At 42.8% G+C, this 144,179-nt stretch overlaps 2 protein-coding genes across 3 annotated transcripts in view; both read right to left on the bottom strand.

The window, feature by feature from the left end:
- Nucleotides 1–418, bottom strand: part of LOC307025441 (uncharacterized protein) — a 2,794-nt gene extending 2,376 nt beyond the window's left edge. Inside the window, exon 1 of the mRNA XM_079660112.1 lies at nt 1–418. This exon is cut by the window's left edge and continues 527 nt beyond it. The gene's annotated coding sequence lies outside the window, so the exon portion shown is untranslated.
- A 27,070-nt stretch (nt 419–27,488) lies between these two features.
- Nucleotides 27,489–127,570, bottom strand: ntng2b (netrin g2b). Of its 2 annotated transcripts, XM_079659500.1 has the most exons (10): nt 44,573–47,144; nt 40,843–40,968; nt 40,534–40,638; nt 40,269–40,343; nt 38,877–40,043; nt 38,595–38,711; nt 37,187–37,291; nt 33,805–33,972; nt 30,773–30,907; nt 27,489–28,645 (listed from the first exon to the last, which is right to left on the bottom strand). In XM_079659500.1, exons 1-10 carry the CDS (start codon nt 44,661–44,663, stop codon nt 28,422–28,424), a joined length of 2,313 nt encoding a protein of 770 aa, XP_079515626.1. In that variant the 5' UTR covers nt 44,664–47,144; the 3' UTR covers nt 27,489–28,421. The 2 variants fall into 2 exon arrangements, with proteins under 2 accessions (XP_079515626.1, XP_079515627.1); XM_079659501.1 differs by lacking the exons at nt 37,187–37,291; nt 38,595–38,711; nt 38,877–40,043; ... (2 more) ...; nt 40,843–40,968; nt 44,573–47,144 and adding exons at nt 52,965–52,994; nt 54,808–54,980; nt 92,480–93,123; nt 125,210–125,942; nt 127,151–127,570.
- Nucleotides 127,571–144,179: the final 16,609 nt, after the last annotated feature.

The following is a 144,179-nucleotide window of genomic DNA, read 5'->3' as shown; positions in this document are numbered from 1 at the left end:
ATGCAGTACTTTTGAAATAAATCAACATTTTAATTGTTGCCCAGCACTAGTTTATATAATTGCATCATCTTTTAAAATGCAGCGTGTTTCTCCTCATGTGAGTGTTTTGAGCTGTTGTAATGTGTTTGCACCTGTCGGCCACCATAGAACCATGTCTTTTATTCAGCCGGGGAACCAACAGGGTTATACTTCAACACTTTTGCGACAATATGCAGCTTTCTTGACTTGCAAGATAATCTTTAAAATTGACAAGCACAATATGAGTAATACACTGCAAAATTCCAACAATATCCATTTGTCTCTTTCGCCATGAAGTTCCTGCACCAGAGCACAGGGACTTCACCTCTCTGTATAGATGGCAAGTGTCATGACATGCATGGTTCCCAGAGAATGAATCCTAAGGATTTGAAGATTTCCTGGTAATCCTGTTTCCATACCAATCACATTTCCTTGTATGTATCCACATTATACACATATTTCAATGTAGCTTTTTTTTTGAAGTACTTGAGGACTTTAAATGTCAAATTTGAATGGCAAGCTGCAGGATTCACTGTCAGGTTTTTGAAAACTGACAACCTTGGTGGAAAGTACCCATCTATTGTTTCCTTGCTTCCAAAAATAGTTTATTTTTTCCATCAGTATACAGTAAATAGATAACTGAAGGCTGAACGTTGAGACATGTGACAGCAGCTGACACAGTGCTCTGCCATCCGTGAAGGAAAGGCAGTTTTGTGAGAGAGACCGACAAGAACAGAGGCCGCAAAAGAGGTGAAAATATACTTCATAGCAGAGTGAACAAAAAGAGAGTGACCCGGGTAGGCTTTAGCACAACTTAAACGAATAAAGAAAATCCCCACAAGTCCAAGATATCTTAAAGGGTGGGAAGTTTATGATTTTCTTGGAGAAATTGTGCTGCAGAGCGAAGCCATGGGCGATTGAGTGTCAGAGAGCCTCTGGGCAGACATGCAAAACCAGCTCTTCAACACATGGGGCAAGACACACACACACAGAGGTGCTTTTACATTTGTTGTTGTTGTTTTGGGTCTCTTTGTAGTGGCTACGTGTATTTTTGTGGTCATTTTGTGTGTTTTTGTAGTTGTTATGTGTCACTCTGTGGTGGTTTTGTGTGGGCTTTTTGTGTCTTTTTGAGGTCAATAAATGCTTCATTGTCGTCGTTTTTTTTCTCTTTATGGTCTTTACATGTGTTTTTATGGTTGTTCTGTGTCATTTAGTAGTTGTAATGTGTCTCTCTGTAGTTGTTTGGTGTCTCTTTATGGTCTGTATGTATCTTTTTGTGGTCTTTTTGTTTATCTTTATGGCAATTTGTGTCTCTTTGTTGTCATCATGTGCCTCTTTGTAGTTGTTTAATGTCTCTTTATGTTCTTCATTTGTATGTTTTTGCTTGGTGTCCCTTTGTTGAGGTTTGTGTGGACATTTTGTCTTTTGAGGTCAGTATGTAAATAATTTTAGTAGTTTTGTGTCACTTTGTGTTCTATATATTCCACTTTGTCACTCTTTGTGATCTTTTTGTTTCTCTTTATATAAATGTGTTATCTCTTTGTGTTGGTTGTTTCAATGTAGCAGGTTTTTGTGTCTTTGTAGTTATTTCCCTCCTATTTGTAGTTATTTCGTGTATCTTTGTAGTTGATATGCACCTTTTTGAAGTCATTTTAAATATCTTTGTTGTTGTCATTTTAGTCTTCATACTAAGTTCGCGTCTCTCGAGCCCCTGATACTTTGGGCCCCTTGGCCTTTTGTGTTTAGTCATGGTTTTATTTTGAAATTCTGTTCTCCCTGTGTCTGGTCTTCCTTCCTGTGTTTGCCCTCCTGTGTCTGATTGTCTCATTGTGTTCACCTGTTGCCCAACCACCCCTGTGTTTCTGCCTCCCCTCCCCAGCTGTGTCTTGTGATTACCCGTCTGTGTGATTAATCTCATCTTCCCTTTTGCTTGAAAGTCGGTCGTTGTCTTTCTCATCCATGTTACCTGCCTGTTCCTGTCTGTAAGTTTGTTCCTGTTTCTTGTGCTCCCCGATTTGCTGATTTCAAGTTGTTTCTTATTTTTCTTTGTCATCGGCTTTTTTTTATTAAAGGTGGGGTAGGTAAGTTTGAGAAACCGGCTCGAGATACACTTTTTGTTATACTCCATGGAATGCTCTTAACATCCCGATAGCAATGAATATCTGAAGTGCTTTGACAAAAAATCCATACAAAAATGTCATCTGTGGAAGCCGTAGTACTGTAAAAAGCATGACCTATCATTTTAGCCGACCCGGCTAAAATAACTGGATGGCCTACCTGCCTGTCAGCTTTCCATCTGTGCACAAACTTATCTCATGCCCTCATTGGTCATGTGCGCGTTCGTGTGTGTTGGACGAGGGGCTCTGTAAGGAAGTGGCAGATTTTTTCCGGCTGTGTATTTTCAAATTTTAGCGCACTCGAGCTGGTTTTTCCAAAATTACCTACCCCACCTTTAAAGCTCACTTTTTGTTACTAGACCTTTTGTCTTTTTTTTACTGCATTTGGGTCCTATTTTCCCCAATCCTGACAGTACGACCGAACCACTATAGACCCAGCAGTTTTTTCAAAGCCCTGTATGAGCTTAAGTACACTCTTGAGTGCATTTTTAATGAGTGGATGAGAGCCTCCTCTAGAGGGGCGAATGAGGCTGCCCTTAAAGCCCGCGTCACACTGTCCCGAAATTGACACCCGATGGACACACGAATATGGAATTGTGAATTTCGCACGAAGATGGCCCCGAACCACACATGAAGGCATCATTTACATCATTTAAGACATACAACTGCAACGAAAGTAACAAAAACAATTATGTTAAAGTACTATGATACTGTACTGATATTTTCAGACTTTGTTCTTTACTTTATCCGTTATTATATGTAGAAGATATTAAGTTTTCTCCGTAATGTTGTTTCCATAGCAACAACTTCCTGTCAACTCGCCTTCAAACTAATATATTATATTCTTTTCAGTTTCACAGAACACAAATTGGGTTATTTACATAATATGTTTACATGATTTTGTTGTGCAATAAAACAACCAGATCGACACACGATAAAGGAAATGTTCAAATTCGGCTCTGATCGTAGCAACATTGGGCCATTCGTGAGGGCATCTTAAGCCATTGCATGACCGCCAGTGGAGTTTCTCAGGCTCTGGCAGCAACTTCGTGAGCGCTGGCAAAATCTTTGGGATGCCAAAAAATTGCTGAAGGACCTTGCGAAGGTTCATTTTCCTGTTGAATTTGTGTGTCAATTTTGCCTTTCCTAAGGCCATCGTGAGGGCATCTTGTTATCATCGGTGCCATCGCACATTCGCCCCGATCAGAGTGAGGGCGAATGCACCGATGGTAACACGAAGATGACACGATTTGACAAGATGCCCTCACGAGTGCCTTACGAAGTTGCCGCTCACGAAGTTGCTGCCGGAGCCTGAGAAACTCCACCGGTGGTCATACGATGGCTTAAGATGCCCTCACGAATGGCCCGATGTTGTTACGATCAGAGCCGAATTTGAACATTTCCTTTATCGTGTGTCCATCGGGTGTCAATTTCGGGACAGTGTGACACGGGCTTAAGGAGGCACGCATGGAGGTGGCTTAGGAGCTTGTTGCCCGAGTGGCTTAGACTTTTTCCAAGCAGCCCTGAGTGCCAGCCTCAAGCCTCGAAACCCCTTCCTGGGATCCTGCCTGACCTTGGGAGGTCCACGGAGCCTCCAAAAGGCTTATAGGAGACGCAAGGCCAGGATACCAGCCCGTGCCCCGGCAACCATGGTTCAGGCTCAAGTTCCAGCTCCAGTTCCGGCTCCCCGGCCAACTCTGCCCCCTGTATCCACCGACTCAAGCCCCTTCTCCGCCGGGGGTCCTGCCGACACCATGTCCTGTTCCGTTCGGGGTCCCGCCGGCTACGAATCCTGTTTCGCTCGCCGCTGCCCTCGCCCCTACTCTGCCGTCCCCCCGGGCCGTCCGCCCGAGACCCCCTCCTCGACCTCTGCCGGGCCCTTGCCCAAGTTTGTTCCTGTTTCTCGTGCTCACCGGTTTGCTGATGTTAACTTATTTCCCGTTTTTCTTTGTTATCGGCTTTTTTTGGATTAAAGCTCGCTTTTTGTTACTAGACCTTTTGTCTTTTTGACTGCATTTGGGTCGTATTTTCCCCAATCCTGATACCTTTGCCTGATATATTAATGACTGTGTTGAGCTGCTAAATATAATGCTTTCCAAGTTGAAAATAAGTATAAGAGTGACAGAAACAAAACACACAGAAGACAAACATGATATTTAGCTGCTTCACATCCATTGTCTTAAAACATTGTAATTATTGCTGTTAAAATATATTTTACAACAATGAAAACATAAACTGTATATTTCTGCATACAGTAAGCATGCAACTCACTTTTACCTCATTCTTTCCCTTACCCAAAAAACAAGACGGTGTATTGTGTCGCTTTCTTTGAGACCTAGCTGTTGTTCTTCTAAGCACATCTGCCTCTTCACGTAACTTAAACACAGGTATGTGACTGCTGGTGCTGCTGTTTAGTCATACACTTCTTTAAATGTCACTTCCTCTTTTATTGATGAACCCAGCTTCCTTCCCTCGTGTCACTTAGTTGCCAAGGGTTTCTTTTGAGTCTGATTTTTCTTTTTTGCAGATTATTTCTCTTGCTCCACTTTCCTTTGACCTCTATGTTGCTGAGTGCTGTGTTTCTCTCAGATCTCGTTTTTTAATCAGCTCAGTTGGACAGGCTGAAATCAGAGAAGTGGGTTTGTGAATTCCCTCCTGCTGCTTGAATCGAATAGCTGTCACTGTGTTTACCCAAATTCCTGTCATTATGGTGCCACGTATTTCGGAGAATTTTATACAAAGGACATAATATTCACTGCTAAGGTGGCTCTTTTAAAAAAAAGAAACTTCACTTGCTTCTCCTCTTCTTCAAGTGCTTCTTTCAGTCTGTCTTGGTGACAGGTACTACTTTACAACCAAATTTGTATTTTAGACGAAGCCATCTGGAGGTGCATGGACTCTGCTGCTTCTTGTGACTGTGAGGGATTGCGGTCATGTCCCTAGTGTCCTTAATGGCTAAAGTTTTTAAATATGAATAAAAGTGTCCAACCTGCAGATGAATGCACCGGTGTCACCTGTGGTTTTGGTTTATCATTGCCAAAAAACACACACCAGATGTATCAACGATGAGCATGCAAAAATATGCAACTTCCCCACAAAGAGCAATATTTATGTATTTAATTTCAAGGATGTATAATGTCAGGACTGTAGAGTTCCAAAAACATCCTGCTTTCTATCTATTTTATTTTGGCAGAAATTAATCTTTCTATAATAAATCTGTCAAATTATAGTGGTGGTTCAGCATAATCAAAGACTTGCCAGTGCTAATGCTTTGTTATCACAGATATGTCTGGCTTTTCCTTATGTTTTGGGCACAACTTGCATGATTGATATCCATAGGATCAATTTAATTGCGCTGACAGGTCCACACACTGCTTCCCCGCAGCGAGGCTCCCCCCGCCCTCCTGTTGACAGTTCACCAGCGTCAAACTCCTAACCCCCCCATTGATAATTCACGATCGTCGGCACACTGAGAATTTTTTCTTTTAATGGCACTTCATATCGAAAAAGGTTGCGACCCCTGCACTATGAAATGAGCATGTTTAGTCGATAAATATGGCCACCATTAATCAAAATGTATTTTCAAAAAGGCGGGGCTTAGAAATAAATACTCATAACTCATCAACAATGTATCCAAATATCGCAGATATGCACATTCCTCATGGAATTTTAGACATATTTAAAAAAAAAAAAGAAAGTGAGCCATTTTGAAAAATGTCATTTCATGCATTTCAAGCACATTTTTGCGAACTCCTAGGGAATTGATCGGAAAAATTCAAATCCAAGACAAGTTCAGCCCATATCCAATGTGATGCTAAATTGCGAAGAAAATGGTTGCTAGCTCAATCGGGGAGGTCGTAAGCTAACAGAGAATATACAATTTTTGACAATTTACATGTCGCAAATTACTCCAAACTACTCGCATAGAGTTTTTCCGATATTCACGAAACGCTGTATACAGATTGCGGAAATATTTCAAATTGCCTTCCATTAGCCCCGCCCCCCAGGAAGTTGGCCATTTTGAAAAATGTGTGTTTTTCATGCATTTTAAGCACATTTTTGCTAACTCCTCATAGGAAAATTATCGAAAAATTACAATCCTGGACAACTTAAGCGCATATCCAATGTGATGCTACGTTGTGAAGGAATAGTCGTTCGCTGGAACGGGGAGCCCGTAGTCATGACGTAGCGCTTCATATACGCATTTTGCGCTGTCCGGTCAGCTCGCTAATCAGAGGGCGGAGCTTCAGGTGATCATGCAGAGCTGCGTGTCTCCGTCAGACTCAGCAGCTGATCTGATCTCTCTCTCGCGTCCGGTGATACTTCACTCGCGTTTATGTCCATATCGATCAGATCCAGCTCTCCTGATCGGCCTTTATAGAGAGCACCGATCAAACTATTAAGAGTGAATATCGGCCAATAATGACCGGCGGGGCTCCCCCTCGTTGACAGTTCACTGTCTAGCATGCACTGGCTTCGTAGTGCACTGATCGATTAGGCTAAGCTAACCTGTAGCTGCTCCCTCCACACTCACAACAACTTCATAAAGACATAAATAAAGCAGCTGTATTCGCCATACAGGAAACACACATTTAAAACGGTTTTGCCTGCCGTTTTTGTGTACACAAGCAATCATCAACGGTTCGGAAAGTGGCGCTGTACCTTAATAATATAAAGCCTTGTATTTGCGTGCATTTCCTGTTCGGAAAGTGTCAATGTACTGAGAGTGGAGGTGTCCTGAGATTAGCGCCTGCAGGCAGGCTCCATGGACCTGTCAGCTCCGGACTGCGCAATATGCGTAGGCCTACATGAAGCGCTACGTCATGAACACAAGAAATCTACCCTCGTGGGGGCGCGCTCATGTGATTGGCTTAGAATTGAGGAGACATCTGATTGGCTATAGATAGAAAAAATTACAAGTACGAATCGGTTGAGCGTCAGGGGAGTCTCAAAAAACACACACACGAATGCACAGCGATCCGTGCAGAGAAAGCGGTTTGTGTTTGCAGGTTCAGAGGTTTTAAACGGAAAACAAATATGTGAGGATCAAAAATACATATGTAAAACTTTTTTCTGTACTTGGATTTTATTTACATGTATATGAAACGGAACACATTTGTGTGTGCATTGAAAAACACAAGTGTGGATCCCGGAAATACAAGTGTGAATCCTTTTGCGGATCATGAAATACAAGTTTGAATCCTTCTGTGTGCATGTGTGTATTATGAGACTGTTCTGAGCCCATAGCCTGTCTGCCTGGCGCATCAACTCACACACGCACGCGCACGCGCACACACACACACACACACACACACACACACACACACACACACACACACACACACACACACACACACACACACACACACACACACACACACACACACACACACACCTACTGTTGGCACATCTGTTGACTGTTAGACCAGCAAGGCCCTCTGCTGGCGGCACATTCAATTACAACAGACACCTATACACTCCACAACACATACAGGACTGTCTCAGAAAATTAGAATATTGTGATAAAGTTCTTTATTTTCTGTAATGCAATTTAAAAAAACAAAAATGTCATACATTCTGGATTCATTACAAATCAACTGAAATATTGCAAGCCTTTTATTATTTTAATATTGCTGATTATGGCATACAGCTTAAGAAAACTAAAAAATCCTATCTCAAAAAATTAGAATAGTTCCTCAGACCAAGTAAAAAAAAAAAGATTTATAACAGCAAAACACAATCAAACATTTGAAAATGTCCATTAATGCACTCAGTACTTGGTTGGGAATCCTTTTGCACGGATTACTGCATCAATGCGGCGTGGCATGGAGGCAATCAGCCTCTGGCATTGCTGAGGTGTTATGGATGCCCAGGATGCTTCAATAGCGGCCTTTAGCTCATTAGCATTGTTGGGTCTGGTGTCTTTCAGCTTCTTCTTCACAATACCCCACATATTCTCTATGGGGTTCAGGTCAGGGGAATTTGCAGGCCAATCGAGGACAGTAATGCCATGGTCAGTACACCAGTTACTGGTGGTTTTGGCACTGTGGGCAGGTGCCAGATCATGCTGGAAAATGAATTCCTCATCTCCATAGAGCTTTTCAGCAGACGGAAGCATGTAGTGCTCTAAAATCTCTTGGTACACAGCTGCATTTACTCTGGGCTTGATGAAACACAGTGGACCAACACCAGCAGCTGACATGGCTCCCCAAACCATCGCTGACTGTGGGAACTTCACACTGGATTTCAAGCAACTTGGATTTTGCTCCTCTCCAGCCTTTCTCCAGACTCTGGCGCCTTGACTTCCAAATGAAATACAAAACTTGCTTTCGTCTGAAAAGAGGACTTTGGACCACTGTGCAACTGTCCAGTGCTTCTTTTCCTTAGCCCAAGTCAGACGCCTCTTCCGTTGTCTTGAGTTCAGAAGTGGCTTGACCATGGGAATACGGCTATTGTAGCCCATTTCCCGGACACGTCTGTGAACAGTGACTTTTGATACCTGGACTCCAGCTTCAGTCCACTGTCTTTGAAGCTCCCCCAAATTCTGGAAGCGACTCTTCTTCACAATGCTGTTAAGGCTGCGGTCATCTCTCTTGGTTGTGCAGCGTTTCCTGCCACATTTCCCCCTTCCAACAGACTTTTTGTGGATGTGCTTTGAAACTGCACTCTGTGAACAGCTTGCTCTTTGAGAAATTTCTTTTTGTGTCTTACCCTCCTGATGGAGGGTGTCAATGACGGTCCTCTGGACAGCAGTCAGATCAGCAGTCTTCCCCATACTTGTGATTTAGTTTACTGAACCAAGCTGAGTGTTTTTCAAGGCTCAGGAAACCCTTGCAGGTGTTTCGAGTTAATTAGACGATTCAAGTGATTCGTTGAACACCCTACTAGTATACTTGTTCATGATATTCTAATATTTAGAGATAGGATATTTGAGTTTTCTTAAGCTGTATGCCATAATCAGCAATATTAAAATAATAAAAGGCTTGCAATATTTCAGTTGATTTGTAATGAATCCAGAATGTATGACATTTTTGTTTTTTTAATTGCATTACAGAAAATAAAGAACTTTATCACAATATTCTAATTTTCTGAGACAGTCCTGTACATACAGCTCCTCAAGCATATAATATATATCAGGCTACAGCCCTTGTATATTTTATTCTGTGAAGCTAAATATATGGTTTCATGAAAAATATCTACTGTTTACTTGTAAATATGTACTAAAGCATACAAATAATCTATGTAATGTAGGCCTGTTACATATATTATTGAGCGGTATATATTATACACACTGTTCTGCTTTTGAACAGACCCCAGCAGCTGTTCTCACTGTAAACATCGCGTCACAATGAAAGCAGTTGTATTAAAAAAAAAAATAGCCTAACATCCAGGGGAGATGTGATTAGTGAGTAAACAAACGGTAAAGGGCAGGAAGTCTGATACACATTTGATCATCTTAAATAACTTATAATCACAACGGGAATAGTTTGCAGAGCTGTGCTTCGTTGACATAAGTCCAGCCATGCGTCACGCCTCTTTTAAACATCACTGTTGGCTGAAATCGTCTCAGGAGAATACTTCAGTGTACCCTCGGTTATAGCTCCTCCAGAGAGAATCCGCTCTCCTCTACATCAGTTCACCCTCGGTTATAGCTCCTCCAGACAGCCTCCTCGATAATCGATCCTTGATGAGCCTTTAGAGAAATTTGTTTTCCTTCGAGGCGGCACGCCGACATCCGTTTCCGAGTCACTGCCGGCGGACCGAGGAGTCGAGGATGCGAAAATTAGGGAAATGATAAACGGCTCATTTGGGAAGGACTTGTGTGGGTCGACTTGACGCCGGGACGACCGGCGCAAAGTCGCGAGGGCCCGTCCACAACTGCACATGACTGTGACCGCAGTTTTATTTTATGTTGTTATTGCATTTCATTGTGTTGTTTTAACATTTTTGCCATTCAATGACCCCAGAACCAAAGCATTTTACACTCCTGTTCTTTTATGAGAGAGATACTAAATAAGAACCTCTTGAATCTTAAAAATAAACACTTTATTAATGAACTGCATAAAAACAGTTCATTATGCAGTCACAAAATAACCGCATATTAGTGTTTAATTCCATTAGTGCTTAATTCCAGGATTTTCTGTGGAAATAACATAATGAGGGGAAAGGGATCTATAGGAAAGTATTATGAACATTGCTGTTTCTAACCACGTTCGATTGAGAGGTGAACTGTTTGATGTTGGGAGTCCTCGAGGCTAATGAAGAGGAGCTTTGACAACAACCTTAACTGGGAGTCTGAGCCTGCAGTCGCTGAAGCCCCCCGGCATGGTGCAGGGAAGAGGCACACAGAGGATCTGGAAGTGTAACTACTGCAAAATAAAACTGGCAGTGAGTGAGCTGGATGTGTGACTCTCACTCAATCTGTTTCATGCTCTGGTGGTCCTGGCCTGTGATCCCTTTTGCAACAAGACCCCCTTCTGTCACCCCCGAAAGCTAATCTGTTTTCGAGGCATGCCTGGAATCCCTCAGTCGACAAAATATCCATAACTGTCAATAATTTTAATGAAAACTTCTGATGATTATCTTTTTCTTTCTTATTCTGTGATACACCCTTGTCAAACACCCTCACCCCAGAAAATAAAAGAAAGAACGAGAGCATGATAGAATAAAAACTGTTTTTTTTTTAGAACCATTAGCATTTTATTTTAAGTATTGTTCTGAAATGTGCAGGATTTCCTTCATTGGTCTCTTAATATTTGTGTGGTTAAACTCTTTGGTGGACCTTTTGGATTGCTATATTAGTTATGCTAAATTGTAAAGGAAAAATTGGCCAACATATGTGTTGATATATCGTTTTAATTTATTGGTGAATGCATTATGTTTGTAATTTCTTTTTTTGTATAACTGCTTCTGTTATTGTTGTACAGATGATAATACAGAATTTGCCTCCATAATCTCTACAGTCTCTCAAAGCAGAAAGTTTTAATAAAAATAATAAAAACATAGAGAATTAGCTTGTTAATATCGTAAGACTAATTAGTATCACAGCAAGCTGTGCAGAGGGACGTTATCTAGTATGGACTCCACTCTCATCTCCATGAAAGAAAGGACTTCTACAACAAATAGGTCAGTCAGATAAACACTTCCTTTCACACCTGAAAAACCTATTTATTTTGCAAATCTGGTTGATTTGCAAACCCCTTTGATGTCATTGTATTTTCATAAATCATCATAAACGTGGCTTTATCACAGATCCTCGCCACAGTTTGTACAGTTTTGTGCATGCGTGTAATTAGCCAGGGTGGATTGATTGTGACTTTATAGGAAAGCCTGCCACCATAAGGTTGAATAGGATGGGATGAATCCTACTAATAGGCATGAAGCAGTATTTCCACACCATAAGTGGCAAACGTAACGGTTTGAAGAGTGGAAAAGAGAGATTACTGGAGAAGTTTGCACATTTCAAATCGCTGCGTGATGTGGATGCTGGATTGACAAGTTTTGGAAAGAGTCAGAAAGGCACAGGTGGGGATTTCAGATTCTTTTTTCATATGCAACAAGCTCCCTGATACCTGTAGAGTGAGACACTTGTCCACAACTCCACTCTGTATTTGTGTCTGCAACTCATTTGATAAAAGCTTGATGAGGCCAGCTGTTCCAGACTTTGTTTTGAGTCCTGTCAAATTTCCATGGAAGGAAGGGATGCTGTGAAGTTACTCAAGACCCCCCGTTAGGCATGTGGTGCATACTCTGCTGTTGTATTAAAATTAACAATGCAATAATGTCTGATATAGGGCGGGGATTTTGTCCTCATGTCAACTCTTCAAGTTTGTTCTGCTGCTGACATGTGATGTGCACCTGAAAGCATGCTGACATCCTTTAAAAGCACTGCAAAATGTACCTCAAAAATATAAAGTAAGACTGAGAAAAACGTCCTCTTCACAGCACACAAACTCAGTCTCTGACAGAAGCCTTTAAAAATGCAAAGAAGTCTGACTGAGACACACGGGATCAAATGTGCATTATAGAAAAACCCATTGAAAGCATTGCAGATGTTTCCACCAACAAGAGTTTAAACATTGTTAAAGTTTGATTCATGATCTCTGAGGATAGACGTCTCATCTCACATCTTGACACTGCAGACATCCCAGGACTTAGTTTTACATCCTGGCATTTTGAGCTCTGATGTCAGCCAGACGATCCTGACAGCTCAGTGGATTCACAAAGATTTATATTTTTAGCCTGAAGCGCGGCGTTTTGAGGATTACATACCGCGCAGTGTCAGCCGTGTCTCAAACATGTTTAAAATATGGCACGCTGATACTTGAGTGCTTGTTGTGGTAAAGGACACTGTGCAGGCAAAGCAGAATCAACAAGAAGCACTATTAAATAACTACATCTAATGTGAAGCTGGAAAAACTATCAAAAGTAGTCTCCAAAAACTAATTTATAGAAATTGAAAGTCATTTTCGACCTGCTTAAATTAACGATGAAACGTTTTGTAGCCAACTGGCAGATAAACAAAAGATCATGTTTTATGGGATAATTCAACATTAATAAATAATCCAAAAAATACTAATTTATAGTATACACATCTTTCAGATAGGAAGTGTTTTGATTTTTTTTGGATGGAAAAATGTAATCTAATTCAGACGCTATTAAGGGCCTATAGCAATATATATCTATATTTGTATTGATATCATGATGTGAGACTGATATATTCCTATATTTCTGATAAAAGTGTATTGAATATGTTTCCCTGGTTTTCAAAGCTGCATTACGTAAAGTGATGCCATTTGATTATTCAAGCCCTTTTATTCACTGATGATTATTAATACAAAATCTCATATATATATATATGTAAATATTCTGTGAATTAAATTAAATGAACTGTTTTGCAAAGTCAGAGAAAAAACAAAAGGAAAGGGAAAGTTTGATGGAAGAGTTGGCCATAAAGAGAGACAAATGAAACAAAATTAAAGAGTGATTCAGTGTAATTGAGTGGCTGTGCAGTGAGGAGTGTTGAACGTACAGACTGGAGGCCCTGGCTGACACATGCAATAAAACATGCAATAATTAGGCAATAATGTGAGCCACATAAACAGCATGTTTAATACACTGCAGTAACTGAACTGACAAAAAAGCCAGAGGGCAGATTCTTTTCTTTAAAAAGCCCTTTCTGCCTTCCTCTACTTGTGTCTTTGAGTTTTTATATGAAGACATTTTAAATTCATGCTTTGTTTATAAAAGCTAACTTTATCATTAAACCTGATTTGCTTTGCATTACTTTGTTGGTAGGTGTCCTGCAGGGGTGCTTATGTCCAGCAATATACATGTGATTATCTAATGAACCTGTAGTTATTTGTATTCACGAAGAAGATCGTAACTACACTTTACATGGATTTAAGCTCACTCTTTAGGGAAGTGTGTGCTGGCTTCTTGTACCTTAGCTTCAGTCCAGTGGTGTCTCGGGGTGTCTAAAAATGTTTCTTTAGCTCAACCTCGGGCTACACACCTCACTGAAACGAACGAGGAGAACTTAACAAACTAAAGGGAGCAAAGCGGGACTGTACACTGCTGCTTAAAGCATAAAGTTGCTCATTTAAATAAATCAAACATGGACTCAATTTCCCTTTTTCTATAAGATTTTTGTCATTGTAAGTCCTTGTGCTGACCACCTCATTATCAGGTCTTTGTGCTTTTGTGTGTGCTTGTGTGTGCAGTTGCTTTTAGGCCAACTGTTGCATACTAGTTGGTGGCATGGTGATGAATTTATTTTTCATGCATATATTATTGCACATTTTATTCAGTGATTTTCACAGGAACAACACTGCTGCCTCGCCATCATGGTGCTAACAGGTGGAGATTTAAAGTTTACTTACGAAACTTTATATCTCCAAAACCAAACTTGTTTTCTTACTGTATGATGACAAACAAACAAGGAGCTGGATTGAGTCTCTATAGGGGTTTTATTGTTTGTGGCTGTAATCCTTGAGAAATTAGCAAGTTTTACTGTGTGTTAAGTATCCACGTTTTAGCGCTGTCTTCTTCAGGGTATTTCTCCCCTGTCATCAGTTTTGAGAAGCTTTTATAGACTTGCACAAATCAGTGTGCCAGGGTGATGAAGTACAACTGAATAGAAGAGATAACATTTAGTTTGCCCCAAAACGACATGTTGGCAATAGTCTGGTGTTTGTTTTGTTTAACACAGTTCATCTTGTTGACGGTACCAGTGGGACTGACATTTTAAAGGATTGTTCATTTCTAAAAATATCCAGAAACATATACCTATCTATATTTTTTATTTGATTTCAAACATAAACCTCACACTTGCATGATTTCTGTGGAAGAGGATTACATTTTCTCATTAGGTCTTTAAAAGCATTTTATTTATTTATTATTTGCAGCAAGCAACCCTGTTTGTCGCGAGCTACCGGCAGCTCGCAAGCCCTCAATAAGTAACTCGACAAGCAAATCCAAAATGTAAAAAAATACACACAAAAAAAAAGGAAATATAATTAAACCTCAAGCCTTTTTTTCAGGTTTCAGGCTCGAAAATGACATTCCCAGAACAAATGACGGTATCTTCCCTTCTAAAAGGGTTAAATTAATAATCTTTTTTCTCAAAGTAATGATAAACCTGTGAGTTGGATGTAGAAAAGACAGAATCAATATAGATTTTTTTTATTTTAAAAGAAAATTCAGATTGAACATGGTAAAAAACTGTAAATTATAGTGTCCGTCCCAAAAATATTTTGTACTTATAGTGAAAACCTTGGATGATGGGTTAGTAGACTAAAAGCTTTAGGAATCCAAAGTGAAGAGTTTATCGCCGGCCACTAGAGGGCAGCGTCTCACTGCTGTCGCTGACCGGATATGCCGTGCTCTGACCCGGTATTGCTGAGCGGCCATTTTAGTTCGAACATTGTTCCTTCACTCCGCCTTGAGCTGAGACGTTCATCCACTCATTCATGTAGGATTGTTTCCACTATTGTTTGGTGTGTTTAGACTTTGTGTCGTTGTATATATTTGTGTTGTGTTGGTGATGACATGCATGGATGTAGTACTTTGTCAGCTTATCTTGCTGCATTGCTCTGTTTCAGGGTGTCGTCATCCTTGTCAATAAACTACCGAAACTGACATTGAGGAGTGTGTTTCTTCATGACGACACCATGATCGTTGTTGGATGCCCTGCCCCCGGCTGCGAGTTTGAATCCGAAGACTTGTCTGAAGCACTCGTCATTGCTCTATTGACGATTCATGGATTTAGCCACCAGCACGCAGCGCCGGTCATGGCCGCGCCAGCCCAGGCCCCAGCCCCTCACGGCCCGAGACTCGATCGGCCCAAAGTTGATGTGGGCGTGTCGATAGAGGAATAGAACGTGTTCATCCACAGTTGGAACGTATTCCGCGCCGGCTCAGGCATAGGGAATGCCCAGGCCCCCTTCCAGCTGTTTCAGTGCGCTGGGCCTGTACTTGGAGACAGCCTGTTGAAAGCCGTCCCCGACGCCGCTTCCGGACCCTTGCCAGACCTAATCACCGTCATGCGTTCCCTAGCTGTCATCCCAGTCGCTACATGCGTCCTGCGCACCGAGCTACTTCAGTTACGCCAGGAACGCGATGAGACATTCCGCGCATTCGCTGCCAGAGCAGAGACATGTGCATATAATGCGGTATGCGAGTGTGGTAAGGACGTGGACTATACCGACTACATTATCCGTGATGTTCTGCTCAATGGCATTTATGACTCGGACATGCGCCACGAGACACTGGGGACAACTGACATCCTGGTCAAGCCAGTTAACGACGTAATTGCACTCGTCGAGAACAAAGAGATGGCCCGTAACGCTCTCCCGTCGTCCTCCCTATCAGCCATGTCATCATTCCGGCGCCTGAAGAAGACTCCACAGACGAGCCCCGCCCGGAGCCCTGCGGACGGGGCTAAACGTGCCTCGTGCCCGGAATGTAAGAGCGTCTTTAACGTCTTCACGGAGGGGCCTCGCGGGTGGTATCCTAAGGCTCACAAGGTGTGCATCGGATGCTACAGGACCCCCCGACGACAGAGGCGTCAACAGCCGTCATCCGACAGTCAACAGGCCGCCATGGGGTCGGAGCTGGTCTCCCAGGTCTCGTCGGTGCAAGCTGGAGCCCGCCCTGGCCGACGTCACAGGAGCCATTGCCGACGCCGCGCACCTACGTCGCACGGCTGTGTCAACAGGCCTGCACCTATCAGACTCGAGCACCACATCTTCTCCAAGGGCGAATGGAGACGAGCCAGGCTGAGAGACCACCCCCGAGCATTAATCACCATCTCGATTGACATGCCAGTCGGGCTGAGGGATGGCACCAGCAACCGGTTCTCGGCCGACGGAGCTCGGATATCTGCCGTCGTGGACACTGGCGCGCAGTCGGACCTTTGGTCTCTGGAGGACTCAGCCTCAGCCTGTCGGCCGCCAACCGCTCCCCTATAGCCATCGAGGGAGCGTTCTTCGCTAGGCTCTCGACGACCTGCAGCGGGGTGCGTGTTACATCCTGCCGGTCCATTGTATACGTGAGCAGCTCAGTCCGGGCCATGTACCTCTCCTACGAGTCGTTGCTCAAACTCGTCCTCTTGCCCGTGAACTTCCTGTCGGACGACGTTGCAGGGGGGCCCAAGGACAGGCGTAGCCCTGACACGGCTGACACGCCAGACCAGCCCTTGTCCGTCAATGCGACAAGGTCTGTGCCTACACGCCGGTCACACCCTGCGCACGTGAGCAGTTGGCTGCGCCGTCGCTGCCGCCCGCTGCCGCCCGCTGCCGCCCGCTGCCGCCCGCTGCCGCCCGCTGCCGCCCGCTGCCGCCCGCTGCCGCCCGCTGCCCTATGAGGAGGCCGCCTGCACGTTACGAGCCCGAGTCCGGCAGCTGGATACGGGATTCAGACCGTTAATCTATTCCGGCCCATAGCTTTCCGGTCTGGGGGGGATGAAGGGTTTATCGCCGGCCACTAGAGGGCAGCGTCTCACTGCTGTCGCTGACCGGATATGCCGTGCTCTGACCCGGTAGTGCTGAGCGGACATTTTAGTTCGAACATTGTTCCTTCACTCCGCCTCAAGCTGAGACGTTCATCCACTCATTCATGTACGATTGTTTCCACTATTGTTTGGTGTGTTTATACTTTGTGTTGTTGTATATATTTGTGTTGTGTTGGTGATGAAATGCGTGGATGTAGTACTTTGTCAGCTTATCTTGCTGCATTGCTCTGTTTCAGGGTGTCGTCATCCTTGTCAATAAACTACCGAAACTGACATTGAGGAGTGTGTTTCTTCAACATATAATAAGTATCCTGTATCAAGATTGATGCAAAACAAGTGATATTTGACCTTTTTAGACAGATTTAGCAAAAAAAACTCTTCTGGGGCCATTTGGGTGATTTTTCCTTATCTCTGGCACCCCCATGATTTTGCCATGTGACATCTCTTTCTGATCGTTAGAGCCAATAGAATCGAAGGGAAATCGTCCCGCACACACTCATGTTAAAAAAAGGTGGCGTCTTTCGTGCATTCAATCTGGCTACAGAGCGTAGGAATGGCCTGCTCTACTCTTTGAAAACGGAATTGCAGTTTTATTGCTTATAGATTATCAGAACATTTCAAAGGGGAAACAGCCACATTGGATATTAACCTATGGATTAACTACAGCATCGTTGTTATCGTTTTAATGTCATTGCAGACCAGTTTTGACCAGACAAAACGAAGGTAAGCCATGTTAGCGTTGTAGGCTACCTAGGGCCACATGTTTTGATGTACGTTTTTGTTGATAACGTCGCGAGTTCGTATCTTTCAGTGTTGAGGTGGGCACTTTATATATACAGTCTATGGGTGGGCACCGTTAGATTCTGTGTCTTTACGATCATAAACGATGTGTTGGCTGTGCAGCTAGGATAAGTAATAAGGGAGCTAGGAGTGATTTTCGGTGCAGTAATAGGTTAGCATCTTTAGCTCGGGGCTAATTCAGAGGCTCACTGTTAGCATTGTGTGTTTTTTGGAGAAAAAAAAATGAAAAAGATCAGTTAAATAATTTTTTTCCCGTTATATGGATATAAAATATTGATAGTTTATTAAATATTAAGGTTCCTTAGACGTTGTTTCCTGCAAATGACGCGATATCGGCCCCGGAACCGGGTCCGTGGAGCTTAAGTTAAAAGAGTTTACTATGCATAAACGAAACCTCAATGATAGCGAACTCTATCTTCTGTACTTACTACAACTCTATATCTATCTAACACCCCTCCTCCCCCCACAATGAATATCGACCAATCACGTTCTTGCTTGATTTGCGGGACTTTGATTTATGAGAGAATATCTCTAATGTCCGAATGCAAGTGAATGCAGCACAAGACGCGAGCCTTGTAACCCCTCTCCCGGCCCTGGTACGAGCGAGGAAATGTGATTGGCGGCGATGTCATTTGAACGGGAGGGCGCATTCGGACTGATTCGGACCCCAAGTAGACGGAAGGAATTTGCGGTCTACAATGACATAGAAGAGACTGTCAAGTTTGGCTGTACTCAGCATTGAATCAAAACGCACTAAAGCTTTGGATCTTAATCAGTTTGTAAGGCGTTTTGCTGAACAACATGGTAATCGCCTCATTCAGCTGTAATAGGCATGCCAACTTGATGCTCTGCTCACGGATGACTTGATGAGCATAACAAACTGTTAAAGGTGGGGTAGGTAATTTTGGAGAAACCAGCTCAAGTGCGCTAGAATTTGAGAATACACAACCGGAAAAAATCTGCCACTTCCTTACTGAGCCCCTCCTCCAACACACACGAACGAGCACATGCAACCCGATATCACGGCAAGACGTGAACATGTGACTATTTACCATGCTGGGAAACGTGAAGATGTCACGATTTCGTCCCTTCAAACGTGACAGTTACACAGTATTGTTAACCCATGTTAACCAGTGGAGAAATAACCGGAAATGCCAAGCAAATGCTACCCCGACGTAATGATTTATTTTTTAATAGTCACACTCGATTACGCCGATTTTCTTGTTGCCCCAGCTGTTCAACACCTCTTTTAGCAGAAACAAAGGCTACATTAATGTATTAAAGCGATGTTGATCCATGCGTGTGGATGTGGAACCGGAAACAGACGTAGGCAAGATCCTCAGCTCGATGATTGGATGGTTTAGCTGCAATGCATGCTGGGATTTGGTGTTTATGTGATGTGAATTCTGAAAAGTTTAAAAAAAATAAAATACAACTTTATTCCGAGTGTGCTTGCTGTTCTCTTTGAAAGTCATCATATAACGGCATTGTAATACACGGTTTGGCTGCATTAAATATTACATATCTGCCATAGTTCTCTATTTGTAGAGCCCTGCTTAGAAGACTTCTCGACAAACAGGAACAATTGCCGCCAAAACTGAAAAAGTGACGTGGATCATAAATACATAAGCAATTAAACAACATCTTACATTTATGTTCACACAATACTTCTCCTTTAAGTATCAACACTAATTCGGCTAACTTTTATATTTGATCCAATTGGTAGATTGAATAGGCTGTATTTACACTATAACGGTGCTGATAGAAAGGGACACCTGGTGGTTAAAGCATGTTATTGAATTGTATTATTTTAAAATGTGTTAAATATATACACTGCAAAAAATAAATAAAAAGAGGAGCAAAAGTAGCCCCTGACTTGTTTTATTTTTTTGAAAGTAGCTCTCATCCTAAAAAAGGATAACAGAGACCCCTGTTCTAAAACAACGTCAACCAACTTCCCCTTTCTGCTCTCGGCATAAGTACATAATCATTTGAAAGTGAATGTAAACAGATGTTGTTTTTTGGGGGAATTGTAGAGAAGATTGTTTCTTCTTGTGAGGAAAGTCTAATATGAGCTAAATGCTGTATCTTCCCTCGGATCATAAAGTTTGCCTCTTTTTTGCATTTGAATCCCATAAACTGTGGAGAAAATATAATATGCACACGCCTAAGCATTTGAGTGGTTTTACAGTTAGCTTACATAAGAAAGATCACAGTAAATGCACCAAGTTTATGTATTTGGAGAGAAAAAGTAGTTTTTGTAATACTTAAATTCTTAAAAGAGTCAGTATACAAACAAAGTGGGTTTTGAGATGTAAAACACAAGTCTATTGAGCAGCAATCATTTTAACCGTCCAAATAAAAAACACAAGGTGCTCTGTCCTCCCCTTCCAGAGGGATTTGTCCAGCTCTCTGTACCTCTAACCTTAGTTTTCACAAAAGATGAGAACAGTTAAACCCCAGAGAAAGATCTGGAACACAAATCAGGTCATGTAAAATAAATGTTAAAGCTGCACAATGTCTGACTGGCAGTCCCCCGTGGGCACAGCATGGGGAAGGTGACTGGCAGGTGTGTCCTCCAAACAAAAGGATGTTTCAGGGCAGACGAGTTTATTGAATCCTGAAGGACGCATGTGAAATCCAAAGCTGGGAATACTCGGACAGGAGGGTGCAGCTGGGAAAACAGACACGACAGGGACTAGTAGAGACATTTTCACCAAACTACAAGTCAAATTCAGGAGATAAAGACAAAATCATTCAACTCACATCTTCGATTGCATACCAGACCTTCACCAGCGGTTTAGCCAGAACAGGCCCCGTTTTCTTAAGTGTTTTTATTTAAAATGTTTTGGTTGTTGTCCTGTAGGTACCCTACAATAGGGCTGGACGATTATGGCATGAAATCAAAAATATTTGTATATTATGAATAAGTTAGTTATTTGCTATTGGATCATGACTATTTATCATGATTATTCACAGATTTTAGCAAATCTGCACTTTCACTTGTACAGAAACTGAGTACTGGTTTAACTTCTATGTGGTGCTTAATACCTGCTAATAACAAATCAGGGCTGTGCAAGATATTTACATAATATTGCAATAGTCCTTTCTGCAGGCATTGTTAAAATATGACAAACAACCTTATTTCTGTAGGCTACATTTTAACATTGATTGCATCAATCTGGAGCACTAATGAAAGACACTGGTTGTATATGTTGGTTTAGGAAGTGCTTCATTTGATGTGCAGGCGAGCACACATTTTAAACGTCAATCTTTTAGCCGATTTGTTCTTTCAAATTGTTGAAAAGCAATATTGTGATTGCGATTATTATTCTATTAATTGAGCAGCCCTACCTGACTAATTTGTAACATGAAACCCCCTCACTCTCTATACAAATTATTAAAACATTATTGTATCATGATTTAGCTTCTTTTACACTCATTATTCAGCTGTTTCAGAGGTGAAATAAAAAGAGGATCTCTGTTGAGCTTACTCTCATTCATTTTGTATGTTTTCATCTCAAAGCATCACAACACAGCAATGCTCCATTTTAATTTAATTAGTTAGCTTCATCTGAATATTCATTTATTACCGTTATAATCCCCAATAAATGATATAATTATTCACAGTTTTGTCTTTAATAGAGGCATCGTTTGGCACTTCCAGTCTCTCAAGTCTTTCATTGATGGAAGAAACTGCGCTGTATTATCTTGATTAACCATGCATTATATTATGAATTGGCCTACTTTGTTAAACGTCAGCACAGATTAATTTGAACATGAAGCCACTGAATGGAACAATGTCAGTGTTGCAGGTTGAACAATCCACTTTAAGAACCTCTCACAAGCATCATATATTGACACCCCATGTCATATCTTATTTTTGCAGGTAGAAGAATTAAAGAGGACCTAGTCCGCTCTTTTTAATTTTCAGATTCATATCAGTATGTAGTGTCTCTCCTGGGACATGTCTCCATGCTTTAATGTTCAAAAAGCTCTTTATTTTTCTCATACTGCCTGTGCTGCAGCACCTCTTTTCACCCTCTGTCTGAAACCAGAGCCCAGTATGCTCTGATTTGTTAGCTGGCCGGCTTTGTTGTGATTGGTCAACCACTTAGTGATGTCCCGCCCCTTTGTTTATCACGGAATATGTGTTGCAGCACTAGGAGTGAGAGTGTTCCATAAGTCATTAAACAAAGGAGTCTAGTGCAACCTTAAGTTGATTCTTTGTCATTATTTTTATAATTATTCAAGTTATTGTTATACACTCACCAGCCTCTTTATTAGGTACACCTTGCTAGTACCGGCTTCAGAACTGCCCTAATTCTTCGTGGCATAGACTCAACAAGGTGCTGGAAACATTCCTCAGAGACTTTGGTCCTGGAGATGGTAGAATCTGCTTCAATGTTCCATGTGTTGTGGTTCAGAGATGGTCTTCTGCATGCCTTGGTTGTGACGAGTGGTTATTTGAGTTACTGTTGCCTTTCTATCATCTTGAACCAGTTTGGCCTTTCTCCTCTGACCCCTGGCATCAACAAGGCATCTTCTCCCAGAGAACTGCCGCTCTTTCCTCTTGTTCTGACCTTTCTCTGATGGTTGTGTGTGAAAATTCCAGTAGATCAGCAGTTTCTGAAATACTCAGACCAGCCCGTCTGGCATCAACAACCATGTCACGTTGAAAGCATAGACTGTATATATAAAGGTTCACAGTCACTTAAATCACCTTTCTTCTCCGTTACTTCACCAGGTCACCTTGACCATCTCTGCATGCCTAAATGCATTGCTGCCATGAGATTGGCTGATTAGATATTTGCGTTAACGAGCAGTTCAACAGGTGTACCTAAATAAAGTGGAAAATGAAACAGGATATTTAAAAAAAAAAAATTGTTTTCTTTCTAAAACCCAAAGAAATTCAACTTAATATCTAATAAAACAAAGAAAATTGGAATTTCCATATTTAAGCTGCTGAAAACAGCATTGTTTTTCCATTGTCATAAGATAAAAAAGTCTCTTAAACAATTTATCGTGTTTTTTCTGTTAATTGATGAACAAATCAGTTGACTAATTGTTGCAGCAGTGATGTTTGAACTGTATACATGAAAATACAATGAGCCATTAATGCAAACACTAATGCAACACAAAGAGCTCTACCTGCTCTTTGATCCACGATGAACCACGTTCCTTTACATCATTTTCTCGATGTTGTACATTTATAAACTATTCTCTCACGCGCCTCAGATCTTGACACCGTTTGGGCTCAGAGGATGAGCCCTCACACAGAATAACTAACGCAGGAACCAGCAGCTCTGAAACACGGGAGTAATACAGGAACCATGTCTTTTCATTTCTCTCTGGCTTAGTCTTACTTTGATCTGTTAGATGTACACAGTATCCCGCTGTAATGCACCATTCACATCACTTTATCCACTTTATTTACCTGCGCTGACTCAGCAATTTTTCTGTGAAGTAATGTTGTAGTAATGCTACGGAAAAATACATGTTTTGCTAAACACAGTGTGTCGCTGTGCAAAGGAGAGTTAGAGGGGTACCTTTATGTTTTATGGGTTTTCCATCTCCTGTAGTGTGTTATAGGTTTTAGTGCATGTGAAGGGTATGCAAAGGCTTAAATGCCTGTGTTCCATCCAGAGGGAGTTTTCTCTCCCACACACTAGACTCCTTTGTTTACTTCCGGAACAAAGTGACATCACTATGTAACACTTGCGCTTTTATTTGCTAGCGCTCAAACCTATTGTACATGATAGGCTAAGGGGCGGGACACCTCTAAGCCATTGACCATTCACAACAGAGCCAGCCAGCTAACCAATCAGAGCAGATTGGGCTCTGGTTTCAGACAGAGGGTGAAAAGAGGTGCTGCAGCACAGGCAGTATGAGAAAAATAAAGAGCTTTTTGAACATTAAAGCATGGAGACATGTCCCAGGAGAGACACTACATACTGATATACACCTGAACATCAGCAGGAGAGGACTCTTTAAAGTAGAGACACTACATACTGATATACACCTGAACATCAGCAGGAGAGGACTCTTTAAAGTAGAGACACTACATACTGATATACACCTGAACATCAGCAGGAGAGGACTCTTTAAAGTAGAGCCACTACATACTGATATACACCTGAACATCAGCAGGAGAGGACTCTTTAAAGTAGAGACACTACATACTGATATACACCAGAACATCAGCAGGAGAGGACTCTTTAAAGTAGATACACTACAAACTGATATACATGTGAACATCAGCAGGAGAGGACTCTTTAAAGTAGATACACGACTACATACTGATATACACCTGAACATCAGCAAGAGAGGACACTTTAAAGTAGAGACACTACATACTGATATACACCTGAACATCAGCAGGAGAGGACTCTTTAAAGTAGATACACTACAAACTGATATAAATGTGAACATCAGCAGGAGAGGACTCTTTAAAGTAGATACACTACATACTGATATACACCTGAACATCAGCAGGAGAGGACTCTTTAAAGTAGAGACACTACATACTAATATATACCTGAACATCAGCAGGAGAGGACTCTTTAAAGTAGAGACACTACATACTGATATACACCTGAACATCAGCAGGAGAGGACTCTTTAAAGTAGAGACACTACATACTAATATACACCTGAACATCAGCAGGAGAGGACTCTTTAAAGTAGAGACACTACATACTGATATACACCTGAACATCAGCAGGAGAGGACTCTTTAAAGTAGATACACTACAAACTGATATACATGTGAACATCAGCAGGAGAGGACTCTTTAAAGTAGATACACTACATACTGATATACACCTGAACATCAGCAAGAGAGGACACTTTAAAGTAGAGACACTACATACTGATATACACCTGAACATCAGCAGGAGAGGACTCTTTAAAGTAGATACACTACAAACTGATATAAATGTGAACATCAGCAGGAGAGGACTCTTTAAAGTAGATACACTACATACTGATATACACCTGAACATCAGCAGGAGAGGACTCTTTAAAGTAGAGACACTACATACTAATATATACCTGAACATCAGCAGGAGAGGACTCTTTAAAGTAGAGACACTACATACTGATATACACCTGAACATCAGCAGGAGAGGACTCTTTAAAGTAGAGACACTACATACTGATATACACCTGAACATCAGCAGGAGAGGACTCTTTAAAGTAGAGACACTACATACTGATATATACCTGAACATCAGCAGGAGAGGACTCTTTAAAGTAGAGACACTACATACTGATATACACCTGAACATCAGCAGGAGAGGACTCTTTAAAGTAGAGACACTACATACTGAGAGGACTCTTTAAAGTAGAGACACTCCATACTGATATATACCTGAACATCAGCAGGAGAGGACTCTTTAAAGTAGAGACACTACAGACTGATATACACCTGAACATCAGCAGGAGAGGACTCTTTAAAGTAGAGACACTACATACTGATATACACCTGAACATCAGCAGGAGAGGACTCTTTAAAGTAGATACACTACAAACTGATACACATGTGGACATCAGCAGGAGAGGACTCTTTAAAGTAGATACACTACATACTGATATACACCTGAACATCGGCAGGAGAGGACTCTTTAAAGTAGATACACTACATACTGATATACACCTGAACATCAGCAGGAGAGGACTCTTTAAAGTAGATACACTACAAACTGATACACATGTGGACATCAGCAGGAGAGGACTCTTTAAAGTAGATACACTACATACTGATATACACCTGAACATCAGCAGGAGAGGACTCTTTAAAGTAGATACACTACATACTGATATACACCTGAACATCAGCAGGAGAGGACTCTTTAAAGTAGAGACACTACATACTGATATACACCTGAACATCAGCAGGAGAGGACTCTTTAAAGTAGAGACACTACATACTGATATACACCTGAACATCAGCAGGAGAGGACTCTTTAAAGTAGAGACACTACATACTGATATATACCTGAACATCGGCAGGAGAGGACTCTTTAAAGTAGAGACACTACATACTGATATACACCTGAATATCAGCAGGAGAGGACTCTTTAAAGTAGAGACACTACATACTGATATACACCTGGACATCAGCAGGAGAGGACTCTTTAATGTAGAGACACTACATACTGATATACACCTGAACAGCAGCAGGAGAGGACTCTTTAAAGTAGAGACACTACATACTGATATAAACCTGAACATCAGCAGGAGAGGACTCTTTAAAGTAGATACACTACATACTGATATACACCTGAACATCAGCAGGAGAGGACTCTTTAAAGTAGATACACTACATACTGATATACACCTGAACATCAGCAGGAGAGGACTCTTTAAAGTAGAGACACTACATACTGATATACACCTGAACATCAGCAGGAGAGGACTCTTTAAAGTAGAGACACTACATACTGATATACACCTGAACATCAGCAGGAGAGGACTCTTTAAAGTAGAGACACTACATACTGATATATACCTGAACATCGGCAGGAGAGGACTCTTTAAAGTAGAGACACTACATACTGATATACACCTGAATATCAGCAGGAGAGGACTCTTTAAAGTAGAGACACTACATACTGATATACACCTGGACATCAGCAGGAGAGGACTCTTTAATGTAGAGACACTACATACTGATATACACCTGAACAGCAGCAGGAGAGGACTCTTTAAAGTAGAGACACTACATACTGATATAAACCTGAACATCAGCAGGTGAGGACTCTTTAAAGTAGAGACACTACATACTGATATAAACCTGAACATCAGCAGGAGAGGACTCTTTAATGTAGAGACACTACATACTGATATACACCTGAACATCAGCAGGAGAGGACTCTTTAATGTAGAGACACTACATACTGATATACACCTGAACGTCAACAGGAGAGGACTCTTTAAAGTAGAGACACTACATACTGATATACACCTGAACATCAGCAGGAGAGGACTCTTTAAAGTAGAGACACTACATACTGATATACACCTGAACATCAACAGGAGAGGACTCTTTAAAGTAGAGACACTACATACTGATATACACCTGAAAATGAACAAAATATGTCCTCTTTAAAAATGAGAAAAATCATCAATCAATAGTCTCTAAGGACTGCAGGGAATCAATATTATATTTATCCAACAATGGAAAATAAATGTATGTAGACCATCACTAACGCTGTTTTTGCAAGTGTCATTTAGATATAAAAGCACTTTGCAACTTTTATCAGAATAAAATCCTTTATATTCTCTTGACAGGAAAGCAGTTCTTTGTGATTGTCAGACAGGCTGCTGGAATAGTCTGTTTATAATCATGAACATTCAACACCATGTCAAAAGTGAAGGAAATATGATAAATGGATAACTTGCTCTATCTTCATTTTATGCCACTGGAAACATTTTTAAAATTATGATGGAATGACAAAAGAACAAGCAAGAAGGCAAATAACAGTCATATTTACTGCAAGGTTTACACTCAGTGTAATAAACTGCTCATTTAGAATAGTTGTAAATGTCATTTTTTATAATTTATTGTAACTCCAAACAAAAATAATTTCTACAAAAAATATTCAAATAATGTCATATAATATTGATACGTGGTCGATATCTTTTTCTCTCTCTTTTAGACTTCTGGTAAGTTAAATTCTGTTAAATTCTGCTTCCTGAATACTGTGTGAAGATTAAATCTCGCTAAGTGTGGCAACAATCACTCATTCCTATAACATCCACAATAGTGACTAAATTCTTTTTTTATAATTTGTAACCCCCTGGATATAATATAATATGTATAATCTCAGCGACTGTCAGTGGGTACATTAGATACAATGACTCAAGATATAATTGTTAAAAAAAGAAAAGCAGCAGAAATAGAATAAATGTAAAATCAAGTCTCATCTTCTGAGAGGAAATGAAACCTGGTTAATATACTATGTAGGCCTCAGCAGCGGGATCGAACGCCGTCGAGCGTTCCCACACACACACGTCGGCCGTCAGTCAGACGGAGGTGACATCCAACCAAGGAAAAAGGAAAAAAGAAAAGGTCCACATGTGTGTAACAGCCATTCCCTTAGAAGTGATACAGTGGTGACTTAAGTGTTTATGCTTTTTGGTTTGATGCACATTGCTCCAGCTCAGGAATAAAGGGAACAGTGGTTGGTATGATTCCCCCCCCCCCCACTCTTTCCGTCTGCATCTTTTTTCTCTGAGGTCGCTCCTCTTTTTTTCTCACAACTGAGCACACACTCGGTATCATAACAGTCCTGTGAGGTGTGTGTGTGTGTGTATTTATGTGTTTGAAAGGGGCTAGTTTGTGTTGTGTGAGTGAGCTCTTTGCGAGTGCTGCAGTGTGTGTTCAACGCGTCCAGGCGGCCCTTCAGACCCCTGGCCTGACGTACACACACGTAAACACACACTCCCTGGTCCGAGGGGGTCTGGTGGCTCAGTGGGGCGTTAACGTGTTCAGCAGGTTTGCTAGCAGAGTGCAGAGCAGTAGGGCGGCCGTGCTGAGGTGCAGGGGGGGGGCGGCGCTGCAGTCTTTGCCCGCCTCGCAGCGGGACTGTTGGCACAGGACCCCCTTAAACTCTGGAGGACAGATGCACTTCTGGTTCTGGTTGCATGTTCCTCCGTTCTGGCATAGGAGCATCTCCTCGTCACAAACGTTAGCTGAGAGGGAGCAGACCGAGAGAGGATCACAATCAGAATACCTTTGTTCGTCCCACAGAGGGGACATTTACATTGTTACAGCTAAAGTGAAGATGGAGGCAAACAATGAAACACTATTAGATAAAGGGCATGCACATAATATTTAAAATGTTATGTGTTTTTCCTTGTATCGTGTCTTGATCTGATAATAAAGAATTCATTGTATCGTAGTTAAGGATTTGCAGACGTAAGGCGAATGAGAGAGGAGTTGGGAATAAAGAGGGCACGGCAAAGTGACAGGCGGTGAAACGATAGCGTGGGCGTAAAGAGCACAAAAGAAAGATGTATGGCAAAGAGAAAGACAGGTGAGGGGAGATAAGGAGGGGTAATGTCAGAAAGAGCATGATGGGAAACAGAGATACTTGGGGAGGGGAGGAATCCAGGGCAAAAAGAACAAAGTAGAAAATAAAGCGGGAGGAAGGGAAGAGGCAAGATGAATTCTCCAGTCTTTGCCTCAGGGACAACAACAGGTAACACCTGCCTTTTTTGTTTTTGCAGCCCTTTTCTCTGTCTGTTTTTCTTGAGCCTGCACTTTCTCAGGGTCAAGTAAAAAATCCTTGTCTCAAAGCCAGCAGAAAATACACTGCGCATGCTATATTTGCTAAGTAATGATCGGAGAAAGGAATAACATCATTACAATTCTATAAAAGGCATTAGGGAGAAACACAGAGGTACTGCAAGAGATACTTGGCCTGAACATTTTCTGTGAGAAAGAAGAGGGGATCAGGCTTTCATGACAAGAAATAATTACATGAGCAAACATCTTATCGCTAAGATAATTAGCTATTTGGAGTAACATGTCAAATCTAAAACATACTGTGATACTACATGTCCCTTATTGTACATAAACACACAGTCATAAGACTTGCATGCCTGTGGAGTTTGTGTGTGTGTGTGTGTGTGTGTGTGTGTGTGTGTGTGTGTGTGTGTGTGTGTGTGTGTGTGTGTGTGTGTGTGTGTGTGTGTGTGTGTGTGTGCGTGCGTAGGGTCTGTGGGAGATGGTGGATGATAGAGGAAGGCCATTCCCTGTAATGGGGTTAAGAAGTGACAGGGTCATCAATTAAAGGAGTAGCTGATGCTGCTAATGAGCTCCATAATCTATTCCCCCGGGAGGACAGAGAACATGGGAGGATGCCGAGCTGCAGCCTGTGGCACAGCAACTTCCTGTAAAGCTACTCTGTTGTTCTCCTCTGGATTTCTATAGAGTTGTGAAGTGCCCAATAAAATCATGCCTATTAAAAAAAAGGTTGTTTTTTGGTGTCCGGCAGCTTATCCAAATACCTTCACCCTAAACACTGCACTTCCTCGGGTCCTGAGCAAAACATCTGCCAATTGTTATGTCGATCAGATGAGCCATTGTTGAGGTAAATGACTAATCAATACGTCCCGTACACCTCCGGTCTCTGCCTTCCTCTGTTCTTCACTAATCTGTAGTGAGAGCTTTACCCAGCATGCTGTTCAGCCTTGTAAAAAGAAAACCTGTCTTATTTTTATTGAGACCAATGCTACTATCCATTCTGTTTATCGGTCTAACTCTTTATTGATTGTCTTATTGATTCATAATGAGTTTTCTGTATGGACAAAATAAGTATGCCTGCACATGATTTATTATATGAGTCTGAACACAGTTTAGAGTGTCTGCATATAACATTTGAACATGTCAAACTAATGGGAGCAGGGGGTCACGTCTCTCCCTGGAGTTAGAGAGGACACATAGAGCGCTAGGAGTCCAGCTAGGACGAATAAGTGTTTGATTATGAAAGTTACGTTGAGGTAATTCATGAAAAACACTGCTATTTCTTGATGCAAGTTTCCAGCAGGGTAGATGCAGAGTTTGACACCATGATGCATTAGTTAATGCAAAGCTTATCCGTCAAAAGACATGCCAAAAATGTAAAATCAGATCATTCTTTTTTTACTCAAACAGGACATATCAGGAAGCCTGGGGGACCTTTCTTTAATGCATTCAATACTCTGTAAAACAATCTGTTATTGGTATAGTTATCTGAAGTATATATATGTATATATTAATTTAATCAAATTCCTTGATCCAAATGAAATCAAAGTATAGATGTGACAGAGACTCACAGTAACAGCCTTGTTTCCAGTAGTATCCGGGCAGACAGTCGTCACACTTGGCCCCCGTGGCTCCGTCTTTACACTGGCAGTAGCCCGTGCCGTTACACCGGTCATGAACAGAACCCATCTGGTTGCAGTTGCACTCTGAAGGAGGAGGGATAAGGAGAGATTTGAAATTCAGATTTGACCTAGAGTTGAATTAAGTTCTGCCTAAACGTGTGCATTTGTATTCAGACCACATATTTGTCTCTGTATTGATGCCTTTCAGAGCTGCAGCGCTGTGTGTCAGGTGGATGTTCATCAAAGTACAAAGGCAGACTTCCGCAGATATTCAGACCTGAAATGAAGGCTCTTTTTTAGCAAGATTTGTTTTGACTTTTTCAAACCATGCATCTGTTTTCTTCCATAGAACTCCCAGATAATGTGATATGGTGTCTGGAGATATAAACTACTGTAATTTAAAGCATTTTTAAAGCTGTTATTTGATCTTACAGACAGTCAAATACAGCCTGAAAGAGACTAAAGTCCTTCCAAACAGAAAATGAAATGACAGAGGGGTTTTTGTCACATATATATCATCTGTTGTTTGGGAAACGTATCCCATCTAAACAGAACTGCAGGTTATTTTGATCGCAGCATATCTGCTTTCAAAGGCAGGTAGAATACGTGCAGGAAACATGGCAGTGTTTTGAATAGTTTAGGGAGATGCTGACATCTTTTTTGTTGTGCTACATAATTAAACCACCTTAAGGTTCCCTCTGTTGACATTCATATGATGTTTGATAGCTTAAAAAACACAACTTACTCATATTTCATCTCCGAAACGCTTTGAACTCTCCTTTACTACCAATAACACATTGGTACAAATGTTTTTCTTGCCTTGAAATGCTAACTACTTAATGCAATTCACACTTTAAAAGAAGATGACATTGAATTTTAAAGCATCATTTGTATTTCGTGCAAGTTGTGCATCGTTATACATATATTAATAGATGCTGACTGATATCCAGATCAGTGGTAGCAGATCAGAGGTGGTGAAAAACTGCAGAGCTGCACATTTGCATTGCATCTGTCATTTTGTGATGAATCAAGGATTTATCTCATAGTCTGATGTTAGCCCATAGCTTGCCTTTCACTGTCAAATTACCTCATTCATAATCAAGTTTGATATCAAATATTAATTGAAGTGAAACAGATTACGCAACCACAGCAATGCAGATGCGATCCGTGTGTTTGTGGGTCAGGATATTGGGATTGCATGTGAGCCGCTGAGTGAATGCGTAGCTGTTTACAAATGCATTAGTGTTTGGGAGGCCCTGCCTTCTCGCTCTAGAGACGCGCAGTGTGAACTGATTTCTGCTGCCATGCTCGCTGTGTGCCAATGAGCTGGCAGATCAGCTAATGGGGACTTATTTGTGCTGACTCCAAAACCTGGCCCTGCGCGCCTCAAACACCACGGCTTTACCCTCCAACCCCCTGCAGTCCACCTACAGACGGATCCAAGTCAACACCAGATTTGAGCTCCACAGCTATGCAAACACACTGACCTCTTTTTAGGACATGCCCTCAATTAGATTGGGTTTAAAAACAGTAAATACAATGTGACAGTATTCAAACCATAAAGTGTTTATGTACAGTCAGAAATAATATTATCAGCTATGTTATTGTTTTTGCTCACTTGCACCTCAGCACATTGAATTTCAAATGTTTAAGTGTTGAATTTGAGCTTTAAGGGTGCCTGAGGGTGTTTGCATTGGTATTAGTCAAACATTGTTGGACTTCTAAACCTTTTTATACTTACAGTATTACCCCCAGATTCAGGACTATGCTGCAGGGCAGTGAGCCTAGACATGTTTTTTTTTTTAAATGTAAAAACAAGTTTTCTTCGCTGAGTCTAGTGAAGATCTGAAAGAGCATCTTCTGGGATCACACATTTCAGCTCATATCTGACTATTACAGATTTGTTACAGCATGGTACCTTACCTTACATAACTTTATTGAAATCTGCAGTAAACACATTTTTTGGCCATTTTTATCAGTGAGAGTCAAACTATATCACTGTATAACTTTGCTGTTTTCAATGTTTTTCAGCTACAAAGGATATGAAACAAGCCTTTTTTGTTTATTTAAAATATATTTAGGCATCTGATGACAAAATGATGTCCATTATGCAATCTTATTTTACCTCAAGTTTCCAACATCTTATAATACCTGGCACTTTAATGTGTGGTTCCTAGATCCTCCCCGGTGTTTCTCACACAGCCACTCCCTGTGTCTGTCTGCTGTTTGCTGCTGAGTGTTTATTATACGGTGGGTTTTTGGAATGTTTTACAAAATAAAAGCTGCCTGCTGCATCTGAAAATATGATGAAAGCACTGCGAGTGAAATAAGGTTATCAATTAATTTATCGACCATATTACTGATTATTGATTAATCAAAACTAATAATTTAACCAGCAATTTTTTTTTTAACATTGTGTTAATTAAAGTTAAAGTGAATTGATTTGTACAAAGTGCATTCTTTGTGAGTAACACTGATTATAAATATGACTTTGGTTTGGAAAGAGAGGAAATGCCACAGGGCACCTTTTTAAATATTTAAAATACAATAATCGTTAACCTTTCACTAAATGTGGTCTATAAAGGTGTCAGAAAAGCCGCTGTATATTTGGCAGAACTTTCATTTTTCTAAATAGGATGAACTACTGTGTGCATCTCTTTAAAATGTTACTTCTAAATTACCTTTTTGTGGCTGAAACATCTGAGTTGTTGGAAGAATTTTTTAGAAGTAGTAACATTCCCTTTCTGTCACACACACAGACACACGCATGCACACACGCACGCACGCACGCACCCACGCACGCACGCACGCACCCACCCACCCACCCACCCACCCACACACACACACACACACACACACACACACACACACACACACACACACACACACACACACACACACACACACACACACACACACACACACACACACACACACACACACACACACACACACACTCCCTGAGCCCCCTGCGGACTGACCGATGCACACGTTCTCATCATCTAGCTCGGCAGAGGCGTTGCGGAAGTATCCCAGCCTGCAGTGCTGGCAGTTCTGGCCTCGGGTGTTGTGCTTGCAGCTGACGCACGTCACGATGTTCAGGTAGTCGATGTAGCTGCAGCGGTTGGAGTGGCCGTAGCACTCACAGTCTGAGAGAAGAGACACATTTATTTTACTAGATGATTCAAAATACAAAAGCTACAGAGTAGTGGTTGGCAATGTAATTTTATATAATACAATATCAAATGTACTTAAGACATAATTAGAAAAAAACAAACAATTTAAAAATAAAATGCAGCAATGAGCGTACAGTTGTATTATTATTAATTTATTTATATTAATGTATTATCACAATTGGTATTATTATGTATATAAAACAAGGACCATATATAAAACTCACAGATCTCAAAAAGACATTAGCTGATTTATGCCAAAATATTTTAATTTCCACTTGCAGTTTAATGAAACACACTGTTATGATATAAATTATATTTAATACTTATACAGTATGTGGACTGTAAACAGATATACAGAGATCGAAGAGTTGAAGAGTCTGTGGGCAAAAACTGTCCCTGAGTCTGGTGGTCTTTCCTCTGAGGACATTTGAAGTCACTTTGGAAAGGGTGGTATCTTTTCTTAAGCATTCTCATGGGATTCTTCAGGGGCAGAAGGAAATGCACTTACAGATTAGTCTGATGGTTTTAGACGTCACTGAGCAGAGGACTCTGAGTGTGTTTTATGACTCGCCTCTCTGACTCTATATTGGTTCAATAAAGACAGACCCCTCCCTCTCCATTACTACACACAAGGTTTGCTGAGTGTGCTTCACTGGGCTGCACTGATTACTGATGGGAATTCCTCATCTATCCGTGTGTGTGTGTGTGTGTGTGTGTGTGTGTGTGTGTGTGTGTGTGTGTGTGTGTGCATGTTTGTTTGTGTAAATGTGAGTACAAGCATGTTAATTGTGTCTGGGAATTTAATTGCATTACCGGGTGAGTAGATTATAATAGAGAATCCTAACCGAGGGAGTTTGAGGGGAGGGATGCGCTTTCAGCTTACTGCACCTGATAACAGGAAGTCAGTCTGACATCACTTAACCTCCACTCACTCTCTTCTCTGCTCACTATTTGTTCGTCATTTCTCTTTCAAAAGATACTACACAATTAGAGCTCTTAATTACATTTTCTCTTTCAAATTCATGAATAATCTGGGAGGATTGCATTGCAGGTTATATTCTCTTCTAGGATAAATGCGTGATGAATTAAGACTTCTTCCATATTTTACACCCTGAAACCAAGGGTTAAAAAAAGAAGACCTTCTTCATAACAGAGGGAGCAATAACAACCTGATATAATTGACTCTAGGATCCGCATTGTGCAGATGAGTGCACCAAGTGTTGCTCCACATTTTCACTACGATTAACTTGGCCCGGCTGGTACCTAATTAAGGTTTTATTAAGCTTTAGAACTTGGCTGCAATAGTGTGCTGCAAGGCATCACTGTCCTCTAAAGAGGCGTTTACCAGGCATGTTTATGCAAATACACATTTAAATGCACATTAAAAAGTCGGAGTTTAGCTGTTTAATCAGCCATCACATTATTATTTTATTATTGTTTGGTTGATGATGCCAGCTGAAATATTAATGAGCTGGTTTAAAGGAAGCCAGTGAGAGCAGCGCCATAAAGTGCCTCTCTCAGCACTGAGGAAGCCACGCCGGCGGTGGGGGAAGAACTGCCTAATTAAATATAAATGGCCGATTACTCCACAGACTAGAGAGGCAATGGGACATTGTTTCACAAATTACCGTTAAGATTCAAGATGCTGCTTTATCGGTTTTTATCAATTGCAAATTGTTAACGGTGAAAGACGGAGTGTGATAGAGCTATCTGCATCAAAGACTCTCTGAGGTTGAAGGAAAAATTGTATATTTAGCTAACAAGCATCCCTTCTCCAAAAAAATCAATAAACAGGGACGGCAACGACTTGATGGTTTAATATGAAACACTTACCTTGATCGTGTACATACAGCAAGCAAGAGGGAATGAGAATGAGCGAAATGAACAACATAAAGCATGCAATGAAAGTAATCTTTCCACAGGTTTTCTGCTTGGAAAACAGCATCCACACTTAAGGCACAAGAGTTTATTGATCTGAACCTAAAGAGTCCAGAGGATTAAACCAAGCATACATTTCCTCAGGCCCGGTGTCGCTCTCTTACCTCTGAAAGCATCGTATATGATCCCAAACAACTGTCTGGCCTGGGGCTCTCCTGAGATCAAGAGTTTCAGGAGCCCTTGAGGGATGAAGGTATCTTAGTTCAAGATTTGTCTCCACACCATTCACTGCGCCACAGTCAGCTAAAGCATTATACCTTCAAACAGCAGGTATGGGTTTGCATCAGTACTACAGAGAGGTCGTGGGTGGAGGGGATTCCCACTAGATTTTACATTAAAGAGGAGGGTTGCTTTGTTCTATAAAGCTGACATAATCTTCACCTAGTGCAGTGTTTCTTAACTGGTTGGACAGATCCCAAAAGTCAGATTTTGTGAGAGTCTGTAAGCAAAGAGCAACTGCAGTGCTGCACATGACTCAAGAGTTTTTTCAGCTTCACATTTGAGTTTTGTTAATATCTGTGTGGACATGGAAAGTATTGTAGCTTGTAGCCCCTCAACACCCACATGGTGTTTTCAGTTAATTTGGCTGATTAGACAACTTCTCAGACTGTGTGGGTAGGAATAGACTGTAATTGATTGACGTTTTCCTGAGTCTCCTTTTTAGATTATGTGCACCTGCCTGGAAGAATTACACCTTTATCAATCTTTCTGGTAGGTCTAATCAGCCAGAATACCTGAGAACAACTGTGTGTGGGTGTTCACAGGCTTTAAAGCAAATCATTATAAAAACAACAACATCAAAGTTCATTATTGACCTTGGAAAGTCACAGTCACAGACCTTGTGTTTAGAAAAAGTGCAGTTCTGGAGCTTTTGATTTCAATACACGGCACCGGCCTACCATGGTTTTTAAAATGGACATTGTCTTAACATCATCTGAACAATAAAGACTGGTCAAACTGGTAAGGGAGAGTGTGTGATAGAAGAGAAATGTTGCATGTTTTTCTTGAAAATACTCAGAAAAGCTTATAGACCCATTAAACACTCCTGCCAAAAACGTATGAGATGAATAAAAAAATGCCAGTTTAGAGATCAAACTGCTTAAATGATCAACTGTGAGCGCAAATGATTTGTTTAATAGAGCTATAACCGCAATACTTTGTTGCTTATTAACCTCATCATGATAAATTGTGGTCCCCACTGTGCAACCAGTCATGAATCACTCTTCCATAACATCATTTTAAATTCTACCTTTCTGTTTCTGTCTTTCTGTCTCTTCTCTGTCTTCATCCTCTCTCCCAGCAGAGTGTTTTGAGGTCTCCTGACTCCCACTTTCCCACTCAGGTTTGTGGTGCACTACAAAGAATCAACAACTTGCAAATCAATCTGTATTGACGTAGACCAGATTATCTCTGGGTGTTTCACCAAACTAGACAGAACAGCGGCTACTGACAAGAAACCAACAGCCAATGATTTGTGAGAAACCTTTGCTAGTATAGATCCTATCTACATCGACCAAAGAAATAGGGTTAGATCATCAAGCCTGTTTAGAATATTAAATATCTGTTCACATCCAAATGTTCTGACTTTCTATAATCCCTTGAACAGACAAGAACTGAGGGTGTTTAAAAAAGTTAACACATTATTTTGACGGCAGAAAGAACATGGGTTATTGTTGTTTAATGTGAAATTCATATTCCTTTTCTAGTCTATCCATTTCCCACTCCATTATCCTGCTTGCTTGTTATATCCTTCCCTACAGTGTCAATCATTGTCACATATAAAAATATGGCGCTACAGTTGGTACCAAATTAAGATTTTCCTTAAAGCGAATGTTGACTGACAGGTTATCAGGTAGTTGGAGATACATTTAGATAAGTTTCCAGTTTTAGTTTTTTCACTATGAGCTGCCAGGTTTAACTCGCAGTGAGAGTTTATCTACAGCATGTTTACAGGTTCACTTCTAATCACAAATCAACAAAAACAATGCCACCTCAACATTAAAAGACACATCTCTATTTGCATATTTTCTCTCTTGCCACGATGTCTCATGTAGGTGTTCTTTAAATGTATGGGAGACTGACAAAACCAGAATTGTAATTGACGAAAACCAAAATAGGAGGTAAAAAGATTAATGAGATTTCTACCATTACCGATAAGAGATTTTTTTTCGTCGCCATGTGTCTTATGTTGGTGCTCCTAACTTTCACGCCACATTAATCATAAACACAACAAGCAAAGGCAAACTATGCCTAAGGCATTGAATATGTTTTCATCCTCAACCATCTTTATACTCAGACAATGTTTATCTGAGTTCTTTGGTTCATTTTTTGCTTTTTTAAACTGAGATACAAATAATTTGCTCATGTTGGTGCCAAATTAGGATTGCCTACAACCAAGCTACGTATTTGACACAAATACATTAATTTGGATCAAATTCTGTCGTTCAGAGTGACCCATTTTAACAATTGGAGTTGCCAAGTTTAGCTTGTGATCAGTACATGTCCTTCAGGCTTGCAGGAGACTGCCCACAATTGTCAACATACAGTATGAAGCAAAAACAAATAACCATTTTGCTAAAAGATAATGTGCTATGTAGTTCGGCTCTACGGGTAAACTACAGTAAAAACTACAAGACCTATGCCACCCCTCCATGTACCTTTACTTTGAGCGTTTCTCTCCTCTCCGTGCCTAGGTGAGGTTGTTGTTTTGTGACCTTGAATATCATGTTCGTATCCATGAGTCTTGTGTATGTGTCCTTCAGGCTTGTGGGAGACTGACACACATAAAGGACATAGCAATCAACAGCTGTTATACATTTGTTCTGTGACAAATTTGGTTTGGGTTGGAAGTTGACAAGTTTAGCTTGTGCTAAAAATGTATATACTACATATTCGAAGAACACTAGATTAACTACACTACATATACTACTAACATATACCTTTGTGTTCCGCCTCACTATTTACACTGTGCCCAGATGAAGTGGTGGTGTTGTGGCCATGAGACTCTTCTATGTGGCCATGCATCGATTCTTCGATGCCAAAAGTGAGAATGTGGCCATGAGTCTGTTGTTTGTGGCCATGAGTCTCTCTTACTTGGCCATGTTTTGGTTGTACCGGGCCTGGAGTCTCTTGTACATGGCTATGCATCTCCTGTACATGGCCATTAGTCTCTTCTTTCTGTCTATGAGTCTCTTCTTTGTGGCCATGAGTCTCTTCTTTGTGGCCATTAGTTTCTTGTGCGTGGCCATGAGTTTCTCGTATGTGGTCTTTTGAATTGTGGCCATGAGTCTCTTGTGCATGGGTATGAGTCCCTACTATGTGGCCTTGAGTCTCTTGTGCATGGCCATGTGTGTCTCGTATGTGGTCTTTTGTCTCTGTTACGTTACCATGAATCTCTGATTTGCGGTAATGAGCATCTTCAACGTGGCCATGCGTTGGACCATACGTCTCTTGTTCATGACCACGATTTTCTGTGTGGCCATGTGTCTCTTTAACGTTACCATGCATATCTGGTATGTGGCCTTTTGTCTCTTTTAAGTGACCATGAATCTCTAATCTGTGGACTTCAGTCTCTTTGACATGGTCATGTGTTGGTTGTACATGGCCATGAGTCTCTTGTAATTGGTCATGAATCTCTTCTTTGTGGCCATGAATCTCTTTTACATGGCCATGAGTCTCTTGTACGTGACCATGATTGTCATTTACTTGTCCATAATTCTCTGATTTATGGCCATTCATTTCTTGTACATGGCCATGAGTCTCCTTTACTACGCGATGTGATTCTTGTATTTGAGCATGGATCTCTGGTTTGTGACCATGAGTCTCTTCAACATGGACATGCGTTGGTTGTACCATGCCAAGAGTGTCCTGGACTTTTACATAAGTCTCTTGTTGGTGGCCATGCGTCTCTTCAATATGTCCATGAGTTTCTTGTACCTGGCTATGAGTCTTTTGTAAATGGTCATATGACTCTTGTTTGTCGACTTCAGTCCCCACTATGTGGCCGTGCTTTTCTTGTACATGGCCATAAGTATCTTGTAGGTGACCATGAGAGTCTTTTTTGTTGCCAAGAGTCTCTTGTCCGTGTCCCTCAGAATTGTGGGAAACTGAAACATAACAGTTGTCTTTTAATACAACAAACAAAAAGTCAAAACATGGGCAAAAAAACATGGGCAAAAAAACATGGGCAAAAAAACAGGGGCAATGTTTTGCTTAATTGCCAGGTTTAAATTGTGGAGGAGGTTCGTCTACTGCATATTTTCATCACTACAGGTTGACTACAGTATATAGAACTACAAGATTATTGCTACCACTAAATACCATAAAAGTACCTTCCTCTTGCTCAGATGAGACTGTTGTTTTCTGGCCATGAGTCTGAAGTTCATGCTCCTCAGACTTGTTGGGGACTGAAACACCACAAATATTATTCACATTAAAAAGCAAACGTGTTGATACATTTCTGCATTTCCCACTGTCAGGAGGGCGAGTTGCCAAGTTCAGCTTCTAAGGAAAGTTTGTCATATTTTTTGCAACTGAAGTAAACTAAAGTATGTAAATATTGGAGAACTTTGCCTTCACTTCTTATAAAAGTGATACCTTTTCTTTTGTTCTGCTCGTCATGCTCGCTTTCCGCCACGTGCCCAGATGGCGGTGTTTTGTGTTCATGGGCCTCATGTACAAGTGCCTCATATTCAAGGGGAACTGAAACACAACACTCCCCATTGAAATAACAAACAAAAGTCTACAAATATATCTGCTATTTCCATTGTTTTAGGGAATCATGGTTGAGAGTTGCATTGTAGTGTACTTCACATGTTTGCATAAGTTATACTACAACATTCATCTACATTAACTCTATTGTAGTGGATATACTCTAACTCTCTACATACACAATATATACAGTACCTGTCTCTTCAGTTGTTTTTTCTTCACCATCCTCCTGCTCCTCCTCACTATCCTTCCCTTGCCCAGGTAAGGTTGCTGTTTTGTTGCCTTGAGTCTCATGAAAGTGTCCCTCAAATATGTGGGAGACTGAAACACCGTAATCGAAAAATAAGTTTGATAAGAGACAGTTTTGCTTTAAGTTGCCAAGTTTACCACAATGTGAAATTCTATACTTTAAATCATCACCACTACACCCAATTACATTTGGCTACAATCACTACGCTATGTAGTCAAAAATATACCTTGCATATGTCGAGGTGAAGTTGTTTTGCAGCCATGGGTCTCATGTACCTCTCCTTCAGATATATGGACTAAGACACCACAATGTTCATTAAAATAACAAGAATAAATCTATATAAACACCTATTGTTTCACCTTATTTTTTAGGGGGCCATGTGTTGTGAGTTTCTACGTTTGATTTTAGTCTATTGCACATCTGTTTTCATACTTTTGATCAGTATATGATTGTATAAATCAGATATTGTATCATATTAGATTTGTATACTTTACACAGATAGAAGATTGACACCGTAATGATATGTATCATGAGAAAACACAGTTGTCGTCACAAAAAAGAAACGGTTCAACTATTACTAAGTTGTAATAGTTTATCAACTTCATATCCTTTTCTCAGCAAGATAAATCTGGAGATAAATACATTCTTTATCCATTTCACCTTCATCCTACTATTGGTGCCAATTTGACTTAGCTCCATCGCTTTTGCTGAGTGACTATCAGGTTTTTACGGTCCTGCTTTTCATTGTGTGCTGTCAAATTATACTCATAGTAAAAGTTTATCTACTGCATATTTACAGCACCAAAAGTAAACTACTTTATATAAATCCACAAGAACGACGCCACAACAAAGTATAAAATAATAATGCCGCTCTTTTCAGTTTCTCTAGCTTTATGATCCTTCTCCTTTACTGTTTTGAGGCCAATATAATCAGATTTTGTACAAGAACGCATGAGGTGTTTTACAGGCTGAACAAAAAGAACTTTATAATTAGGCTGATACTGCAGTGGGTTAAGATTACTGATATCGTCTGCCTTTTCCCCCTTTTTCCTCAGGGACCTTGTTTTCTTTTCTCTTTTCCTTTCACCCTCTGTCAGATAGTGGATCATCAGGGGCCTCAGCCCTGGTTCTTTTATTTTTTGGAAAAAGCTTTGAGTCAGAGAAGCTTGAGAAACTCGTTCATCACGGCACTTTCCTTCTGCGTGTGGAAGAAATGACATGCACTTCCTTTTATCTGAATGTCCTGAAATTTCGTGTATGTGCTTGTATCTTTGTTCTTTTTTACAGTAGAAGAGTATCTTATTCTATATCTGGTGAGAGTGTATTTGCCCAAAATATGAATATTCATAGGATGCTATATCATGTATTGTATTGCTTCCCCTTATGTTGAGATTTAATGTTCTCTGCGGTGTGCTCACACAAAGAATCTCAAATCAACTCTAGCTCACGCATCCCGCTTTCACTGCATTTTTAATTGTCGCTTGCTCAAATTTTCCCTTTTCTTTTTCTTTTCTCTGTATGTTCCACTTTCCCAGAGGGCTTTATGCCTTTCCCAGCATCCTTTTCTTTGTGTTTTTGGGGCTACGAATAAAATAACAGAGATGTGAAACCGGTTCAGTTTATGGATCAAGCTTCCTCTTCCTTTTAGGGGGCACAATTCAATAAATCTAAACACCACAGTCTTTCTCACAGATTTGATTCAGACTAAAAAATATAATTAGCCAATCGCATGAAGCGACCACAACATGCACGTCATTGAGGGACTAATGATCACCACACCACCAGAGAATACAATGCTGCATGCATCCATCTGGGTTTCCCTTGAGGTGTTTTTGCACCGGCGATGTACGTCTCCAGTTATTCTTCAGAGTGGGGCATTCTGCAAGCATCCTGCTCCCCTGCAGAGCATCCCGCTTCAGGCGATCTCCCGCCCACTCACTCCCCCTTCATCCTTCCCTCCCCCTCCCTTGGGCTCCAGTGAGACAGGCCGCCAGCAGCTGTTCTCACAGCACCCTGGACCATTTCACACAACTGGCATCATGCCATGAGTACATCTCATCAAAGTAACCCCTGCCTCCCCCTACTCATGTCCGACTCTGGCCCCACTGGACCTCCTCTCTCAAACATCTGTCACCGCTGCACACGCACGCATTCACACGCATTCACACACGCACGCACGCACGCACGCACGCAGGCAGGCAGGCAGGCAGGCAGGCAGGCAGGCACGCACGCACGCACGCACGCACGCACGCACGCACGCACGCACGCACGCACACACACACACACACACACACACACACACACACACACACACACACACAGGAGAACAAATCCTCTCTTGTGGGAGAAAAGGAGTCTGAATCACAGTTGTTTCAAAAGGCTGATGTAGCACAGCAGTGAGCATAAATGCATTTCATCTCAGGACCGGGGCTGCCTTGGGGGCAGGAGTGATTTGAACTGTTCTTGGCATTAATCTCAATCAGCTCACCCGAACTGTCTGAAGCAGCGTTCAGAGTTCCTGTTCACTTTACACAGACGCATAAGAGGAACCTCAAAGATCATGTCTTCATTTTATTTAAATCTTGACATTCATGTATTATTGCCCCTCTATGACATAATATTTTTTACTGCAGTAAGATAAAGTATATATTATTTATTTTCCTTCCAAATTTTAACCCCAAAAAGACAATTTGTATATACATTACTCACCATGTGCTACCTTGAATTTGTGAAAAGAATAGTGAATAGACTTGATGATTTGTATTACATTTGGGCTGTTTTGCGGTTTAGAAACAGCCTTACTATATCAAAAACTTTCGTTATGTTCACTACTTCCCAAATGCATTTTCACTTAAACTTTAGTATTTGAAACACTTCTGCATAAACAGTTTCACGCTTGTGCCATCATCTGTTCGAGTATTGTGTTTTGCAGAAATGTAAATATTTTTGTTTTTTTGTTGAATGTACACGTTTGTGAAGTAGTGAGCTTATGACTGGACAAACGACACTTGAATTATAATGCACGAGTTGTGAGAGAATTTGTAAATAGGTAATTTGATTTACGGTTGATATACTGTTTCTAAACAGAGCCCCCATTTACGTCAATCCATCCAAAGATGTTCTCCATTTTTGTTGAACTTTTTTCCTTGTTGAGGCATACCAGATAACTTTCTTTAAAAATTCACGGTAACTCGGGCTGAGTGATTTTTATAAAAATTATAATTTTGGCATGGAGTATTCTCCTAATGTTAAGGGGCATGTTTTTGGATTAGATCTGATTCTGTCTGCTGTTACGTCTTCACATCTTTCCGTCACTCTGATCATGTGGCTGATACTCAACAATCCGCTCTCTGTCTCCAAATGATGCAAAGACAGAGTCATCTGAGACGTTTCTCAACCTAACAGAGCTCATCCTGCATCTCACTCACTCACCCACATTAACTCCATTCCACTGCCACGAACCTAAATTGAATAAGTGTCCCTGACATGTGATACGATGCTGAACAACATAAGATTATAAAAGCTTATGAGGACGTTAACGTCACTTTCACCTCCTGAACAATGTCCATTTCAGAGAGGTTCCACCCCATAAAAACCATCAAGCTGTAACTAAATTAGATTATTCTATTTTCTGGCACTACTCTATATCTACTGTCATCTGTGGGTGTGCCTTACCTTCTCTCTCACTATGCCTCGGCTCTGAGTGTTTTCCCTCAGTTTCAGGCAGGCTCTTGTGATGGTAAAGACGAGTCAGGACAGACTTCATTGTGATTGGATGGTACTGGTGGTGTTTATGTTGATCAACAACTGGATGATGTGTGGACTCCTTTGGGACTGGGACAGACAGATGTGTGTGTTCAGGGGTGGTCTCTGAAGGTGTGAGCTCCTCTGCTGAAGTGGGGGGAACCTCTGCAGGAACAGGAAGTGTGTCAGGTTCTCTTGTATGTAGTGGGGGCTCATACAAAGGGCTGGGTTGCGGTTGAATGGTTCATTTAGCTGAAATGGCCCTGAGATTTTTAAGGGGCAGCCATGATAAGAGCTGCTGGGCTCTTTAGATGATAGGAAAGTAGCCTCATTACTTCCCTTATAATCTCCTTTAGTTTAGGATACACTGGACCATCTGGTAGGAAGGAAAGGAGATAATGCTTTCCCACAATAACTTGCAGGCGCAAAATTGAACTAGATCGGCCGTTCACAGAAACAACAGGTCATGACAATGCGGATCATCTAAGTCACAATGCTTATTCAGCATTTTCCAATGTATGCCGTCATTTGAAGAAGGGCCTTTTTGTTTTGAACTTTCTCCACTGTTAAATCAAAATGCGAAATATGAACGTTACTTTTATTACTCTCAAAGGATCAAATACATTTTCACAATACTGTTTCTCAACCTATTTGAATGGAGGTGATGTGTGGGCCTAACAAATTATGCATATATTGCATAAAGTTGTATTTGTCTAAATATGTTCATACAATAACACAAAGGGGGATTCATGTGAATTAAAACATGTGGAGTGTTTATGATAATGTTTCACTTTTATTTTATTTAAATTCTCACATTGGTTATAAACAAAATATGATTCTCCTATGTCCATGTTTATAAAACCCCCATATACTACACTATAAGAGCGCACAGGGCGAAGTATCTGGACCTAATCAGCTGTACGGAATGTTTTTCGTTTGCCAATGGCAGACATAGTTATAACATCCACCTGCGCAACATAACTATGTCGGCCATTAAAAGAGCAGTCAGATTCTTCACGTATTTCATTAACCCCATGATGTTTCTCATAGAGGTTGAATAATATTACATTATTACATTACATGTCACTTGTTAGAAGCTTTTATCCAAAGCGACTTACATACATTCAGTAATGTGGACAATCCCCACAGGAGCAATTTGGGGTGAAGTGTCTTGCCCAGGGACACAACGACATGCTGATTGCAGTGGGACTCGAGCCTGGTACCCCCTGATTCGAAGTCCAGCACTCTATCCACTGAGCCACAGCCGCCATACAGCCGAATACGCTGTAATATATTGTTTAGGTAAGACGTGAATTTTTTGACAATTCTTCCACTCGAACACATTGTCTGAAAGTTGGGTGGAGCCGTCTATAACTTTGGTTTCTGCTGCTGTAGCTCTGGTGTCTGTTGCATTAGTTTCATGAGGACAGATAATGTAAATACAATGAGGAACGAGCAGGCTAATACATTAGCATAAGAGATGCAGCCTCAGATTGTTTATCCAAAGAAAGCCTAGCTATCCATTATTTCCTCCCAATGTACACACACAAGCACGCACACACACACACACACACACACACACACACACACACACACACACACACACACACACACACACACACACACACACACACACACACACACACACACACACACACACACACACACACACACACACACACACACACACACACACACACACACACACACACACACACACACAGAAGTGAGAACACACAGTGATGGTGTGATTTCACACTGCTGAGATAGGCTAAACTCAAAAGCTGTTCCACAACCCTTTCACTGCTGGAGAACTGTTTTTTTGTTTGTTCTGTAAAACACAGTGACTGTTAAAGGTGTGACTATTGTTATCATGGTTGTAAAATGAAATATCACAGTGTGTGTCAAAGTGTGTTGCTCTAGTTTACACTTACCATGCTGTTTGGGGATGTGTGCATATGTGTTATTGTCATCTCCCAGTTTGAGAGATGAACAATAACGGACGTTTTCACGTGTCACCTTCACATCAGCAATGAATGAATTCTGTACAGTGATACAATACCACATCATCTGAATACACAAAACGGCTGGTATACATTTAGTGTCCCTGGTTTGGCTAACCTGAAGTGGATGGACCTGGATGTTTCTTGTTCATCTGAGTTTGTATATTATATATTTTTTATTGCATTTATTGTAAGTTGATTTGGATAAACGCGTCAGCTGAATTAAGTGTTATGTTATCTAACATGGTTTGGTTGCCTGATTTCTATCCTACGGTTAGAGAAAGTAGCATTAATCTTCTAGTTCTAATATTTATGTTCCCTCTAGGATAGTCGGTTATCCACCTCCATTGTTATATATATATATGTTCAACTAAATGTGGAAAACAGATATAGAGAAAGCATCTAGCGGGCACAAAAGAGGGCTAGCAAAGGAGTTGTAATCTCTAACTTATCAATATAAGCAGGAGTTTTTATAACTTTAACCATCTATTCTAACTATTCTAGTATAATCACATTACTATTATGATGTAACCTATACTTTGCAAGAGCCTACCTTCACTTAGATCAGGATGATGAGGGTTTAGAGGGCTGAAATGTGAGTTTCCAACCCCATAAACGGAGCCGCTGGAGGATAAGGAATCTGCATGTAGAAGTAAAAAGCTCTTAGTGTCATTTTCAGCCATGCAACAGCGCCATCACTCTCTCATGCATTGCAGCAAACAATCTAAGCTGATTCATTACATAATCTGTGACGTGGGCCTGTCTGTTTGTGCAGATGGACTCATTCACTGACACACACACACACACACACACACACACACACACACACACACACACACACACACACACACACACACACACACACACACACACACACACACACACACACACACACACACACACACACACACACACACACACACACACACACACACACACACACACACACACACACACACACACACACAGCAAGCATACAGTGCACAGTCCCTGCTCGGACACAACTTCAGGTGTCCTCCACACTGATGCATTTGCATATAATGAGATCATTTGTGCCGTGTATTAATGTAGCCGAAGAAATGATAACAATAACGTTTAATGTCACCTGTCAGTCTCAGCATGCTCATCGTTTATTAGCGCAGTGATGGACATTGATTTAACTCTGCGCTAATGAAGACATTGTGATTCAGCACCAGTTAACGTTTTTATCCAGAACACCTAATGGTGGCGCCCGGAGTGACTGCATGGATGTTTTTAATATGTCACATGATTTTCCAGACATGATCCAATCTATCTCAGTCTGAGGGCAAGTTCAAGCTTTATAAAAATGCAGGGAAGGTGGAGAGGATTGTGGTTGGTCTGGCGTAGCAGTGTGTGTTTGCAAATGTTCTGTATTCAGGTTATTCTGCGGCTCTGGGAAGTCATGTGAGGTCACGGTTTTTGGATGCTGTATATAGGTAGATGTATGACTGGGTTTTAGGATTTTGTCTGACCTCCCCTCTCCCCTTCGCCGAATGCCCATCTTTTTAGCCGACCAATGGGCTGCCTCCGCTGTGGATCAGACTCTCTTGCCAATAGATCGCTAATCCTCATCTGAGCATGCTCCGAGACTTAACTGGGACAGGGACAAAGGGTGAAACTGCGATGACATGCTGCTAATGTGTATAAGGATGAGTCTGCTTCGGCAGCACAAACTACAGACGAGATCCAAACATTTATTATACAATGCATATCCTACATTACATACTTAATATGGCATGTGCTTGATCAGGTTTTAGGTAATGTAACAGAAAATATGAATTGTGTAGCCATTTTTTATGTGGAGCAAGAAATACAAAAATGTAAATCCCAAACTGCCTTAACTCTTCTCTTTAAATAGTTCACAAATGTCGTTTTCCGTACAGGTATTTCTGCAACAAATGCATGTGTAAATGCAGTTAGGGTCCAGAGAATAAAGATGATGTCATTCAAAATGGCTTATGTTGTAATGTGATGTAGTTACAGCCACACATCATTATAAAACCTGTTTGTTTGCTTACATGGCCATAAATCAGTCGTTTAGGGTTCGCAGTTATTTTGTAAATCTTGGAAAAATGTAAGATGGGTAGATTTCCACTCACCCTTAACTAATTAAACCAATCAAAAAATCCAATCTTTAGATTAATTGACAAGGAAAATATTTGCAGCCCTACTGTATGGAGGTAAAATATTTGTTGTACAACCAATTTTTACGTCGATGAAAATTGGAGAAAAAAATCCCAATATATATATATATATATATATCGTATTTTCAAATAATAAACACGCCTCTTTTAATGCATATTTAAATGCAACTGTGAGCTAGAGAAGATAACTGAGATTAGAGATGATGTCATTCAAGATGGATTATGTTGTAATGTGATCTACTTATGAATGTCACAGGAACTTCAGCTACATGTGTATCAGTTTGTGTGTGTGTGTGTGTGTGTGTGTGTGTGTGTGTGTGTGTTTGTACGTACAAACAGTAGTGGCAGCCGCTCTGTGAGAATAGAACCTAAGACCTCAGATCCCCGGGAGAAAAAAGAGTGGAGGAAGATGATTTATTGGTTTCACTGAACTGCACCATATGCCCGCCATAACTCCAAGCATGCACACATGCACCACACACACACACACACACACACACACACACACACACACACACACACACACACACACACACACACACACACACACACACACACACACACACACACACACACACACACACACACACACACACACACACACACACACACACACACACACACACACACACACACACACACACACACACACACAAACACACCCGCACGCACACACAGATGACAAGGGTATACTCCCGTCAGGGTCAGGCTCAAGTCAAATACACTTCTCTAAATCTGGGATAGCGGAAGAAAAAGGCAGTAATACTCTGCGATGATCGTCCTGGTGTCCTAAAAGTGCAACTGTGTGAGGGGTTATGTATGTACTGATTTTAAAACTTGATATATTGCATTATGTGAATATATAGTATGTATTTGGTAATAAGTGTGTCTGAAAAAAGATACAACTTGAATCTCATTAGCTCTTTAAATGTGATATTTCGGATGAAAGTGTCAATGATTTTCTTTGTATACATTATAGTAGATTGGCATTAAATTAATGGTCAACACATTTGATAGTGATTTTAATGCTTGGATAGTAATAATAAACTGGTTTTAGTTTATAAAATGTGATTTTTCCTTATTAATCTATGATTGTCAATTGAATACCTTGGGACTGTTGTTCAGACAAAACAAAAATGTATGAATGACATGTTCTGACATTCTGCATTGACCTAACGATAAAAAAAAACAAATCCAAATATAATGTCTAGAATAATTGACAAGGAAAATAATCACAACCTAGTTATGCTGGTGAAATATAGTCCAAATGACGTCATGGTAAACGAAAACAAAGCGTTTGATGTGCCGCGTCCTTCAAAGCAGGATTTAAAAAGCCTTCGCAGCACTGTGACTCTGTTTCTACAACATTGAAGTTTTTGTCAGCCCCTCCTAAATCACAGCTAATCATTGAGTTCTTTGACTTCCCTGCACGATGCCAGCCAAACAACAAAAGTGCTGTGCTGTTCAACAAACACTCTTAATGGATTTCCTTCAGACATTGCAGCTCCTCCCACGTCCTAAGTGTTCTCCTGCAGGAACACGAGAGGACCGCTGCCTACCAAGATGGCAGGTTTAAATTTAGCATGAGGCCGAGCCGGGCTTTGAGGTCCACTTTACTGTACATTCAAGCGTCTGACAGAAACTGCTTGCATCCTAGGCTGCTTAAGATCAGTCAGTCAGAACAAATAAAGTCAAACTGTCCAAACAGTTTGACGCCAGCACTCTTAAGACGGGACGACCCACGTCTGGCATTAACGTCAGAGATATATGACCGGGGATCAGCCGATGTACAGCTTCAGACCTTCACGAAGGATGAATTATGCGTGATATATACACAGACACAAACCCACTGCTCTTCAGCGTTTATAATCACAACCAAACGCACAAACATTCTCTTGTGTTCAGTTTCCACATCACTGCTGCTGCCTCATTTGACCAGCTTTGGTCAGGAGTTCAACTATTTAGATCCTTAACCTTGTGAGTGAAAAAGTTAAATGCTGCGATGTACAAATACTCCAAACTTTAGTAAAAGTTAGCGGGTATTGTAACCAACATGGCCCCTTTCATTGTGTTTTAAAATAACTTAAAATGAAATTATTATTAAAACCTCTGCCAAGGAAGTTGGTTTCAGTTTGGGTTTACTTGCACTATATTTTTCTGTTTTTCTGTATGTTGCACTGTTGGAGAAGCCTGTGACCTAAGATTTTCATCGACATAATTACTCTGTAGCTATGTTCGTATGACAAATAAAGAACCTTGAACCTTGGGTTTTATGTTTGTTAGAAGTCAGCATGATTACCAAAAAACTAATGACAGTTTTCATGAAAGTTCCCACAATGGAGAAACATTGGCCAAGGAAAACAGTTTTAATATTAGGAGTGGATTGATTTAGAAAGGCAGAATTCTACTTTTTGTTTCATTTATAGAAACAGCATTGAGGTAGGACTCTCCGACTCCCCTTAAATGTATTCACCAATAAGCAGCCTTTTTATTAGTCAAAGAGGAGTTTCTAAACCACTTCATAATCATATTATCTTTTGCTATTCAAAAGAAAATCTTCCAAATAAATAGAAAGAAAGTTATTGAGTGTTTTTTACAAAGTGGAAGATACTGTATGTGCAAGTCTCTGTAGATCATTTTAACTTGTTTACAATAGAAATACACTTTTTTTTTTGCTTATTGGCTTTTCTTGAGAATAGTCACAGTGAAGACCGTCACGTCAAAAAAGAAGTTTCCGCAGTGTGTGCATTATGGATGTTGTTTATATAAAATTAACTCCAGCTGTCAAATACCTCTAGCTATGGCTAATGTACTTTCTTGCAGCTTCCCAAGGGGCTCCAAAGGTTCATGGGTAAAAGCCGGGTATATAGCTCAGCTTCTAGGATGATTGTGGTGCTCTCTGCTTCACCCTTGGGACCACCCTCACAGTCGTGTTCACTGCATTTCACCTTCAACACTTCACCTTCAGATTCATCCCCAGCTTCACCCTCTGTCTCATGTTCAGGAGCACTAATGTCTTGTATGAAGTTGAACATAGGTAAAAACGATGAATAAAGGGGCCCTGAAATGCTCATGTTCATATCAGTACGTAGTGTCTCTACTGTGACATGTTTCCATGCTTTAATGTTCAAAAAGCTCTTTATTTTTGCTGGCTCTGTTGTGATAAGTCAACCGAACACAAGTACAATGTGTTGGAGCGCTAGCCAATAGAAGAGCGAGTGTTCCATAGTGATATCACTCTGTTACTTTAGTAAACAAAGGAGCCCAATGGAGGCGTTTCAGGCAGGGGGGGGGGGGGGAGTGTGTGGGAGAGAAACTCCCTCTGGAGGGATTTTTGCAGACCTTTGCAGATCATTTACATGCACGAAAACCTCTATACAGGAAAGGAAAAACCTCCAAAAACATAATAAGGCCTATTTAACAGACCGAAACTGAACCACTCAACATATTTTAAGCCCACTAGCAAGCATCTTTCTTCTCTTTTATAACCCATACCCATTATTTTGTATCTAACTCAGAGAGGAGACCTTTTCAAAACTTCTGCAGTGCAGTCCAATTGCTGAGTCTACCCATGCATCAGCCTGTTACTGTCCGGCCATGTGGAGAACCGCCCCGTGCTGTCAGAGTTGATGTTGCCACTTTGCCGATCGTTTCTGTCTAACAGCTCGGAGGCTGAGAGCCTCTCCACAGAGAGAATCCCTAATCAAATTCCCTTTTATTCCTGCCTCCCCGAGCTCCTCACCCGGAATCACACTGCATTACAACTCACTAACATATGCCCACATCCTCCTTCTCCACCATTTCTCTCCCTGTCTCGCTTCCTTCAATCCCTCCGCAGCACTGTCTTTTAGTCTAAATAAGAAAGAGCAGGGCTGTGGAAGAGTTCCTCCTGCAGGTTGGTGTGATGTGCTGTGATGAAAGGACATGGCGACAGAGAGGCCTATTAATAATGAAGCAGAGAGGAGACGCAGGGAGAGAGAAGGGACTGACGAGAGCCAGCTGAACATCACAGGGGAGAGCGAGGGTTTAGCAGACGTACAGAGAGGGGGGTTAAAAATGACATTTCAAATGCAACAAAAAGGGGGAGAGACAATACAGGAAGCAAGGGAGAGTGGAAGACCACCCCCTCTTATTTTGCTTTGCATTATTACTTACTAGAACCGGAGGGGGAACCAGCAATTGTACCTGAAAGAGAATAAGAAAAAGGGAGAGGAGATGAGAACTTGTTTATTTATGCATTCAATTTGCCCAAAGACTTGACTCTGCCTCATTCATCAGACTCAGGAGGCGGAGAGGGCTTAAGAGCCGTTCTGCTAAATAAGGTTTGCTGTAGTCGACCTCTTGCTGTCTTCAAGTAATTACTGGGTGTCTACCGCCTGCTCCTTTAGTCCCCGATTCAACCTTTTATTCTTCTAGAAAATCAGAGGCCCCTCATCATATATGTATGTTTTAAGAGAGCGCTGCCACTTTGCTTCAATTGAGTCCAAACGTTGTGCCTTTTTTGCGTGTTTTTCCGAGATTGTATTTATAGTTAGCCTAGCTTGGCATGCATAATGCACTCTGTAGAGACCAAACTGTTTCGTGAGAATTCTTTGTAGCATTTCAACAGAGCAAGCTGCAAACATTTGAATTTTTTTATTCTGCTAATGGGATTCAGTGGTTTGAAAGCACGGTGATGAAGCTCTGAAGGCTTGTGTCGGTATAGAACTGGGTTAGAAATAACAGCATGATTTAAAAAAAAAAAAAAAAATGCTGACAATAGAGCCATTCTCTGCAGTGTGTGAGCAGGTACAGTACAGGTGTGTCTGACTGGGTTTCTTTCTGCGCATGTGAGTGTGTCTATGTTGGTTTGAAGGGAGAAAACTAGGGAGGGGCTGCCCTAGATTATTATTTTATCATAGCTTTCTACTGTAGCTGGCTCCACTCTCAGAGAGGATTCCCCCCACGCACTCTGCACTGTTACAGCGCTCTGATCTGCTCTCTGCAGCGAGGTGACGACAACTCGCCCAACTCAGTTCCTCCGTCATCTTCTCTCAACTGTGTTCCTTTGAACTCGTTCCTTTCATTCTGCTTCTCATTCAGGATCTCACAGTGATTATAAACCTACACACTCATCAAGCAAGGAAAATGCAGAACACTGCATGTACATTAGATTTGAACAAATATGTCATCATGAATTCTGATTAAAAACAATCAAATGAATTGCGTTAATGCTTCAGGAGAAGCTGGGATTGTTACAAGAGCAAAATGGTATAGAATAAATAAAATAATAAAATATAACTAGATAAGTACTATTGTCCCTGTCAGGATAAAGTCTCTAATTTGCAGACTTCATCTTGTCACTAAATACTTATTATATGTGTTAAATGACATCAGTTACCAGGATACAAAGCATTAGCTTACATTATCAAAAAGACTAGAAAAAGATTGTACAAATCTAGCCTCGCTGTGCACAACGGTGACAAAATCTTCATACTAAAACATTTTGAGCAAAACAATTATTACAATACGTTTATCCGATTTATTTTACCTATACAAAAAAAAGTGTAAAGGTGACAATTAGCCTTTTTATACGGGATGATGTGCTGGACTTCTTCCAGGGATATATTAAATACAATATCTTAATTATTTAGCAAGGACTTTATTGTCTTTAAAGCACCAGGCTAGCTGTTTCCCTCCAGTCTTTGTGTTGAACTAAGCTAATCATCTGCTAGCTTTACATGTAGCTGTCCTTTACTGTACAAACCTTTCATTCTTTTAAACACAGAACAAACTATCCTAAATGCAGCAGTGTCCAGGCCTTTAGAGGAAACTTTCCCTGTCTGCAGTATAGTATTGCAACATATTTAAGTAGTGCAATTTAGATCAATCAATAGTCGTTTCCGGTAAAGCGGTAAAGCGAGCTGACAGACATTTAGCTAGTCAGCACTATGTAACAGTCAGAATGATGAGTTGAATCACCACAGAATGAACGGGTGAAGTTGTTTGAGGTACGTACAGGAGTTGGGGGTCCCGTTGGGGGTCGGCAGGTAGGACCCTGCCTTCCAGGACTTGGCTTTGAAGCCCTTCTTGCAGCGCTGGCAGTCCTGGCCCGTGGTGTTGTGTTCACACTGGCACTGGAGGTTCCCGTCCAGCAGCAGGCACTGGGAGGAGTGGAGGTTACACTTACACCTTTCAAAAGAGAGGAGAACACACAGATGGCAAAGGTGAGATGTGATGACATAAGGCAGAAAGTGGACCTGCAATCACACACTGATAAGTGTTAATGATGCTAGGTGTTACGGGGTTCTCACAATAAGAGGAGAAAAAAGTGGTGCGTGTTAAAGGTCTGAGCAGAGACGGACAACAGATCTATTGTAGGTGAATTGCATTATGGTAATTATTGTAAAACAAGATTAAACAAGATTAGGAGCGTAGGATTAAAGTAAACACGGTTGCTCGTAATTTGTTGTTTACCAAGCAGTCACTGTAAATCACCATGTAGGCCTACAAGTGACATGGCCATTTCTACTGATCATAATTCCATCGTTGAGGTCTACTAGAATAGATTTACATTGTTCAATGTTCCAAACTCACATTGGTTTCTCATACAGCATCTCTGTATACTATATGTGTATTCACTCTCTGTCCTAAACGGCTTGTTGGACATCCTACTCTTCGACAAAGTATGGATCAATATCAAAAGTCAATGGTCATGATTCACTGGACATACATTTGAAACCTTTAATTGCTTCATGAAATAGTTGAAAAAAAGTATATATTTTTCCTAAAGAGGAATGCAAAGTACTGTAGGTCCAAGATAGTTGGTAATCTGTTTACCCACTCGCTATCCCAGACCGCCCTTTTGGAGCAGATTGTTGTTTTCAATTACTGCCCGGAAATTCAAGTATCTTGAGTGTGTGTGCTCAAGTGTGCGTAAGTGCATAAACATATTGTGTGTGTGTGCACGGTGCGACCACGGAGGGCAGGGCCCAGCTGGCTGAAGGTTGAAGTTCTTCTTGGAAGGAAATGAGGATCTTAAGGACATTCTGCGGCAACGACTTTAAATTACAGCCTATTCCAGATGAGCGACTGGACTCCAATCCAGTTTGTTCCACTGGAGTGAACAGCTATTCGTCTGCATCAAATATTCAAAGAATGGCCGCTGTATTCTGGCGAGATGACTACTTCAATCTTCCTTCCTCACAACTCATCAGCTTTTTCTCATCACTTTTTTTTTGGTGGTTTATGCTAGCAACCTCAACCCAACATTACTTTCCATACAGAATGACTTAAAGTTAGAAACACACAGTAGGCCTCACAGGGGAAACAAATGGAGACAGTCGATCATGGGGAGTTGTGTTTCACATCAAGGGGCCGTCCTATAAATTACCCATGTTTCCCTCTGATCACCTGGACAAGCTGAAATAATGCGCCAGGGAGAATCCATCCTCCGACAAGGCCTTGTTTCCTGCATGCTTTCTGAAGGACACGAGCTGTCCACTTAGCGGGGAGGGAAATTGAACATCTCTTTTTCATAGAGAGAATAGAGACTGAAGCGAATGTGTGCGAAATGAGACAGGTAGGTGTGTGTGTGTGTGTGTGTGTGTGTGTGTGTGTGTGTGTGTGTGTGTGTGTGTGTGTGTGTGTGTGTGTGTGTGTGTGTGTGTGTGTGTGTGTGTGTGTGTGTGTGTGTGTGTGTGTGTGTGTGTGTGTGTGTGTGATGCATTTATCTGAGAGCGACGAAGCCAGACAACAGATCAGAGAAGCAGAGGCCTGGATTGAGTGACTGACAGCGCCGGAACATATCACTGCTTCTCATCTCCTGCATCTGCGCTGGTAAATCTCACCCGTCTCATCTAGAAAGTGGAAGCACACCTGAGTGCAGGATCTAGAAGATGTAGTTTAAAATCAATACTGAAGAATTGCGATTGTCTACGTGTGATGCCGTGCAGTTTTGGGTCTTGCAGGCTTAATTGCTTGAGCGGAAATGTGTGTCAATTATCCAGACAGGTGACATACTGCGTAGTTGGGGTAAAGCGTGCATTCATTTGTATCCATGAGTATACCGTGATTAAATATGTAATTAAATGGTTATAAAATGCCCTATTCTGTTTCATGTAGTAGGTTTTTGTGAATTGAAATGGTCTGCAAAGGCTAACATCCTTTTGTTCTCTCCTACACACTGACTTGCCCCCACCCGCCCCTCTGCCCCTCCCAACCCTACTTGAAACGCCTCCATTGGACTCCTTTGTTTACTTCAGGAACATAGTGACATCACTATGGAATCCAACACATTGTAACTGATAGGCTAAGGGGCGGGACATCTCTAAGCGGTTGGCCAATCACAACAGAGCTAGCCAGCTAACCAATCAGAGCAGACTGGGCTCTGGTTTCAGACAGAGGGTGAAAAGAGGTGCTGCAGCACAGTCAGTATGAGAAAAATAGAAAGATTTTTGAACATTAAAGCATGGAGACATTAGTAGAGGCACTACATACTGATATGAAGCTGAAAATGCTGAAAATTTGCAGAATAGGTTCCCTTTAAAGCAAGGAGACGCTCTCAGGTTGAAACTTGGAGGACGATCCATCCCCTTGACCTGCTTTCTCTGACTCCTGCCACACAGTACAGCACCAGGAAGACCTAAAGTACTTCTTGCCTTGCACTCCTTCCGCATGAATGATGTGACACTCCGACTTTTCAAGTGCCATGTCTCTTAAGCTCCCTCTCTTTCGGATGACAGCTTGCACTGGGATTTCTCCCGATCCCCCTTCTTCGGTCCCTCCACACACAAATAATACATGGGCACAATCATATGTTAATGTGCAAGATGTCTGCCTTCACTGCAAAGTCTTCAAAGTGGGGAGTAGCAGCTCTCAGCTGAAGGAAGTTAAGACGGGACAGCTGGATCCATCATAACCCTGTCTATTTACTCAGAGAGCAAGAGGGAGGAAATGAGAGAAGGTGAGGGGAGGAAAAGACAAAGAAGGGCAAGAGCTGGGGGAGAAAGAAAGTCTAAGAAGAGAGGGAAGTAAGTGATTCAAATGTATTCCAGTCTACATTCGCAAACCACACACACAAGGTGGTGTTTTAATTAGGTGGTGTACTTATGGGTCGATACTTCTGTTTATCCGTCTGTTGGGGACCCAGGAAAAATAAGAGTATCGTTCTTTTCAGCAAATGGGTAAAAACCACTTGTATTTACGCTAAAGCGACAAAAGCTCTTTGCTTTCGTAAGAACTATGACTCTTGTTTGTTGGGAACAAAGCAAGAAGTCATGAACGTTATTATAGAGACACAAAGTGCAGGGAAGAAGGATGCGTGGGTCAACAAACACTGCACTTTAATACTGCTGATATTTCCAGTTTCCTATCAAGCATTATCACAACATTTTTATTTTTTTTTAAACATCCCACCATGGCATCAATAATTGCTTCTGTATTCCGCTGTAAGGTATGTTGTCCTGTTGTTCAGGAATATTGATCAGTAATCAGAACTTTGGTTCCTTGTCACCTTTAGTCTATAAATTGAAGTGACCTTGGGGATTATATCCCTGTATTGTCTTGTGTGTGGGAATAATAGTTTTAGGTTGTGCAAATAAACATGCATTTCAGTGTGCTTCCAGAATCGGCGAGGACACTATCGATACTGACTCAGCAATCACTGTAAGTTATATTCTTGTTTAAATAGACTTCTCTGTTTCATTTATTCTACTCTGTATAATTGTTCTGTAGTTATTGTAGCTAAAACGGCGATTTCTGAGAGATTTTAAAATCTCAGATCTGCTCAGGTCTCAGTGAGTCACGCCCCTCAAGTGTGCATTTCAATAGGCAGGAAGACTCTGCTGATTGCGGGAAGTGCAAAAACATTTTAAATAGCGCATTTCAAATCAGAATAACTCAGTGTGCTTCCAGAATCGGCGAGGACACTATCGATACTGACTCAGCAATCACTGTAAGTTATATTCTTGTTTAAATAGACTTCTCTGTTTCATTTATTCTACTCTGTATAATTGTTCTGTAGTTATTGTAGCTAAAACGGCGATTTCTGAGAGATTTTAAAATCTCAGATCTGCTCAGGTCTCAGTGAGTCACGCCCCTCAAGTGTGCATTTCAATAGGCAGGAAGACTCTGCTGATTGCGGGAAGTGCAAAAACATTTTAAATAGCGCATTTCAAATCAGAATAACTCAGTGTGCTTCCAGAATCGGCGAGGACACTATCGATACTGACTCAGCAATCACTGTAAGTTATATTCTTGTTTAAATAGACTTCTCTGTTTCATTTATTCTACTCTGTATAATTGTTCTGTAGTTATTGTAGCTAAAACGGCGATTTCTGAGAGATTTTAAAATCTCAGATCTGCTCAGGTCTCAGTGAGTCACGCCCCTCAAGTGTGCATTTCAATAGGCAGGAAGACTCTGCTGATTGCGGGAAGTGCAAAAACATTTTAAATAGCGCATTTCAAATCAGAATAACTCAGTGTGCTTCCAGAATCGGCGAGGACACTATCGATACTGACTCAGCAATCACTGTAAGTTATATTCTTGTTTAAATAGACTTCTCTGTTTCATTTATTCTACTCTGTATAATTGTTCTGTAGTTATTGTAGCTAAAACGGCGATTTCTGAGAGATTTTAAAATCTCAGATCTGCTCAGGTCTCAGTGAGTCACGCCCCTCAAGTGTGCATTTCAATAGGCAGGAAGACTCTGCTGTCGCCCATCAGCAGAAAATAGTTAACTAATTACAGGGGCGTGCCCCCAAAGCTGTGAGAACTGAGCAATCAGGTATCCATCTTAAGTTGCATTTTCCTGGAGTGTCAGCTTCAGCGTCAGCTTGACGAAGACTGACAAAGACATTAAGAGTCCTGTGTGAGTCACGTGGGAGGCAAAGAGGAGGCAAATCCTACTCTGATTGCGCCAAGTATCGCTGGTGTTATTTAGTTTTATTCAATTCTCTTGGGTTCTCTAGCCCCTCATGCTTTAATCATGTGTATTTTCTGCATTCCTGTTCATGTGTCTTCTCGCAATTATCACTGGCCCCGTGTTTCTCCTAGATCTCACCGGCCTGCTCTCGTCTATCCCACATGCTCCACTGAGATCCAACATCTCGTTTCAGGGGGCCTGTGGAACTGCCAGTCAGCTGTTCCTAAGGCTGACTTCATCTCTGGCTACGCTTCCCTGCAGTCTCTGGATTTCCTTGCTCTCACGGAGACCTGGATCACTCCATCCAACACATCCACCCCAGCAGCTCTCTCCACAGCATATTCCTTCTCCCATACACCCAGACCCTCTGGCAGAGGAGGTGGCACTGGTCTCCTGCTCTCTCCCAAATGGAGCTTTTCCCTCTTCAAGCTACCTAATTTCACTCCTTCCACCTTTGAATTCCATGCCGTCACAGTAACCCATCCTATACAATTAACCATTGTTGTTCTCTACCGTCCACCAGGCGCCTTGGGGGACTTCTTGGAGGAGTTAGATAATCTCCTCTCACACATCCCTGAAACTGGCCCTCCCGCTGTACTTCTCGGCGATTTCAACCTCCAGACAGGGAAGATATCTGAACTAACATCTCTGTTAACCACCTTTGCTTTCTCACTGTCTCCATCCCCACCAACTCATAAAGCTGGCAATGTCCTTGATCTCATATTCTCAAGGAACTGCTTTACTTCTAACCTCTCTGTAAACCCGCTCCACACCTCCGATCACTTCTTCATTTCATTCTCTCTACCCCTTTCCAAACATAACAACCTCATCTCTTCTAACTCTGCTCCTGTCCGCCGTAACCTCCGTTCCCTCTCCCCCTCTACCTTTACCTCATCGGTGCTCTCAGCCCTCCCTTCCTCTGACTCGTTCCAACTCCTGCCTCCAAATGCTGCTGCAAAAACTCTCCTCTCGACTCTCTCATCCTCTCTGGACTTTCTCTGTCCTCTCACATCGCGGCCGGCTCGTCAGTCCCCTCCTGCTCCCTGGCTAAATGATGCACTGCGTGCTAATAGAACCATCCTTCGGGCAGCAGAGCGGAAATGGTGGAAATCCAAACACCTTGACGACCTCCTAACCTATCAGGCTCTCCTCTCCTCTTTCTCTGCTTCCATCTCTCAGGCAAAAAGCACTTTCTTTCAAGATAAGATCCAATCTTCCTATTCCAATCCCAAAAAACTATTTTCTATCTTCTCCACCCTCTTGGACCCCCCCAAAGCACCTCCCCCCTCCTCCCTTCTGTCAAGCGACTTTGTTAACCATTTTGAAAAAAAGGTTGATGATATTCGCTCTTCTTTTTCTGACTCACCTTTACTCACCGCTGGGTCACCAGACCCTCCCTTCACCCACACACTGACCTCCTTCTCCCCTCTCTCTCCAAGTGAGGTTCTTACCCTCGTTACCTCTGCCCGTCCTACCACCTGTTCTCTGGACCCTATCCCCTCAAACCTCCTTCAGACTATCGCTCCTGATATTCTACCATTTCTCACCCATTTCATCAACACTTCTCTAACTTCTGGTCACTTTCCAAACAGTCTCAAGGAGGCAAGAGTAAACCCTCTCCTAAAGAAACCCACTCTCAACCCGTCTGATGTTATTAACTACAGACCCGTCTCTCTCCTCCCGTTCCTGTCTAAAACACTTGAACGCGCTGTCTTTAAACAACTCTCCTCTTATCTCCATCAGAACAACCTTCTGGATCCGCACCAGTCTGGTTTCAAGGCAGGTCACTCAACAGAAACTGCTCTCCTTGCTGTCTCTGACAAACTGCACACTGCTAAAGCAGCCTCCCTCTCCTCTGTCATCATCCTTCTGGACCTGTCTGCTGCATTCGACACGGTGAACCATCGGATCCTCCTTCGCACTGTCCAAGAACTTGGAGTTTCAGGCACTGCACTTTCCCTCCTCACCTCATACCTCAACGACCGCACCTACAGGGTTACTTGGAGAGGGTCCGAGTCCGACCCTTGTCAATTAACTACAGGGGTCCCTCAGGGCTCGGTTCTTGGTCCCCTCCTCTTCTCCCTGTACACAAACTCGCTCGGGTCTGTCATTAGCCCGCATGGTTTTTCATACCACTGCTACGCTGACGACACCCAACTAATTCTGTCCTTTCCCCGCTCAGAGACCCAGGTCGTCGCACGCATCTCTGCTTGCCTAGCAGACATCTCTCGGTGGATGTCTGCTCATCACCTCAAGCTCAACCTTGACAAGACTGAACTGCTCTTCCTTCCGGGTAAAGATTGTCCCACTCTTGACCTAACAATCAACATCGGCACCTCTGTTGTTTCCCCGACTCAGACTGCAAGGAATCTGGGTGTGGTCCTAGATAACAAACTGTCCTTCACTGCAAACATCGCTGCTACAACCCGCTGCTGCAGATACACGCTTTACAACATCAGGAGGATACGTCCCCAGCTGACCCAGACATCAGCGCAGATTCTGGTCCAGGCTCTCGTCATCTCACGCCTAGACTACTGCAACTCCCTCCTGGCTGGTCTACCTGCATGTGCCATCCGACCTCTGCATCTCATCCAGAATGCAGCGGCTCGTCTGGTCTTCAACCTTCCCAAATTCTCCCACACCACACCGCTCCTCCGCTCCCTTCACTGGCTTCCAGTAACTGCTAGAATCCACTTCAAGACACTGGTACTTGCGTACCATGCTGCGAATGGATCTGGCCCTTCCTACATCCAGGACATGGTTAAACCGTACACCCCAGCACGTGCACTCCGCTCTGCATCAGCCAAACAGCTCGCTGCACCCGCACTGCGAGGGGGACCCAAGTTCCCGTCAGCAAAAACACGTGGGTTTGCTATCCTGGCTCCAAAATGGTGGAATGAGCTCCCCATTGAAATCAGGACAGCAGAAAGCTTACACATCTTCCGACGCAAACTGAAAACTCATCTCTTTAGACTCCACTTCGAGCGATAAAATTACTAACAAAGCACTTATATACTAATAAAGGGCTGGCTTTCTAAATGCCAGTTGAGTAGCACTTGAAATGTTTGGCTCTATGAAACCTGATGTACTTATATGATTCTGTTTTCTTAAAGGTTGTATCTTCCTGGTCGAATGCACTTATTGTAAGTCGCTTTGGATAAAAGCGTCAGCTAAATGCAATGTAATGTAATGTAATACTTTTTGATTTAAAGGACTGGTTAGCTTGAAGTTAAAAACGTGAGGAGTTAAATCCTGGTTGATTGGGTTACAGCTTGTATTAGTGGTGAAACGACATGCGTGTCGACCAGCAGGGCAACCAAACATAAGGTGTTAGGACCTTTTTAAGTGCCACCAAAAAAAAAGGCATTAACACAAAATGAGAATACTGAAATAAATCCAAGATAGACTTCTTAATACAAATAAGCAACGGTATGTTGTGCTTACCAAGTCCTTAATGAATAATGTCAGCTGCTAAATAGCATCTTGTCATTTGTCTGTATGATTTTAAGTTACTATTTGTATGTCCCTTCAGGTTACCTTCCTCCAACCTACAGGGGGTAATATTTCTCAACTTTTGCTTCGGTTTTTCATCCATATAGAATACAATCATATATCACCAATTCGCACCAATATGTCTGTTCTTTAAGAAATATGATACTGGATTTTAGTAAAAGTTATTCAACATCTATCTCTCAAGTTTCTAAAATGTTAAGACTTAATGTCACTGCAGAACTTGATCTTACTTCCTATCTCAGTTGTTCTTTTGCTCTTGTAAAACAATATTCATTTGTGGTATATAGTTAACATTTTAATGGTTGTGTTAAAGCAACACAAAGCACTTTAAAGTAAACGTCACAGAAACGGTGTGGTCAAAAAAAATCAATGGCAACTTAAGACAGGATATGTGTACTTTCCAAATATTTGACCTGACCATGATTTATCATTATCAAAGTGTTTTTGTAACCTAAACCCACCCATGCAGGATGGGAAGGCCTCTGTGGGGTCAAAGAATAGGTTTGTATCCCGACCACGTCCCTGTGACGATACAAGAAATCACTCTTTGTTGAAAAAATATTGCATATGAACATTATCCGTCCGGCAATTGTGTATCCTCCAAAACATACAATATACTGTAAAACCCTTTAGTTGGATGAAAACACAAATGTTTGTAGTAATGATTACTGTATATGTATTTCCTGCATATCTGCATGAACTCAATGGTCTGTAATAATGATCTAATAGCCATGGCATGTAGTACACATCAGTTTCCAGCCTGTGTGTGTTTCTCTGTCCATTCTCCTCTAAGTCTGTCTCTGTGAAGTCATGTCGGCCCTGTGTATTTAATGATGTGAGCGCTGCCTGTTTTAGACGGCAGACACGCAGCAATTAGGGGAATAAATAATAAGAAAGATAAACAAACATCAAGGGGGAGTCATGTGGTGGCGGAGCCTGAGAAAGCAGCTGCAAGCAGCAGTTAATGGGGCTTTATCTGTCTCTTTACTGTATCTATTCCTCCATTCCTCTCCGGGGAAGCAGCTATCACTCCCACTCCCTTCTTTCCTTTCTACTCCTACTGTATTTTTCAACTTTTGCTCCCTAATTCAATTCGCTGTGACCGCTTGTTCCAGTCTTTTCCTTTTGATCTTTGTTTTTTGATCGCACATTTGATCCTCCAACTCTCTCCGTCTTTTAGCCCTTTTGCTTCTGCGCGTTGCACCGTGCGATTCACACAAATGTGATGTGAAACCATCAGTGTACACACTTAGACAGGACATTACAGTGAGCCTGAAACCTATAGATTGTCACTTTAATATGAAATAAAACCGAGAAGGCCGGAAATGTACATATTTTAGATGTTAAAAACAAAAAATGTTACATAAAAAATAACTTGAATGGTGAATATATTGATCTCTCTCTTTACTCTAGTCAACCTATTCTTGTATCTGCTGTATTTTTCCACTTTTGGGCCCCAATTTATTCTGCTGCGACCACTCGTTCAAGTCTTTCTTTTTTGATCTCACATTTGATCCTCCATCTCTTTCAGATGTTTACCCCTTTAGCTCTTTTTTTACTGCCCGTTGCACCAGAGCTCACTGAGGAGGGTTGTGTTTGAGAGGAGTTTGTGTGGAGAGAACAGAGGGGTGTAGGCTTATTTTGTCAGTCCAAAACTCAAATTGATTCAGGAAATCTCTATATTTCAGAAGCTGAAACAGTGTAAAAAATCACTTGAATGATAAATTGGTTAGAAAAATAGTGATTGCTATCGATAAGTCGAACTATCATTCTCAGAAAGAGAAAACTGTCACTACATCCCAGTTTGTTAAAGTTCAGTTATGTCTTTGAATGTCTTGTTTTGTCAGTCCCAAACATAACGTTAAATGATATAACACAGAGAATAGCAGGAGATCTCCTTATTTTAATTGTTGTAAAGGATCAGATGTTCTCTCTTCTCTGTCAGCTGTACTGTTCTGTAGGCTAATACTTCAAGTGTGAATCTATACGCCTACTGCCTGAATCTGCTTTATGGTTTTCACTTTCTTTGCTTCATTTGTTCTGTTTTTAATTCAGCAGGTGAACCTATATGTTCATAAAACAGTGTGTTTGAGCTTAAATGTGTATTAAACGTTTTGCTCCGTTGTCTCAACCGTGAACTCGCGAGTGCAGCGCAAACGAAAAGGGACGTTTGATTTATTTTCTGTCCTCCCGTTATGCAGAAAGTTGAAGACCTTAAAGTAACACGAGTAACAAGCTTATTAAGTGTAATGTTATTACTGCTGTTACATGTAAGTGTTACATTACTGCGTTACAGACAAATGTAATCTGATTACTGTAATGCATTTCCCCCTAATGCTGGGTGTATAGGTGGTGCAGGGGGTGAGCAGTCGGTTCAGCAGGGAGCAGGGCAGCTGCGTTAAAGCTGACAGTCTGCCTGACCACGTGGTACAGCTGTGAAATTCAGAGGAGGAGGAGGAGGAGGAGGAGGAGGAGGAGGAGGAGGAGGAAGGTCCGCATTAACGTACTCTGACCTGCGATGACAGACCGCATCGATGCAGCTCTGACCCAGCGTCACTGAGAAGGCCCACTCTCTATTCGTAACAGCTCCCCATCCAGTGGCGTAACAAGGTTGTGATTGGCCCCGGTGCAAATATTGTTTTGGGCCTCCCCCCTATCGCCCCAGACATAAGCGCACGCTTATGCGCTCACACACGCACGGAAATACACAACCACTCAGAAGTGCCACATGTATAGGCTATCAACAACAGCGTGCCCTGGCCTCAGACCACCACAGCCTGACAACGGCACAGCGAACTAAGAAGAGGATTACACCTGTTTTCTTGATGTTGGTCTCTGGGGAATGGGCCGGTAGGCCTACATAGACCGGTTGCTATAATATAGCTTTTGACCTTGGCGTCGGGGGTCTCAATAGCGCCATAGAGTCCCCTATTGGTTGGGGCCCTTGGGGGAACTGTTGGACCACCGCCGGGCACAGCCAAATCCAGCCTCTCCTCCTGGCTGGCTGGAGAAGAAGGTTGCACAGCCACGGCCACGGATACAGCTTCACTTGTGGAGCTAGATGGCAATGATGGTGGTGAGGCAGGTGAGCTATCGTTAGCCTCCGGCTCCGGCTGCCACTGCGTGTCAACATTGCTAACGTTGGCGCTCGATTTCGAGGACGATGTATGACACATTTGTTTTTCTAATTTTGTCAGTTTAGCTGTTACATATCCTTGTTGTCTCTTGTCCTTTCTCTTTTGAGCGCCGCTCTTTTGCTTTGGTTGGCTGTACATTATAAATGCAAGCTATTACATTTTTTATAATGCTACCGAACTTGCTGCTGCTAGCTACAGTACATTACAGGTTGATTAAACGGTTCGCTCGTTACGCAAGGTATCTCATGACATGAAAGGGAACAAGGTCATTGGACAGACAAATTACAAATTCATTTAGGTTGATTGGTTACTTTGAAGACTGCGTGAACCGGTCAATGCCATTGGGGCCCCAATAAAAAAATATTTTAAAATAATATTTAAAAAACATATATATATATATTTTTTTGCTTGGGCCCCGGTGCGTTGCACCGACTGCACCGTCGATAGTTACGCCACTGTCCCCATCCCCTGACGCCACAAAATACACAACTGGCAGCAACACACACACACACACACACAACCTGATGGAGTAATAGTGGAGTGAAAGCCTAATGGGCAATGAGTGTCAGTGCTTTTGTCAGGGAGAGACTTAACACCTGACCAGGGCTGACGACTGGGAGCCACATGCAGGAAGAATTAAGTGAACAGAAACAATGCAGAGCTTTACAGTATGCTTTACACTTTGTGAAGTGCAATCAAAGTGATGTTTGTTCTACAGAGGACTTCATTTCACTTAATTCTGTGGGTGACACTTTTGCATGTAAAGATTGAGATCCTCCCTCTTCTAATAAACGTGTTTTTGCTTATTCTTACTTCTCTTAGATGTTTGACCTTCACTGAGCAGGATGATGTATGTGCACAGTTTCACACCAGAAGGCTTTTTACACATTAATCTGCTGAAGGGGGGAATGGATCTGTCCTTGCCTTGAATCTGAATTTAAGATGTGGACGTACAAGCGGGATTTGACAGCTAGTTTGACAGCAAGTTGTGGTCAAGTGTTTGATTGGTCAAATGTAAAACAAATAGTAGAAAATCACAGTTTCTCAGAGCCCAAGCTGAGTATTTAAATGTATTGCTTTGTCAGTAGAAAACCCAAATCATATTGACTTTAAAGGTCCCATGTCATGCTTTTCCGGTTATTACCCGTCCCCTTGTGTGTTATGAAGGTTTTTATGCATGTAAACGGTCTGCAGAGTCACAAACCCTCAAAGTACACCCTGTAGGGAGTAAAACTCTAACACAGAAAATACCTCCCCAAAACGCCTCGTTGGAGATTTCTCATATACTTCCTGGGTATCGCTACGTAGGGATACCCATTACCCAGTAGTCACGCCCAGAGCTATGGCCGCACCCTCTGCCAGCCTTTCACGAAACAAAGCTTCCCAAAACCTTTCAGTGATTCATGCCGGATATGTACAGCGTAGGGCACTGAAGAACGATGCTGTTCCTACTTTGTTTGGACCAGCGGGAGATTCGGGTACACAACCTGTAAGTATTCATTGTTGTTTGTCTATTTATGATGTTTAAAACAAACAAGGTATCTACCACGACTGTTTCAGGGCAGGGCTCGACAGTAACGGTTGCCAGGTTACCATTGGCAACCATTCAGAAAAAATGTCAACCACTTCTTGGCCTTTGGTTGCCATCAGTGGCAAGCACTTTTTAACATGAAGAAATAAGGACAGCAAACAGCTAAATGTGCACCCCAAAATAGATAAATGTTAATTGTTTGTTGCATTAAGAGTGATATTTAATTATTGTTGTGACCAGTCGGAACCTGATACTTAAGTTGCACGTGCATTGGTGTGATTACGGAGCCAGAAAGAGATGCACGTTTACTCGCGTGCGCTGTGTGCCGTGTGTTTGTTTTACAATTAATGGCGAAGCAAATTAAGTTGTTTGACTGTGGCGTAAAAAGTTCGGCCAACCTGTCAACATCTCAAACGAATGTTCAAAGTGATTCAACTGATAAAGTCTTGGGAGGCGAAACATTCTGCTGCGTTGTGCATTCACTTCCGGTAAAAGTCACTTCAAAATAAGAGTCCCGATTTTATTACTAACAAAATAAAAGTGCAAAACGAAACTTTCCCATAGGAAAATATTGGCATACAAATATAATCACTTCTATAAAAAGGTAACACATTTAAAATATAGTTAGACATATTAAAGGTCATTTACAGCATTAATAATTAATATCTAATTCTTAACTGTGAATGGTTTACATTTATTTAACATTAGAAATGTATTAGTCTGGCCAATCCAAGATTTCAATGCTGAAGTGCCAATGGATCTATGGTGGGGGTCAGCACAAAGGTCAAGACTTCGATGCTGAAGGGCAAGTGGATCTATGGTGGGGATCAGCACAAAGGTCAAGACAACCCACATTTGAAAGGGAGACAACGGATAACGAAACTAGTGACTTGCTCAATTCATTTGTGAGGGATCTGTGAAGAACATGACAACAGCTGCACTACTGGTGCTTAGTATACCAGCAATTGAGGGTGGACAAGTTTACCACTTAGGTTTCAAATAATTGTGTTAATTACTGATTGTAAAGCATTTGAACATTCTTTTGTGTCACATTTTCATTATTAAGTTGATGTATAACTGTATAGTATATTAATTATTTAAAATATAAGGTGACTAAAAATGGCAACCGTATTTTCAGTTTTGGCAACCAAAAGCTGATGCCTGGTTGCCAGCCTGGCAACCACTTTTAAAAGTTAGCGTTGAGCCCTGAAGGGTAAGCGTCTTTCGGACTGCTAAATTTGGATCGCGGAGAAATGCTCTCTGCAGACCCATTCTCACAGCGTTATAAACCTTTTTCTTACTCAATATCAAGCCACACTTATTGTTTTTACTTCGGCTGTGAGTGTTTGTGTGTGCTCAGGATGAGTGTCGCTTGTTCTCGCTGTATTTGTTTCGCCGACACGGAAGCCCTGTCTGCTCCTCACAGCAGCTCCTCACGAAACAGCTGTACGTCGCTTGGCCAATCAGAGCACACTGGGCTCACAGGGAGGGGGGGGCGAGCTCCAACAAGCCATTTAGGACAGAGAGTGAATACCTGGTGAATACACATACTTTACAGAGATGCTGTATGAGAAACCAATGTGAGTTTGCAAAATTGCACGATATAAATCTATTCTAGTAGACCTCAACAATGGAATTATGATCAGTAGAAATTGCCATGACATGGGACCTTTAATATGATATAAAAACAGAAAGTGCTGGTACAGAAAAGCTTTATATTTTAGAAGGTGAAAATCAATTTAATGATTTTTTAAAAATATATTTATCTTTTTATGCCTTAGTTGACTTATATTGCAGCTAGATGAATCATTTTATTTATAAAATGTCAGAAAGTAGTGAAACATATCCATCCCAGTCTCTAAAGTCTGAGGTGTTGACCCTAAATGTCTTGTTTTCTCAGTTCTAAACCCAAAAAAATTCAGTTTAATGTGATATAAAACAGAGAAAAGCAGGAAATCTCCATATTTGAGAGGCTGAAAACAGCTTTGTCTTCCATGAAAAATGACTTAAATGATTGATAAATTATCAAAATAGTTGGGAAATAGTTTATTGTTGGTCAATGAGTCCACAAATTATTGCAGCGATTAATACGAATGTGATGTGAAAAGTTGAAACCATCAGTGGACAAACTAAAATGGACATTACAGTGGAGTAAATGTCTTAAAATGTCTTGTGATGTCAGTCCAAAACCTCAATATACTAATTTGAATATAAAATAAAACAGAGAAGGTTGGAAAAATGCATATTTAATAGGTTGAAAACGGCATTTACCGCAACTTTTGCATCAAAAATATTGATCTGTTGATTGATTGGTCCACTTTCATTGCAGCTGCAGCCCACAAATATGACGATATAACTTTAAACGATTTCAGAACACTGAGAATTGGATATAAAGGGAATAGATGAGACATCTTGTGCCCAGTATTAAAACAGAAAGGACATTTTATTTGTTCTGGATTCCTCAAAGAGGGAGTAGGAGTAGATGTCATTTTAACAAGCCAGTTTAATTTTTTGTGGGAGAACCATATCAGTTATAAAACATGTCTGGAGGAGATATTTAAGTAGGTCCATTCATTCTAATCTGATTGGCGGAGGGCGGCCAGCAGGAGTGTGTGTGCCAAGCGCAGTGGGAAGAGACGTAGCGAGGAGTGTGTGTGTGTGTGTGTGTGTGTGTGTGTGTGTGTGTGTGTAGCGTAAAGCCGGATCATTGATCAGCAGCACGCCTTATTGGCTTCTGCTGAAGTCTTTATCACCGCGTCCCCTCCCACTTCCTCCCTCGCCTCGCCTCGTAAATTCACAGCGGCTAATTGGACATGACTGCGTTTATGTTCCAGCTTCATACATTTCTTTCTCTGAAGGGAGAGGATCGATTTTCCTGGAGTGCAGCCTCCCGTATAGCGTGAGTCTCTTCAAACGTTGGACCCTTCCCCTCACCTCCCACATGTGTGTGTTCCTTCTCCTCCCTCCAGACTAAACGAGTAATCTATGACTGACCTCCCCTGAAATCATGTCGTGAGCAGGGATTACACGGCGCCTCCTCTCATAACCACAGAGGTTTGTACATACATCACATAAACATGTTTTAACCTAATCCCTCCACTCAAGCTTATTATGTCATTATCTGATCAAAGTTGAAGTGGTTATCTAAAGACTCTTGTTGACACTAGTTTTCCATTTTCATTCTCGAGCCATTTTGTATCCAAAGATTGAATTCCCTCCAACACTACTTTGTTTTTGCTTATTCTCACTTCTCTTGAACAGGACACAATGCAGAGCTTACACTTTGGGAAGTGCAATCAAAGTGATGTTTGTTCCACAGAGGACTTAATTTCACTTAGTGCTGTGGGTGACACTTTTGTATGTAAAGATTGAGATCCTCCCTCTTCTAATAAATGTGTTTTTGCTTGTTCTTACTTCACTTGGATGTTTGACCTTCACTGTGCAGGATGATGTATGTGCACAGTTTCACACCAGAAGGCATTCATCTGCTGAAGGGGGGAATGTATCTGTCCTCGAATTAAATCTAAATTTAAGATGTGGACGTACAAGCGGGATTTTGTGACATCATACCTAGTTTGATAGCAAGTTGTGGTCGAGTATGCAACTATATGACTGCACCTTGCTTTTTTCATCATCGTTTAGTTAGAGAACTTTGAGATTTTATCCTTTGCAGACAATTTACATGCACACAAACCTATATTACACACTGCAGGAAAGGGAAAACCCTTAAAAGCATAATAGGCCTATTTAAATGTGAGGGTTTTCAGTCTAAAACCCAAAGATATTCAGTGTTATATGATTTATATGACAAAACAAAAACAAAAACATCAGGAAATCTGACTGTTGACTTCAAAATACAATTTTAAATACATTTTTTAAGATCTCCTATCTTTTTAGAGTTATTCAATTTTCTATCTATTTTTCGGGGACTTATCAAAAAAGCCATCTGAAAGAGGGGAAATACTTTCAACTGGAGATCCAAGGCCCCCAAAGGGACTGTGTGTTGGGGGTCTCCACGACACACACACACATTCATTCACTCATCATTATATATGCTCAATATTGAGAGGTAGCTGAATGCAAAGTGGGTTTCCCGACTTTGTTCGTGAGCTTTATGCCGTGATTTGTATATTCAACATGGACTCTACAAAGACCTGTGTTGTAGTTGCGTAATATAGCATTAAAACTAAATGTTGATCGCTGTTTCCGACTAAAAGGGATGCTCCAGTGGATTTTCCCTGTTGAAAACTTATTTTCCAGTTTGTTTTACACACAAGATGAATTCAGGATCAATAGCCTATTTTGTTTCTTCTGTTTCTTAAACTACACCATAATGCTAACTCCCTCAAAAATGTGGCTTGTAGTTTCCCGTTATTCTGCTGACAGACAGACGTAAAAGTAACAGTGAAAAATAAACACACACGTGCACTCACTGAACATGTTAATTGTTGAGAGTTCACTGGATGTTTTTGTTTTTTTAGAAAAAATGTAATTGTCCCGAAAAATACATCTTAAATTATTCAAAGCTTAGCAATGACCTTGATTGTCATTGCAATCTACACCCTCTGTGTTCCTTGTGTGTGTGTGTGTGTGTGTGTGTGTGTGTGTGTGTGTGTGTGTGTGTGTGTGTGTGTGTGTGTGTGTGTGTGTGTGTGTGTGTGTGAGTGTGTGTTTGTGTGTGTGTCTTCTATGCAGTAAGGGGATGTGTGACCTCCCTAGTGTGTATGTGGGCCGATTCATTATATTAGCACAATTTGCGCTGAGTTTAAACGTGTGGATGGACAGAGACAGATACTGGGTGTGAATAAGCGTGCGAGTAAATTATTTAAACAGGATACAGTAAATGACTGTTGCATGCAGTCCTGAGAGCTTCTCTCTGATTGGTCGGTTTCGTCTTGTAAAGAGCAGCAGCAGACAGAGTTAGGCCCACTTTAATACGAATTAATACGCAGCTTTCGGAGGATTTTGTCACACTCGCTGTTTTCTGTGATTCTCTACATGAGAAATGGAAACAAATTGTAGATGACTTTCTCTCTCACTGAAACAGAGGGTGTCACTTTATGTTATAGGTCCTATATTGTTGAAAGTAAGTGCTTATAAAATGCTTTTAAAGTATCTACTGTAAATGCTTGATCCGTGTCCAAATGCTCACAGCTAGTATCTACAAAATATGCCTTTTTAAATTAATCGTCAAAACAATATATTTATTATTACACAGTGTTAAACATCCCAGTTTATTTCCGGTTGCTGTGAATGACCTCAGCTGACAGGAAGTAAACATGGAGCATATTAACGTACTATTCAATTGAACCGTTTTAAAACGGAGCATAAGTTTGTATACAGAGATTTGAAACAGCATACATTTTTGTTTTCTACATTAAAGCATTTAAACATGTTCCCAACCCAAGGTGTAAACTGATATGAACCTGGGATTGAGTTTAATATGTGATCTTTTAAGAATTGGCTCTATCATTTCGTTTCCTGAGTTTAGTTGTAGAATCTTAGATGGTTGTATGTATCTAAAGCATATATTTTCAACTGTTTTTGGCTCTTTTGACTGTCACTTTTTATTTGTTATTTCTGATTGGGCAAAAACTATTTCTGTTGATTAGAAGCTATAAATTAAACGCTTTTTTATTCCACTTCAGAAAAAAAAAACTGTGTGAATAGAAACAGCCCTTTCAAAAAGTGTATACATTTTCTAGTTTTCTATGCTTGTAGCTACATTACACTTTAAAGGTCCCATGTCATGGCCATTTCTACTGATCATAGTTCCATTGTTGAGGTCTACTAGAATAGATTTACATTGTTCAATGTTCCAAACTCACATTGTTTTCTCATACAGCATCTCTGTATAGTATGTGTATTCACTCTCTGTCCTACACGGCTTGTTGGAGCTCCTGCCCCCCCCCCTCCCTGTGGGCCCACTGTGCTCTGATTGGTCAGCTCGCCCACTCTGTTCTGATTAGTCAACCACCGTTACAGCTGAACATCAGTGTTTATGTGTTACAATGGCGTTAGCAACCAGAAAATGACACCAGTAATGACAAACAGATGAGAATGCTGCGTGGGGTCTGGGTGCCGTGTTGGTGGGACGCTGCGGGGCTCGCTGCTCCGCCCTTTGAGGCTCGAGGAGCGGACAGTGTGAGCTGGGTTACTGGTGTCATTTCCTGGTTGCTGTGTGGCGTCTGCGTGCCATGTTGGCGGACACCGCGGAGCTCAGGCTAAGCTCTGCGGTGTCCGCTAACATGGCACTTGGTCTATATCCAGCATCCAGGGAAACACAGCGGGAAATCCACCTCACACTCTCCGCTCCGGGGGCCTCACGGGGCGGACTCTTGAGCTCCGTAATGTCCCGCTAACATATCCAGCATCCAGGGAAACACAGCGGGAAATCCACCTCACACCGTCCGCTCCGGGAGCCTCGTGGGGCGGACTCCTGAGCTGCTCGGGAGTCCACCCTGGCAGAGGGTGTGCCTATTGTTCAATAGCTGTGTGCCAATTGGTCCATTTGGACTTAGTGACGTCAATAGGCCCGGAAGAGAAAAATGGAAAAATAAAAATCTCCAACGAGGTGTTCTGGGGCAGCATAGACACGTATTTTCTGTATTAGAGTTGTACTTGCTACAGGGTGTACTTTGAGGGTTTGTGACTCTGCAGACCGTTTATATGCAGAAAAACCTTCATAACACACAAGGGGACGGGTAATAACCAGAAAAGCATATGATGGGACCTTTAACAAATCGATATCCTATAATGAATATTATCAAATATAAATCAATCCACTTTTAATCAAACATTACATTACTGACCACTGTTGTGTGTGAACCTTATTAATTTGTCCACATGGGACATTCTAATGGGTGTTATTTAAAGACTGTTCACACCACTTGTAGAATCTTGGAGAAAGATGGATTTGTATTTAGGTGCTGCTTGTCATATTGAAAATGTATTAAATGGATATGTTAAACTTTGAAAGTAGCTTGGACAACTAAAACAAAAACAAATACCTTGATATCAATCCATTTGCTTTAATTTATGCATGGACAAAAAAATATGAAATGTTTTAGCAGTATTGTGACGCATAAACAAGAAGCAGCCATGTCATTTTATCTTAGTTCTTGCACTTAAGAGACCCTCTTCACCTGGCCTGAGATCAGTGTGTTACAGAGCTGGGTATTAGACTGTACCCTCCCTGCAGAGCTCTTGCGTTTTAATGAACACTACAGCAAGGAGTAAAACCTGGGGAGGGGGAGAGGGGGGGTCATTATTATACATCCTTCTATATTTAAGATATGACCACAAGGAGAAGTAAAAGAGAGTTGGGAGAAATATAAAAGTGATGAAGAGACAGAAACTCTGCAGCAACAGGGGGTTTATGGGAGGTTCTTCCTGTTGTGCAGACCCCCACAGAGTGCTCAGACCCCCAGGGGCGATACGGATATCTTTGTAGGATCTTTGTCTTTCGTGTGTGTGTGCGTGTGTTCATATCAAAATGAAAAACTTTGGAAGTGGGGAAACAGAATACATTCAGGGGACAAAATTATGCCCGCCACAAGAACTTTAGAGACACACTTTTCAACCTTTAAAGTGTGAAACCTTATTATAAACTGTAAAGGTACCTTGGAGAGCGCTTACTTCCCATAAGGACAATGCTGCATTCACATGCTCGCCAAAAGGTCCCACTTCTTGGTGTTTTCATGCACTTTAAAGAGGCCCTATTATGCTTTTTGGGGTTTCCCTTTCCTGTAGTGTGCTAAAGGCTAAAATCCCTCCAGTTTCTCTCCCATACACCCGCCCCCTGCCTGAAATGCCTACATTTGACTCCTTTGTTTACTTCAGGAACATAGTAAAATCAGGGCTTCTATTGGCTAGTGCTCCAATACATTGTACGTGATAGGCTAAGGGGTGGGACATGTCTAAGAGTCCTCTCACAACAGACCCAACCAGCTAACCAATCAAAGCAGACTGGGCTCTGGTTTCAGACAGAGGGGGAAAAGAGGTGCTGCAGCACAGGCAGTATGAGGACAATAAAGAGCTTTTTGACCATTAAAGCGTGGAGGCATGTCACAGAAGAGGCACTACAAACTGATATGAACCTGGAAATGAGCATGATAGGGCCCCTTTAATAATCGTTTTTACATAATATTTAACTTCATACAAGATGTTGCATCCTGATCTGCTTCAACATGTTATGGGTTCTTCCTTTATATGCTACACCCTAACAACAACTTCCGTACAAATTGGGCCAGCAGTTTCCATATAGTCTTACAATCCAACAGACAAACCAAACAGAAACATAATTTCCTTCTTGCCAGAGGTATTTAGCACATCAACACACACACGCATTCCTTCATCCATGGACCCTGTTTTTCACACAAACACAACATTACATACTTTTGCTCTTAGCTGCATGTCCTCTTATTTGAAATATAACCTAATTTGTAGATAGTCTCCCCAAATTCAAGCTTATACAAAACACACTTCCATTATGTGTGTTTCCTGCACTATGGTGTGTGTATTAGTGTCTGATTCCAGTGAGAATCAGTGGAAGGGGGAGATGCTCGGGAAGAGGAGCCGAGCTGGGATCAACCAGAGGACAGGGGTTAATATAATTATCCAGCAAAAACCTTCAGACTGAAAGAACATCATTAGTCATAAAGAGGGGAGAATTGCCCGAGCCGCCGGCTAGAGGACGAGAAGGAGAGCTTCAAAAACACACCAGTGCAGTTAGCAGGACAATTAGTACAAGAACTAAAACTTGGGGGTCTTTGTGTGAAAAACCCAGAGAGGACAGTGTTTACCCATGCCCTGAGCTGCAGCAGAAAACACGCCTTGCGTGCTCACAAATTATGACATTTTGCTCAATATAAGTGAATTACTTGTGGTGAAACTGTTTAGAGATTACATTAATATATGAACTGAACACATAATGATACTCTTGTGTAGCTAGGGCCCCACATTATTTAGTAATTAATGAAATGACATCTGGTTTGTGCAGATTTAATATGACGCTGTAGCGAATGAAGGACTTCATATTTTTTTTGTGAACGTGCTTAGTGGCAAGCAATTGAACGGATGAGTAATAAAGCAGGTTTTTCAGACGTGTGCCATTTAGGGCCAAGAGTAGAGTTATTCCCAAGAGCAATTCAATGATCAGCTATACAGTTCAATCTGTCCATTCAGATCTTCAGCAGGTGTTGAATCTCACTCAATTGTCATGTCTGGTCCAAGATAATGTATCACACTATGTGGGAATGATTGGAAATTACTTGGGAAAATGGGAAACATGCTAAAAACAAGCCTCAACTGTTCGGCTTTTGATGTAGCTCAAAAACTGACATCCTGGGAAAGTGAGCAATGATATAAGATTAGTAAATCCTGCAAAATGTCCGTTTTTGAGCTAAGCTAAGGGCCAAAACATTAAGGCTAGTTTTTAGCATAGCATATTACCAGAAATGCCCCTTTCCTGTGGTGTGTTTGTATAGGTTTTTGCGCATTTAAATGGGCTCGATTCCCTGTGTTCCCTCCAGAGGGAGTTTCTCTCCAACACACTTCCTCCCATGCCTGATACTCCTCCATTGGACTCTATTTGTTTACTTCTGGAACGTAGTGACATCACTCACGCTTCTATTGGCTAGCGCTAGTTGCTAGCCCAACACATTGTACGTGATAGGCTAAGAGGCGGGACATCTCTAAGTGGTTGACCAATCACAACAGAGCCAGCCAGCTAACCAATCACAGCAGACTGGGCTCTGGTTTCAGACAGAGGGTGAAAAGAGGTGCTACAGCACATGGAGACATGTCACAGGAGAGGCACTAAATACAAAAATACAAAAGAATATGAAAACTAGCACAATATGTCCTCTTTAATAGGACCGCCAGAGGTCGCTGTATACCTAAAACCACCAACGGGTCAAATGTACCCGCTATAGATTTTCAAGGTACAATGTTCTTTTATTTATCATACAGAACAGTGAGTTTTGATCGCACAGGGATGAAACTTATACAAATAGAATCTGTGGACTCTCAGCTTTTCCTATGATATAGGTTGTGCAGATAGCATGAAGTTTAAAATATCGCTAAGAGTGCTGATTTAAACGCTTGGTGTTAGACTTGTGTTTTGTTTAGGTACAAATCTCTCTATCTCTCTCTATCGATATATCTGTAATGTTCTGTTCTATGAACATATAATTGTCTACATAAATAGACGACTCGGACTACTTCTCTCATTCCGAGTGTCCATCTTTCTTCAACTGGCACGTAACCTGCACACATGCATTAGGTCCTCAACGTGAGCTCAGTCATCCAAGATCTTGTATTCTCCAAGATGTTACACTATCTATAACTATCTATCTGTCTATCTCTCTCTCTATCCATCTATCAATATATCTATCTATCTATCTATCTCTCTCTCTCTCTCTCTCTCTCTCTCTCTCTCTCTCTCTCTCTCAATCTATCCCTCTATCTATAAGGAACCGCAGTAGACAAAAGGCATTGCTATAGCAACACGTCATGTTTACGCTGCATGTTCTATGAGGTAAATATTACATGCTGGCGGATATAGGTATAAATCGCATTTTTTTTGGGCGATTTTTTCAATCTGACTTCATATTGACAATTGTTAACAACAGAGGGTGCTACATAACACACTTTTAGGAAAAGTCACGGATTGGGAGACTTTAATATGTTATTGAACAAAAGTTACATACAATCAAAAAACAGCTGCGGGTAAAATGTACCCGTTGGCGGTTCTAGTGTTAACCAATGACTCAACTTGCCGAGGAGAAATGTGCTTCAGACTTCAACCAAATGACCCATGTCGGCTTTGAAGTCTTCATTAATTTGCTCCGTATTTTGTGTTTTGTTCCTCACTCATTATTACAAAAATTTTATGTTTTTATTTCAAAGTGTTTCCAAACTTTACGACGCCCAACACGACATCACCTGCTGTCTTGTTTAGTTGGACTAACAACTTTCTCCTGCTCGGCCCACTGTGGGACACTGTTGTAAAAGCGAACATCTCTGACATCAAAAACGGACTGATCACAGACACAGTTTGCTTCTTGTTCTCACACATGGACTGATTTTCCGTGTGTCACACTGATGAATTGTTTATCTGCTTCCATCCATGCCTCTAATGACAGCGGCAGTAGAGTCTCTCGGTGTGTTTTTGAACACACCATGCCTGTAATAATGCCATACTAATTAATGTGGCTGACTGAGAACAAACCATCTTTCCAAGGACACCCTCCCTCTACCTCATGTTCTCCCACTTACAATTCCCAGCATGCTTTTCAGCTTTAAAGCATGCTTGCGGTATCAAGAGATTCCCCTCTCACCAGATGCTGGGTAAGGTACAGAGCAGATTTCTTCATTGCATTTGTGAATTTAAAAGGATATTTATGGGATGAGTAAGAGGAGGGGTGGGAAGGTGGAGGAAGAAATCTATTGAAGAAGCAGGGGATGAAAACAGAGATGTTCATCTGTGAAACAAAAGACAGGGAATGAAAGGAAAACAGGCAAAATCGCTGACTTTAGCTTTCTTTCCCTTCTGAGGGGAAATAAACTGTGATTATCAAATCAGTTACAACCATTGTGTCATAAATCATCTCATATGAGCGCAACAATGACACTTTCCTCATTGCGGTCCCTCAGCTTTCTGCATGCCTTTCTTTTCTGGGGAGTGCTCATGAATGATTTAAAAAGTGATCTGTTTCCGAACCTCAGAGGAAGAGGAGCTCGGAGAGGAGGAGTCTGAATTGTGTGTGTGTGTGGGGGGGGGGGGAGCACGTATGACGGTTTTCCTGCGAAAACACACACTTTATAACACATCAAGCATGGATAGTATATTTCATTCATGAGGGAAAAGGGGGCAGAATTCAAGTGCAAAGCGGTTTTCTCATGAAACAGAATAGACCAGGGTGAAAAGGCAGAGCTTATGTGGGGAGACTGTTCCTCTGCTCTGCGGTGGCCGTGTGATCCTGAGAATAATATTTACAGAGCAACACACCTCACATCATTCATCACAAAATCACAAACCCCAGCTAGTCCCATGAAACTTGGAGTTAATCCATCATCTGCCTCCCTCTTTTCTTTCTCTCCCTCTCCCCCTGATCCAGGCTTACACCTAGCATCCTCTCACCTTCACTCTGCGAAGGACACAAAAGAAAACTTTGGTGTAATTCAAAAAATAGTGGTGACAGTCTCCAAAGTCAGTAGGACACAAAAAGACTGGAGACTCCAAAAATGGAGCAGAGATTAAACATGTGTTCTCCGGTGAAGATGATGGACAAGCCTGGAGGCCACAGAGCGTCCTCACTATCTGCCCTCATCCTCACTCAGGCTTCCAGTAAAACAATAATCCTTTGTAACAAGTCACCATTCAGTCTAATGAGTCCATCCTTCAGGAAACAGAATGGCTGCTGAAGCACATATCAGGGTTACTCAAGGTTTCTGATTTGCAAGTTTAATTGAGAATGTTCTCTTACAATTTAAATTATAGTTTGTGTTTTTTTCTAGTTAGACCGACACCACATAGAAAAGGCCCTATTTCAAAGAGTCAGCAGGCAATGACAGAATGAAACAGTCAATAAAGGTTTATGTTATTGGAGTTGGACCTTGACTTGAGACATAATATGCTCCTTTTCAGGTTCATATTTGTATTTGGTGTCTCTACTGTGAAAATTGCAATTGACCTTTCGCAAAGCCACGCCCCTAAATGCCCGTTGTCCAATCATATTCGATCACGTGCGCGGCTCCCTGTGGAAGTCCGACAAGCTTAGCGTTCAAATTCATTGCGAAAATGGTGAAGCGTTGTGCTTATGGTCTTTGCAAATCGGATAGCAGATATCCCATAAGCTTAGAGGGGGGGGTGATATTTTACCCGTTTCCTAAACCCAAAACCCGAGAGGAGAGATGCCGCCAGTTGATAAAGAAATGCGGCAGGCCCCATGCCCAGCTGAATATGGCGAATATCAACAAACACAAATACGTTTGCTCCAAGGTAAATACTTGCTAACGTAGCTAGCTAGCTAGCAAAGATTACATTCACAAATTAACTAACTAATTTAATTAACTAATTTCACTAACTAACGTTAGCTAAAGTCACACGACTACAGCTGTAAGCTGTGTGCTTATAGGTCGTTTTGACCATGTATATCACTTGATGCATAATAATGTCTGAACAGCTGAGCTCCGTTATTAGTATACCTGTTTTCAAAGTACAAACAAGAAAGCCAACAGGCAATCATTCATTTATATTTTTGCTTTAATCTTTGTAGCATTTTGTTAATGGAAAGCCTACTGCCGACTTCCCTAATCCTGCTGCACAAGTGGGCACCCCGACCCCCACAAAGGAACCACAAGGTGGATGCAGAAAGCCACCAAGGAAACGGTAGTTAACTTTAGACAAACTACAACATTTAATGCCTCTTGTGATTGTATTGTTTTATTCCAAAATAATAATAATAATTCCGTCGAATTTGACATACAGCTCATGTGGTTTTTCACTCTTGCACTGCGACCTGTATGCAAGTGCCTCTATTGATGTTGAGCCTCCCTCTTTTCTAATGTTTATACTGTGGATATAACCCTCCATAGCGTATTTGTAGCCCCTTTTGTCAGGACCTGGAGGATATTGCTGCGTTATTGCTCCAAAATGAGTCTGTTAAGGCGACTCCGACGTTACGGAGACCCTCCATTATGGCTTTGTTTAACGCATCTGGCTCTCAGCTTGTCGGACTAGCAACAGTAACCAAGGGGGGGCGTGGCTTTGCGAAAGGTCAATTGTTTTGCTTTTGCTGCTCTAGCTGTCATGATATAACAACACAGACATAAACAGTATAAGACCACCTACAGAAAAAATATAGAAGTCATAAAAACAACCTTGACTGTTTTCTCTGTGCAACATGTTAATCAGCAGCAGTAAAGTTTTGCTGCCAGTCTGTGTCAGTGTGTGAGGAGATGGAAAGCTTAAAGCTCTCAGCAGCACATTAGCTGTGTCAGCGGGGGGGCAGGATGGCACTGAGAGAACCAGACACACAACGGATAAATGAGTGAAGCGGCATGAAACAACATGACCATGTAAAAACACGCTTAATATCATTAGCATTCATACGGCTTGTTTTTCTGCCTGATCTGCCTCTCATGAATTTTCAGAACTGGAAAATAATAAGTTGTTGATAAAAGATTTAGAAAAGACTGGGCCTATATCTGGGACAAATGTCGTCAGGGGTTAAAGCACACAGAACAAAATCACTTTATTGTTTCTTAAAGTTAATGTTGTATTAATATGTACTAATGTGTCCTCATATTTAGCCAGGCTGTCTGCTGTAGGGGTGAACATGTTGATATTTTAGTTAGTAGGATTACCACTTAGACTGAAATATCTTGGAGATGGAGCGGCACACAATGTAGTTTCAGACATTCATGTTTTTTCAGATGATGAATCAAAATGACGTTGGTGATCCTGAGCGAAAGCATGAAGCTGACATTCGTAGGTTTGTGTATGCCCTAAAAGTAATTAGATGCATTGTAATAACTTTGGTTACTCATGTTTCTGATACTCTGGCCAGTACTGACAGTTTTGTCATGCTATATTTGAAACATATATTGTAGGGCCATACCTATATAAAGTATATAAATATATATATTTTTTCAAAATACCAAACAGATCCTGCATTTTAGCCATGCCTCATTTCGCTCTATTTGCTCTTTCCAGCCCTGTTTTTGCTGGGGCTGATTCTGTGAGCTGCAACTGACCACGCCCCCCTGCAGGAGAGGGGAGTTGGCAGTTACTTTGGCATTAGGAAAGGGATATCTAGATACTTTCCAAGGTTTGACAAAATGAATTGTGCTACTTTTAAAGCAAGCAACGATGTTTTCAAATCTGTAATCAAAAAGCTCCTCAAAAACACTATTGAAGCAGTTCCTGCCGTTGCTACGTTAGTTCAAACAGTAACAACGGACTATTTTTCTTAGCGGATGCATGTCAATTTAAATCAATACATACATACAGTTGCTCAAGGTGTGAGGCGCCGGGCGGGTGTGGGGATACTCACAAGTCCCCGGTTGGGTGCTTCGTTGTTGGAGTCTACCCCAGTGGACGAGAGGGTCGCCTCCCTACGCCTGCGGGTTATGGGGGGGAAAACTCTGACTGTTGTGTGTGCTTATGCACCCAACAGCAGTTAAGAGTATACGGCCTTCTTGGAGACCCTGGAAAGAGTCCTGTATGGGGCTCCTGAAGGGGACTCTTTAATCTTGCTGGGAGACTTCAATGCACATGTGGGCAATGATGGAGACACTTGGAGGGGAGTGATTGGGAAGAACGGCCCCCCTGATCCGAACCGGAGTGGTGGTTTGTTAGTGGACTTCTGTGCTAGTCATGGATTGGCCATAACAAACACCATGTTCGAACATAAGGATGCTCATAAGTGTACGTGGTACCAGAGCACCCTAGGCAGAAGGTCCATGATCGATTTAGTTATCGTATCATCGGACCTGAGGCCGTATGTTTTGGACACTCGGGTAAAGAGAGGGGCGGAGTTGTCAACTGATCACCATCTGGTGGTGAGTTGCGTCGAGTGGCGGGGGAAGCCTCTGGATAGACCTGGTAAGCCCAAACGTGTAGTTCGGGTGAACTGGGAACGTCTGGAGGAGGCCCAAGTTCAGGAGGCCTTCAACTCACACCTCCGGCGGAGCTTTTCGGGCATTCCTGTGGAGGTTGGGGACATTGAACCAGAGTGGTCGGTGTTCAAAGCCTCTATTGCCGAAGCCGCGGCGGGGAGCTGTTGTCTCAAGGTCCTAGGTGCCTCAAGGGGCGGTAACCCTCGAACCTCCTGGTGGACACCGGTGGTCAGGGAAGCCGTCCGACTGAAGAAGGACAACTTCAGGGATTTGTTATCCCGGGGGACTCCCAAGGCAGTTGCAAGGTACCGACAGGCCCGAAGGGCAGCAGCCTCAGCCGTGGCCGAGGCAAAGCAGCGGGTGTGGGAGAAGTTCGGAGAAGAAATGGAAAAGGACTTTCGGGCGGCACCAAAGTTGTTCTGGAAAACTGTCCGACACCTCAGGAGGGGGAAGCAGGGAACCATCCAAGCTGTGTACAGTAAGGATGGGACGTTGTTGACCTCAACTGATGGAGTGTTAGGGCGTTGGAAGGAGCACTTCGAGGAACTCTTGAACCCAACAACTCCGCCCTCTATGTTAGAGGCAGAGCTGGAGTATGACGGGGGATCGACACCAATCTCCCGGGGGGAGGTCACTGAGGTCATCAAACAACTTCACAGTGGCAAAGCCCCGGGGGTGGATGAGATCCGCCCAGAAATGCTGAAGGCTCTGGGTGTTGAGGGACTGTCATGGTTGACACGTCTCATCAACGTTGCGTGGAAGTCGGAAACAGTACCGAAGGAGTGGCAGACCGGGGTGGTGGTTCCCCTTTTTCAAAAGGGGGATCAGAGGGTGTGTGCCAATTACAGAGGCATCACACTACTCAGCCTCCCCGGGAAAGTTTACTCTAAGGTACTCGAAAGGAGGGTCAGGCCGATTGTCGAACCTCAGATTGAGGAGGAACAATGCGGATTCCGTCCTAGTCGTGGAACGACGGATCAGCTTTTTACTCTCGCAAGGATCCTGGAGGGGGCCTGGGAGTACGCTTATCCAGTCTACATGTGTTTTGTGGACTTGGAGAAGGCGTATGACCGGGTTCCCAGTGAGTCACTGTGGGAGGTGCTGCGGGAGTATGGGGTGAGGGGGTCTCTACTCAGGGCCATCCAATCTCTGTACTCCCAAAGCGAGAGCTGTGTCCGGGTCCTCGGCAGTAAGTCGGACCCATTTCAGGTGAGGGTTGGCCTCCGCCAGGGCTGCGCTTTGTCACCAATCCTGTTTGTAATATACATGGATCGAATTTCGAGGCGTAGTCGTGGGGGAGGGGGTCTGCAGTTCGGTGGACTAAGGATTGCACCACTGCTTTTTGCAGATGATGTGGTTCTGATGGCTTCATCGGTCTGCGACCTTCAGCACTCACTGGATCGGTTCGCAACCGAGTGTGAAGCGGCTGGGATGAGGATCAGCACCTCCAAATCTGAGGCCATGGTTCTCAGCAGGAAACCGATGGACTGTCCACTCCAAGTAGGGAATGAGTCCTTACCCCAAGTGAAGGAGTTCAAGTATCTCGGGGTCTTGTTCTCGAGTGAGGGAACAATGGAGCGTGAGATGGGTCGGAGAATCGGAGCAGCGGGAGCGGTACTGCAGTCGCTTTACCGCACCGTTGTGATGAAAAAGGAGCTGAGCCAGAAGGCAAAGCTCTCTGTCTACCGCGCCATTTTCGTTCCTACCCTCACCTATGGTCATGAAGGATGGGTCATGACCGAAAGAACGAGATCGCGGGTACAAGCGGCCGAGATGGGTTTTCTCCGCAGGGTGGCTGGTGTCTCCCTTAGGGATAAGGTGAGAAGTTCGGTCATCCGGGAGGGACTCGGAGTTGAACTGCTCCTCCTTCGCGTCGAAAGGAGCCAGTTGAGGTGGTTCGGGCACCTAGTTAGGATGCCACCTGGGCGCCTCCCTAGGGAGGTGTTCCAGGCACGTCCAGCTGGGAAGAGACCAAGGGGTAGACCTAGAACCAGGTGGAGGGATTATATCTCTTCGCTGGCCTGGGAGCGCCTTGGGATCCCCCAGTCAGAGCTGGTTGATGTGGCCAGGGAAAAGAAAGTTTGGGGCTCTCTGCTGGAACTGCTACCTCCGCAACCCGACCACGGATAAGCGGGAGAAGATGGATGGATGGATGGACATCCAACTATTTTTTAAATCAATAAAATAATTTTCTAAATCCATAAAAGCATTTCAATTAATACTGGGAGTCATGTCGTTACTTTGTTGAGAATTTGACCGTGTAATAAGCGGGATAATGTGCAGCGACGCGGTCATTATGGGGAAAAGAACACCTACAGGCTGATCAGGAGATCTAGATCTGCATGAAGGGAAGTCTTCTTCGCTGCTTTTGTGGCAGACTACAGCGCCACTTACAGGCCTGACATATGCAATACAGCGTCTCCAGCGCTTTTGAGCAGCAATGGCCGGCCGTGGCCCAACCTCTCATTCCCCTGATAGGTGGAGAATTGACCAATAGCCGTAGCGCCACCGTCCTGACGTCAGGACAGTGTTCAAATCTGGATCAGTCTGTATCAGATCCGTTGCAGCCCCTTTTTTAGAGATTTGGGTATGGAGGAAAATAGAGAGGGTTGTGTTTTCTGACACTTGGTGAGTTCCCTGGAACACCGGGGACACATATTCATGTATAAAAGACGTACAAAAGTACATTTTGCATGATAGTTCCCCTTTAAAGCACCACTGTACAAACAGCTCACAGCCTATTCAGAGCTGCTACCATCACCGTAGACACTTAATTGTGTTACAATTTACAATAGAAGTTGTCAAAAGTGGAAATTACATTTGTTAATTCCTAAACTATAAAGAAATAGGACTATAATCATTAAAGTAGTCAAATAAATTCACTCCAGTTTGCTCAGAATTAATACTAGCTAATTTATTTTTTCTAGTTGTGGCTTGGCTGGTTTGCTCCGTAGTTTTACAGTCAATTAGGAACACTAATACAAATGTACTGCCTTTTTTTTAATAAACTATTAATTAAATTAAATACAAATGTACATTTCTTGTTCACAGTTCAAATGTGAATTTCAATGAGTCATTCTGGAAAAAGAATCAGTGCTGTAATGTTGCCCATGTGCCGGGCGTTTCTTCCCTCAGCAGACTGATGTCGGGGGAGTAAGACTCACTCATACTTGGCTTCTCTTAAATGTCATTCTTCCCCCGTCAGCCAATCAAATCAAACAGAGAGGTCGGGGAGAAGAAGACCTGATGCTGCAGCGATTACCAGCTGGGAGAGGAAAACTTCCCTCATGCTGCTCCGTCTCCTGCTCTCGTCTTGGCCCTAATCCACTTAGTTGGCTCTTCCTGAGCTTACAGCCTTTCCTTTATTCCATTATAAAGACCCACCGTACGACCTGCTGCTTATTCCATTAAAAAGGGCCCAATCCATGACCCCACGTCTAATCCATAATGCAGACTACAGGCAGGCCTGCAGTCCAGCCACAGTCCGGCTGACAGATGGGAGAGAGGGGACAGAAATGGAAGTCCAATGAATGACGTGGAATTTGAGAGCTGCGCTTATGAGTTAAGCTTCCCGGTGAAAATGATTTCCCAGATGTAAATGATGATAGAGTTGAGGCTTTGCCACTCTATCTTTGATGGCTGGAGATGGCTTTCACAAGGCCCATCAGTGATATGGAAATGTCCACATCTAAAGGGTTTGAATAGAGCCTGTAAAATGAGCATGGAGCCCGAGGCTTTTCAAAACCCAGAACACCTTGGCTCTGAGTTTGCATTGTAGTCAGTAATGTAGCTCATTACAGTTCACCTTGGCAGAACTTTGCAACACAGTGAGCGATGCTGAATCATACAATAATCGAATAAATCAAATCCAGTTTACTTTGCCTGTGTTTGACCTTCTCCTCTTTAAAATCCGTGCTGCCCCACTGGCTGCCCTCTACCTTAAACGCCATCTCACAAGTGTTTTCATTGTGTCCACAAATCTAAATTTGCAACCTCCCTGCGTTTGCACTTAATGGGCTCTCAGGTTACGTATTTATTGATAAAGCAGCACTATTTATCCCTGAGTACCTGGGTTACTGCGTACCTGCAGCAGCTCTTTAGAGACTCTGACAATGCAGATAAAAGAGACACGTCCCATAGCAGTAACATCTTACACCGGCTGATGATAAAAAAGGGTCTTTTTTTGGTGTAGCCGTCCAGGCTCAACTCAGGTCGTTAAGGAGACTTAGCTAATAATAATTACTTTCTCTGGGTTCAGCCAGAGAGCCACAGCTTGAGGCCCGGGGACACACAATACGGCCAGGAAGTGACTACAACCCTCTCTCCATCGATAACACCAGCGTATCTCATTACTGCCGCGACCTTAGGTACACTGCCATTCGGTCTTGATCATATAAAACCCATTTCAGCGCCGTGTCCCCGCCGGAGCAGCAGCAGAGAGGAATATTCATTATTCAAATTTTAAGCATTGGAAATCCCAATATGTTACTAAGGCCAGATGAGATGAGATGAAATAGCTTAGCCTTTTGTCCAGGGAACATTGACTAATCGTCTCGCTCCCCCAAAATCAATTTCCCAGCCGTAAGCATCAGACACTCTTGATTGTACTGTACTGTTGAAGACCCCCCACCCACTATCACCTTATACTGCTGCTGGCCGCCCAGAATAACTCATTGATTAGTGATTATGTTACGGGAGGTGTGGGTGGCCGGGGGCGGAAGACGGACTGGACCCGGTCATCTCCACAGGAGCTAAATCTGGGTCCTCTGTCACCAGATCCAGCACACTGACACTATCTGCAGCCGCCACTAACCACCAGCCTCAGTGAAGAGAGTGAAGAGACACTTTTTTGAGGAGTCGTGGAGTGTTTCAAGCAAAGCGGCACAGCAGGGAATCTGAGACGGATGATAACATCTTAGATGTGGTGCACTCGTGGACTGCTACATAAATGAAATAAGCACAAATATTTAAAAACAGGTTTGGTTGATGATTAAATTAGCTGCTAGTGGTGAAGGTGGAGGGTCTGGCAATGGACTGTTTCACCCCCAAGGTATCGCTGCCTCTCTCTGATTTATGTGTGATGAATTGTAGTGCTATGATGTAAATAGAAATAAAAGCCCCCCATTTTTTTTTAAGCAGTTTCCACATTTCCACACTTAATAGTCTCCATTGTTTCAATGTTGTCTTTGTGTTTTTTGATAAAGATTTGCCAGCTAGTGTACTTTGCATCATTTGTTGTTGCCTGATTGTTTTGTTTGTAGATGTTGGTTATAACGACATTCCCGTTGTGAGATTTAGCTCTTTCAGTCCTTGTATCTGATGTTGCCACCAGTGACTAACCTTTAAAGCCGCAACCAGATCAGCACACACTGACACCAACCACGGCAGGGGAGAGGAAATTAGGAAAATGAGGAGATATTTTTTGGGAGCGTTTCAAGCAAAGCGGCACAGCACTGAATCCGAGACAGATGATCAAATCTTAGATCTGGTGCACTCGTGGACTGCTAAATAAATAAAATAAGCACAAATATTTCAAAACCGGTTTGGTTGATGATTCAATTGGCGTGGCGATGGACTGTTTCACCCCCGGGGTATCGCTGCCTCGCTCTCTGATTCTGTGCTGAGCCTGAAGAGTGGCTGTGGTCAATACCTGCAGGCCCTTTCCACAGGGCCAGAGGGCTGTGTGTGTGTGTGTGTGTGTGTGTGTGTGTGTGTGTGCGCGTGTGTGTGTGTGTGTGTGTGTGCATGTGTGCGTGTGTGTGCGTGTGTGTATGTGCGTGCGTGCGTGCGCGTGTATGTGTGTGCTGTGTCAGCATCCACTCAGGACTTCATCAAACAACCCCCCATACTTCGACTCAACACACACCCACAGTCGCTCATTTTCACTTTCCCTCCTTCTCACACACACCATACCTCACACACACACACACACGCACACGCACACACACACACACACACACACACACACACACACACACACACACACACACACACACACACACACACACACACACACACACACACACACACACACACACACACACACACACACACACACACACACACACACACACACACACACACGTGCCCGGCCATCCCAACACCGATGTTAAATACCATTCAAATGTCAGCCTCCCGTATCGATTGGAATGATAATTCTGAAAGGTAGGAGAGATGGCTTGTTGATGCTAAGCAGGCGTGTGACGGCCCTGAACATCCTTCACTGTCACAAAGTTGCCCTGTAAGGGTTCCCGGCCCCCCTGGCAGGGAGTGCATCGCGGTGTACGTTAGACCACCGAGGCCGTGCGTTTCTGTCATTAATCATTGTCCTCACGGGCCGAGACACAGGACGGGCAGGATTCATGCTGAGAGAGGGGGAGGGTCACTTTAACGCCCCGAGATCAGAGAAAGGGAGTGTTTGTGAGCGTGTGTGTGTGTGTGTGTGTGTGTGTGTGTGTGTGTGTGTGTGTGTGTGTGTGTGTGTGTGTGTGTGTGTGTGTGTGTGTGAGCGATGAGCGTGTGTGTGTGTTTGTGTTTGTTCATCGCCCGGTGGCAATACGTTCTACAACATATAGGCTGCTTTTATTTAGAGTCTGTTAAATGTTTTGTTTGATACTGATTAGTGTTGGCTGGTGTCATTTACATTGACTGATTTTGGCTGATTTTGGTAACTTGAACTGTTTTTTGTCTTAAATGTGACAATAGGCATTGTTTTAAGGGATACTTTTAAAGGATTAGTCCAATTAATCTGTAAACAGACATGTATTTTCCACTAACACCTAGTACTACTGTAGCCATAAAGACAGTTCATCTATTCATATTTTCATCTGTGAGATATTTGCTGCTATTTTCATTTCATTTCAAACCTTTATTTATCCAGGTGTATCCCATTGAGATCATTGATCTCTTTTTCAAGGGAGACCTGGGGGGTATACTACGAAGCTGGTTCAACCTAACCTGGATATGTTTGAGTTAGCCGGTTGGCCTAATCCAAAACATACGCGCTCTCGCTGAACTGTACTACGACGCTGGTTATCAAGTGGATCGCTCAGGCCAGCCGTGCCCTATCTAGTTAGGTGCGCGTTCACATGAAAGGGGTGGTATTTGGAGCATTCGACCAATCACAAACATGGAGAAGCATACTCACAGCGCAGCGTCATACTTCCTAAATGAAAATTAAATTATAATATTAGACATATGAAGAAGTTAAACTTTAAACATCCATGACTTAAACACTTTATCCAGGATAAAAGCCACATAGCCACACATGCAAGGTGAATACAGCTGGTAAAAGAAAAAGTGTTTGAATGCGTACATTAACAGGTTTATGATATCACTGCCCCGTCTAAGAAATGAGTGGATCTGACTTTAATTACATTTGTCTCTAGTGTTTCATCAACTTAATGTGTTGCTTAAAATAATACTGCGTACAGTATGTGATACTGTGAGTGTTGCACGGCCAGATACGGCTCAGCTGACTCAGATAAGGAAATATATGATACATTATGATGTGATATGCCACGGACTGTACTTAATGTTACTCTGATCCGGTTACTTCATGTTGTGGCAGATATTTAAGTAAGCTTTCTTAACGCTAATGTTATAATAGTCAGATTGCTCTGAAGATGGGAGGTGATATTCTATTAATGTTCACGTTCTCACAATCGGTGATTTTTGCCGGCCGTCTTTCCTGCAACGGCAGCTTTTCTGTATTTCCTTTCTCCTGTAATATGACTTGATCGCTTTAAACTCCGCACACTGAGCTCTGATTGGTCAGCAGGCGGTGCTTTCACTGAGTTGAGCTCTTAGCCTGCAACCTAACCTGCTCTGGGGCAGGTTAGCCGCACAGCATAAGTTACCATGGAGATCTAGCCTGCTAAGAAGAGAACCAGCTTCGTAGGAACGGAAACCCCGAGTTTTCCCTGAAGTTAGCCGGCTAAGCGAAAATCCTGCTTCGTAGTATACCCCCCTGCTCAAGTAGGTTCCACATGACACATAAAAACATAAACAGAACAACAAAAAGGACATCATACAGCATCATTACAGGGATTTACAATGTACATAACTATCCACATGAACAGGTACCAACAGCTTCCGATTGAGTAGCATCCAACCAAGCTTTAAAAACATTTAGTGGCACCAGATTGCTCAGTTTCTATCTTTGTTTGTGTCTCTAAAATCTTTAAAACAACAAAACTTGTAAACAATTAATTGTTTTAGCTGTCTGTACTTCCTACTGAATAAATAGTCCTTTAAAGTTAATCCATTTAACTTTAACACCAAAAAAGTCCTTGAGATGGGGAATGCTTTACTTTTTCTTTGTTTAGGTTATCGTATGTCACAATATGCGCGATGGGTATAAAAAGATATTGATTGCAATCTGTGTCAGATTGTAAGAAATCAATCCTAGGCATGTTAAAGTGTGATGAATCGTAGCTCTGTGATGTAATTGGAATAATAGTAAACGAGAGTAGAGCAGCATCATGGTCTCATATAAACCCACAGATTGTTCCGTTTCCATTGTTGCACTTTTTCTGTGTGTGCTTTTCGTGGACTTTAATTAAAAAAGGGTGCCTGCATAATGATTTGCCGGCAGCTAGTGTATTTTGCATCATATAAAATCGTATTTTGATTGATTTGTTTGTAGACTTGTGGTTATACTGGCATTCCCATTGTGATAATTTGCTACTGAAGTTCTTGTATCTGAATTTTGTGACCACCGACTTTGGTTGGCAAACATTTTAAAGCTGCAACCGGAATTTCACACAACATTATTATAATCTCACTAAATAATTTAGCCCTCATTTCCTCTTTCTGTACATTCTTGGTATACCTTATTCCAAAATGTAACCACAAACTTTAGATTACATTGCGGCGTTCAAATTTCCTACAAGTGAAGATAACTGAGGTAGAACTAGTGAACATTCAGCATGCATCTCTTAGCAGTTTGACCCTCACCTGGCAGGTACCTCGATGTTGGAGATGGCGTAGAAGTACTTGAGCAGGTTGTCTCTCTGGACGTAGGTGCCTCCGAGGGCGGGCCTGAGCAGCCTCATCCTCAGGTTGGTGAAGGTGAAGAAGTCCCTCAATCCCTTCATACTTTCCATGCGGGTGTACAGGCTGTCCATGTTCTGTAGCCGCTGCCCCGCGAACACAGAGAAACGCGCCCGCACCTCGAACTTCACGTTCTTGTCGTTCTTGGAGCCGACCCAGCGCGAGTACTGCTCAGTGCAGATGACCCGTGTGATGTTAGCGGGCGAGAGGTCGGCCACAAGTTTGGGCTGCATGTTGAAGGCGTCCATGCAGTCGTCGGCGTAGTACTGGTAGGGCTGCCAGGAGCGCCCGTGGTCCATGGACTTATCCAGAACCATAATGGTGGGGCGGCCGTACTCGAAGGTGACCTGGATGTCGTCGGAGAGCTCCAGGCTCTTGTTCCAGGACATACTGATGTTGGCCAGCAGGGGCTCAGGGTGGCTTCTCCAAGTCACCGTCTGCCAGTATGTGAGCAGGCCGGTGCGCTCTTTGTCCTGCATCAGCTGGGGGGGGTGGGCCAGGTCCGGGTTAGAGGCATCGCACTCGTCGCTGCACAGATATGGGTTCTCCTACAAGAGAGAGGGGAACACAATATTGCATCAGTAAGGCTACTTGGAGATAATACATGTTTTTAAATCAGTGAGTCTATTTCTCAGTGTGTTTACTGTACTTAAAAAAAATGAGACTAGTACACTTATACTGTTTAAAAGTTTGGAATCACCTGCTATATTGATGGTGTTCTTATTTCCTTTAAGAATGGCTTTTTTTTACGATAGATAACAGTATAATTCAGACACAAAATATAGCATAGTTTTACAGTAGTTTTGACCCCAAAGAAGAATAATTAAACCCACATTGTTGTATGAAAGAATACTGTTTGTACTTGTTCTAATTTTGCACTTGTTATCCAGTAAAGAAATGCATACATGTCCATTTATAATTTGTTAACCCTACTGTGCAATTGGGCTCAGAATATTTTTGCGGAGATGTTTTTCTTTGGACCCTCTGCAGTTTACTCACTGGTTAGATTAAAGAGATTTAAACTGTGATTTGTTAGTCCGTAGCATTTACAGCTAATACTCTCTATCCAATACAATAAAATGACCTGTTTTATTGTGGAGTTTGAAGAAAAGGCGTCCTTTACTCCAAACTGTATAATTTGATGCATATCTTCCACTTTCTCTTGCCAAATCAAAAGGTATCTTTGTCTCTTTCATCCCTTCACATTGACAGCCTTTTTGAACCCTTGAACATAGTTTTTTTCTCAATGTACAAAACATGAGTCCTCTCAGCATATTGACTGTACATAACAAAGCCACAATCATGTTGAATGCTAGTAAGTGTTGCTAACTTACTAAGTAACTAAACAAGCTGCAAACTCAAAGACAGATTAACCTGCCAAGGGGACAAAATAAATCTATACCCAGCTTCCAACAGTCTTTGTGCATTGTGTTGGTCACATTTCCTGTAAGTACCCACCAGAGCACACAGCAGACCACACAGGGCACTTTCATTATATTTTGCACAAAACACCAACAACTGATGAAGTTTTTTGTTGTGAGCTATTGGTATTTTTTGGCAAACAATATATAAGCATCATATGAACTGATATAATGAAGGTCAGGGTTCATATTTGAGTATATACAATCTTTTGAGCGTGCACATTTCCCAGAAAAACTGCAATTAATCAAATTACTACAAAGTAATTGCCACACAGTGAACATGGGTCCCTGCGGCAGTTACCTGCTTTACACATTTGATAATCCAGCCTCACACAGCTCACTTTGTCTAAATGTAATTAAAATGTCTCAATTCCTGGGAGAACCAAATGTCTCGCAGCAAAACGTTTAGTGCTAGAGTGGATTTGTAGATGCAGTCTCTGATAAGGGAAGTAAAAGCTATCTTAAGCAGAGGAATTCCAATTTCTCCTCCTAATCTTTTATGTAAAGTGTGGTTGTACATCTTCATTTCTAGTGTTAATTTTGTTGACTAAAACTATGACGAAATATGTTCGTCAACGACCTTTTTTTCCATGACGAAAACGAGACGATGACGAGACGGCGCCGACGGCAGTAAACAATAACTGTAACGAAATCATCATGCAATATCGTTGACGAAAAATGACGAGACGAAAATGTAGTTTACTAAATAAAAACTATGCCAAAATCTCTCTTTACTTTCATTGGCGAAAAATGAGGAGACGAAATGTTATCAAAGATAACAGGCTTGTTTGAGACCCGTTGCCGCTCGCCTCGAAAGTAGACAAGAATAGCCGATCGCAGCCGGGGGAGGTCTCAAAAAGCTCGCCTGAAGTCGGACAGCTCCGAGTCGGCTTCTTCTTCTTCTTCTTTTTCTTCTTCTCTCGGTTTTTTGGCAGATTGCAAACAACTTTAAGGTGCATACCGCCACCTCCGGAGTCGGCTTGACTCGGTTTGCATTTATAAAGAATGCACACATGTGTTTAATCGTTAATGTCAGATATTTACTAAGTAAATACTGGGGATGTCCCGATCACCTTTTTTTGCTCCCGATCCGATTCCGATCATTTAATTTTGACAATTTGCCGATACCGATTTTTCACGATCCGATCTTTATGCAATGCATTAAGAGAAAAAAAAGAAAAAAAGCATTTAAGTTGTCCCTTAAGGTTATTTTTTTATTTAAATTGGATATTCTATCCAACATGGATATAGCTTCTTTCTTTCACAGCAGCATTGGATCAGTTCAGTTGTGCAGCATTGGATCAAAACAAAATAAAGCTTTCAGTACTCGTTAGCTTACTGCTACAATTAGACACTGCGCCCTGCCAGATTTGAGAGAAATAAGCAACCAGGTCTATGAAAAAAAGCCCCAAAGAAGCAACACATACATGATGTTCTGTAATTTGAAACCAAAACTAAGGCCTCAGGATGACTTTAAGACTTGAACATGGTCATTTTTGTTTTGTAACATTGAATACAAAATTTAAAAAAAAGTATTTATAAAAAAATAAAATAAATAAATAAATCCCGATCCCCGATTTTTTTCCTCCCGATTCCGATCTTTTGAAAATCACGTGATCAGCTCCGATCCCCGATCACGTGATCGGATCGGGACATCTCTAGTAAATACATTCGTTCCTGCTCAAGATTAGATTCAACGTTATTGTTATTGCACATATTACAGGTACTGAGACAACGGAATGCAGTTTAGCTCCCAACCAGGAGTGTAACAAGCAGTAAAGTGAAAAGTAATCTACACAATCTACAGAATAAAATATAGAATGAATTGAATGATGAATAAACAGTGAGGAGGGGTATGTGTTGCGTGAGACATAATTCAGCAGACGTCTCCACGTTTGCAGTCAGCCAAAGTAGTGTAAGTATGCCAACGGACAGAAAAACACACGACCACTATCGCTCAGAGTTTGGCCTGGAGTAAGAGCCGTTTATTGTTTCTGCGCATGCTCATTAGCATAACCAGGTTTCAGGCACACTATGATGATGTCATACACATGAACATAAACATGACTTTGATATTATACAAATATGCTCAACACTCCCACTCAAAGACATGTTGATAACTCTCTACAGTGGTACACAGAATCCAAAAAAAAAAAAAAAAGCTTCTCTAGCAGTGTTCAATTTGTATACCTGCAATTTACATTACTCTCCAAACAAATACCCTCTGAACTTGTCAAATTGTGCCTTTGTCAACGGCTTGGTGAGGACATCAGCTAACATGTCTGCAGTAGGACAATATGTAATAGATATCTTCCCCTCAGCATGTGCAGATCTTACAAAATTGTGTTTGATGTCTACATGCTTGCTTCTCTGTCTGGATACAGGGTTTGTGGATAGAGCTATTGCTCCCTGGTTGTCCTCGTATATCTTCACTGGTACATGTGGGCTATGATGGTCTACCCCTTTTAATAACTATACAAGGTACATGCTCTCTTGAGTAGTAGCCGCTAATGCCATATACTCGGCCTCACAGGTCGATAGCGCCACTGTTGGCTGCTTACTGCTTTTCCAGGATATAACTGGACCATTTTCAGTTAAGCTGAAACAATATCCAGTTCTGCTTCTCCTATCATTTTGATCGGCCGTCCAATCAGCATCACTGTATCCCTCAAGCTTTAGGCTTTCTTCACTTTTCTTGTAATGTAGCTCTTGGTCTATTGTACCCTTTAGATAACTCAACAGTTGTTTTGCTGCAGCCCAATGTTGTTGTTTTGGTTCTGCTAAGTGTTGTGATAGTTTACTCACAATCCAGCTCAGATCAGGTATATCAAGCTACCTACTATCTCTCTGTATCCTGTTGAATCGATAACTTCACCCTCAGTGTCAAAATGTAACTTTTGCTCACATGGAGTTGACCTTGGTTTGCACTCTGACATGCCAAACCTCTCTAGCATCTTTGCTATGTGTCTCTTTTGGCTCATTTTGATCTCCCCCTCACTCTGTGTAAAGTCGATACCTAGGAAGTGTTTAAGTTCCCCCTAATCTTTCATTTTAAACTTCCTCTTCAACATCTCTTCGACATCACTGAGTGAGCCGTTGTTATTGGCCGCTATAAGTAGGTCATCTACCCATATCAATAGAATAACTTTTTCTTTCTCAGACTCTTTTCTGTAGACACAATGATCAGCATCATTTTTGCACAAACCCATTCTCTGTAAGATGATCATGCAGTAACTTGTTCCAGTTTCGCGCTGATTGCTTTAAACCATACAATGACTTGTTGAGTTTGCACACTAAGTGTTCCCCTGTTATAGATTTTGCCTCAAAACCTTCGGGCTGTTTCATATATAACACGCAGTCTATTGGTGCATGGAGATAAGCTGTCTTCACATCCATTTGGTGTAGGATAAGATCATCCTGTATAGCCACCTGCATCAATGTACGTGCAGAAGTCATATTTGCTGTCGGTGAAAAAGTTTCCTTGTAATCAATTCCCTCTACTTGACTATAGCCTTTAGCTACATATCTGGCTTTAAAAATCTCAGATCCGTCTGGGTTTTCCTTTACTGCATATACCCAACGACCTCCCACTGCTTGCTTGCCCTTTGGCAGTGTGGTCAGACTGAAGGTCTCATTCTCTGTTAAAGAGTTCATCTCCTCTTTCATTGCATCAGCCCACATTTTTGATTTCTTTGAGCTTACAGCCTGCATGTATGTTTTGGGTACGTCACAAGCAACCCTGTAGAAATAATTTACATGTTCACCTTCATCATTACAATCAGCCTTACACTGATATTCCGTTAAATATTCTGGAGCGTTTCTTTGTCTAGTGGGATAGCGTCGTGCACTCTCTCCCTACTCTCTTTGAGTACCATCTGTCTGGATCTGACTAGCCTCAATATTCTCCTCACTATAGGACTGTACACCCACATTAGGCTCTCTCTGATTCTGGTTCACCATTTTTGTCCCTGCTGGTGTTGTGGGAATAGTTTCTCCATAAGTGTCAAAATCCACATTATGATTGTCTGAGTCTGACTATCTGCACTACTCTTTGTGATACATTTTACCAGCCTATGTTTCAGGACTTTCCCTTTCTCAGGATAAAATACTTGGAATGCCTGGCTATATTTGTCGTGTCCTACAAAAATACCCTTTGCACATCTAGAATCTAGCTTCTTCTTATCCTGCTTATACCCGTAGCATTCAGAGCCAAATATTTTCATGTTGGACAAGTCGGGTGTTTTGCCAGTAAAAACACGGTATGGTGTCTGCTCTAGATGCTTACAGTAACACCTGTTACGTATCTGTGCTGCTGTTTGTACAGCATATGTCCATAACTGCTTTGGGAGGTTACTCTCTAATAGCATGCATCGTGACATCTCAAATAAGGTCCTCCAACCTCTCTCGGCAGTACCGTTCTGGTGAGGTGAGTATGGGGCACTTGTCTTGTGCCTTATCCCTTTCGTCCTAAGTAAAGTTTGAAACTCATGCCCGGTAAATTCAGTACCGTTGTCAGATCTTATGCACTTAATGTGTCCCTATGGAGCAGTATCCGCTATGAATATTTCAGTAGCTTTTGCTGTATCACTCTTTGCTTTGATAAAGTAGGGAAAAATCATCCCACTATAATCATCAGTAAATGCTATTGCATATCTGTACCCGTCTTTATCTGCTGGTTCTATTGGACCGCATAGGTCTGTATGTACTAGCTCTAGTACTGTCTTTACTTTTGCATCTGCCTGCCTGTTTCTGCTTTGAGTAAATTTTCCCTGCGTACATATTTCACAGTTATGGTTAGACATGTCATGTTTCCCTTTGATCAACATACCTTTAACCACTTTCTCAAGTTTAGACACATCCTCAAAATTACAATGACCAAGTATTCTATGCCATTTCTGGATGTCATGACAACCATTACAAACATCATCAGTATTTTCATCCTCTACTGTGCTAAGGTAATATAGCCTACCATAAACATCAATTTTAAACTTAGTACCATTTTGATGAATCAGCAAATCATCACCGTCCTTGAAGCGGACCTCAGCTCCGCTGGCTGTCGCTGCTTTTACTGAGAAAATGTCCTGTGGAAAAGATGGGATGTAAAGCGCTCGTTTGAGCCTCGTTTTCACTTGCCGTCCCTCGCTGTCGAGCAGAACAACTTCGGCTTCTCCTCTCATCTTCGCCATCCCGGTCGTTTTCGTTCCATCTGCCAGCTCTATCACATGGTCCTCGGGTCTAAAGCTCTTATCGATTGTCTTAAACTTTGCCGGGTCATTAATCATGTGTGTCGTGGCACCACAGTCGACCATAAGACCTCTCTTATTTCCCAGTTGATTTTGACAGTCACTTATTTAGAAAAAGAATGACGCACCGGTATCATCCTCCGTGTCTCCGTCTGCCTTCTTCACCTGATCACGGCCCAGCCCTCTGCCTCGGCCTCTTCCTCGGTGTGGCGTGTCCCATCGTTGCTTGTCTCGCCTCGCTTGGATCTCGTTAGGGCATTTCCTAGCCATATGCCCCATCTTTCCGCATGTGTAGCATTCAGTGTCAGCTAAGTCCATCTTCTTCCCTCTTCCACGTCCTCATGTCCTCGCCCCGCTAGTCCTCATAACGCCGTCCTCGTCCGCATTCATGTCACTCGTCCTATATTTGTCAGTGCTCTCATAGCTCCGTAGTTTAGCTTTGAACTCACCGAACGTTAGACGGTCGTTGGTTTGAGTGACGTGCACGACAAACGGGTTGAATGAGTCCGGTAACCCCTTCACTACCATGGCAATCTGCAACCCGTCACTGATATTTTCTTCGGCCCTTCTCAAAGACGTGAATATAGTCTCCGCTCGAATAATATAATCAGTAACGGTCTCGTTGCTTGCTTTGTGGAGAGAAGAGAGTTCACAGTACAGGCTCACGATTCGTGGTTTGTCCTTTCCCGCGTAGTGCTCTCGGAGTATTGCCAACGCTTTTCTTCCATCTCCTTTTGTGTCTCTCATTATGAGTGATAAACTCTTATTATCTAGACACTGCACCAATTCAGCATATGCCTCTGCATTCTTTGTTGCGTCTTCTTCAAGTACTTGTTCGTCATTGTAGTCTATCGCTGGCTCTTCCAGGATAACTTCACTGAGGCCGCGCAGTTCCATGTGCGCCAAAAGCCTCGTCTCCCATAACTCAAAGTTTTTCTCGTCACCGTCGAATAACAGTTTAAACCACCTTTGTCCTCCTTGACTGGGCCCATAAACTGTTGCGTGAGACATAATTCAGCAGACGTCTCCACGTTTGCAGTCAGCCAAAGTAGTGTAAGTATGCTAACGGACAGAAAAACACACGACCACTATCGCTCAGAGTTTGGCCTGGAGTAAGAGCCGTTTATTGTTTCTGCGCATGCTCATTAGCATCACCACGTTTCAGGCACATTATGATGATGTCATACACATGAACATAAACATGACTTTGATATTATACAAATATGCTCAACAGTATGAATACACTAGATATACACAGCAGCCTGTGAGCAGTATGAACAGTGTGTATGAATATGCTAAGATATATAAAGTATGAAAATGGTAAGCAGTGCAAGTATAGTATAACATATATATAGATATTAATTTCATGATGATAAACATTGTGGAACAATTATGAAAAATGTTAATGGAGGGGGCGACGTAAAACTGACACAAAACAACAACAAACTTTTGCCGAGCCAATTGGAGAGTTTCATCAGCAGCACGGGGTGAAAACCACCAACGAGCGCTCAGCTCGAGATACCAGCGAGTCGTTTCCCATCAAGCATTTCGCTTCCGCAGCCCGTGGAGAGGAACTGCGCCGCCTCGCCGCGCCTCGCTCTCAAGGCTGCGGGCGTCTTTGTCCCGCGAGATTTCAACGTCTCATGTAGGCGAGCCTCCAGAGCAAGTAGGACAAAATGACTAACCATCATGCAACGCACTAGCAAGACGTTGATCGAAATTGCGCAGCTCTGCGCAGGTCTCGCTTGTCTCAAACAAGCCTAGTTTTTCTCCCAGCAGTTCCATTTCAGGTGCTGCAGCTGGGCAGCAGCTGTGTGTCTGTGCTGCGCACGGCGGTACATTTGAATTACACCGGGCAGCGGCACACTGTGAATTGTCAGGAAGACTTGGGTCTTACGAACCTTATTTAACAGAAAATAAAATGGCAACAACCGGGCTTGGAAGCAGTGGTCGCGTTAACCAAATACCCCCCCCTCTCGTCAGCGCGAGTGAGTGATAAATTGTGCACTCGACGGGTAATAATGGATTATGATGGAAATGTTACAATCCTGTCTGTCAAAATGACTGACAACGAACAAGTCTAAAGCCACCACTGCTTGGGAGAAAGAAACGATGTGATATTTGAGCCCATGTTCACTACCATGAGGCGGAGGGAAGAAAAAAAAAGCTGATACTGTCTGCAAAGCTGCATTCTTAATCAACCTGTGTTTTTCATCAAATAAGGACAAGATATAATCTTATTGTGAAATAAATTTGACTAAAAATGACAAATTATTGGTTTTGGCTAGACTAGTTTGACTGAAATGTTCTATATAATCTGATGACTAAAAAAGACTCAACAGTTTGCATTGACAAAAAGTAGACTAAAATAATTTGTTTTCTTTGACTAAAATATGACTAAAATGCTCAGACTTTTAGTCGACTAAAACTTAACTAAATAAAAACAGGATGAAGGTGACTAAATATGACTAAAACTAAAAAGGAAATTTAACACAGGACTAAGACTAAAACTAAATTAAAAAATAGCTGACGAAATTAACACTACTGATTTCACCATGTCATTTAATAAACCCACAGAGGAAGTCATGTATCTAAATGAGGAGAGCCTTCCTCTCGCCACCAATGCACCAAGGGACAGAGAGTTTAAAAGTAAACTTGCCAAACAGCACAACAGTAAGTGTGAAGGTCAAGAGGATTGTGCATCATCACTGTCTTTGCATAGACAGCAGAGTGCTGCTTCACTTTTAACTCCAGAGAATTGATCCGCCTCCCATAGTGATGCCAAGACTTTCAACCCCCCTCTACAGATCTCTGAAGTCAACAGGATTATTCACACCACACACACACACACACACACACACACACACACACACACACACACACACACACACACACACACACACACACACACACACACACACACACACACACACACACACACACACACACACACACACACACACACACACACACACCCTCTTTCCACCTGCACTAAGAAATGCCTCTTAGCAGATCTCCTTTTCTTAACAAGGAGATGTATTCATTATCAGCTCATACAGATGTCCACGCACCTTCCATGACATTTTATGGAGAGTTTTCTAACTTTAAAATAAAATCCTTCCCCTCGGATAACTTTCCCAGAATCCTTAATTCTGGCTCGTTATATTGAGACATTTGCAGACATTTCAGTCAATTTGATGGAGCTTACTGGTGTAAGCTAGTTGTCTGACATCTTCATCACACACAGAAGTTCAATATTTACAGAATGAAATCCCTGAGATCCTCGCAGCCATCTCTCCTGGTGCTTCATTTGCAAAAAGCAGCCCTGACGCTGTTTAGATTGTATCACATCCAGAAGTCTCGTCGCGCCCTCAGGATAGACTAATTAGACTGATATGGAGTTATTATATTGTCTGATAATCAGTGAGTCATTCATTGTACCAAAGGGGTTATTATTTGTATAAATAGCCAAACTGTACACTTTGTCGAGTAAAGCCACTGGCTTATTTCATTTGCAGCAAACAAACCAAAACTAGTTAGCAAGCAGTTTTGTACTCTAAATACAATTTATCAATTCAATTTAGGTTACTTATTAGCTGCTGATGCCTGTGAAGTTCCTTTTTGTTTGTTTTTTTACACCAAACTGATGAAATGTTATAGCTGATGTTATCCTTCTTCTTTTCTTTATTGGGAATCCTATAGTCTTTCTAAATGTTACTGCATTCTTAACAAGCTCCTGATGCAGTGCAAAGTGTGTCTTAAAATATCCTCCTTTCTTCCTGCACCTCCACCTCCTTCTTCCTCCCCTTTCTTCTCTGTTTTGTTCCTTTCACTGTTTTGATGTTCGTGATATTACGGCTTCTATTTGTAATGTTTAAGACTGCGACCAGCTCATCTGGAAACACTGTTTGGTAAAGTAATGGAAATAACATAGAAATATCTACACCATTTTTTTTTTACCTGATTAAATAATAACAATTAACAATATAATGTTTTCCGAAATAGAAAATGGAGAGAAAATATTAAATATGATTACAATAATGGGTTATTTGCTTAAATTGAAGCTAATTGTAGAAAACATTTGGTTTATCATATTGTCAGGTACATACAGTTAAGATGCATGAAAAAGGGAATCTTAAATGACACAGAAAGTCAACTACCATCATTTTAAATAAGGCCAATACTGTATATCAGTTCTGATCTCTTTTTAAGCCACCAGACTCTATTTACCAAAACACTCATTTGACCTATAGCAGGACATGTGGATGGTGAAACTTAAATAACCATTTAAAACAGCAAAGTCACACAATAACACCAAACAACTAACCAATCGGTGCAGAGGTAGGCATGTGACCCCTTTGTTCTGCATGTTAAATTGCTGGTTTTGTCAATGGAGTCTGGTGGTGTTGTAGGACGCTTAATAGGTTTTAGCTCCCAATTGCAAAAGGCTGTCTGAGGACAAGGTAAAGTGCTAAAAATATCCAAAATAGGGCTAAAACTAAGAATTATTTTGATTGTGAGGTAAGCCTTTCTTTAAGGTGTACAAAATACGTGTGGCTGTTGCAGTAAATGCTGTATTAAGCACCTTTGGAATATAACAGCATTTTTAATCCCTAACAAGTTTAATGAATGGCTTTCATTTTAAAAGTTAATGAAAATAATTTTATATTCCTCTGAAAGATCAAGTTTGATATTAAGCAGTTGAAGATAAATACAGGCCCTGATGAAAATACGCTTGATTAATGTGCTTTTTCCCTGATAATGTCTAGAGATTTCTTAACAACATCTAACATTAAACTCAAGGAAGATTTACAAAAATAAAGTCTTAATGGGCGAAGAATCTGGAAATATATTTTTGCACATAGCCATTTATCAAATAATTGCCATGAATAGGGATACTGAAGTTCCACTGAGAATATGAATTACACAAATTGAAGTAACGGATTATATATTATAATGCTTTAAATTCAGCACAGCAGAATGATATTGCATAATGACTGTTTAAGTGATATTCTCAAAGAAATATATATTTCTGGTACCTCAAAATCATCCATTAAGGAGTTAAAGTTATTTTAAAGTAAGTTGTTATTTGGAAAGGGTTGACAGTGATTGTGAGGATGAGACGTTGAGTGGATATCTTGAGAGGTTTCTATGGATTTTTTTAATACTTTCCTATTTCCAATTTCCTAACATGAATTCAGGCTTCTACAGTAACCTCCAAAGGCTGTTTGTCCAATACTCAAAGATGCTGGATGCAGTATCACTGTAAACAGCAGTTTCCCCTGTATGATGTAAGCTCTAACGTGAAAGCAATACTGCATAATATCGATGTACAGAGCAAGCACAGATCATATGTCACCACCCTTTTCAGATGCTCACTTTTTTCAAGTCTTATTGCCAGGAAGCGGCAGACAAGCTCTGTATAAAGCCATTGGACTGTACCGGGGGGGTTAGCAGTCAGTCAAACGCACTCTAGCGGTCTAATAACAAAAGCAAAACGTACAATCTTTCGAGGCCGAGATTATAAATCATCTGATTTATGGTGACAACGCCGGGTGGGGAAAGTCCAAACAAGCAAACGCTGAGCCGGTGCTGAGGGAAACTGTTCACAAGACGCTGTGATGCTCGGGAAGTAGTGAAGTACTAATACTTCCTTCCTGTACTCACGTAGATTTTTCTGGTATCAGCAGTTTACTCCACTACTTATTTTTCTGACAACTTTTTGCTTTTACTCCTTACATTTTGAATACAAATACCTGTGCTTTCTACTTCTTACATGTTTCAAACAGGCTGGTTACTTTAGTTTGAATCTGTGTTTGGTGGCGTGATTCAACCTAATGTCATGCAGAAAACACGGTTGGTGTATGTATGACAATGACAGTGACTTTTACTTGAGTAAAGACGTAGAGTTAGTTCTTATAAACAAGAATATCTGTACTTCTATTTGAGTGAAGGATTTGTGTACTTTTGCCAACTCTTTGTGAAGAAAAGACTTAAACTACAGTATCCCTGCACTGAAGACTGCAGATAATATGTCTCCCTCCTTGCTGGAACAACATAGCGTTGTCCTCTATCTGCTAACCCAATTATCTCCCTCCGATAGAGATCACTGTCTGCGCAAACTCATTTAGGATGATAATCTACAACGTTCATAAACAACTGCAGCCGGAAAAGCTAATACAAATTAGATGATGGGTACTTTTACTACGCTTAGTGGAGAGTTGACAGTAAAGTAGTACCCCCCTGCTGCTTTGGTTCCCTCCATTAGTGCATCCCCCTGACCTTAGTCCAGACACACGTTCACACACAAGGGACAGGATTAGTAGGCTGTTGTTCTGGGGATGACCCTTGACCTACAAATCCTATTGAAAATGGTCGCGCTGTCACACTGTCCCAGATACAACACACACTCCGTACAGGTCAGTGTGTTTGCGACAGTGTTTACAGAGGAAGTGTGTGTTTGTGTGCATGTGAATCCACAAACTTCCCTTTTAATTTTGTCGTCCATCAAGCATTGGAATATGCTTTTAGCTGAACTTTTTGCACAAAAGTTTCTTGCACTGCAGAATTTTTTTCTTGTCAACAATAACTTGAACTTAATTTAATTTAAAGTTAAAATGGCTTGTAATATTAAAGTTGTACTGATAAATCTGCTGTATTTATATTTGAGTTGATTGTTGAGTGCACCTGTAGGGACTGCAGATGGAAATGAGCTAAAAGACAAATCTTCCAAAAATGATCTCATTTTTTTTTTGAGATTAGTGTTTTATGCATGTTCTTTGTTTAATATGACTTAATAACAGTGGTGTAATGTATTGACACTTTACATTTACATTGACACACACTGCACTTACTCTAAGTACCATTTAGAGTTACTCTATACTCCTACACTACATTTTGGTTGCCAATACTTTACTTTTTACTCTACTACATTTATTTAACACTTTACTAGTTACTTTACATCATTTTCAGATTATAAGCTAATACAAATATAAATCAATTAACACATAAACTATGATTTATTATCTTAGGTCAGGATATAATGCAATAGTATATGAAATAATACAATTAGTTCCACCTTTACAAGCTTTGATAAACACACTCACGCATCAATAATTGAAATCCAGTAATGTAGTATAAAATATTTTAAAAACAAAGGTCAATGCGATGAATATTTTTTGCGCCTTTTTTTCTCTTTAGGTCAAGAAGCTGCATTTTCATCAGTCTCCTCTGACCTGCAGAGCCTGTAAGGATTACCTACAGCAGAGGTGATACATATATGCTGTAATATACAATAGGCTGGAAGATTTTCATTATTTTTAATCCCCCATGAGAGACTTACGCTCAGGGTTATGTTTAAGCCCTTTTGTGCCCTGTCTTCCTTATATCACTCCACTCTGTCCACTATATATATAAATATATATATATATATATATATATATATATATATATATATATATATATATGCCATGACCATGATGCATCCACAAACACACTCTCACACAAACACACATGCTTAAATACACACACACAGATCCTGGCCAACTGCTGTGGCAGGTGGCCCGCACCGCTAAGCCCCGCTAGCAATTATCCTCGGTGGGATCCTGTCTCCACGACGACAACAGCCGCCATGATGCGTCTGCGATTAAAGTGACTTCTTTGTTTTCACTGGTGGGATAACACTGTGCTTTAAACAGACATTAAAAACTCCTAAAGTGAAGAAGTTTTCCTTTACTGCTATAGTTAAGGCTGGGCAATATGTCAGTATGTGCACGATGTGGAATAAAATAACTAATTGCGATTGTTTTTGATTAATATCGCAATTCAATATGGTAGACGGTATTGGATGGAATGATCCCTGTTCTCCCTGTCATGTTTTCCTCCTGTTTATTGTCTGGTCCTTTTCCCTGTGTTTTTTCTCCTGTCGTTAGTTTCCCTGGTGTGTCTAATTGTCTGATTATGTTCACCTGTGGCCCCTGTGTTTTCTCCTCCCTCCTCACCTGTGTCTTGTTGTGTGATTAGTCTTGTGTGTATTTAAGTTCTGGGTTTTCTGTCTGTCTTTGTCGGTTCGTCTTGTGTCATGACTAGTTCTTCGGTGAGTGGTCTGTTTTGTCTTTGTTTGTATCATATAGCCTTGAAATAAAGGAGTTTTTTCAGTTTATATCTGCATTTGGGTCCTGCTCCCTACACAATCTGTAACACATTTTCAGGATCATAAGAATAATGCATTAAGAAAATAGTGCTCTGCTTCCCCTTCCTTGTCTCTTTCATTGCTTTTATGAGCCCCCCCAAAAAATATTTTCTGTCAGCTTCTGCTTGCCCTCTCTCCTTTTTATTTCTTCCTCCGCTTATAGAAGTTTCTAAGTTATATTGCCAGCAAGGGGAATAAGGGAAGGGACACACTCAGAGAATACAATTTATTTTGTTTTGGTGAAACATCGAATGAAATGACCCTCCCCATTAAAAGAGCCACAGAGGGGACGAGAGAGGGATATTGCTTTTTCACTTATAACCTTAATCTTTTATTTTGTTGGAGGATTTTCCATCATACAGGAGATTCTTGTTACCCTGAGTGAAGGGCGGATGTCTGTGTGTGTCTAAAAAAGTGTACATACATGAGTGTGTGTGTGTATATGCAAGGGAGTAACATTGTGTTAAAAATTGATAGGGACATATAATAATAATAACTTTAATTTATATAGCGCCTTTCATTAACCCAAGGTCACCTTACAAGAAGAAACATATGGACAAGACATAAAGACAGAAATCAGGGGGCAGAAATGGAAGTGTTACATTGCAGGAGGGGGGGGGGGGGTGAAGTGAGTTATTGTTGGAATGTTTTGGGGGTCAGAATATTTTTGCATGGTCTTTAACATGGTCTTTTATGGTCTGCTCATCTTCAGGTTCATATCAGTATGTAGTGTCTCTACTGGGACATGTCTCCATGCTTTAATGTTCAAAAAGCTCTTTATTTTTCTCATATTGCCTGTGCTGCAGCACCTCTTTTCACCCTCTGTCTGAAACCAGAGCCCTGCACTGATTGGTTAGCTGGCCGGCTCAGTTGTGATTGGTCAGCTGTTTAGAGATGTCCCGCCCCTTAGCCTATCACGTACAATGCGTTGGAACGCTAGCATCAATCGATGCTAGCATAATCGAAATACATGTTACATAGTGATGTCACTATGTTCCGGAAGTAAACAAAGGAGCCCAATGGAGGAGTGGTGGGGAGTGTGTGGGAAAGAAACTCCCTCTGGAGGGTACAGAGATTTTAGCATTGATTTTAGACTATTTACATACAAAAAAATGATATAACACAAGGGAAAATTTCAAACAGCATAATAGGGCTCTTTAATGACCTGAAACAGTGATTAAAAGCTGGCTTTAAAAAAGGTGTTCTACGTGTGTGTGTGTGTGTGTGTGTGTGTGTGTGTGTGTGTGTGTGTGTGTGTGTGTGTGTGTGTGTGTGTGTGTGTGTGTGTGTGTGTGTGTGTGTGTGTGTGTGTGTGTGTGTGTGTGTGTACACACTATGGGGAGCCGTACAGGCCGTAATTCATACTGGTCCTCTCACGCACATAGATTCTCCTTTTACATACATATATTTTCACTCTTACACACATACATTCTCCTTTTACATACATACATTTTCACACGTATATATTTACACTCACACATTCCTACATTCCGCTTTCATATTATCATATTTCAATGCACACATTCATGTATTGTCACTCACACATTCATGCATTTTGTTCTCATATTCATATATTTTAATGCTCATATTTATACATTTTGCTCTCATGCACATTCATTCAATGCTTACATTTAATATTAAAAATAAAATATGCATGTCTGAAGACAATATATGTATGCAAGAGAAGAATGCATGTATGTGTGAGAGAAAGTATAGTGGAAACGGAAGGAGTGTGGTTGAAACGGAAGGCAGGTCATTATCGCGCTGTGATTGGCTCAGAAGGTGGAACGGGGCGGGCTCATGTTCAGAATTTCGCATTCAAATCAACATGATGGAGGGAGATCAATCTGTGTATCTATGGACCATTTATTTTTCTTTATTAAACAAGTAAACGGAAGAGTATCTGCGAGGCGTTTTTGCTTTTTACCTGACTAAATGTTCTAATGGTCATTGTAGTGATTTGATTTCAAAACAAAAGCACTCGTTTGCTTGGAACGGTGATATTATAAACAAAGGGAAACAAGGGAAATTTAGAAAACGGCCAAGACACACATTGAGCCCAGAAAATGAATGTTATTAAGGGCTGTAAATATAATAAGCCTGTGTCTAAAATGGACAACATTGTTAGGAGATTTAAACTATACAGCGATTCTGCACTGCGGTTGTCTCTCGAGGTTTTTTTTCAAATTTTGAAAAAATCATTTTTTCCCTCATCAAACTTAGCAGAAGTGGCTTTATTGTGTTCTAAGGAGGGGACATTGACAGAGGATTTCAACAACAACAACAAAAACACTAGAAGTAGGCTACTTCATTGTATTGTGGTAGTAGGTGTAAGACTACTGACTCCAGCAGTATCAATATCATTAAGAACTAATGGTAAAATTGTCTTTTTATCATTCATCAAAGATAGCAGAAAACATGCATTATGTAGGCTACTATGGAGGGGACTCTGACAGAGGGTTACTCACAAAGTACACCGTAAAAGTCATTCATTTTATTTTTGGTAGCAGTCAAACTAGTACCGAGTCCAACTGTCAGTTTTATTAAGAACTTGTGGTAACAAATATTTGTATCAATCATCAAATATAGCAGGGAAAAAAAGAGCTAATGATTTTTAAAAAAGACTCGAGAGACGGCTGAGTGACCGCAGTGCAGAACCGCTCTATAGTTTAAATCTCCCAACAATGTTGTCCATTTTAGACACAGGCTTATTATATTTATAGCCCTTAATAACATTCATTTTCTGGGCTCAATGTGTGTCTTGGCCGTTTAATAAATTCCCCTTGTTTCCCCTTGTTTATAATATCACCGTTCCAAGCAAACGAGTGCTTTTGTTTCTGAAATCACTTCCGCGAGTTTCGCCCCCCCCTTGCTCCAATGACCATTAGACCATTAAGTAATGTAAAAAGCAAAAACGCCTCGTAGACACTCTTCCGTTTACTTGTTTAATAAAGAAAAAGAAATGGTCTGTAGATACACGGGTTGCGTTCCAATAGTCCATTTAGCTTAGGAACCTTCCTAACCAAGTGAAATGACGCGGAAGTACGTCAGTGGCAGCTATGTTAAGTGCCGTTCCAATTCTCTAAATGAAAGGAAAGGAGGTTTCAAACTTCCTTTATAACCTCCTTTAGCTTAGGAACCACTGGACCTCCCTTACCGAAAGGAGAGGAGAAAATGCTGCCCCACAATGCATTGCAGCCGCAGCATTTGCCGTCACACAACAGTCGGCCGTACACGGAAACAACCAATTATGACCGAGAAATGATATCATGAAACCCCCTTAGCTGTGATATAATGAGCATATATCACGGCCTGAAGTGAGCTATTGCTTTTATAAAACGGTTACCAAGTGTGGCAATATGAAAGAAAAATACACACTTTAATTTAAATAGTTTTTATTAGTAAATAATGATGTTAAAAATAAAATAGTCCTCCGTTGCCTTCTTCACAAAACTTAGTGCGAGGTAGTTGCTATGCATCAACACTAACAGCGAGCGAACATATTAGTCAGAGAGCGTTGATCCATTATTTGGTTGTTTATTTACATTAATGTGTATGTTGCTGTTTATTGTGCACCCACTGAAAAACTGAGGTTACCTACTGTAACCCCAGCTTCTATGAGTAAGCGCAGCCCTCTAAGGCTATCGCTATTGGGTAATCCCCCTGCGCCCCCGCGCAGCACTGAAACACTTGTAGTCCACGCCCACCCGCAAGGTGGGCCCCACCCTCGGGCCTCCTTCCGGTATAAATAGGAAGGTGGCCCGGCAATCTGCTCCCATACAACATAACTTTTCTTCAGCTATTCGTAGAGCCAGTGGGGCCCCGCACTTAGAGGGCTGCGCCATTTACTCATAGAAGCTGGGGTTACAGTAGGTAACCTCAGTTCTATTTCATATATGGCTTCGCCCTCTAAGGCTATCGCTATTGGGTTAAGGGCGAAGCATGATGTAGTCTGCGCCCCACTGGGTAAGCCCGGCACTAGAAGCACATACATACCTGCTCAATAACACCCCCCTGCCTGATGTGCCATGCGTAATGGCTCATCACCGTACCTGGAACATAGCAAAACATGCCTATCTTCCCGACGGGGTGAAGGCTGGGAACAATACATACCGGCCGCTGTGAGAAAGTAGAGACGAAAGTCCCACCTCGTCCTGCGATCGTAGTGGGGGAACAGCATCTCTCTGCGTGCAGACAGGCAGGAGAGCGCACAGCTGGATCCCTGACGTCACTCACTCTGACCAGGCACTCCGTACAAAGTGTGTTAGAGGAAAAAGGAACATCCCTCCTATAAGAGGGGAAATGGGCTGCTCTCCGCGTGCCAAAAGGCAGGAGAGAGGCGCACAGCTGGGTCCCTGACGTCACTCACCCCGACAGGACACCCAGTACAGGGTGTGTCAGAGAGGAATGGGAGACATCCCTCAAATAAAAATGAATAAATGAACAGGGGGAAGACCAAGATGCAGCCGTGCAAATATCTTCCACTGACATTCCTCCGTGCAAAGCCGTGGAGGAGGAAATTCTTCTGGTGGAGTGCGCCTTGATGTTCTCCGGGGGCTCCACCCCAGAGGAGACATATGCCTGTGACACAGCCTCACACAGCCAGTGTGACAGCCGTTGTGCAGACAGAGGTTGCCCGATCGAGCTCTCTCTATAGTGCACGAACAGGCGCTGAGAACGGCGCCAGGCCGCCGTGCGCGCCACATAGCAGGACAGCGCGCGCACCGGACAGAGGAGATTTAGAAAAATAGCGGGGGTAAAAACCACGCAAGACACTGTTCCTGGGATGACAGGAGTGTTTCTTGTATCCCATGGAACTGCTGGGGGGAGAGGCTTCTCTGTGAAGTGCCGTAATGGTCTTCATGGTGACGAGCCACGCCATCGCCGCCGCTGCCCGTTAGGCAAAAGGGCTGCGAGGGAGTTTCCACACGCTGCCTTTCACTCCGTCTCTCCTCATGAGGCGCGTACAAGCCCAGGGGATGAGAGGTGTGTGCATGCTGTCCACACGAGGCGTTATAACGGTGCTCGTGGTTATTATGACCGTGTGTAGGAGGCATATCTGGGTCAGAGGAATGCCGCGAGTTCTGCAGTTTATAAACCAATAGGTTAAAACAGCAGGCTTCTGCAGCGAATGAACCACCTCTGGAGTGTCCCCCTGTTGGAAGAGACTCAGGGGGATCATCACGTGACCAGCTGACGCCAACGCCGAGCAGCTGCGTCACGGAGAGGGCTGTGTGGGTTGTGACACGCCGGAGGAGAGCTGTCAGTTCTTCCCCTCGCTGCCGCGAGAGTCGCGCTCTCATGCTGGCTGAGTTTAACTCCACTCCCAGATAAACGATTGTCTGAGAGGGAAGAGGACAGCTCTTCTTCCAATTTATTATGAAACCCAGGCTTTGACAGATGCGATACGAGATGTACCGTCTGTAAAGCGACTTCCTCCCTGGGGCGAGCCAGCAAATAGCAGGTCGTCCAGAAGAAAACCACACTCTCATCCCTCCTGTGTGTAGTGGCTCCAGCCTTCTCTACACAAATGCGAGGAGCCAGGAAATATCCGAACGGCAGACGATTGTCTGGTCTGATATTCCCTGAATGGAAAACGCAGGAATTTCCTGTGTTTCGGGATGATGGGTACGTGGAAGTATGCATCCTTCAGGTGGAAGTGAACCAGTCGTCCTGGTGAAAACATTCCAGCACCTGTTTGATCGTCAGCATGTGGAATACTGACAGATCCAGGATGTCTCATTCCCCCAGTCTTTTTCGGGATTAGAAAAATAACGGGAGTGAAAACCCCTGATTTTCCTCCCTTTGAGGAACCCTGGAAATATCCTCTTTCAACAGGAGTTCCAGCAGCTCGGATTGGAGCGCAAGACATAGCTTCTGGGAGGACAGGAGTGTTTCCTGTATCCCATTGAACTGTGGGGGTGGGGGAGAGGCGAACTGCAGGACGTATCCTTTGCTGATCAGCCTGCTCATCCATCTGTCCATCAGACACACGCGCTGCCACTCTGAGAAACACTCTAAGAGCGGGCGCACATGCTCGAGATGTTCTGTGGTCGTCATGGCAACGAGCCACGCCAGGGAGTCTCCACACGCTGCGTTTCACTCCGGCTCTCATCATGAGGCGTGTACACGCTCAGGGGATGAATGGAGGTGTGTGCAGTGCTGTCCACACGAGGCGTTATAACAGCGCTCATGGGTTTATTATGACCGTGTGTAGGAGGCGTATCTCGGACAGAGGAATGCCGCGAGCTCTGCAGGTTATTAACCGAGGTTAAAACCGGCAGGCTTCTGCAGCGAGCCCTGCTGTCTACTTAATCAACAGATTAGTGGCAGCCGGCTTAATTAGCGAGCTCTGCAGGTTATTAACCGATAGGTTAAAACCAGCAGGCTTCTTGCAGCGAGACCTGGCGCCGTGGCGCTGCCGCTGGGGGCACTCAGCCTGGAATACTGCTCATTCCCCCGTTCTGGCTTCTCTGTGATGTGCTGTAATGGTCGTCATGGTGACGAGCCACGCCATTGCCCTCGCCGCCGCTACCCGTGAGGCGAAAGGGCTGCGAGGAAACCTCCACACGCTGCGTTTCACTCCGGCTGTCATCATGAGGCGTGTACACGCTCAGGGGATGAGTGGAGGTGTGTGCAGTGCTGTCCCCATGAGGCGTTATACCGGTGCTCATGGGTTATTATGACCGTATGTAGGAGGCGTATCTCGGACAGGGGAATGCCGCGAGCTCTGCAGGTTTATTAACCGATAGGTTAAAACCAGCAGGCTTCTGCAGGGAGCCCTGCTGTCTACTTAATCAACAGATTAGTGGCAGCCGGCTTAATTACCGGCTCCGCTTCCTCGGAGGCTCTCGCGGAGCAGACCAGGAGCGGGGGAGCTTCACTCCCCTTTGACTCGCCGCCGGGAGACCCTGTCTCTGGGGTGGCGGGGGAGCTGAGACGTGGGACGGAGCCCCTGCAGCCGCCGGGGCGGTTGCTGTGGGCGTCTCTCCGCTTGCGGCCTCCTGTGGCCGGCGTGGACGCCGCGACTGCTGCGGGTGTTGGTGCCGCTGTGGCAGATCAGCCGATTGGAGCCAGCTGTACATGCTGGCGAATGCCGTCCACCTGTTCCGCGGCCGTCTTCATGAACTGGGGTCCGAACAGCCCGTCCGGGCTGATTGGAGTGTCCAGTAGCACTTTTCTGGCCGTCTCCATAACAGACGCCGCCGCACTGTGGTGACGGAGAGGGGGAAAGCATGTTCGGCCGCCAAGCTGGCACCCTGCTCCGACTCTGTCTCCCCCGCCCGGGGGAGAGGAGGGAGGGGAGAACCGAACGGTGAACCGTGGAGGGAGGCGGGGCATTGCCCTCGCCGCCGCTGCCCGTGAGGCGAAAGGGCTGCGAGGAAACCTCCACACGCTGCGTTTCACTCCGGCTGTCATCATGAGGCGTGTACACGCTCAGGGGATGAGTGGAGGTGTGTGCAGTGCTGTCCACATGAGGCGTTATACCGGCGCTCATGGGTTATGACCGTGTGTAGGAGGCGTATCTCCGACAGAGGAATGCCGCGAGCTCTGCAGGTTTATTAACCGATAGGTTAAAACCAGCAGGCTTCTGCAGGGAGCCCTGCTGCCTACTTAATCAACGGATTAGTGGCAGCCGGCTTAATTACCGGCTCCGCTTCCGTGGAGGGAGGCGGGGCAGGAGTTGCTTCGGACTCCTGCCCGGCAGTCTGCCCCAGGGACACGAGGCCCCGTCCGCGGGCTCGTAAGCCTGGACGGGCCAATCGTCCTCCTCGGCCACAGCAGCAAGAGTGTCCGCTCTCCGCTTCCTGTCGCCCGAGGGGAGACGAGCGCAGTGCATGCTACCTGCTGGTTTAGAGCCGCGTACGCGTGCTCTGACCCCCGGCAGGATTCGCATACTGCTTTTATCTCTGCAGGTCATAACTCATTATGAACCCAGAGCCACATGAGGGACAACCACGGACACAGTTGTTGCTCATGATGATTCTCAATTGCTGTGCTTCAGTAACTGTGCTGGTTTGCTGAAAAAAAGATGGAGCAGATTGCCGGGCCACCTTCCTATTTATACCGGAAGGAGGCCCGAGGGTGGGGCCCACCTTGCGGGTGGGCGTGGACTACAAGTGTTTCAGTGCTGCGCGGGGGCGCAGGGGGATTACCCAATAGCGATAGCCTTAGAGGGCGAAGCCATATACGAAATAGAACTGTCCATCATCTGTAGAATGGCTTATGTGGTCACTTGTATAGGTTGAGGTTGTTATCTAGGCTGTTGCTTGGCGTGGCGAGAATATTGCTCCACTTTCTCGGGTCCCCGAGATTCGGCTTCCAGTAGCTCTGGAGAGAGCTTTCGCACCTTTGGCCACTAACGGTCATACTTTTCTCTGCTTTAGCCTGCTAGCCCGTTTGCTACCAGCCTCCAGCCGTTGGCTGTCAATAATCTTGTCAACTTCCTGCTGTCAGCTGGCCACTAACATTGGACACTCTCGTCTCTCCACAACACAGCTACGGTGGGAAAAATATTTTTAGCTGTCCCGGTGCGGAAAGCCCTAGTAGCCGTGACCGCTACCTCTACAGCTAGCCAACCTCCAGTCACCGGATGGCTACATGCTAACGCTAGCATTGGACCGCTCTCCTTCTTTTCGTCTCTTAGCCTTCATTCCACTGACTCCCGCAAAATCACTGATTGTCAACAGAAACTTTGCTACTCACCCCGATCACCTGCTATGATGTGTGCTTTCCTGCTGTCTGACATTAATCCTCTCAAGAGGTTCGTTGTGAGTTGCATGCTTCCCGGCCGACACGACTCTGTCATACTCCATCGCGGAACTACTCCAGCTAAAGCACACATCCACTCCACCATGCCCGACGATTATCTCCGCCATCAGTGAACATGGACTGCTACAGCGACCCAAATACATTCACCGAAACTCCGGACGAAAGTTTGTTTAATCCCGGTCCGGTCATTCCATCTCATCCATCTGGTCTGCTGCGCGCCATGACACACCCCCTCCATTTCATCATCACAACAACCAACACGTGCACTCTGCCTGCCTACGCCCCCTTCCCAAAGCACCCCAGCCGGTTCAAACTCAACCTCATCTTAAACTTGCTCTGTTTAACACCCGGTCCCTAAACAACAAGGGTCTCATTCTCAATGAATTCATCACTGACAATAATCTGGACTTTCTCTGTATCACAGAAACTTGGCAAAAACCACAGGAATACTTCTCCCTCAACCAGACAACACCCCCAGGATACACATATATGGAAAAACCACGCCACCATGGGCGTGGAGGTGGAATTGCCACAATTCTAAGAAATAATATAAAAACAATTGCAATAAACATCCCTTGCCCCTCCTCATTTGAACACCTTGCATTTAAACTGTCTGTTCCAAAACCCCTGGTTACAGCAGTCATTTACCGTCCCCCCAAACCAAACCCTGCTTTCCCCTCGGATCTTGCTGAATTCCTCACACAAATTTGCTCTATCTCTCCATCTGTATTATTACTTGGTGATTTCAATATTCATGTCGACTCAAATGACTCCAATACCGCTTCAGAACTCCTGGACATACTCAACTGTTTCACATGTTGATTTTCCCACCCATAAAAAAGGTCACACACTGGACCTGATCTGCACCACTAGCATCGCCATCAGCAACCTGACCACCTATGACCTCACCATCTCCGATCACCTGGCCCTCATCATGGACATCCTAACCACAACCCCCCTCATCAAGCAGAAGCGCAGCATACAATTCCGGAATATCAAGTCCATACACCCCTCCTCCCTCTCCTCCCTACTGGCTGACACCATCCCTGACTCCACCGTCACCCAGAATGTTTCCCCTACTGACCTGGTCAACACCTACAACAATGCTCTCTCCTCCTGTCTCAACCAACTCGCTCCAATAAAAACCAAGTATGTCTCTCTCACTCACTCGGCCCCCTGGTACACCGATCATCTCCGTTGCCTCAAAACGAAAGGTCGCCAGCTCGAAAGACATGCTAAACAAACTGGTCTCACTATCCACAAAGACATTTATAGACTGCACCAACAGCAGTACAAAGATGCCCTCAACAGTGCACGCTGCTTCCACTACTCCTCTGTAATAGAATCTGGCAACAATAATCCAAAGTCCCTTTTTTCTACTATTAACAAGCTCCTCAACCCCATGGATAATATCTCCAACTCCTTCACCACCTCAAAGTGTGAATCCTTCCTCTCATTCCTCCAAAGCAAAATTGAAATAATACACAGCAACATAGCCAACTCCTCCGTCTCTTCCACCACCAATCCTTCTCCGGAAACTGCCTACCCTCCTCCTTCTAGGCACCCTTTTACAGCCTTCAGACAAATTACCTCACTGGACATAGTTGCCCAAGTCACCGGCATGAATACCTCAACTTCCATCCTGAACCCCATGCCCTCCACCCTTGTCAAGGCCTGCCTCCCACAACTCACTCATCTTATCACCACAGTCATTAACTCCTCTCTGTCCACTGGACTCGTCCCCCCTGCTCTGAAACTCGCTGCTCTCACTCCCATACTAAAAAAACCTGGTCTCAACCCTGATTCCCTCAATAACTACCGGCCCATCTCTAACCTCCCATTCCTGTCAAAAAATCTGGAGCGAACTGTTGCCTCCCAACCAAAATCCCATCTGGACTGCAATAACCTTCATGAACCTTTTCAATCTGGTTTCCGTACTCACCACAGCACAGAATCTGCCCTACTCAAGGTGACCAACGACATTCTCCTCTCTGCTGACTCTGGTTCCCTCTCAATTCTCATTCTCCTTGACCTAACAGCCGCATTTGACGCGATCAGCCATTCCATCATTCCATTAACCGCCTCAAGTCTTCCATTGGCATTACCGGTACTGCCCTCTCCTGGTTTAAATCCTATCTCTCTGACAGACATCAATTCATCTCCATTAACAACTCCAAATCTCCCACTGCCCCCGTCAATCATGGCATCCCTCAGGGTACTGTACTTGGTCCCCTTCTGTTCATCATCTACATCCTCTCAATTGGACAAATCCTCCGTCAACACCAACTCCAGTTCCACTGTTATGCTGATGACACACAGCTCTACCTCTCAACAAAATCAATTTCTCCAACCACACACTCCCATCTCAGCACCTGCCTCACTGACATTAAAATTTGGATGCAAAACAATTTTCTAAAACTTAACTGTGACAAATCGGAACTTATAATCATTGGCCCAAACTCACTTACCCGCTCAACCCAAGATTTTTCTCTTACCATCGATGGCTCCATTGTCAACCCCTCCTCTCACATCCGTAACCTTGGCATCATCCTCAACCCCACCCTCACTTTCCTCCCTCACGTCAACCAGGTCACAAAAAACGCATTCTTCCATTTAAAAAACATCGCCCGCATTAGACCCTCCCTCTCGACGACCGCTGCTGAAACTCTGATCCATGCCTTTATAACATCCCGACTGGATTACTGCAACAGCATTGCTCACCTCCAACCGACGCTCCGACCACATCACCCCTATCCTCCATGGCCTCCACTGGCTCCCCATCAAACACCGCATTGACTTTTTTCACTCTTGCCTTCAAATCCTAATCAACTATCCCCTTGCCCTTATTCCTCCTAGCTTAGCACTTTCTACTTTTGTCGTTATTTTTGTTTTACTTGCTTGTAAGTGCTTTGAGCACCAGGAAAAGCGCTTTATAAATGTAATGTAGTATTATTATTATTATTATTGTACTGTCAGATTTGCATAAATGGGATTTGATTGGCTGACGCTTCCACCTCAGCTTCAAAAGTTGAACTTTGCTCAACTTTTGAATCCTGGAAATCCTGGAAATCTTCGCTTTGCTTCCCCACAATGCAGTTTGGCGAAAAGCGAGGCAAAGTGACGTCACCCCATTCAAAGTCAATGGGCAGGGAAGCGTTGGAAGATTTTTTTAACACTGCTGTGTAGACGGGCCGTAAGACCAGGGCGAGTTATATTAATATATTATTTTATAATGCAGGTTACGCTTACAGAAGATAGAGTGCAGTGAAATAATAAAATATCAAGTAGAGCTGCTTCTTTTTTTTTTTTGTGGCCTGATGAGGTGAATTCAGGTAAAAGCTATTATCCTTTATTGATGTCTGCTATTTAATCTAAACCAATCACAGAGGAGGAGATGTAGATAAAGAGAGCCAGACTGGCTGTAAAAATGAATTTACTGTAAGCTTTGAGATAAATGACGTGGGTTGTGCGACAGAAATCTTACGATATCCTTTTTGTCTTCCTTGAAGAGTGCTCCATTGATTTAGCATTGCACTTCTATTAGATTTGTGAACTCATTATTTCTTAAAAAGGATCAAAATCGAGTAGCAAAGCCAGAGCTAGTTCACTATTCTAAGCGTCACTATCCTTGTCACAACTGGCGCCTACATTACCCACAATGCAACTCAACAATCAACAGTTCAATGCTGAGATGCAGGTGAGTTATGCTAATGATAGCCTTAAGCTAATTGCCTCAGAAAGTGCGAAACAGACCATATCTAAAAAGCTCACTTTTTCCTCCATATGCCAAATTTGTACGCCTTGTAGTGTTCAGTCCCAATCATCACAAACTTGTGGACATTGCGTAAAGGAAATGTATCAGACTTCCCACAGCTCCTTTTGCAGGAACAATAGGTTTTAATGCAACTACTTCACATATGCATTTGTACTTCTAAGACCTTTAAGCACAGCTTTTTTCATCTTTAATTGAGGAGCTGTTTCTTGATTGAAAAGGGAAATTCTGCTATTTGTCAACATGGATTTTATCATATTTATTTTTTATTATAACATTTTACTTACAACTTCTACTGTGCAGAGTTAGGAAACTCAAGAAAGAACGTCATATAGGGCAGTGAGCGTATTTGTCTCACAGATTTCCTGCAGGTTTTAAATCAACAGAAATCATGGATTTCTTCAGGCATTTCCAGGGGACTTCTCTCTGTCTGTATTTTTTAGATTCTGTTACACTGAAGTTTGTTGGAAAGCGAAGAGGCTTCTTTACACTTTCCCAAAAACCTCTATTGAGGAGGAAGTTTCACCAAGTACAAATAAAGGACACACAATGTATAACAAGCAGGGACACATTTCTCTTTAAAATATCACGGAAATATTCAATGCATGATGAACACTGTGTCTGTAGCTCCTGTACTTTTGTTCTCTCCTCTCAGGCCGTTTGTTAAGTTCACCTCAGGCTGTCTTAAGCCTTTGCGGCCAATCCCTCTTAGTATCACCTCAGCCAGGGATAAATCTCACTTATAACTATCCTCCCGTTCTGCCAACACATCTAAACACTCTCTGATCACTTTCAACTGTGTCCTAATGGGGATGCAAGCCATGCCATTACATCACTGCACCCTCCCCCACCTCCCTCTGTCCATACAGTCACTCTCTCAATTCCCTGCTTTAATTATACCCTGCACTGTCCACCCTGCTGAGCCCCAAATTCCCCTCCGAGGGTGTTTTATTAGGAAACTGGCCAGCTTTAACCCCAGGGAGGTGCATCAAGGAAGGGATGCTGGGTGTGTGTGGCCCCTTTTTGCCCGGCCTTGATGACCCACTGCTGGGGAGGGCAGGCAGGCCGAAGCTGGGCAGGGAGGATGAAGAGTGGCCATAGGCCCAGTCTGGGAAGCAGTGACCTACCAGCTGCCATCTTCCTCCCTTCCTGCTCGCTCCTCTTCCACTGCTGCGCGGCTCCTCTCTCTTCATGTCTATTTTTAGAGCTGGCTGATTTCTACCTTCTAAAAAGGGCATATGTGTTGTGGAACAGGATATGTGTGTTGGCCAACTCGTGCAAAATCTTTCAAACACACACACACCCCTGCTGGTCCGCTCTATAACGTCAAAGTACTGTACATTCCCATACACATGCAACGCGTCGCATTTGCATTCGGCTGCTCTCTGTACTCAGGACCTAGGGGAGACGGTTGATTGAAGGTTTCGTTTCAAAACCAAAAAGCGAAAATAACAAACAGCACGACGAGACCTTTTTGAATTCAGCATTTTCTATATATCGACACACTGTTTGTACTTTTGTGGGAACTGTGGTGTAATTTTCATCTTTCTGCTTAGCTAAGCTTGGATCTTCCTCACCTCTCCCTCATCATTAGCTATCCCCCTCTGCACCGCACCGCCTCACCCCCCTCACACCTCCTTACTCCATCATCCTCAACGGCAAGCCGAGACTAGTATCATACTGAGAAACTACAAAGACGCCACTGAAGCTCCTAACTCGACGCTAGTTACAGTAGCATCTTTGTCAGAGAGCCGGGAGGCGTTATTTTGAAAGAAGCCAACATGCTGGCCTTTTTGGCTGAGGAGGAAGGAAGCTGTATTCCCATGGAACAAGAGAGAAAATAGAGTGGGAAAAAAGGATCCCTGTGGAGATGGAGGGACCAAAAACTACTGTACACCTGCAAGCAGGAGCGCTACAGTACGCCTCAACATCAAAACCAGCAAAGAGTGAATAAAACACACTGGAAGAAAGGATGGGGGGAATATTTTGCATCTTCTGCAGTATGTCTCAAGACTTATTAAGGATGAGCAGCTCTGCGCATTGGGTGATGCAGTTTCTCTTTCTTTCTATTTTTTATTCCAGTGCCCCGACTTTCCCTTGACTTGTGGGATTGCTGAATGAGTGAATGTAAATGTACACCAATTAGAGAAGAAAAAGACTTTTCTGTAAAGCTGCCAAATCCGGGGGCAAGAAGAAGAGGAGATAAAATGCTGCTTGCCTGAAAATAAATTATCTGTATATCAATAACTCTCCACTAATAATCCGTCTGCGGGTCCAAAGAAAGGCGGAGGAGATGTAGTTCATTCCCTGCTGAAGTGTCCTCTGTTAGGAGGGGATAAGATGTAGTGACTTAAATTGGTGGAATATACTAAGTTAATATATTCAAGTACTGACTCAAGTACCTTTGTTTTACTTGATTATTTCCATTCTCTGCTACCTTATACTTCTACTGCAAATGTTGTACTTTTAACCCATTTACATTTATTTGACATCATTAGTTACTTTGGACTTTCATATTTTTCATAAAACCCAGATAATGAAATATCATTTACTGTAATGGATAAAGATACCTGGCATTATAACAAGTAATTAAAATGAGCTACACATTTAACAGCTGCAACATCCAAATGATGAAAACATGAATAGATGACTAATTATATCAAGTGATATCAAATATATATTTTCTTTTTAAATATGACAATTCTACATTTCAAGTACTTTTAGATGTTGGTACTTCAAGTATATAATGTATGAGCATGCTTATACTTTTGGACTTTAGTAAAAACCTTGATATAGTACTTCTACTTTTAACAGAGTATTTCTGCAGGTTTCGACTTTTACTTAAGTAAAACATCAAGAGTACTTCTTCCACATCTGGCGATTATTAACCTAAAATAAGATTTGTATTTAGATATATGCTAAAATCTGAATTATAACCTGCCTGAAAAGCAGTTTTTTGCTCAATATCAGAATAATAGTCAAATAATGAGTGACAGTATTAAACCTGCACATCTCTCTCATTATGTAGGAATTTGAGTTTGACACCCCTCCCTTCTTAAGTAAACTTCCATCTTGCAGCTTATTTACTCTCTAAATCCCCTGCTGGCGCATTAGGGGGCCTGCTGCAATCCCCAGAGCCACGGATGACCTGAGAAGAACCAGAACTTTCCACTGTATAGACCCTGTCCAATTTAAAAGTGCTGACTAAGACCAGCGTCTTTCCTGTCCCACCTCCCTCCCATCAGCCTGCTCTGGATCCTTGGTATGGACCTGGCCAACCCTTGTAAGGAAGCCCATTAAGGAACCCATCAATATTTCATCATTGCTCACTCAGAAACATAGTTATAGAAGTTTCCAGGCCGGGGCCATTAGGGGGCAGACGTCAATACGTTATGGCAGCGAGCATCTCTCTTCTCCCCACTTTTACTTCCTCCTTGTCCGTCTCTCGTCTCAAGACAAAGTCACCGGAGAGCTCTCTCAAGACGTCAGTGGTTTCCGCTAGCTCTACATTAAACAAATCATTAACCATTAAGTATCCAAGAGCACAATATCCCTTCCTGCTGCTGTCAAACGACAAACACCAGTCTCAGGGAGAGGAGGGGGGAGTGTGTAAAGCTGATTTAAGGTAATAAAACCCCAGTCCCACAGAATACAAACAGCTAATTAACAGCATGACACAGTGTGTATAATGTGAGTCTTTAAACACTCTGCACAAACACTTGTGAGATCTTGAGTCATGGCTGTTGGTCTGACACCTCAAACACTGTCCAACTGAGAGAGTGGACAGTCAGCGATTATCATGAGGAGAAACTTGCTGTCACACACACACACACACACACACACACACACACACACACACACACACACACACACACACACACACACACACACACACACACACACACACACACACACACACACACACACACACACACACACACACACACACACACACACAGAGATTGTGAATCAAACCTCAGATATAAAACTTTTCCTCTGAAGAGGCAGGGGGATGTTTAACTGCAGTCTTCTTAGGATTATAATGATTTTATAACCCTTGTTTCAAATTATTACACTTACATTATCCGGGATGGGAACTACCCCCAAGGCTATAGTGTGTTAAGTATTGCTGTAGCAGACATTTTAACGAGTTTTCCTCCAACTCACCCTTCACTGTCCTTGGAACTAAAAAGGTCCCACTATATATGCATTTTACCAGAGGAAATGGTGGGTCCTCTAGAAGCCCAAACAAACCGGATCCCAGGTCCATACTAATGTAAACAACACCTCAGCACCTCCTGCCGAGTCATTGCACTTATGTCATCCCTTTTAACTCCCTATAGCTTTCATAGTGTGAATCCTGCTCTGACTTTTATTAGACCCTTTTTTCTGTAGTTACTGCCTGTGTGACCTTGTAAAATTATATTTATTTTACTTTAAAACTCTTATATTTCTAATGCACACCAGCCATTGTTTTCTGAAAGTAAAGAGCACTTTCAAAATATACATCTCTTTACATTTTTGTCATTTAGGAAGTTGTTTTTGCTTTTACTCTCAGATTGTAATTGAAGACCAATCAGTGTTTGTCTGAAAGTATTAAGCCCCTTTTCACACTTTCAAATATGTATTTATATCAATTTTAGTCATTATTAAAGTTGATATTTATTGACTTTTTACTCTTAGATCTTTAACAAAGACCAACCAATTCAATTCAAATTCAATTAAATTCAAAGATTGTAATGTCACGCACACAAATGCATATGACGAAAAAACATTGCTCCACAATGTCCGTCTGAAATGTGGAGCAGCTCTTTACACGTTCAGATATGTATTTCTCTGTGTTTTACAGTTATAAATAAAGTTGTTGGATTTGCAAGCCTGATTTTTAACTCATCAGAGTGCCGAACCTTAATTAAAGTGAGTTTTTAAATATTTTTCTCTGAGATTTATTCCGAGACCTTAGACTCCCATGATTATAGTTTTTAACTTTAAAACTCTTATCTTTTTAATGAAGACCAACCTATGTTTATCTGAAAGTGTGGAACCCCTTTATAAACTTTCAAATATGCATTTTAGTCATTAATAAAGTAAGTTACACTAAGATTTTTGGTGAAGAGCAACCAATGTTTCTCTGGAAATGTGAAGCAACTCTTTACACTTTTAAATCTCTATTTCTCTACATTACCGTTATCAAAAAGTAGTTAAATGCAGTAAAAGTCCAGATTTCGAACTCACCAGAGTGCAGAACCTCTCGGGTGGGTTTCCACAAGTTATTCCTGGCGGATCCACTTTGATCCGCATGTGGTCTTTCATGGACGCGGTTTTCGGCTGGCACGCGTACTGCTCCCACACCGGGCCCTCATCCGTGCTCACCAGGGACTTGCACAGTTCGTACTGGCCCAGCGTGGAGGCTAAGCAGTGCAGTAGCAGCAGAAACACGGCCTGGAGGAGCATGGCAGGTCAGGGAGGGTGGTGATTGGAGCCGGGTCCGGCGCAGGGTGAGGGGGCCACGGAGCTCAGAGAAGGGGTGACGCGCATGGAGCGGAGATCATAAGGAAATAATGGACATCCCCACCGCCATGCTGCTGTACTGAGAGTGAAACGCTGGATGTAAATGCACACAACTCTCCTCCAGGGTTTTAGATTCCCCTATATGTCAGAAGAACACTAGATCTGTGACTGTAACTCAGTGTCTCTTCTCAGATATTGACGGTCCCCAAACTGCCGAGGGAGGGACGCTTCCTTGTTTCTGATGGGTGGAGAGGCGGATAATGTTACAGAGCTTAATCTCGGCATACACTTTAACCATAGTGTTGCAGGGGAGTTGGGTGGGAGTTGTTAACGCGGGTCCATGCCCTCAGAGAGCTGAGTCCCGCAGGGAAACAGTGGCGCTGCTCCGGGTGGATGATGCTGCGTCTTCAGGTATATCCATTGGAGGTTTTGCACCGACCGTGCTCCGCTGATTCTCCTGGGTCAAAATGAGGACAAATGTGATAAGAAGTTAGTCTGAGGGGTGTAGCTTCATCAATTCAGCACTTCCGGAGTCCTGCTGTAAATGCAAGGATATATTTTTCAAAGCTCAGCTGGAGATGAAATGTATCATGCATGGCTTTTTCTCTTTTGCATGAGTAAAGGTTTAATGACATGTATTTGAAATATTTATCCAGATGGGTGGGATGCGATCTAATTTAGTAGCATAATTAATTCCTTGAGTATAATCTAGAAATGTGTGGTATTTAGTTTGACAGTGAAAGAAAAACAGATTATAAAAGGAGAACTTTTAAGTGAATGTGTGGTAGGCTACAACAAGTTGGGCAGGTTTGGTTTAACCTGCCTCCTGACTGCGGTGCATTGGCACATTCAAAATAAAGATTTGCACAGACACTAAAAGGCTCCCTATTTTGAGGATAACCTTGTGCGTAAAAACACGTGCTGCTGCCGGGTGTCGCCTGCGCGTGCCACAGTTGTAATTGTTCACACCTCCACAATGCTGGAGATGGACTGTCAACTGTTTGTTTTTTAAAGCAATATCAACCTGAAAGAGATGCTTTCAAGGCAATGTAGCCTACTTAAAATGTGTGAACATTTGCAAAAAGGAGGGACAATTATACAAACAACTTTTTTTTCTTCGATCAGGTGCTATTTTCTTGGGAACATTTATGTTAGATCCTAATCAGTATTCTGTGTCACTTAAATCTACAGTTTTTAAAGTAATAATTAACTGTCAGATAAATAAACTGCACCATAAGTAAATATTGCCGAATTTGGCCACTTTATCTTATTCAATACATATGGTTGACATATTTTGCAGCGTGCCCTCGTTGATAATAAATAATCTAACGGTCACTATCCCAACAACGCTGTGCATCCTCACTTAGTTCAGTTGTCAAGTGAAGTCGCCAAAGCTATTTCCCGGCACTGTCAGTGTTGTAGGGGTGTGTCAGATCCTCCAGGAGTGCAGCATCCCCTCACACTACGCATCTATTGTATACCCCACATTAAAGCGTGTAATCCGTGTGAGGGAAAGAGTGTACATTGAGATTAAAGTCCCCTCACCACTCCGGTTATCCTGGAGTGGCCCGGATATAACTCAGAGCAGCTCTTCGGTGCACACTTCAAAGACCTTGATCAAAATGCATCGACGTTTTTTTTTATCATAACAGATAAAGCACTTACTTCTAAAATCCATCCGCGAAACAGGTCAGCACTTTGTACGTGCACGTCCCCCTTCTTTGGGTAAAAAAAAAGAGATGCCCCGATGGTCCAGTGTTTGGTCCCCGCCGCGGTGCTCACTGTGCTCCGGGTTTCCTCCTGCCCCGGCTCGCTGTTTGTTTGCCGGATACTTTTTATCGCACCGTGGAAGGCTACACCCGGTAGATCGGTGTCCTAGATCTAGGAACGTCTGCGAAAAGGAGAACTGAAATCCAGCGTGAAGGAGTACCAAAAGTATAAAATATTGACTTTGAGGAAAGGCTTGTGCCCGCCCTTCTTCCCCCCTCTGCTTCTCCTCTTCCCACTTTACAAGCTCGGGTTTACCCGGGAAGCTCAAGGGCAGAAAGAGAGGAGAAAAAAAAGGCTTTATGGAAAATATCACCCTCCCTTCTCCTCCTCCTCCTCCTCCCTCTCCCCTCCCTTTTCCTCTCTATCTCTCTATCTCTCTGTTAATGCCCAGGCTAAATCCTTTTACCATCACTTTCAATCACTATCTGAGCTTATATCTGCTCCAGTCCTGCTGCCTGAACCGAGCGGTGCAACTTCCCCTCTCCGCTCCAAACTGTTCCCCAGGTCCGGTGCACATTACTTTACTTAAAGCACCAGCGGTTAATGTAGGCCTACTCCAGGTGTGTACAAAAAAAGTACTGTGTACACACTGTTTTTTCTTGGAGGGTGAACTCACAGATGCCCTAAAAATTGCATTTCTCTGGCACTCCTTACGGGACTTGTCCTCAGTGACCTTATCTTTTGTATTATTTATCTCCGGTACGTCCACACAGCAGCTTTAAAAAAAATCTTCCAACGCTTCTCTGCCCATTGACTTTGAATGGGGGTGACGTCACTTTGCCTCGGTTTTCGTCGAACTGCATTGTGGGGAAGCAAAGCGAAGATTTCTAGGATTCAAAAGTTGAGCAATGTTCAACTTTTGAAGCTGAGCTGGAAGCGTCAGCCAATCAAATCCCGTTTATGCAAATCTGACAATACAAGCGCTAGCCAATCAAACCGCGTGCAAGCTGGGAGAGCCAGACCGCAGTTAATTTCCTCATATTCCAAACGAGAAATTATGGTAGCAAATCACCCGGTTCTTTACGACCAGAACTATTTACTGGGATACAAACAGGAGGAACCAGGCATGGAGGGAGGTGGCAGAGACAGTGGGTGAAACTGGTAGGTTTTCGCCTGTTTGGGGAGTTTATATATATATATATTGCTCGCATAAAATCCCCGGGTTTTTTTGCTTTGTATGGCGGGGGCGGGAGATTCATGTGATTGGTTGTTGGTCGCGTTGCTCGCTAAAAATCCCCAAGCTCTCAGACACGCCCAGCTGCAAGATTTTCAAGATTTTTTCAAAGCTGCTGTGGACGTACATACTGCCACTAAAATTCCAACATAATATCTTAAAGATATTAAAATGTGCTTTGGTTTCTTCCTCCTTCAGCGCATGTTATATTAATTATTTATATAGGGTAATTATAGCCTACAGTTAAGACAGTGGCGGCTGGTGAAAATTATTTTAGGTGGGGCTATTGTAATGGTGAATAAACCACACGGAGAACATTTTGAGAAATTACCCCTTAAATTAAATTGGCTACACTATTTCATCGTTGCTGTTGTATGATTGGTGTTTAGCTACGGTATTTAGCGTCTACAGCACCTCCTCTTTTACGGTTGACGTAGACCCAAACGTTGCCCGGAGGTCCCCCGGTGTTGTTGCGGGAGCTGCTGCACTAGCTAACGCTCCACTAGCTAATGCTGCACTAGCAAAACAAACGCTTATTTCTTTTGCAAATGGTGCGGCGGGCTTCAAACACGTTCCCCTCCACTGGTTTCAACCAAGCACTAAATTACATGTTTTCCAACCAAATACGGTTGAACTGACACTTCCCCATATTCATTTGTAATTAGATTCGAAGATACATGAGTTTCTGACTGCCGCAAGCTGAAGCTTGGTTGCTAGGTTACTAGCTGGGTGTTCTCCAATAAGGGGCCGGGGGAAGCAAAGTTAGTGATTACTGGTTCCATGTTGATTTAATTCAATACAAATTGTTGGGGGGAACTGAAAGGCTATTACCGTACTGGTTACTTTGCAGCCCGGACATTTCCCCCAAAACATATTTAGACGCTATCGCAACACAGAAGTACGTTTCAAATCCGATCATTTTTCAGACCTTCTAAATCATATTTAAGACCTTTCTTATTTTTTTGGTCATATTTAAGAACTTTTTAAGGCCTTACATTCAGATTATCAAATGTAAGACTTTTTAAGAACCCGCGGGAACCCTGAGGAGACTAAATACGAACATTTTGTGCAGACACAGACGTGGTTCAGAAACACAGAAATATTAGAAAACAGATCATTAAGGCAAAACATCTAGTTTGATGGATGCTGTCAAAACTCAACTACAATAATGTGTATGTGTGTGTGTGTGTGTGTGTGTGTGTGTGTGTGTGTGTGTGTGTGTGTGTGTGTGTGTGTGTGTGTGTGTGTGTGTGTGTGTGTGTGTGTGTGTGTGTGTGTGTGTGTGTGTGTGTGTGTTTAGCACGGGCACATAGTGTCTGTCCCCGGCTGTTTGAAGAGCAAGCATGGGAAACAAAAGACAGTGTTTACCTCTTTGCATCCAGCTAGTCACACACACAGTTACAATCACACTCCCTGTAATTGACATAATTAATAGATAGTTTAGCTTCTCACCATCATTTGCTGTGGCCCACTGATGTTAACGATCGTAACTGAAAGGCTGCCTGTCAAACGTAAACATTCAGCCATGTGACTCGCAAAGTCTCGCGAGAGTTTTACAAAAGACGGATCCTTTCTAGCCATAACCCTGCACCGGGCGCTGACATTGGCGCCCGGTGATCATCAGATTTGACGATGCTGATTGGCTGAAATTATGTTTCGGAGCCATAGCTTACAGATAGCAACAGTCAGCTGCTAGTGGCTGCTGCTTCACTGGTTGAGGGCTCCTCCCTTAGCGCCCAGACGAGAGAGGGTAATGATACACGGGCAAGGCCGGGCAGGAAACATGTGACTTATCGGTAACTTTAGACATTGTAACACCATTTTAAACGAGATTTTATTGTAGATTATACATTTTACTGATACCAATTATATAATATTTACCTTGTTCATTAAAAAATTAAAATTAAAAAATATAGTTTCAAAAATATATAGGCTATTTTAAAAAAAAATACATTTTTTTTAATTTTAATTTTTTTAATTTTAATTTGTAATGTGGGAAGAGGTGGAGATGGGCAGGAGTGACCCGATCTGGCCGCGCTTCCCCGCTATTAGGAGGTACCAGGAGGGGGCGGCGGCAAACCCGAGGACCCTGAGGGCTCCGGTGGCCACCTTTGTTCCCTTCACTAAGGTGGAGGGATTCACAAAGGAGGGTTTTCCAACCTGGAGCCGTGCTTGACAGCGTTCTTTGGGGTTAGGCAGGCCAACTTGATCGCCGGACGGCGCCCTACGTTGGCCTCCCCCAGGGACCAGTATGTCGCCCGCCAGGCTGACCGGGCGCACCAGTGTGCGTTTCAGGCGTCTGCGGCGGCAAACAACATCGCGCTGCTGGCCAACTCGGTGGTTACGCTGGTGGAGCGTTCCACAACCGTGGCACCGGAGGAGGCGGAGGAGATCGGCAAGGCGGCCAGCACGGCACTCACGCTGTACGCATCCGTGGCTGTCTCCCAGGCGAGGATCGCTGCGTGGATGAGGCAGCCTACATCAACTGCCAGGGCGGTGTACGCTCAGCGCAGCTTCTGAACACAGCGAGACGGCTGTTGATCTGGGCGCGCGCACACTTGCTTTCCATCAGAGCAATGTATGTGCCCGGCGAATTGAACAAAGGGGCAGACCTCATGTCCAGAGGAGGTCCTCGCCAGGAGGATTGGAGCCTACATCCCGAGCTGATCGCCCAGATTTGGAGCCGGTTCGGGAGGGCAGAGGTGGATCTGTTCGCCGCACGTGGGAAAGCGCAATGCGCCCTCTGGTTCTCCCTGTCAGCGCGGGACGACCCCCCTCTGGGGGTGGACGCGTTCGCACATCATCCATGGTCCAAGGGACTGCTGTACGCTTTCCCACCAGTCCCGCTGATTCCCCGGTTCCTGGACCGAGTGCAGGAGCGGCTGTCAGTGATCCTAATTGCCCCGGAGCGCACGGGCGCTTCCTGGTTTCCATGCCTACAGCGTACGCTGTCAGGCAGGCCGTGGGAAATTCCGTGGCGCGGGGACGCTCTCTCGCAGGTGGAGGGAGCGATATACAGTCACCCAGTGATAGGCCAGCACTTATGGGCATGGCCCATGAACGGGAACACTTAGAGAGGTTGGGTCTCTCTCAAGATGTTGTACGCACCATTCAGGGAGCCAGGGCCGCGTCTACCCGAGCGTCCTACACAGCCAAGTGGGCAACGTTCCGGCGTTGGTGTGTAGAAAGAAGCCTGGACCCCATTACGTGCCCCCTGCCTCACGTGCTGTCATTCCTCCAGCTGTTGTTGGACAGGAATTTGGCTTTCAGCACAATCAAGGTATATGCGGCTGCCATATAATCTTGTCACGTGGGTTTCTGAGCCGGGACGTTGTTCAGTCACCCCCTGACGAAACGTTTTCTGCAAGGAGTGCGAAGACTCAGACCGGTATCACGCGCACTGGCGCCTCAGTGGGATTTGGCTTTGGTGTTACGAGCACTAAGCAAAGCCCCATTTGAACCTTTAGAGCAGGTTCCCCTTAAAATGTTATTAGCCAAAGTAGTACTGCTTTTAGCTCTAACATCAGCAAAAAGGGTGAGTGATTTATCCGCTCTCTCTGTGGCCCCGTCATGCCTCCGGATCCAAGGAGATGGCAGTTTGGCTGTGCTACGTCTTAACCCAGATTTTTGCCAAAGGTCATCACAAGCTCCTTTAGGTCAAGAGTGATCACCCTGGATGGGTTTTTCCCGCCGCCTCATAGATCGGAGGAAGAAGCCACATCTCATCTCCTCTGTCCGGTGCGCGCGCTGTCCTGCTATGTGGCGCGCACGGCGGCCTGGCGCCGTTCTCAATATTTGCACGGCTGCATCTTGGTCTTCCCCCTGTTCATTTATTCATTTTTATTTGAGGGATGTCTCCCATTCCTCTCTGACGCACCCTGTACTGGGTGTCCTGTCGGAGTGAGTGACGTCAGGGATCCAGCCGTGCGCCTCTCTCCGGCCTCTCGGCACGCGGAGGGCGGCCCCGTTATCCCTCTTATATGAGGGAGGTTCCTTTTTCCTCTGACACACTTTGTACGGAGTGCCTGGTCAGAGGGAGTGACGTCAGGGATCCAGCTGGGCGCTCTCCTACCTGTCTGATACGCAGAGAGCTGCTGTTCCCCCTCTATGATTGCTGGGCAAGGTGGGACCTTCGTCTCTACTTTCTCACAGCGGCCGGTATGTATTATTCCCAGCCTTCACCCCGTCGGGAAGATAGGCATGTTTTGCTATGTTCCAGGAACGGTGATGCGCCATTACGCATGGCACAACAAGCAGGGGGTGTTATTGAGCGGGTGTGTCTGTGCTTCTAGTGCCGGGCGCACCCAGTGGGGCGCAGACTACATCATGCTTCGCCCTTAACCCAATAGCGATAGCCTTAGAGGGCGAAGCCATATACGAAATAGAACTGAGGTTACCTACTGTAACCCCAGCTTCTATGAGTAAATGGCGTAGCCCTCTAAGCGCTGGGCCCCACTGGCTCTACGAAGGGCTGAAGAAAAGTTATTTTGTATTGGAGCAGATTGCCGGGCCTTCTTCCTATTTATACCGGAAGGAAGCCCGAGGGGGGGGCCCACCTTGCGGGTGGGCGTGGACTACAAGTGTTTCAGTGCTGCGCGGGGGCGCAGGGGGATTACCCAATAGCGATAGCCTTAGAGGGCTGCGCCATTTACTCATAGAAGCTGGGGTTACAGTAGGTAACCTCAGTTGTTGTTGTTGTTGTTGTTCTCCATGTTAATTCAGTGATTTCTAACCCAGCAGTGCAGCTAAAATGGTTATGTGTGCCTTAATGTTCCTTTAAAGGGAAACTTCGCTGATTTTACGCATGTAGTTCAGTAGACTCGTGAAAAGGGTTACTTCTCAAACTGTAAAATATTAAGGGACCTTTGAAAAAGTTAGAACAATGACCCTGATGTTACTTACCAGAAGCCCTTTCTTACAAACTGACAACAAATGATGACATACAGATGCTTAGACAGGTACGCTTTTGTGTAATTTATTTAACACACATGGTATACCTTAAGGGTAATATAAATATATAATAAATATAAAGTGTTATATCAGTCTTGGACCTAGTTATAAGTAACCTGTTATTGAATTACAGTTTCCAGAGTAAAGAGGCCTCTCTTTGCTAATTATTACCAGATGTATTCACGTTAAGTGAACTGACACCAAGGTCAGAGGAAGGGCAAAGAGGCCCTGCTCAGATGTAAATGCAGTACTATTTCGTCCGTACTGACCGCCAGAGGCGGTGCTTTAGCACTGGATATGTCCATCGCGCGCATGCGAGTACCAATAACAACAAAGTCACCTGTGACCCATGTGACACCGGCTATATCTGCCGGTGTCGTCAGAGGATCTGTTCCTTTCATCGCTGCGCGAGAGTACCGTGGCTACATTCTTGTTGCCTACAGCGTTCAAGTTTGAACGTTTAATCCGAGGGATTTCTCTGCATGCAGCTGGCCGCATGCAGCTTCGTGATTCAGTCGGAGGCGCGGGTCGTTGACTCGTCTTCCAGGAGCTGTGGCCAGCTGTACAGAGCTTCGACGGACATGTTCGTGTCAACTTTGTTGGTGATGGCTGTGTCCACGCACCCTCTCCCAGCTAAGTTGTCCTGATTGCTCTCTTGTTTATCGTTTGGCTTAGACTTTCTGGTGACGACAGTGTTCCCACTTCCTCTCCCATAAAGTTGTCCTTATTGTGCTCTTTTGAACGTTCTGCTTGTGGCGTTGTGCCCGAGCTATCATTAGCATTTTGAGTTCCCGCTTAGCAGCGTTTCTCGTTTTATTTAGTTAGCAGTAGCGTGGCTCAGCCTAATTATATCGTTGTTATTTACTGATCCTAGCACTAGACTCCTAGCACTAGGATGGGTTAGATGCAGACAACAATCTTCACTGTGTGTGCTGTGTGCTCTGCATGTGTGGCCATTAAAGAGGGTTTCATCCCTCCCAATATTATATTATTGCTAGTGTGCAGCCGTTTGGCTGACACTTTTAAGCACTGGCCACGGTTACTACTGTAACTACGGTTCTATGCCGTGTAAGGCTGCGTTCACACCGGACGCGATGCGAATATTCACTTCGCTCTAATCGCTCGAGTTTTAACGCGGCTAACAGCTGTGTTTACTCGCATCATTCAAACAAGACGCGCTGGCTCGGGAGCTACAACTACAACAAAATGAACATATTTTACCTTGATTAAATTGTAATACACGTTTCTAAATGATGCCGAAGTAACAACATACTGATACCGGTTAGTACAAATCATGAATTAATGCTTGACAAGTCTGCAGACAAGACGGCAGGTGAAAAACCTTTTTAAATGCTTTTTCTCTGAATGGAGATTGGGTCGACCAGGCTAAGCTAACGTTGTACTGTATATGCTCATTCCACACTCATAACAACGGCCTACAGACATAAATAAAACAGCGACTGTATTCGCCATGACACAGACAATCTGTGGTTTGTACTTGTTTAACTTTTGTCCAGTTTCTGAACAGATATGAGGAGCTGTGATCTCTGTGTGCTAACTGCTAACAGCTAACGGCTGATGTTTTCTGGTTGAACGTCAGTGACGGCAGGCTGAGATCCTCACCGCTGATTGGGTTTCGTGAGAACGCGTCACGTGAATTTGACGCTCGATTTGAAAAAATTGAACTCTCGCGTTTGACGCGGCACCGTTCAATTGCCTCAATCGCGTGATTCACGCCGCGTCCACTGCTTCATGCTCGCCATCGGACCGAATTTGCGTCTGTCCGCGTCTCTGCATTGACTTTGCACGTAGTAGTTGCATGCTATTTCGATTCCATAACATGTTTTCTTTCAGGCTTTTGGAAGGAAAACGTACAAAATACACATTTAGGTGTTTATTTTATTATAGTTTGTCTATTTGCGTCTGTAGATTTCTCCTAAATTCACCAAAAGTTAGCATTCTAACGTAACATAAAGTACCGCGACCGCTGTTTGCACCATGTCATCAGAGATATCGTTGGAAAGCTCCATTTCTCCTACACAATCTCATCGGATCCAAATATGGTAATTTCCTTTGTATCAGCAACCAATCGTGAAAGTACAAAGGGGTCTTAAACCAAGAAACGTGATTCGCTCAGATGCGTCACGCGGTGTGCTAAAACACTTCCTGGTTAGCTTTCCGCTGGACATGAAAATCTCAAAATGGCAAAAGAACAGCAAAAAAAACGTTCACAGAGAAGACGACAACAATTGTCACTTGCACGAAGCAAGGTTATCCCAAAAAAAAAAGAGCCTGAACATGAAATACCTTCACGGATTGCGTCAATGCACAAGCTGTCATCCAAATAACAGGAGGGTTTAGGTAGCGCCACAGAGCAATCTTTAAAGGTCGTTTCGTCAAAATCAGTTTTTGCTCATATTCTGAGTCAGAAATGTCCACTTCAGTAGCACTTACATACACCAAACCTTCCAGTTATATTCCTATCAATATTCTGAAGGCTTTAACAGAATGGTTTGTTCATATATCATTCATATCCTGAATTATAACATTTTATATCTAAAAACATGGCAAAATTGATATTTTAGGGCTGTTGACAGTATTTTCTGATTTATCGAGTGATAAAAAGAGATATCCAAAATCCCTTCTGTCAAAGCCTTATATTCTAATATGACTACAAAATGAAACAAGAATTTTTAACCTGGCTTTATCCAATGTTCAGAATTGTGTTCCGGAAATGTGTTAAAATATGCGCATATCTGATGAGATAATGGCTCACTTGCATATTTAAACATGCTATTTCAGTCTTAATGTAAGTAATTAACTGGAGAAATTTCTAGTTGATATTTTTAAGTTAAAAAAAGTACCCTTTTCACCTGTAGTGTCTCGCCTTAAGTTGGCTAACATCTTTCATGTTCGGTTGAGCTTCATTATTTACCTCAGCTGGTGAAGGCAGTGCCCTCTGCTAGTAATGTGGGTGTAGGACATTTACATCCCCCTTTGTGTTCGGCGAGTAGGAGCATTGCTCTACTCTTTCCGTTCAGCAGCTGGCTGGGGAAGGCTGTGTTCTCGCACCCGCTCTCTGTTACGCTGCATCTGGCTACCTACAGACTGGCTCATTCATGTAGCGCCTGTATGGCTTCTCTCTCTGTATGAACTGTAGCTTCATGCCTCGGGCGCTCAGAGTGGCTAGAGTCGCAGAGGTGGAGCGTCTGGCAGAAGCCAACGGACACCTCTCCTCGTCACAACTTCCTCCAGCTCAGTCTGGCCGTTCCCGGCGACTTGATGGAGCGATGGCCATGGGTTCACCCCCCAGGTAGAGGAATAGAAACAAGCTGTCCTCTAAGGTGGATCGGTTAGCTACCGACATGGTGCAAATGAAGTTGCTCCTCTTGGCCCTTCAGCCAGTGGCCGGTGTGGGGGCTACTAGCTTGCCGCGTGGCCCTCCTTCGGTTGCCGCACCTCTGCTTGAGGATGCCATGTCGCTAGTGGCTTCAGCTAAACCTCTTCAAGGAAGGGGTGCAGGACGGAGCCCCGATCACTCCCGAGGAGGCTTGCCACTCCTCTGCTCAGAGCTCTCTGCAAGGCATGGAAGACGCCTCCATGGCGGCCATTATTCGTGCGGACCTGGTACGCTTGCAGCTTCAGGTTCTGCAGGCCCACTCGGCTCAGGCTAGCGCCTTCTTCAGGCATAACCCTGCCCCTGTCACTCTCACTGTTCCCCCTTCAGAGGAGTACCTGAGGGAGCTCCATGCTTGCTGGAGAGACACCAGGGCCCTCTCCCACTCTTCTGTCATGCAGGATCCGGCGAGGGTGGGGCTGGGTCGCTTGCCATCCATTGAGCCTGCCATCGCCACCCTGATTCTGGCTCCTGATGGGCCCCCAAGGTCTGATGCCAGGTGCCCTCGGCCTCAGTGCAGGGTCACAGACGAACTGCTCTGTGAGGCCTACAACACAGCGGCACACATGGGTCATAATGGGAACTGCCTCTCCCATCTGATGCTGGCTGTCTCTACCTCTCTGCAGCAGGCTCCGGCCGAGCCTTCTTTGCTGGGCCTCAGTGATGCATCACTGCAAGCCTTTGACCTAATGTCTAGGGAATTGGGACGGGTTATTTCCTTGTTGGTGCAGACTCATCGCCAGGTTTGGCTTGCTCAGTCACTACTGTCGGAGACATGTCCTCCGTAGTGTGCCAGTCGAGCCAGGGCAGCTGTTTGGGGCAGCTGCCCTGGAGGCACTGGAGCATGCTGCCCAAGCTAGGCGGACCAGGCAGCAGCCAGCAGCTTCAAAGGCCTGTGCCCACTCCCAGCAGGCCAAGGGGCCCCTCTAGCAGCCGCACTCAGCCACCAGCTTACAGTGGTGGTCTGCGGAGGTCCCAGCGGCCCACTCAACCGCCTCCCGGTGGCTTTCGTGCCCCCGGTCACCGGCCTTCTAGGCAGCCTCATGCCTCAGAGCCTTACCGGCGCCCCCCAAGGGGCCCCAAAGTCTCGGGGACGGTCGTCGGCTGCTCTCCCAGCAGCAACTCAGTTACTGGGCTGCCTGTACTTCCGACCCTTGGGTGGTTCCACCTTAACGCAGGGGTACGAACTGCAGTTCCGGCCCCTAGCCTTCGGCCGGGTCAAAATGACAGTTGATCCGGCGAAGGCCTTAGCTCTGGCCCAAGAGTTGCCCTTCCTCTTGTCCAAGGGCGCTATCGAGCCAGTAGACCCTCTGCTCAGCCCGGGGGGTTCTACTCGGCGTACTTTCTCGTGAGCAAGAAAGTCGGCGGATTTCGTCTGATCTTGGACATCAGAGGAATCAACAGATTCCTGAAAGTGCTGCCAGTCCATATTCTGACCACAGCACATGCACAGGGGGAGTGGTTCACGACCGTGGACTTGAGGGATGCCTACTTCCACGTGCCGGTTGCATCTCACCACCGGAAGTTCTTGAGGTTTGCCTTTCAGGGCCAACACTATCAGTTCTGGGTGCTTCCCTTTGGTCTCTCCCTCTCTCCAAGGGTGTTCACCAGGGTCGTGGCAGCAGGTCTCGCACCCCTGCAGGCGCAGGGCGTAACTCCAGCCCTGACTCTATGCCAGGGGTACTCAAATACAAATCTTAAAGGTCCAAAACATTTTTTTCAATAAGACAAAGGTCCGTTTATTACGGTCATTTGAACCTTTAAACAATTGCAACAAGATTCTTAACACGAAGTTGCAAAAACAAAAATAATCTGTATGCAGCAGTTTTCATTGTTATTGTGTCTGTGCTTGATCCCTCAGAGTCGCAGTGTAAGAGCTGCACAGTTATGAATAAAGGCAGCTGCACCCTCTTTCATTCAGCATTCCCATTATTGCTTTATAAATAGGGGTAGTGGTGGTTTAATGGATAGTTAGGTGGGCTGAAGATCGGAAGGTTGTGAGTTCACCACTAGTGTGCCCTTGAGTAAGGCACTTAGCCCTTAGTTACTCCAGGGAGAATGCCCCTGTAATTGGTAATTGTACGTCGCTTTGGATAAAAGCGTCAGCTAAATGAAATATAATGTAATAAATGTCTTGCCCCCTTCTGTGTCCACTGAGGTTCGTCAGGCTTCAACAAACTCCCCTTTTGCCTCATCATAAAAACTCACAAACACCAGCAACTGAGCATTGTCAGTGGTGTCAGTGGACTCATCCACAGCTAAGTAAATGCACTGTGCATTTTTTATTCCATCACAAAGCTGATTAATCAAATCACCAGCCAGTATTAATGTTCTTCTGGTTGCTGTGGAATCTGAGAGGGGGATTTGCTTGATTTTACCTGTTATTTCCTCTTTTTGTTTGCCTTCAAACGCAAAGTCATGCATTCTTTTATACTTCAGTTATTATCCAGTGGAAAGTCCTTACCTACTGGCCTAGTTAAATTTGGCTGGGCAGTGTAGTTTTACACACCGTCTTTATTTATATTGTTGTCTATTACAGCTGAATGCGGCGATTACCATTTTGTTCAGCAAAACACCTCACAAAATTCTTAAGATCAAAAGCTTTAGTGCGTTTTGATTCAATGCTGAGTACAGCTGCAAATACCTCATTCCTTCCGTACTTGGGTCAGAATGCTTCTCGTTTTGCGCCGTCCCGTTCAAATGAAATCGCCGCCAATCATATCTCCACGCTCGCGCCAGGGCCGGGGGAGGGGTTACAAGACATGCGTCTTGTGCTGCATTTACTTGCACTCGGAAATTAGAGACTTTCTCTCATAAATGTCCGATGAGTCACAACTTTTCTTTCAAAACAAAGCTGCCAACTGGGGTAAGGCCTATTTTTAGGGTGGCAGCTGCCACCCCATGCCACCCCGGTAGGTGAAACTATAGGCTAATAGCTACAGTACAGTACCCTCCGTTGATGATGGGATTATGGCGCTGTCAAAGAGAAAGCATTACTCAGGTGCTTCGAAACCGAAAATTAATAAGAAACGAGAAGAAAATACAGCACGAGAGTCAGCTATGTGTGTGAGCATTTCAAACTATTTTAGATTGAAATAATTCTGCATGTACACTAGTCCAGTTGCTTAATCCGTAGGTCCCGTCTCTCTGCCCCTACAACAGCTAGATTAGCTAACTTTAGCTAAATTAGCTATGTTAGTTCCCTTGTTATGCAGTGTGTAACCAGTCCGCAGCTTTGTGAAAATTCAATTCGATAAGATTTTCGATGTTACAGCCAACTGTATGGACCTAATTTCCTGCCATAACTCCACAAACAAACTAAACAGGTTTTACAAATTCCTCATGATTCACTAACAAACACAATTTGGTTTGCAAATACAAAACACCATCTACAAACTAATGCATTGAGTTTTGCAAAGAAAAAACTTATCTATCAAACAAACACATAACATTTTTCTAATAAATCATGTTTCAGAGACAAATTCAGCATAGGTATTACAAGTACACACATTTTTTTTACAACTACAACACTTTTATAATATGGCTGGCACATGCTCCACGGCAGCAGGGGGTGCTACTGAGTCCATTTGGGAAGGCGGGAGCAGAGCATGGAACAGCCCTTGCCAACCTGATGACAGCGGTGTTTCTAGCGATCCAGCTAGAATATCAGTCTCATAAGAAAGGTGTTTTAACGGTTATTCAAAATAGCAGAGAAACATGCATTATTGTAATCAGGAGGGGACATTGACAGAGGATTAAAAAAAACACACACTAGAAGTACTTCAATGTATTGTGATAGTAGGTGTAAGAATACTGAGTCCAGCAGTCTCAATATCACTAAGAACTTATGGTAAAATTGTTTTTTTATCACTCATCAAAGATAGCAGAAAACATGCATTATGTACTAGGGGACTCTGACAGAGGATTACTCACAAAGTGCACAGTAAAGTACTTCCTTTTATTTCTGGTAGCAGTCAACTAGTACCGAGTCCAACAGTGTCAGTTTTATTAAGAACTTGTGGTAAAAAATATTTGTATCACTCATTGAATATAGCAGGAAAGAAAATGAAGAGTGCAGAATCGCTGTATGGTTTAAATCTCCTTAGTTACAATGTTGTCCATTTTAGACAAAGGCTTATTATATTTACAGCCCTAATAACATTCATTTTCTGGGCTCAATATGTGTCCTGGCTGTTTTTGTTGTGATCGCTAAATTCACCTTGTTTATAATATTATCACTATAACACTGACCCAGATCGCTGGATCGCTAGAAACACCGCTGTCATCAGGTTGGCAAGGGCTGTTCCATGCTCTGCTCAACCTCCCGGCGGGAGGCTCCCGCCTTCCCCAATGGACTCAGTAGCACCCCCTGCTGCCGTGGAGCATGTGCCAGCCATATTACTGCCAAAAGTCGCGTGACTTTTGGCAGTAATATTCCGTCGTGAGAAGAAAAAGTTTTCTAGTTGTAAAAACAAGTTTTGTACTTGTAAAAAAAAGTGTTGTACAGATGTAGCACTTCATTTCAGACTCCAGCTTACAGCTTCCTGCCAAAGACCTGCCAAAGACCAGTATAGAGGAATGTTAAGCCCTCCCACTATTTTCCAAGAGGGCGTTGCCAGATTTTCAATTTCAGGTTTTAACCAGGAGATGGCGCTTCATTCACAAATACAGAAAGACAAGTTTCATGGACTTTCAGTTGTGTTTTGAAGAGCATTTGAACACATCAATATTTTAGATCAACTAAAGTATATCTAATCTTGTAATTCAATAATATATAGTCTTTATATATTAAATAATCATAATTATAATGTAAATGTTAACATTACACTTCTTTATTTGTTATGCTCATACTTTTACCTTTACAGTCGTTTGCTTTAATATGCAGTATATTTTTTGTATATTTTTGTGTTTGCTTCCTCCTGCTCCCTTTCGGACACATACTGTATGATTTATTATTATTATTAATATGAAGATATTATTAAGATAAGATAAGATGTTACTTTATTGATTGAACATTTTAGTTTAGAATGTGCTGTCCCACGGTAATTCAGAAGGCTCACAGGTCACATTCCGACCATTATTTAAAACAATAGGTGCTTTCACACCGTCTACAGTTTGATTTGTATAGAGGGGGCTCTGTCAGTTTTCGAATTACCCATTTGCTTTCGGGGAGCCCTATTTTTCAGAGCACATCCTGCTACTAAATATGTCACACGCACGCTCTGTTGACTGGCGCAGCAGCGCGGATGCGATCAATTGCTATAAAAACACTCTTCTACTAATACAGACGGTGTCACTATGCCGGCGGATGTGGCCGTTGTTGAAGCCTCTTCACGCTCCGCATCGGGAGGCCTCTCCCTCGGTGTGGAGCTGTCAAGCTCGACCCTAACGCCGCTTACAGCCGGCCAACTAAAAGTTGTTTTCCGTTCACGTTGTCATTTTTAGACTCCTTCGCTTCTTTGCTTGTGAATCCAAAAGCTGTGACGCTTGGCTGTTTTCGTTTTGTCATATTTTTTATGACAAAGCCAGAGTTAAAAAAATATCAATATGAACATTTCAAAATACCACGCTGGCATCACCGCCATAACCATAGCAACGTAACTAAGAATCCAGCGCCGCCACGTACAGATGGCAACACCCAGACATATTCACAAATATAAAACAAATATTCAGAAACTGTAATGAACAATAACTATTATTTATTTCAAGAACTGTTATTTACAGAAACTCAACATTTCTAATCTGTGTGACACAAATATGCACGATTGTTTTGGGCTCCCCCTATTTATCTCAAAGTCAGCCTTCAGGGGAGCCCCCTCCCTCTTCGGGGGAGCCAAGCTCCCCCTAGCTCCCCCCCATTTCGAACAGTGTCTGTCAGGGCCGTGGGAAGTAGGGGTGCTGAGGGTGCTGCAGCACCCCCTGGTGGAGGACAGGGGATCTGCACTTCCACAAGATATAATTTTAAAAAAAAACGAATTTTCAGCCTTGATGTAACAACATTCATAATTAAGTAAAGATAACACCCTTTTCACCCCGGTTACATTTTCCATTTGCCCTGTACGATGGGCGCTGTAAGTGATGAAAGTGGGGGATGTTGGCTTAGCAGGCGCCCGCAGCTCACAGCCAAAGTGAGAGAGATAGAGAGAGGGGATACCGCGGTACCGGCGGGGATTGTTGTTAGCTTCTGCTGCGCTAACGGATATAAGAAGCTGTTTCTACAATAATGTGGAGGGAGAGTCCTCTCCTGTCAGACTGAGAGGCTCAGTGTGGTAAAGGACTCTGAGGGCTTAGATAGTTCACTTTAGTCGAAGTTATCTCAGTGGGTCTCAAACGTTTTGATCACAATTTATGTAAACAAATATTTCCAAGGCACACCTTTATAATTATTAGGATAAATAAAAACAGGTTTGAAATCATTGCAATCTATACTATAGGACAGTAAACCAAAAATATCATTTAAAACTGGAGAGATTTTCTAAAATATACATAAATAAATAAATGTTAACTGGTAAAATAAGATATGAAGGAACAACACAAATAAAATAAGTTACATGTATTTGTTATTGGCTATGGTAGGTTATTGGAAATGTTCACGTACCTACTTATTTGATTAATAAAATGCAAACCGATCTTTTTCATATGGGTGTTTAGAGTTGTACCCCCTAGATCAGTCTCTAATTGGGCGCTCAAAGTGCACCAGATTGAAGCATTTTACTTTAAAATGATAAAAAAATCTTCCGGGGGGGTTTCCCCGGACCCCCCTAGAGGATGTGAAATCCACCCCCCCAATTAAAACATGTTATAATATATAATAAATTTGAAGCCTTGTTATATAAGCTGTCCACCATGTCAATATATTTCTCTTTTTGCAGTGTATTGGTCTTTTGTAGAGGTTTTTCATTGCCAGCTAAAATCTTGCCTAGCAGCACATTGGTCAGAACCAGCCCTGGTGTCATCCCCACAGCACCCCCATTTGAAACATGTTCCCACGGCTATGGTGTCTGTGGCTGAATGGCCAGCGATTAGGTGCGGCGCATTTATCATAGGTGATCAGAGCTAACTGCCTGCCGTCAGATTTCATTTAAAAAACAGATCTGATTCTAAGACTATTTCTGCGCTCATAAAGAATGATAAGAATAAGAATAATGCGTATTGAACTGGTTTCATTAATTAGTGAGTTTATTTAACACTAGAACCGCCAATCGGGTCAATTTGTGTGATGTGTGTTGTGTGTGTGCAATGTAACTTTTTTTCAATAAAATATTAAAGTCTCCCAGTCCGGGACTTTTCCTGAAAGTGTGTTATGGAGCACCCTATGTTGTTAAAAATTGCATTCTAATAGCGGGATTTGAAGGGTTTATTTAGGCCTATACAAAAACCTCTGGCGGTTCTAGTGTTAAGGT

The sequence above is a fragment of the Notothenia rossii genome (genome assembly GCF_949606895.1).
Source record: "Notothenia rossii genome assembly, chromosome: 11".
Lineage (NCBI taxonomy): Eukaryota > Metazoa > Chordata > Actinopteri > Perciformes > Nototheniidae > Notothenia > Notothenia rossii.
This window is presented reverse-complemented; position numbering and strand designations above follow the sequence as displayed.

What these genes read in the sequence shown, in the direction of transcription:
- ntng2b (XM_079659500.1), bottom strand. Translation starts at nt 44,663, where the DNA reads ATGAAGTCTGTCCTGACTCGTCTTTACCATCACAAGAGCCTGCCTGAA. An exon ending in GAGAAACGCTCAAAGTAAAG is followed by an intron (nt 37,292 to 38,594) that starts GTACATGGAGGG and finishes GATTCTTTGTAG; the next exon opens with TGCACCACAAACCTGAGTGG. An exon ending in AGAAAGACAGAAACAGAAAG is followed by an intron (nt 33,973 to 37,186) that starts GTAGAATTTAAA and finishes CTCTTCTCTCAG; the next exon opens with ACTGTGAGTGCTACGGCCAC.